Raw genomic sequence first — 144,179 nt, 5'->3', positions numbered from 1 at the left:
ATTTTCCCTGCCATCCTTTTATTTCCCAATTCTTTGTCGGGTACCTAGTGAGGGTTCTGCACATTAGTCCTAAGGTCTTCCTGTACCATAGACTCTCCCTTGGGATGTCCTCCTTACCTGTGGCTTCAACCTCCCTAAATATACTGTTGACTTAAATTTCTAGCTTTAGCCTGTTCTTCATTTGCCTCCTGGACATCTCCACTTAAATGCCCCACACTTAGCTGGTCAAATAAAACTCCTCAGCAGTGAGGATTCAGTCCAAGTGTTAGGTCTTTGTGACTGCCACTGAGCAGTTTTCCAGATGTGGACATGCAGTTAAAACCATCAGAGGTAGAAAAGAGCTATCAGATTCTTCAGGTTTTAGGGCTAAACTAACATGTACACAGAAGGAAGAATAACAGCAGCATTTTATAGAATGAAAAACATAAAGCCAAGGTCAGGATAAGAATTCTAGTTATTTTGTAAATTAAAAAACAAAACACATGGATTTCAAAAGGGTGTAATTAGGCATCGAACATAAGTTTTTCATTGTCACCAAAAATAGTACCACTGATTTTCTTGGAAAATAAATATATTGGGAACTATGAATATTTTCTAATTCTCCACATCAGAAATTTGTTTTTTAATTTTAGCAAAATCAGAAAATCAATTATTGTGATGATTTTTATAGCATTTTTCATGCCAGTTTTTATTTACTACATTCAAATTGCATTCTCACATATTTTGCCACCTTTTATTTTAATGATGAAGTTTCCAGCAGTGTCTTGCTGAATGTACATTATCATTAATTCTGTTTATAGCAGATCTTTACTAACAAAGAAAAGACTAAGGATTTAGAATATATGTGTCTTTTCCCAGGAAAGATGAAAATTCAGACTAGAAGTTCCCAGGGGAACATGGCAAAATTATCTGCAGGGAACACTGGATTCCCCATTTGATTAATTCCACAGAAATGTCCCTTTTTAGTGAATACAAACACACTAAAAGGATTGCTGAGAGCTTGGAAACTGGAGGAAATAGATCTAAATCCCCTGAAAGATTTAAAAATGCAAATTTTATTCACATTCACAGTGATCAAGTTTTTATCTCTTAATGGTGAAATACGGTATATACCTTTAACTTTCATCACTTAATATGGAAAAGACCATTTTCACTGTTAATATTTCTTTAGTTTTAGATGTATATAATAGCACCATGAAGCACAGCCTCTCAGGACTTAGGAACTCCCAGACTACTTCCATTTTGTGAGGCTTTTAGTATATTATAAAATGAAGAAACACCAAAGGTATCACAAAATTGGTAGAATTTCAAGTTTTTATTTTAAACAACACTCTAAATACAACATTATAATACCTGTACTTCATTTGGTGATCAGAAGTCTAAATATCTAAAATCTAAATAAATATTTATTTTATAATATAAATATTGATATAGAAATATATATCAGTGAATATAAATACTTGTCTAAATGTAAGTACAAGAAGATCCTGCCCCATCCCCATTCTAATCACATAATAGGCCTTGCTCCATAAAAATTCTTAACAAAATTGACCCTATTTTCTCCAGTTTTTTAAAGGAGAAAGTACATCTTATTCCATCTGTTTTTTAAAAGCAAAGTCAGGGAGTTGGGGAGGATGAGAAGAGTCAGTTCAATATCTCAGAACTATGTAATTTTGCATTTTATAGTTATACAGTGGGAGTAGGCATTTGGTCCAGGTCAACATGTGTTAAATGTCTACTCTGTAATAGTTGAAGTCCCTGCCCTCAAGAAGTCTGGATTCTCTTAGCTCTTACCTTGGTAATAGTGAATATAATTTGAGATAAGGAACAAACTGACCATTTGTGCTCTTTTTCTTAGTTGGGGAAAGTACACTAAGAAATTCAGACCTCATTTTCATAAAGTCTATCATTTAACTATGGGTATATGAATACATCTATATAGAGTTTCTTAGAGGTGTTATAACCATAAATATGATACACATTCCACTAGAACCATATAGAATTCTTAGCAACTAATAGAAAGGGGTGAGGAGCTACAGTAAAGGGAGACCTTTCTAAGAATATTTGAAGGAAGTTAAGCTTTTGCAGGTCTGGTAGGAAGGAAGGAAGGGAAGAAGGATCTTGATTAGCAGGGAAGGAAGGGGAAAAGACAAATGGGAGAATGGCAAAGGATTACATCTGAAGTTGGGGAATAGTGAGTCTTGCCAACAGATTTTCACCCGGGTCCATTCAGGATAAAGGAAGACCTTGAAACTATTTAAAGCTTTTCAAAGCTATTTGGACCTTTAATAAAAGCAGTTCTAAGTGGTGTGAGGGCAGGCAACAGAGGCAAGAGTATGAATTTTTCCAATTGGGTTACATTTTACCACCTCATTCGCTCCTAAACATCATTCTGCACTTTTTTTTTTGGCCTTTGTCTCTTTTTTCCCCTTCTTCTTTGTCCCTTACATTAATATTTTTGAATAATCAGAGAATAACTAGTGTGCTCAAGAGCAGACCAAATGGCTAGTTTTTAATCATTTTCTAACAGGTAAAAACTGTAGGAAAGGGGATAGGGACTATATGATTCTCAGGAGCCCCCATCTGAGGGTTAATTTGGCAAAGATATTGAAAAATGTTTGCTTTCAAAGATTTAACATCCTTGAACAGAGCTGATTTATAATTATGAGTCATAAGAAATCTTAATAGTATCCCAATTGAATAGCATTTAACTTTTCCTGGCATGAACTTAGAAACATTAGTATCAATATCAATTAGACATTCTTGTCAAACTTTTCAAAAGGATTAGATTATATTCTTGCCAAACTTCTGTCAAAGTGATTCTGCAATTATGCAACAGTTTAAGCACAGAATTTTTATTGCACACTGGAGTTTTGGAAGACTGATTTAGAGGTACACCGATATATCAAAGAACCTATGAAGATAAGATAAATAGCTCAGAAGTCCAATGTCATGAACACACTTGGCTTTCTTTTTCCAATTATCTCCCTTAGATTTTAGATTTCTACCTAAAAGCATGTGAGTTTATTGGTCCTAACTTCTGTAGCTGAGAATGCTGTTTCTTACATGTTATTTTTAAAACCAGGAATAATCTTGTGTCAAGTTATGTTATATGGTGAGTTAATGATTAGAAGTTTAATGCTGTGAGCAATATACTCACTTATATTTTTATTATGCTGAACAGATTCCCAAAAAGTATAGTTGAGAGAATATCAAGCAGGAGAGAGGCAAGGACTTGAGGCTATGCAGGGTATCTTTAATATGCTTTGGTTTGCAAGGCATCACACACCATTCATTCATTCTATAAACAGGTAAATATGTTTTTTTTTTTTTCACAGTAATCTGCTAGAAGTTATGAAGGACATAAAAATAGACTAGACTCAAATCCCATCCTCAGAGAGCTTATAATCCAGTAGGAAGAGTATGGACATTTTATAAATAACTAAACAAAGGTTTGGACGTGATAAGGAGAAATGAAAGGTTATAATAATTTAGAGCAATGGTTCTAAACACAATGCATGTTAGAATTTTTTAAATTTCCAAAATGCACTCCTATTTGAAACCAATTAAGTTGGGATTTCTGGGGGTAGAGAATGAGAATAAGGATTTTTCAGCTCCCAGAAGGTTCTAATGTCCAGTGATAATTAAAAACCACCAGTTAAGGGAAAGAGGAAGGAAATTACTTTTAGCTGGGAAAAATTCCGGAACAGCTTAGAGAAAATAGCATTTGAATGGATCGTGTGGTAGCTATCATGGGTTGGTTCTCCCAACCCTGGCTCTATCCTTCTCCTGGTTGGAGAGGTCAAGCAGCTAAAGACAACTCCTGGACCCTCTTACAGCTAGTGTTGAGGATGCAGATTTGGCTTTGCTAACTCCAAACAGGTGTGTGTACACTGGAAGGTGGGAGTGATGCGTTCCTGCTGCTGTTGCTGCTGGCAGGCTGGGTCGTAGAAATGTGAGTGGTTTCCCCCCGTTCAGAATGCCTGGACTCAGGTTTTCCAGGGTCCAGGGACTTGTTTTCGGGTTGTGAGAGGTAGTCGTGGTAGTGGTATCAGCGATGGCAGCAGGTTCCTGAGCTCTGGATTACAGGGCAGAATGGGTGCTGTGGTGGGCAAAGAGCAGCCTCTACCATCCTTGAAGGGATTGTTAAAAATACTAACAGTGAGTTCTAATGCTCCCGTGTGTTTCCTGAGAGCCATGTACTGTGTTAACCACTTTGTGTAGATTCTCTCTCTTAATCCTCACAGCAATCCTGTAGGATGGGTCTATTATTAATATCCCAATTTGACAGATGAAGAAGCTTAGAGAGGCCAAGATAACTTGGCTGATAAAAATGCCAAATCCAGGATTTTATCCTACACCTGTCAGAAACTGAAGCCCAGGATCTGAGCCTGTGTAAACCTCTCCTTTCCTGAAGATGTTGAGGGAGGGCACTTGAGACTGACCAGCAGAATTAGGAAAGATGTTTATACTTGAATACATGAGGCCTGCGTGGAAAACAGCAAGTAATCTATTTGAAGTGGCTTGCAGGGCATGAGAAGGTACTAATTGGAGGACAAGTTTGGAAGAGTAGGCTGGGCAAGATCACCAATGGCCTAAGTTTCAAGCTAGAGATGAACATATGTTTTCTATAGAAAAGGTATACCACCGATGATTGAGAATAGATGAGTGAAGTGTTTTGAGCTGAGATTTGTGAAAATTAATGGAAATAGTGAGAGAAGGGATTGGAAGGTAGATATACCACAGACGATAAGGAGTCTATTTTTTAATATTCCATTTAATCAACAAATATTATCATTAACCCCATATAAAAAGAGTTGTTTTATGTATTTTGGTGGGAATATGAGGAAGAATTCTTATTGAGGAAATAATGGCCAGTCTATTAAAACTGACAAAATACATCATGTTACAAATTTAAAAAACAAAACAAAAACTATGACCCTCACCCAGACTAAAAACACACAACCTAGGCACCTCTGGGTAAAACTACTAAAAATCAAAGATAAATAACATCTTAAAAGTAGGTTAAAAATATTACTTCCAGAGTAACAACATATTGAGAAGTTACCTACTTCTCAACAGAAAAAAATGGAAGGTAGACAATGGAAAGATAAAATGGCTGAAAGAAAATGGGAGCCAACCTAGAAGTCTATACTCAGGTAAAATATCTTCTGATAAAAAAGGTGAAGAAAAGATATTTTCAGACAATCAGAAACTGAATATATCAATAGCACACCCATATTAAAGTAAATACCAAGCAGTGTTCTTCAAGGAAAAGGACACTGAGCTCAGATTGAAGCTTAAAGGGGTGAAAAACAACAAAAATTATAAATATGTAGGTGAATCTGAATAAATATTAACAGAACAACTTTAAAGAACTTGAACACTTAGGCAAAATGGGAAGCTTCAAAAATAAGTAAAACGTTAAAACGGACACAAGAAGAAATATAAAATTTTAACTGGTTGGTAACTATTAGAGAAACTGAATTTGAAATTAAAAGCCTACATATAAAGTAAAATACAAGGCCACATGGCTTCTCCAGTGGATTTTACCAAGATTTAGGTAGAAATAACACCAATATTAACAAACTATACCAAATAATTAAAAACAAGAAACATGATCCACTTAATTTTGAACCCATTAAAACTTTGATTACCAAAATATAAAAACATTATGAGAAAAATTTATAGGCCAATCATACTCATAATAATAAATTTTCCAGTAAATACAAAAAATGTAGCACAGACAATAACTAATTGAATCCAGTGATATATGAAAAAGTTAATATCATGATAAGCTGAGTTTATCCCAGGAATACAATTTGGTTTAAAATTAAGAGAATCACTGTATTTTACCACATTTACCAAATAAAAGAGTAAGCCATATACTTAGCAGATGCAGAAAAAACTGATAATTTAAAAAATTGCTCATTGAAGGATACTATTAATAATGAAAAGCAAGCCACAAAATGACAGATTAATAGATGATATTTGCCACGTATATAACTGACAAAGGATTAAAATGCAGAATATATAAAACATCAATAAGAATTAAAAATAAACTAATGGAAATATGGGCAAAAGATATAAGAAAAATATTTTTCATTTTAAAATGACAGATATTTTAAAGGAAGCTCATTCAACTCAGTATGAAATAATTTGTACTCATGGTCAGAAAAAATTAACAAGTCTGACAATATGAAATGTTGGTGAGGATAAGGAGCAACTGGAACTCACACACTGAAATAAGAATGAAAGATGAATGGATAAACCACTCTGAAAAACAATTTTTCATTATATTGTAAAGTTGAATATGTATCCTTCATATGACTCAGTAATTTCTCCCCTAAATGTGTGACTCATAAAATCTTGCAAAGGTCACCTGAAAGAATGTTCGTGGCAACATAGTTTATAGTAGCCCTAGTAGCAGGAGACTCTGAATGTCTATCAGAGGGAAAATAGATAAATAAGTAGATGTATGGTCATATAACATACTGCTGTATGGCAATAAAACAGATGAATTACAGGTGCCCTTCTTAATGCAGATAAACCTCACTACTGAGTGAACTAAGTAAGTTATAAAATAGTAAATACACCATGATTGCATTTTTATAAAGTTAAAAAACAACCAAAATTTATTATTAGGAATTATGATAAATATATGGTAACATGTTATTAAACATAATAACTGTTATTAAAGCTGTTTAAAAGAGCATGATGATGATGATAAACACAAGAATTAGGATGCAATTGAAGATTATCTAACTTCTGGAGTTAGTTGGGATTAGGAAGTTGCAGAGGGTTTCAAATATGTGGAAAATATTTGATTCTTAAGCCAAATTATTTTTATACCTTGCATATATTAGAAACATTATTTTCTATATATGTAATGTTTTGTTTTTAATAGTTTAAAAAATGAGTGGGTGATAAATGAGTAGAAGTAGTATTGATATATATTAAACTGTTCTTTCCTTATGTTTGTCAACAGAGAAGTAATCCATATGGATGTAGTAATATCCTGAGAACATTTTTGTGTGCTAATGGTGGTCATGGAGTTTATTGTCCAAACAACGAAGATATGGGGATAATTGTGGGCTGATTCAAAGGGTAAATTTCTCAGGGTGACCATTTCGGATGCAAAAGAGAGAAGGAGACAAAGTTTTCTCTCTTTCTTTCAATACCGTTACCATGAAAGTGTGCAAAGCCAAAACATGGTTCCAATATGTATGATCTTTGTCATATTACTTTACAATAAGACACGAACTGTGTCTTACTATCGTGTCAGAGATTACAAGTTTCAAAAGTAAGAGAGGGCTTTTACTTTTTATGGTGAAATTGAAACGTACTAGGATATAATTTGGGCCTTCTGGTTTCCAATAATGTCTCTATGTTGGTGTGGTTTTGAGGAATTTTATTTACTTGAGGGAGTTGAATTACCATATATCCTATATTCTAAGTATCAAATATAAGTTGTTACATTGAGTTGATTATAGCTTTCTTTGTTCCATGTGGAGGCAGGCAGTACTATATAAAACCATCAAATTGATTATGTGTCTTGATAAGAGGATATACAGTAAATGGTATTTAAGATTACTTCTATCTCTACTACATGATTTGTAAATTTTGCTAAATGGGTGAAAATAATGCCACAATCACTACTTTTGCACATACGTTAAAGTGCTCTATTCTTCAATTCAAAGTTTGTTGGGTTTTCTGGCTTAATTTTCATCTGGTTATTCAAAGTAGCCTCATTCAGCCTGTATAAATACATTGCTGTTCATCTGAGAGTGCTACATGACTATTTCAATTGCCCGTTCAGGTCTTTCACTGATTCTGTGAAGTAGATCTGTTTCTGCTTTTCTTTAGGAAAGAACTTGAAAGAATTGAAATCTAAAGGGCATAAGGAATATTAAAATGCTCTTGGGAAATGTTAGTTCAGAATGCTGACGTCTTTGAAACTTGTGTGATTGATGTACGGAACTTGGGTGAAGACGGAAAGTGGATGCAGAATCTTAATTTGAACTGTACCTAAGCGAATTTACCTGTGCTAGCTTTTCCATTTAGGATTTTAATTTGAACTCTCGCTGTGAGGGCAGATAGGGGCTGATGGCCAGTCAAGGGCACTTTGGAAGCCTCACTGATGAAAGTATATTGCTCTGTGCTCTATAAGGAGTTATAGAAACCATCTTCAGTGTGTGGTTATGCAATCCGCCTAGTCTGCCAAGGCAGTGGTTTCAGTCGTTCTCCCCTCTCTCCCTGCCTGTACCCCCTACATATATTTACTGGGTACCATATCCTGTTGATTCCACTTCAGAAGCATTCCTTAAATCTTTGTTTAGGCCCTCCTCGTATCTCTGATGGACCATAGTGGCTTACATCGAACTGAAGATATTATTAAAAGTTTCTCCCTCTACTGAGGGGAACCAAGCACATTTCTACTCTATGAATTTTGCTCTCTAAATAAGCTCAATTTCACTGGGAGTTCCAGAACATCTTCCACAATACTCAAGAAAAATCTCAGACTCATGATCATCTCCCTTCCTTGGAGAAAAGCCTCCAACAGCTCTTCTTTGACTATAAAATGAAGTCCATTACTTAGCATAGAGACCCTTTGCTACTTTGTCTACTTTTCTCACTGTCTCTTCATCCCTTTCCTAACCCTGTACCATCTGATACACACACACCACACCTATGCTTTAGCCACTTCTCGTGACTCGCTATTCTTCAAATATACTATGTCTTTTTACACCTTTGAGCCTTCACATATGACTTTTCTTCTATCTCTAATGACTTTCTTCCTGTCACCACACCGCCCCCCCCCCTTGACCACCTACTTCTCGGTCAAGGTCCAGCTAAAAATCTTTCTCTCTGCAGCTTTCTCAGATCTCTCTGGACACAAGTTGCTCCCATTAGTTCATACATATGTCTCTTTTTCTTTTGCCACATTTGGTAACAGTTATTTTGTACTGTGTGTGTCTCTCTCACTTCAACACACAGTTGACAATTTGGGTGGACTTAAATGAGATATATGAAAAAATATATCCTCCAAAGTCTGTGTAAACTAGGCCAGACAAAATAAGTATATGTTGTACAGTGGGAAAATTTAGATTCACAGATTTAAAAATATCATGGAGTTGGAATAACTAGTAAAGTTCTACTCTTAGTTTTTTCCTTTTTTTCTTTTCCTAGTTCTGAGGGTGGAGTTGAACAGACCTGTGTGTACTTCCGTATCTGTTTTCTGCTTATAACCCAAGACATAACATACTGAGAAAAATATTGGGCTGGAAAGCAGAGGCTATAGATTTTTGCACTAGTTGCTTAAGCACGAGCATGGAAACTACTGCTATGGAAACCGTTTAATCTTTCTGGCACTTACTTTCCTTAACTATGAAATGAGAACATTATTAGCTGCTTATGATCCCACCCACAGATCAAGTGAGATTAGAATGGAAAAGTCATGAGTGAGTTGGCTGTAGGTGTACTTGACTTGATGGAAAGTGTAATTATAAGTGTAGTTCTCATTTTGAAGAAGGAGGCTATTTTCTAGACCCCTCAAACACTACTTTTGAAAACTAAACAATTTTAAAAATAACTAAAGCCATAACTTCAGGCCATCAATCAAAAATAACCTAAAACAAGCATCATAGAATTGTGGTGGAATGCTTGATATTAGTCTCTAGGGACATATTCACAAGCCCAGTTTGTTGGAAGCTGAATGTCTTGTGTAGAGAGGTCAAATGAGAATTCTCCTGAGACCTGATGGCACTGGTCTCCCATGAAACAGAACAGCTGACGAGAGCTTTCCATCTGGTTAATTTGTTCTGTGGATACTAACAAAGGAAAAATGTGCTTTGTATGATTTTCTTGGAGGGATTACGTTCAGAATCATGTAATTATGGCAGTGATTACTGAAACAGGTACATTGTAGTTCATGGTAATACATAAGTGTAACCACATTTTATCAAACATTATATTCTTTACAAAATAAAAAAGTAGGACTCTCAAAAAATATATAGGTTTAATACCATCTTTGATTTTTTTCCTCACTGAGATATAAGAAAAATTTTAAGACATAAAGAATACCACCTTTTAAGGTGCAACTGGATTATCTAGATCTCTGTCTATCCAGATACCAACTTCCTACTTTTAAACCCATCATTAGGCTTGCCTCAATTTTTACCCCAAAGGAACCACTATCATTTCAATAGATATAAGCTGTCATTCCTTCTACCCCCTGTAGCCTTGCTATTATTTCTGTAAAAGGTGTTCTGGAAGAGCAAATACAGTTCCTAGGTTGCCTCAGGATCTCCTCAAAGTCTTGAATTCTCATGAAGTGCTGGGGTTTGGTATATACAAGGACTGAACTAAAAGGCGTGATTTATCTAAATGTATTTAGCACAGAGTCAGCACATGGTAGGGACAGGATGTTTCCTGCATGTGAATCCCCCAAATCAACCTCATTTTCTGGAGATGGAGTCTAATCTAAATATCACTGCAGATCTAATATAAGTATCAGAGAGTATTCCCTCCACCCATCTCTAAGTTTTTTGAAAAATTCAACAAGTACTGTATGCAATACTACATGTAGTAGTTGTGTCCGTTTTTTTGTTCTGTTTTGTTTTGCTTTGTTTCATTGGTTTTCCTTTCTATTTGAAGATCACCTTCATCATGCGCATTAACTACTATCAGTATCTGAGCCCTAGTAGCTGTTTTCTCAGCAGTGGGAAGGGAGCTCATTGATTCATCTATTTAACACTGTTTCTACCTCCTTCCTCTTGCATCTATTGACAAATGCAAGCATATTTAGCAAGAAGTGTGATTTGCCATTGTAGAAACTAAGTCTCCTGTGGAAGGACTGAATCTCTAACACATGCTAGTCATATGAATCACCCCCACAGGGCCAGGTATTTGAGTTCACAAGATCACATGAAAACTTCGCTATGGTCTAGTGGAATGTACTTCATCAGACAGGAAATGCAATATCTTTTATACCGTTTATTCCTTCAGTTTTTGAGTTCAATGTCATGTGTTATAAAGACATTGTGACTGGATCACTGTAAAACCAAGACAGCTATTTTATTTTCCTGGGTGGTTTTTTTGTTTGTTTGCTTTTTTGGCCACGTTGGGTCTTCATTGCTGCACACAGGCTTTCTCTAGTTGTGGCAAGCAGGGGCTACTCTTGTGGTGCGCAGGCTTCTCATCGTGGTGGCTTCTCTTGTTGAGGAACATGGGCTCTAGGCGCGTGGGCTTCAGTTGTTGCGGCACGTGGGCTCAGTAGTTGGGGCTTGCAGGCTCTAGAGCACAGGCTCAGTAGTTGTGGCACACGGGCTTAGTTGCTCCATGGCATGTGGGATCCTCCCAGACCAGGGATTGAACCCGTGTCCCCTGCATTGGCAGGCGGACTCCCAACCACTGTGCCACCAGGGAAGTCCCTTCCTGGGTGTTTTAAAATAAACTCTGATTTCCTTCCAAAATTAGTGATGAGAAAACTCTGTCTTTAATTAATTCACCTTAAGAAGATGGCAAACATATTCAATTTACACAGTGCCTGAGAGCAGATTAGGGTAATAACCATGGACCCAGGAATTTAGAGAAGCTGATCCAAGTGCTCCAATCCCCACAGGTGTCGATGCATCTTAAACCCATGTCATCTTGAAAACCTAAAAGTACGTGCTCCTTAGAACATAGAAGAACCAAGCAAAACATACTTTCCATGATTTTCTTTCCAGTAAATGTTTTTAAATATGAGAAATAAACCATTTCTATTCTGATGAAAGATAGTGTTAGAAACTGTCCAATGAAATGAAGAGCGTGCTTTATTTGGAAGGTGGCCAATATAAAATGATAGATATATTCTTTATCTAATAGAGCCTATAAAGTAGTTTTCTAAATCGAAAAATGGCTTAAAAATGACAACTCCAGTTAAACGAATTGGGAAGAATGTTCAGTCGTTTAAGAGCACGAAATAAGATTTCATAATCAATCACTTAATTCTCTACTGAGAATAAGACAAGTCTGGCTATATAATATATTGGTTTTCATGTATCCTGGCATTAATGCATATTATAGATTATGTTGGTTTATGACCTTCTTCAGCTTCGTAAAACACAATGATGAAAGAGCTCATTTCTGGGCCTTCCGAAACAGAGTCTGTCAAAAAGTTCTAAAGCTGCAGACATTTTTGAATTTTAGGGTATATGAGCTTGTATTATAAGGTATATATAAAGTATATGAGTTACATTTATGAGTTATATTATGGTATGTTCAATGAAGCCCCTTTGTGTTTCTCTTAGATAATTCTTATATTATAACTTGTATTATAAATTTTGGAAGGGGGGTTGTTGTATTCCTTATGACCATAATATAAGCTCACTGAGAGCACCGTATCTTACTCATTTCTATACTCCAAATGGAGCCTGGAAGTGCCCCCACACTTACTGGGTGATCTTTTAAAATGTTGCAGATAAAACTTATGGTAATTTTTAAAGGATTTGTACTTTATTGAAAGTGGTGATGGCTAAAGACCAAGAAAATAAGCTGAAGCACCTCCAGTTTTGAATTTTCTGTTGGGAGGCATCATTATGATTCCCTAGTGACTCTAAGTATGCTAGGTAAACATTCTTCTCTTGATTTATAGGGACAAGGCACCAGATACTCACTCTTTTCCTCTGAACTTGTAAGGCAAGTCAGAGGATAACAAATGTCTTATGTCTTTCAAGTCTACCAACAGTTTAATAAGTGGATACAGGTGTGGTGTAGATGTCTCTTTGGAACTTTTTATTCTGTTTTCAACAATAGTAGTCACTGCAGCCTTTAGACTCCTATGAGCCTGTAGCAGGAGCTCTCCCTAGCCCTTCACTGCCCGGGGATGGGGGTGGCAATCCCAGCAGCCTGCCTCTGAGGGCTGGCCATAAGGCATAAGTGCCCCTTGTCATATGCATACAATTTCCAATCATTCTCCAAATTCTTAACTCTCAGTTGATCATTTTCATGATTTTTGTGGGGACAGGTCATAGTAACAGTTTATAAAACTACTCCATTATCAGCATCCCATTTGGCATTTTGACAGCATCTAAATACGTATGTGGCAGAAAACATGACATTTATATTCTGCCTTATAAGGTAGAATGTTGTAAATCATACCCATAGATGGTGCTTTAGAGCAAATTAGATAATACATATCAAAATACCTTAAAAACAGTTATGAGTTATGCAAAAATAAACCTTGCTGAGAATATATAGGAATTAAAGTAATGGTAGACAGAAAATTTTAAGACTATATATAATTTGTTACCCTAATAGTGGTGTAACATTTGGTACTGATCAAAAACAAACTTACCTTCTCATTAACCGACATTTAACTTAAAAATACCTAGTCACTCTTGAAGAAACCACAAAAACAGTGATGAAGAGACAGGGAAGGTAGTGAGATTTACTTTCCACTTGTATATAGCCTTTTGTACCCTTTGAATTTTGTACCAAATGGCCTATTTTAAAAATTAAATGAAATCCTAACACAAATCAAAAGGCTAAACTTATTTCCCTTTGAATCACTTGTTCTTGACTATAGAACATAAGAACTAAAAAAGATAGATCAGTTTTAGCTCCTCATTTTACAGGGATAGAAACTAAATTCCAAAGAGGATATTTATAGAGCTAGTATTTCTTTCTAGAAAAATTAGGAAAAATGGAATATACCTTCCAAATTAATTTTTGTAAATACTTAAAAGGAAATACCCACAGTGCTAATCAAAGTGAATTTTAACAAGCTTCTTTTTTTGGCTGTTTAGAGCCAAACAGCCACTCCCCTCCCATTTTATAAATAGATGCTGACCCAGAGTCTTTAAATGACTGTCTTTAAATCACACTACTTTCAGTGACCCATTCCTGGTCCAAGCTCTTTAGCATTTCAGACCTTTCAAAATCTGGCATCTGCCTTGGCCTGGTTCTTTCAGTTTTAAACCCAACAATATCAAACAGCTCTCTGAACACAGTGAACGTTACTTTTGTAGGTTTCACAAAGAGCTCTTGAGTGCCAAAACAGTGCTTGGCAGTGAAGGTAAACCAGGTCTCTCCCTGTGAAAAGCCTCCACTCTGGCATGGGAGACAGGCTCACAAATAATTACTCTACCCCATCAGTCTTACCAGATCAGGGCCCTGGCTCTCCATACTTCAGCACACACTGTGCACTGTAGCCCTAGTTAATCGTCTTTCCTGCTCAACAGTAAGCTTCAGGCGGGACAAATGCTATATTACCCCCAAACTAACTGGTGTCTAGCATATTATCAGCATGTGCTGGGCACTCACTAAATATTGTGGATGAGAGGGAGTCGGGGGAGAAAGAAGAGAGGGCAGCTGGAAATGCTTGGACGTAGGCACAGGGTGCCCTGGAAATTTCGGGAACTTTCTAGAAAATGTCAGGTAACACTTCTAGAGCTGTAGCTTGAAGATGGAATAAAAGCTAGTCTCTAAGAAAAGGTGGGGAAGAGCAGTGGGGAATCCACACAGTTGTGGATGTGGGAAAGCAGCCCACTGGGAGTGTGGACCAGGCAGAGAGCATTGCTAGACCTGCTTGAGGGACCACACCTGGAGGGTGGCATTTTATCCATACCTGGATAGGCAAAAGGTCACTTACAAAATGAGATACTTTTACATGTCAGAGCTTTAAAAACTCAACTACACATTGCTATGAATATATATTTGCCCACTCTTCTCTTCTTGGCCACCTGAAGACCATACCCTTAAACACAGGTTTGGGATGTATGCTGTTAACTAGAAATCTCTCTTACTTGGCATTTTAACAGTTTACATTGATGACTTAAATTTATACTAAACTAAAATTAAACTTGCATTTATACAAAAAAGCAGGAATAGTTTTTTGAATTAAAAATCATATAAAAGAACCTCTCATTTCCCTCAGGTTTCTATACTGGTCATTTAAAGGAATTTCTCTCTTTTGAAAGTGTTGGGTGTAAAATGTTGGTCCCTTGGCCCACTGATTCTGTTCTACCTGGGGAGCGACTTAATTGAGAAGCAACTGGACAAAGGGGTCTGCTCAAGTGCCACTCACTTCCCTTCCCCTCCTTCCAGTGGGATTTGCCAGTGCACAGGCCTAAACTCTGCCTTCCTTCCTGGAGGGAGCCCACTATAGCTGCCCAGCCCCATGAGGGGGCACTGGGTTAGGGTTCTCTACCCCACTGCAAATAAGTTCAGTTCAGGATGGGAGGGGCAGTCTCAGGGAAAAGCTTTGTTTTCCAACCCAGCCTTAACAATAATAACATTGATAATAAATGGATTCATATATGACACTTGTGTCTATTTCACAATTGTCTTAGAACTCTGAAAGAAGAGGCTCATGATTAAGTGGGACTTTCAAATCCACACATATATTACAATAAAGGTGGCTTTATTCCTAAGTCCTTTTGCTGTACTGCATGCGTATATGTATGTGGCAGGAGGGAAGAAAAGAGAGAATAATATATATACCAGTTTTTATTAACCAGGATGGTAAATTAGGATTCTCTAATTATGCTAGGTTTGTAGTTTAAAACTTAACAGAAACAAAATGAAGAAATGAATAGCATTATTTCTAATTTCTTGGCTCAGTCAAAAACCAAACAAAATAATAAATATTCTAATTACCGTCATCAGAATAACCAAAAATTCTGTTTTAAATGTGTTTGGTAATTTAACTTGTTATCTAGTTGCTCTTTAGGTTACAGTTTATAAGATTTTTTGAGTTTGAGTATCAGTTTTTCAGGTGGAATTCTGATAATGGCATATATTTATTTTTATTAATCAACTTTTCAGATCATTTGGTGCCTAAGTGAAAAATATCCTAAGTGAAGTACCAATAGGTATTCTAATAATGATTTATGGTTTACAAAGTGCTTTCATGTATATTATCTAGAACAGTCATTCTTAAACATTTTTAGGTTAAGAATTTTTTAGCACCTAATGAAAGCTATTTACCTCTTCTTAAAAATATATTCATATTCCTGCGTTCACAGAACTTCCTCAGACCTGATGAAGCCAGGGTTCTTGGAACCAGGCTGTAGAGTGGAGGTTGCCAACTACATCCGAAGAACCAAAATCTAGCCACAACCTGTGTTTGCATGGCTTGAGACCTAAACATAGCTTTTACTTTTTTAAGTGATCAAAAAAAAATCAAAAGAAGGATATATTTTTTTTGACATCTGAAATTATATGACATTCAAGCTTCAGTATCTATAAAGTTTTACTGGAACACATCCTCAGTCCATGGCTACTTTTGAACTATTATGGCAGAGTTGCTTAGTTTTGAAACCTAAAATGTTTCCTGTCTGACTCTACAGAAAACATAACATACATTTTGTGTTTTTTAGTCATATTTTGTTGCATGTTTGTTAAATTACACTTAACTAGGGTTTGAAAAGGACTTCTGCACACTGCTTAAAGGCATCTAAAATTATTTACTAAATGACTTTAAAAATAATACTAGAAATCATTAACGTGGTGTTTGGAAAAGTACTTAATGACATGGCAAAATGCTCCTGATATTGCTTTAAGTGAAAAAAAAAGTAGGAATTAAATAATCAGTGTGATCTCAACCACATAAATACGTTTGAAGAGTAGGAGACAAGTTTAGAAGAAAATATGCTTGATTAAAGTTATAGATTTTTAAAAAAGATTTTTACTCTTCATTACTTTCTAAATTGTACAATGCATAATGTATCACTTTGAAAATAAGGAAAAGTATTGAACAAAATTCGAGTGCATTCAGTTTAAAAAAAAACTCAAAGATTAGAATCTTCTGTAATAGTATAACTGCAGAAATTTTCAAGGGAACAAATTAATAGAATGAATGTAATTACAAGACCAGAAATCATTTTTAAATCTTACTTCCTTTAGGTGGCATTACAGCTTGGTGTCAGATGCTTTTTTTTTTTTTTTTTTCCTGCATGCAAATTATACCCATGAATCTGTTAAAGAAGTGCTGAATTTTATGGGAAGAAAAAATTTTACGTAACATCAAAGCATTTTTCTATACTGAGAAGCCTTTGGTCAAACTTTATGATAGGCATCTCCTTGTTCACCCATGAAATTGTCATCAGCACAGTGCAAGGATTCATGATATAAGCAAAATTGAACAGCTTGACCAATGTTTCTGTAGATACTATACTGACTTGATCTACTTGGTGAATGAATGAGTGAATACATGAATGAATGAATTACCTGTATGTATGACTTTTTGGCCCTGTCAAAAAAATGATAAATAGTTTGATACCTTGGCCGGGACAACTATTAATAGTCTTTTTAAAAGTATTAGGAATTACATGATTATGATATTTTACTTAAATTGTCTTATGAACAGTAAGGATCATTAAATATAAAGGATCGTTAAAAAGGACAGAATCAAGCTGGAAGACAAGAACCCCAGAAGCCCATTTCCCCACCATTTTCAGCGTGTACTATCATTAAAATTAAATTGAAAATAAAACCCAAAGCGTATTCTTAAAGAGGGGAGAATCTGATACATCAAAATGATCTACTGAAAAATAAAACTCAGGGTCCATTGATGATACTGCTCTGGCAAAATGAATAAGCAAAGGAAAATCTCAAAGCTTTGCCAACAATCAAGTAAGATGGGTTTAAGGTCCAGTAGCAACAGAATTGTATGAGCAGAATTTGAGAAGAGATAAAAGCAAAAATGACTACTGATAGCATTACTCTAAAACAGAATTCTACAAAATGGGTGTTTTTATTCCATCTTTAAAGTAGTGAGGCAAACTGATGTGCCCGAGTTCACAGAAGACTCAACATGGACCAGACTTCAAAGCTTTGACTCTCTTCTCTGTCATCCTTGCACTGACTTTCTAGCCTTGCATATTTATTTAATGAATTAAGAAATGTTTTTCCTTTCCAGTGGGTTAACAGTCCAGCCCAGAGGCAGCAGTTGGAGAGAAGCTCATTCTATTATATCCAATATTTCCCTTTACTCCAACCAGATCTTAAATCTTTCTGTTCCCTGACTCCATGTCTCATTTTATGGGGCTTTAGAAATGTGTATATAAAATGCATTGATTCTTACTGATCATCTGGAGCCTGCAACAGTGTGTGGGATGCTAGAAATTCAGCGGTAATTGCCACAGTCTCTTCTCTAAAAGAGCATACAGTCTTGTAGGAGATACAGATAAATAAATGAGTTTACAATGTGAGCCCAAGAGGGCACATTGGTAGTATGAGGATATGCAGAAGTGGCACCAAACAGATTTGGGTGGAGGATGGTCTGTAAGTTCTTTCCAGAGAAGGGAGCACTTGAGGGTGACTAGGGTGAGTTAGGTCTGTATGCAGAGAGCTCTTCTTTGGGTATATAAATTGAGGGAGAGGTGGAGTTCATCTCTAGTTTCTGGCTTGAGCAACTAGTTGTTGCCCATGGAGGCCTGGCAGAAGAGAGGCATTTGCTCAGTTCTTAATCTGCTGAAGGTCATTTGGTATGACTGAGCAGGAGAGAGAGAGAGGGAGAGAGAGAGAGAGAGAGAGAGAATGAGTGTGTGTGTGTGTGTGTGTGTGTGTGTGTGTGCGCGCGCACGCGCGCGCACGCGCATGCACCTTTGTGCGCACATCAGTGCCGTAGTAAAAACTGTTTGGGAGAAGAATGTAGAGGCTAAATTATTCAGGGTCTTAACTAGTAATAATAACAACTTGCACTTAACACTTTTTCTATGCCAGACACTGTTGTAATTTTAATATAACACATTGATTCCTCATTTCAAACCTAAGAAACCTAAGAAAAAGTTATACCATCATGATCTCCATTTCATATACAAGGAAAATGACAGACACAGAGGCTGACTCCTCTAAGGTCCCAGATCTAGTAATACAGCCGAGACTTGAGCTCCAGCCAATCTAGCATGAAAAGTGTGGTCCATGAACTAGTGAACTAGTATCATCAGCATCACCTTGTTAGAAATGCAAAAACTCAGGCACTAACCCAGACCTACAGAACCAGAATCTACATTTTAACCAAGACCCAGAGGTGGTTCCTGAGCACTTTAAAGTTTGGGGACATCTGCTATAACCCACTAAACGCTACTGCTTCTCTTTACTTTGGGAAGGAATCTGGACATTATCCTAAGGCCAGTGGAAAGTCAGGAAAAGGTTTGAAGTAAGAGATTGACAAAATCAAATCTGGTTTTAGACCAGTAGTTTCAGTGGCTTCATTGTGGAAAATGCAGCAGAAGAGGGCAATTCTGGAGGCACAGAGACCCATGAAAGGGCCACTGTTCACCAAGTAAAAGAAGATGGCAGTGACAAAGGAGAGAAGCTGGTGAATGTATGAGGTAGCATGGACAGAATCTGGAGACTCTTTGGGTATACAAGTTGAGGGAGAGGTGGAGTTAGTTCACCTCCAGTTTCTGGCTTGTATCATGATGTCATTTTCTGTATGAGAACACGGGGGAAGTAGGGTGGAAAGTAGGACAGGGGAATGATGAATTTACTTTTAGATTAAAATGAGATTTGAGAGGACTGTGGGAAAGCCAAGTAGAGCTGTTCAGCCAGGTCCAAAGACTGAGGGCAGAGAAACCACATACATTACTTGAACATTTTGAAATTCTATGTCAAAAAGTTTACCTGGCTTGCCCTTCAGGCCCCTTCCCTTACCGCGTTGTATTCACTGGGGTCCAAGCCTGCTCTGGGCAGTCCTGTATTCAGCAGATAATTGGACATAAAGCTCAGAAGCTCAGAAAAGATATCTTAGCTGGACATAAAGATTTTGGACTCAGTCATGTAGAATAGATTGTAATCGAAGCAATGACATTTAGCTCAGAAAGAGAAAGGGAATCTAGGATGTGTAAGGAAGAGGAAGGGGAATCTGTGAAACAGACTGAGAATAGTGGTTGTAGAGGCGGGAGGAAAACCAGGAGTTGGATACCATGGAATCCCTGTGTAAAGAGTGTTTCCAGATGGGGAAAGTGGAGAATAAGGTAAAATGCTTCTGAGATACTAAGAAGATAATGAGAAATGTCTGCTGGATTTAGCAATACACTAGTGATCAGTCACCTCAGTGAGAGGCAGGGGAAACTGATAGGGACCAAAGCCAGACTGCAGTTGATTGAGAAGTGGGAGCTAAGAAAGTGGAGATTCTTTACAAGGTGTAGACAATACTTTCACGAGATTGAGCTATGAAGCTGAAGAGTGAGGTAAGTGGAGGAGCTCAGTAATGAAGGAGAAGCTTTTCAAGATGGGGAATTTGAACATGTTTAAATGTTGATAGGAGGAGCCGATAAAGAAGGAAAGAATAAAAATTGTGATCCCTGAAGCAGAGGGTATGAGATAATGGGCACTAGTTTAGATCTTCCCTTTCATGTTCCAGTCTACCAATAGGCCGGTATGGGGATTGGGGAGAATGGCCAGAGAAACAGGAAGGTCCCACTGCAGTCACCTGTTCCACATTCTGGGGTCTCTAGAGGCTTAATCCTATCACCCTTCCATTCTAAGCCTTACTCTCCATGAAAGGAACTGATACTTGAACCTTCTACTTTTATTTCAGTGGACACATTGCCCAGAGCAAGTATGGCTACGAATTAACTATGTATCTGCTTTGAAAATTAACCCTTAATGTCATCTTCAGCTAAAATCCTTACCTTAACCTTACCTGTCCTCAGGTGAGGACAGTTGAGAGAGACAGTTTAGACATAGTTCCACCGTAAGCCTTTTAAAGATTTGGTAAACCCACCAACCCCAGGGTTTGTCTGGAGCTGAAGTCTGTGGTTTCATGGAGAATAGTGGTTCATAATCAGGACCCCTCAAGAATACTCAAGGACAGGTTTCAAGAGTCTGTCAACCCCAGAAATGTCAAGGAAAAATCTATTTATAATGGGCTTTTTTTTTTTTAAATGGGAAGAGGGTCCATTGATTCTATCAGATTCTTAAGGGAATCTGTGACCCCAAAGTGGTCTAATGTGGAGATAGATAATGCTCAAGCTGATCATTTTGGAGGGACTCAAGGTGTTATGGCAGGAAGGAGTCTTCTACCTCCTCCTTCCCCTCCTTCTTTTCACAGCTCCTTCCAGGGTACCATAAGGTAACCAAGAAAAATGATGACAATGAGAGAGGAAAAAGGTAATTACAAGAACATGGAAATGTACGGTTGTTTAGCTGACATCTGATTCAGAACTTTCCATGTGAACCCAAGTATTTGGTTTTCAATTCTAAAGAGATCATGTTTCCTAGATTGAAAATGTGAAAAAACAAATCAAAGCTTCTCCAACATGTTCTAGATAAAATTTTATTTTCAATATTATAGTAGAAAGTTACTAGGCTTGCTTAAGGAACCCAAATTAATCCAGCTTTACTCAGAATGTTGTTGGCAAGTATAATAAAAATAAGAGGTAGACTTGTCCCTGAGGTAATGTTACATTAAAGCACAAATCTGCTGCTCTTGTTTAGGTAGAACAGCCCCAGGATTGGCAACTAATGATAACACATGGGAATAAATAGAACAAGTATAGAAAACAGACATCAGAGTTTACCTTCCCCACCAAGCAATTTGGATTATGGCTTTAGGCACATATCATAAATATGTTAAGAAATATCTTGTGTGATACATATATTTGCAATATTTGTGTTAAATTTTAATCCATATATATTACTAGTAAACATGCTGGAATTTATACACGATAGTATTGTGAATGTGAAATGAGGGCTAAAATGGCTTGAGGAATTTCTTACATTTTATTTATAAGAATTACACATTTTATTAATGATTGTTTTTAGTTCCTACATTTCCAAAATGAAAATTGACAAACTGAGGAGTTGCATTTGGTTTTCGAATGCATGACAGACACCAAAAAGGGTCTGATTAAAATAGTGAGGGAAAAAGCATAAACACATATGGGACGCATACTTTTGCTTATGTTACGCTATCCCAGTTTCAAGAAGCAATGCTTTAGATTCATTCAGTGTATTACATATCTGTGTGGGTCAGAAACACAGACATTTTAATTCAATCTTAGAAAGCCTAAGATTAGGAATTGTCTTTATGCCTGCTTGTGAAAAATAGGCAGATTTGTTTTGTTTTTTTTAATAGCAGGAATCTCACTAACTCACTTAAAATCTGTAAATAACTTTAAATTGTGCTCTGGATATGTAAATCCAGCCATAAAATATCCTTAGTGATAGTCAGTCATCCAAATAAATTAAGCCAAATAAAACTCCAGTATGGAGTCATTCCTTTTTTATGAATACAATGAAGTTTATACCTCCAATTATAAAGACAATTTTCAGAACTAAGGAGGCAACTCAAAAGTTATCTGGCTACAATGTTTCCTTAATACATATGGCACGGAAATGAGAAATCTGAAAAGCTCAGCATATAAAATTTGATAACTGTTGGCTCAAATGTTTAAAAAGTTTCTAAGAAACTTCTAGATATATACTTACTTGCTAAGTAAAAACAAATCACTACAAAGTTTCTTTTAAGCAGTCACTAGAAAGTTTATAAGAATCTCTTGTACTTAAAAAAAAATTAAAGAAGCCAATAAAAACCACATTAAAAACACAAAGAAAACATTAAAGAAAACAAAACTTACTTCTTCTTAAAGCTGCTTCTTCCAGGGATTTAAACAATATGAAAGAAGAATATATGATGATTTACTTTCCCCTCCAACACATTCATATGTCAACTCCAAGAGGAACAGAATGGGCCACCAAAACTATCTGAGGGTCCCTCCCAGTTGCAGCTTTTTAAACTTTGTGGAAGACAATAGGAGGGTGTGTGAATTTCCTCCAAGTCTTGTGACATGTACATAGCTGATTCCTACTGGGCTGAAAAAGCACTCCTTGTCAATTTTTACTTAAAATTATGAGTAACAAATTCTCTGCAGGACATCTTTAAAGGGAAATCCTGCCAGAATTAGTATCTGAAATGTCTGGATAATCTCCAGAAAGTTTAAAATATAAAGTGCACATACAGACACATACACTCAAGAAATTCCCACTGCCTAGGCTAAATTGAGGGCATATTTAAATTACAAAAATTTCTATAAAGGATGATGTATTTCCTGTTTTTTGTTTTGTTATTTCAGTGACTATCAGAACCCTTCTTAAAGGTTAATAATAGAGCTTTTCTTTTGAAATATCTGGAAAGAGATGTGGCCCCATGTTCTCACCTGTAGCATTTTTGGTAGCTTGAGAGATGAACTGTGGTTTGTGGCTTCTATCATTGCCTTCCTGGGAAATTTGCTAACTTTGAGCCTTGGACTTGACTAGGATAACTCAAAGTAGTTGCCTGCTTCCTGCACCAGTACCGTGGACCTGGCATTCCCTGCTGTTGCCTATTTCCCTATGAGCTGGCAACAATTGTTATGTCACGTCCACAGCTGTATGACTTCATTTAAGCACAGACTCAGATAGTCTTTTGAAATCTTAAGTCAAAACTTGAAAAGTGGCTAGATATTTCATGAGTTGGATCTAAAAAAATGTTTGAATATTGAACTAATCCACAACAGGAATTCTCAGTGGGTCAAATTGATCCATAAAGCAAGTGACATTTGCTCTTAAACTCTCCATCTGAGGCCATTTCTTCAGTTTGTAAAGGTGGGTGAGGGAGGAAATGTTGCGCCTTAACTCCATTTGTGCTCAGACCAAACTTGAACTGTCCTTGTTCTAAGTGCCAAAGGAATGATATGTTAATATTTTCTGAGGACAAACTCAGTTACATACAATCCAAAAACCTGAACTAGGGAAATATAAAGCCAATCAACTCTGTGCGTTGTTATTCACCCGACTTTGATGATGAAGATATGGTGAAAATGAAAACATGGTGATTAGCAGCAAATTGTTCTTCTGTCCTTTCACTGAATCAACCTATTATAAAACAGTCAATCTAACATAAAGTATTATTAGTAATAGATTTTAATCCTCATGACACCATGGCTAGACAGGCATTATTTTTCTCCTTTTATAGGTGAGGAAGTGGAGTCGAGGAGGTATAAAATCGCCTATGTCCCCACCTAGCTATGGAACTATTACCCTCTTTATTAAACCTGTGCTTCCTGAGTGGGTAATCTACATTCATGTATCCAACCTATGACCTCCTGCTCCCTTCTCAAACTACTCCACCAAAGAAAAGCTTCATTAAGCTCAATAAAGATCTTAACACCCCAAAGAATCCGTGGGGTTCCTTATGAAAAAATTAATGATATGACTCCTAAACCTGTATACTCAACTGGTATCACCCTGAGGTACCAGACCTGTATCCTGTTGTCTACTAGCTGTCTTTGTCTAGAGGTCCCCAGGCATCTCAAACTCAGCAGTCCCCAAAACACCATCTCCTCCCGACTCCCCACTGTACAGAGAGTCCACTGTATTTCCTGTCTCAGGGCATGGCACAATCATCCAACACATCATACCTTGGACTCCTCACTTTTCTCATTTATTCTCCACCATCCCCATCATTCACCCCCAACCCCAACTTCTGTTGGTTTTACTTTGTTAAATATCTCTCAAATTTGTCATTATCCCTGCATTTCTGGTCCTCACATTTCTTACTTGTATTACTGTCATCAGTCATAAAACAACTGACATCTGTCTCAGTCTGGTCCCCTTCTATCATTTCTTTATATCACTATAAAACAATATTTATTTAAAGATATCAGTTTATTGAATTATACATGCTTCTTGCAGAAAGTCTGGAATAAGAATGAAAAAAATAGTTTAAAATGACTTGCAATCCAAGAGACAGAACTCAAAACGTCACCCAGATATTATTATGCATACATATAGCTATACAAGGGAATATTTATGTAAATGTTTTCATGCAAATGTTTACACAGCTATAGTTAAATATATTTAATTAGAAAACCAAGATCACATTGCATATGGTATATCTATTATACTTAATATACTGTGAATGATTTTCCAAATCAATTAAATATTTTTAAAGTGGCTGTGAATAATGGCTGCAATACAATGAAATATGTGATGGAATAGTGCTTCCTCTTCTCTCTCTCTCTCTCTCTCTCTGATCTGTTTTCTTCAACACCAAAACTTAGCCTGAGCATTTATAAGGTATGAATCACAGGACTTTGACTTAGGTAGGAAAGAGGGAAGGAGAAAAATATAGAACACTCACTTTAAGTTCATTTACATTTACTAGACACTATTTAAACACTATATATTCTGTACTGTGTTTCATGCCTTCAAGGAATTATCTAACCTGTAAGTCTATATAATAAAGTTTAAGGCTGCATTTTAGGTGAGTAAAGACAAGTCTAGTAGGAAAACAATTTGATAAAGTGCTTTTTTTCTTCTTTACATTGAATAACAAGAAACACAAGAGAAAACCTGTGGGAATTTTAGATTGACTAGTTTAGTTTTAGCTTGACTAGTCAGAGAAAGGGTTTTTCTTCAGGAGACTAGCATGTGAATAAACAAAAATATTTCAGAGCCAGGAAGATTTCCTCCTTTCCTTGAAAGACACATTGTCTATGTTCCTCTTCTATCAGAGGATGGGAAAATTATTTGTACACATTTTTAAGTCCACATTTTACTTCTCAGAAGGGGAGACATTGATTTCACAAATAATGTATACTTCTTTTTTTCTCTCTGCAGGGATGGAGAGCCATATGTAGTTGCAAAAAATATATATTAATATATTTTGCTTATTTTTATCATGATAACATACAATCAAAATGCATTTTGTCTTTTTTTTAGTATATGCATTTTTTTTAGATTTTTATAATATTTATTTTTAGTTTTTGACAGTTGTTTTGAAACATTATTCAACAGTAAGTTTCTAGTGATTCACCTTCATTTCGCTTTTACAAAGCACTCAGCTTACTTTTCATAGAAATCCATTTTCTCTTTGTATTCATATTTCATTGGTTTGCATTATGATTAATAACTTCTAGTATGATTAATAACTAGCACAGCTAACATACACATGCAGATTTTTTTTTCTCGCTATAACTAAGTGATTTTTATTAGCATATTTAGTCCTCACAAATACCCTATGCATTGTTCCTATTTTCCCAATTTTTTTTTTTAAACATATTTATTGGGGTATAATTCCTTTACAATGGTGTGTTAGTTTCTGCTTTATAACAAAGTGAATCAGTTATACATATGTTCCCATATGTCTTCCCTCTTGCGTCTCCCTCCCTCCCACTCTCCCTATCCCACCCCTCCAGGCTGTCACAAAGCACCGAGCTAATATCCCTGTGCCTTGCGGCTGCTTCCCTCTAGCTATCTACCTTACTACGTTTGTTAGTGTGTATATGTCCATGACTCTCTCTCGCCCTGTCAAAGCTCACCCTTCCCCCTCCCCATATCCTCAAGTCCGTTCTCCAGTAGGTCTGCGTCTTTATTCCTGTCTTACCCCTAGGTTCTTCATGACATTTTTTTTCCCTTAAATTCCATATATATGTGTTAGCATACGGTATTTGTCTTTTTCTTTCTGACTTACTTCACTCTGTATGACAGACTCTAGGTCTATCCATCTCATTACAAATAGCTCAATTTCATTTCTTTTTAAGGCTGAGTAATATTCCATTGTATATATGTGCCACATCTTCTTTATCCATTCATCTGATGATGGGCGCTTAGGTTGTTTCCATCTCCGGGCTATTGTAAATAGAGCTGCAATTAACATTTTGGTACATGGCTCTTTTTGAATTTTGGTTTTCTCAGGGTATATGCCCAGTAGTGGGATTGCTGGGTCATATGGTAATTCTATTTGTAGTTTTTTAAGGAACCTCCATACTGTTCTCCATAGTGGCTGTACCAATTCACATTCCCACCAGCAGTGCAAGAGTGTTCCCTTTTCTCCACACCCTCTCCAGCATTTATTGTTTCTAGATTTTTTGATGATGGCCATTCTGACTGGTGTGAGATGATATCTCATTGTAGTTTTGATTTGCATTTCTCTAATGATTAATGATGTTGAGCATTCTTTCATGTGTTTGTTGGCAGTCTGTATATCTTCTTTGGAGAAATGTCTGTTTAGGTCTTCTGCCCATTTTTGGATTGGGTTGTTTGTTTTTTTGTTATTGAGCTGCATGAGCTGCTTGTAAATTTTGGAGATTAATCCTTTGTCAGTTGCTTAATTTGAAAATATTTTCTCCCATTCTGAGGGCTGTCTTTTGGTCTTGATTATGGTTTCCTTTGCTGTGCGAAAGCTTTGAAGTTTCATTAGGTCCCATTTGTTTATTTTTGTTTTTATTTCCATTTCTCTAGAAGGTGAGTCAAAAAGGATCGTGCTGTGATTTATGTCATAGAGTGTTCTGCCTATGTTTTCCTCTAAGAGTTTGATAGTTTCTGGCCTTACATTTAGGTCTTTAATCCATTTTGAGCTTATTTTTGTGTATGGTGTTAGGGAGTGATCTAATCTCATACTTTTACATGTACCTGTCCAGTTTTCCCAGCACCATTTATTGAAGAGGCTGTCCTTTCTCCACTGTACATTCCTGCCACCTTTATCAAAGATAAAGTGTCCATATGTGCGTGGGTTTATCTCTGGTTTTTCTATCCTGTTCCATTGATCTATCTTTCTGTTTTTGTGCCAGTACCATACTGTCTTGATTACTGTAGCTTTGTAGTATAGTCTGAAGTCAGGGAGCCTGATTCCTCCAGCTCCTTTTTTCGTTCTCAAGATTGCTTTGGCTATTCGGGGTCTTTTGTGTTTCCATACAAATTGTGAAATTTTTTGTTCTAGTTCTGTGAAAAATGCCAGTGGTAGTTTGATAGGGATTGCATTGAATCTGTAGATTGCTTTGGGTAGTAGAGTCATTTTCACAATGTTGATTCTTCCCATCCAAGAACATGGTATATCTCTCCATCTATTTGTATCATCTTTAATTTCTTTCATCAGTGTCTTATAATTTTCTGCATAAAGGTCTTTCGTCTCCTTAGGTAGGTTTATTCCTAGATATTTTATTCTTTTTGTTGCAATGGTAAATGGGAGTGTTTTCTTGATTTCACTTTCAGAGTTTTCATCATTAGTATATAGGAATGCCAGAGATTTCTGTGCATTAATTTTGTATCCTGCTACTTTACCAAATTCATTGATTAGCTCTAGTAGTTTTCTGGTAGCATCTTTAGGATTCTCTATGTATAGTATCATGTCATCTGCAAACAGTGACAGCTTTACTTCTTCTTTTCCGATTTGGATTCCTTTTATTTCCTTTTCTTCTCTGATTGCTGTGGCTAAAACTTCCAAAACTATGTTGAATAAGAGTGGTGAGAGTGGGCAACCTTGTCTTGTTCCTGATCTTAGTGGAAATGCTTTCAGTTTTTCACCATTGAGGATGATGTTTGCTGTGGGCTTGTCATATATGGCCTTTATTATGTTGAGGAAAGTTCCCTCTATGCCTGCTTTCTGCAGGGTTATTATCATAAATGGGTGTTGAATTTTGTCAAAAGCTTTCTCTGCATCTATTGAGATGATCATATGGTTTTTCTCCTTCAATTTGTTAATATGGTTTATCACATTGATAGATTTGTGTATATTGAAGAATACTTGCATTCCTGGAATAAACCCCACTTGATCATGGTGCATGATCCTTTTAATGTGCTGTTGGATTCTGTTTGCTAGTATTTTGTTGAGGATTTTTGCATCTATGTTCATCAGTGATATTGGCCTGTAGTTTTCTTTCTTTGTGACATCCTTGTCTGGTTTTGGTATCAAGGTGATGGTGGCCTCGTAGAAGGAATTTGGGAGTGTTCCTCCCTCTGCTATATTTTGGAAGAGTTTGAGAAGGATAGGTGTTAGCTCTTCTCTAAACGTTTGATAGAATTCACCTGTGAAGCCATCTGGTCCTGGGCTTTTGTTTGTTGGAAGATTTTTAATCACAGTTTCAATTTCAGTGCTTGTGATTGGTCTGTTCATATTTTCTATTTCTTCCTGATTCAGTCTTGGCAGGTTGTGCATTTCTAAGAATTGTCCATTTATTCCAGATTGTCCATTTTATTGGCATAGAGTTGCTTGTAGTAATCTCTCATGATTTTTTTTATTTCTGCAGTGTCAGTTGTTACTTCTCCTTTTTCATTTCTAATTCTATTGATTTGAGTCTTCTCCCTTTTTTTCTTGATGAGTCTGGCTAGTGGTTTATCTATTTTGTTTATCTTCTCAAAGAACCAGCTTTTAGTTTTATTGATCTTTGCTATCGTTTCCTTCATTTCTTTTTCATTTATTTCTGATCTGATTTTTATGATTTCTTTCCTTCTGCTAGCTTTGGGGTTTTTTTGTTCTTCTTTCTCTAATTGCTTGAGGTGCAAGGTTAGGTTGTTTATTCGAGATGTTTCCTGCTTCTTAAGGTGGGCTTGTATTGCTATAAACTTCCCCCTTAGAACTGCTTTTGCTGCATCCCATAGGTTTTGGGTCGTTGTGTCTCCATTGTCATTTGTTTCTAGGTATTTTTTTATTTCCTCTTTGATTTCTTCAGTGATCACTTCATTATTAAGTAGTGTATTGTTTAGCCTCCATGTGTTTGTAATTTTTACAGATCTTTTCCTGTAATTGATATCTAGTCTCATGGTGTTGTGGTCAGAAAAGATACTTGATACAATTTCAATTTTCTTATATTTACCAAGGCTTGATTTGTGACCCAAGATATGATCTATCCTGGAGAATGTTCCATGAGCACTTGAGAAAAATGTGTATTCTGTTGTTTTTGGATGGAGTGTCCTATAAATATCAATTAAGTCCATCTTGTTTAATGTATCATTTAAAGCTTGTGTTTCCTTATTTATTTTCATTTTGGATGATCTGTCCATGGGTGAAAGTGGGGTGTAAAGTCCCCTACTATGAATGTGTTACTGTCGATCTCCCCTTTTATGGATGTTAGTATTTGCCTTATGTATTGAGGTGCTCCTATGTTGGGTGCATAAATATTTACAATTGTTATATCTTCTTCTTGGATCGATCCCTTGATCATTATGTAGTGTCCTTCTTTTTCTCTTTTAATAGTCCTTATTTTAAAGTCTATTTTGTCTGATATGAGAATTGCGACTCCAGCTTTCTTTTGGTTTCCATTTGCATGGAATATCTTTTTCCATCCCCTTACTTTCAGTCTGTATGTGTCTCTAGGTCTGAAGTGGGTCTCTTGTAGACAGCATATATAAGGGTCTTGTTTTTATATCCATTCAGCCAATCTGTGTCTTTTGGTGGGAGCATTTAGTCCATTTACATTTAAGGTAATTATCGATATGTATGTTCCTATTCCCATTTTCTATATTGTTTTGGGTTCATTATTATAGGTCTTTTCCTTCTCTTGTGTTTCTTGTCTAGAGAAGTTCCTTTAGCATTTGTTGTAAAGCTGGTTTGGTGGTGCTGAACTCTCTCAGCTTTTGCTTGTCTGTAAAGGTTTTAATTTCTCCATCAAATCTGAATGAGATCCTTGCTGGGTAGAGTAGTCTTGGTTACAGGTTTTTCTCCTTCATCACTTTCAGTATGTCCTGCCACTCCCTTCTGGCTTGTAGGGTTTCTGCTGAAAGATCAGCTGTTAACCTTATGGGGATTCTCTTGTGTGTTATTTGTTGTTTTTCCCTTGCTGCTTTTAATATGCTTTCTTTGTATTTAATTTTTGACAGTTTGATTAATATGTGTCTTGGCGTATTTCTCCTTGTATTTATCCTGTATGGGACTCTCTGTGCTTCCTGGACTTGATTAACTATTTCCTTTCCCATATTAGGGAAGTTTGCAACTATCATCTCTTCAAATATTTTCTCAGTCCCTTTCTTTTTCTCTTTTTCTTCTGGAACCCCTATAATTCGAATGTTGGTGCGTTTAATGTTGTCCCAGAGGTCTCTGAGACCGTCCTCAGTTCTTTTCATTCTTTTTTCTTTATTCTGCTCTGCAGTAGTTATTTCCACTATTTTATCTTCCAGGTCACTTATCCGTTCTTCTGCCTCAGTTATTCTGCTATTGATCCCATCTAGAGTACTTTTAATTGCATTTATTGCGTTGTTCATCGTTGCTTGTTTCATCTTTATTTCTTCTAGGTCCTTGTTAACTGTTTCTTGCATTTTGTCCATTCTACTTCCAAGATTTCGGATCATCCTTACTATCATTATTCTGAATTCTTTTTCAGGTAGACTGCCTATTTCCTCTTCATTTGTTAGGTCTGGTGCATTTTTATCTTGCTCCTTCATCTGCTGTTTTTCTGTCTTCTCATTTTGCTTATCTTACTGTGTTTGGGGTCTCCTTTTTGCAGGCTCCTGGTTTGTAGTTCCCATTGTTTTTGGTGTCTGTCCCCAGTGGCTAAGGTTGTTTCAGTGGGTTGTGTAGGCTTCCTGGTGGAGGGGACTAGTGCCTGTGTTGTGGTGGATGAGGCTGGATCTTGTCTCTCTAGTGGGCAGGTTCACGTCTGGTGGTGTGTTTTGGGGTGTCTGTGGCCTTATTATGATTTTCGGCAGCCTCTCTGCTAATGGGTGTGGTTGTGTTCCTGTTTTGCTAGTTGTTTGGCATAGGTTGTCCAGCACTGTTGCTTGCTGGTCGTTGAGTGAAGCTGGGTGCTGGTGTTAAGATGGAGGTCTCTGGGAGATTTCCGCCATTTAATATTATGTGGAGCTGGGAGGTCTCTTGTTGACCAGTGTCCTGAAGTTGGCTCTCCTACCTCAGAGGCAGAGCCCTGACTCCTGGCTGGAGCACCAAGAGCCTTTCATCCACACAGCTCAGAATAAAAGGGAGAAAAAGTAGAGAGAATTAATAGAAGTATGAGGAAAGAAAGAAGGAAAGGAGGAAAAGAAGGAAGGAAGAAAGAAGCAAAGAAGGAAAGAAAGGAGGGAGGGAGGGAGGAAGGAAGGAAAGAAGGAGGGAAAGAAGGAAAAAAGACAGAAAGAAAGAAGATACAGTAAAAATAAAATAAAGTATAATATAGTTATTGAATTAAAAAATATTTAGAAAAAAAAAAGGGACGGATAGAACCTTAGGACAAATGTTGGAAGCAAAGCTATACAGAGAAAATCTTACACAGAAGCATACACATACACCTTCACAAAAAGAGGTAAAGGGGGAAAAATCATAAATCTTGCTCTCAGAGACCACCTCCTCAATTTGGGGTGATTCGTTGTCTAAAGGAGGGAAGGAAGGAAGGAAAGAAAGAAAGAAAGAACGAAGGTAAAGTATAATAAAGTTATTACAATTAATTATTAAGAAAAAAAATTTTTAAAAACACCATGGACGGATAGAGCCCTAGGACAAATGGTGGAAGCAAGAGTATACAGACAAGGTCTCACACAGAAGCATACACGTACACATTCACAAAAAGAGGAAAAGGGAAAAAAAATCATAGATCTCGCTCCTAAATTCCACCTCTTCAATTTGGGATCATTCCTTGTGTATTCAGGTATTCCACAGATGCAGGGTATATCAAGTTGATTGTGGAGCTTTAATCCGCTGCTTCTGAGGCTGCTGGGAGAGATTTCCCTTTCTCTTCTTTGTTCTCACAGCTCACAGGAGCTCACCTTTGGATTTGGCCCTGCCTCTGCGTGTAGGTCGCTGGAGGGCGTCTGTTTTTTGCTCAGACAGGACGGGGTTAAAGGAGCCGCTGATTCGGGGGCTCCGGCTCACTCAGGCCGGGGGTGGGGGGGGGGAAGGAGGGGCACTGCGTGCGGGGCGGGCCTGCGGCGTCAGAGGCGGCGTGACGTTGCGGCAGAGGCCGGCGTGACGTTGCACCAGCCTGAGGCCCGCTGTGCGTTCTCCCGGGGAAGTTGTCCCTGGATCCCGGGAACCTGGTAGTGGCGGGCTGCACAGGCTCCGCGGAAGAGGGGTGTGGAGAGTGACCTGTGCTCGCACACAGGCCCCTTGGTGGCGGCAGCAGCAGCCTTAGCGTCTCCCGCCCGTCTCTGGGGTTCGCGCTTTTAGCCGCGGCTCGCGCCTGTCTCTGGGGTTCGCGCTTTTAGCCGCGGCTCGCGCCCGTCTTTGGAGTTCCTTTAAGCAGTGCTCTTAAACCCCTCTCCTCGCGCACCAGGAAACAAAGAGGGAAGAAAAAGTCTCTTGCCTCTTCGGCAGGTGCAGGCTTTTCCCCGAACTCCCTCCCGGCTAGTCGTGGTGCACTAACCCGTTAAGGCTATGTTCAAGCCGCCAACCACAGTCCTCTCCCTGTGCTCCGTCCAAAACCGAAACCCGAGCCTCAGCTCGCAGCCCCGCCCGCCCCGGCGGGTGAGCAGACAAGCCTCTCGGGCTGGTGAGTGCCGGTCGGCACCGATCCTCTGTGCGGGAATCTCCCCGCTTTGCCCTCCGCACCCGTCGCTGTGCACTACTACGCGGTCCCGAAGCTCCCCCCTCCGCCTCCCGCAGTCTCCGCCCGCAGAGGGGCTTCCTAGTGTGTGGAAACTTTTCCTCCTTCACAGCTCCCTCTCACTGGTGCAGGTGCCGTCCTTATTCTTTTGTCTGTTTTTTCTTTTTTTCTTTTGCCCTACCCAGGTACGTGGGGAGTTTCTTGCCTTTTGGGAGGTCTGAGGTCTTCTGCCAGCCTTCAGTAGGTGTTCTGTAGGAGTTGTTCCACGTGTAGATGTACTTCTGGTGTATCCGTGGGGAGGAAGGCGATCTCCGCGTCTTACTCTTCCGCCATCTTCAGGGTCCCCCCCAGTATATGCATTTTTTAACAACTTTATTGGAGTATAATTGCTTTACAGTGTTGTGTTACTTTCTGCTGTGTAACAAAATGAATCAGCTATATGTATACATACATCCCCATATCCCCTCCCTCGTGTCTCCCTCCCACCCTCCCTAACCCACGCCTCTAGGTGGTCACAAAGCACTGAGCTGATCTCCCTGTGCTATGCAGCTGCTTCCCACTAGCTACCTGTTTTACATTTGGTAGTGTATATATGTCAGTGCCACTCTCTCACTTCGTCCCAGCTTACCCTTCCCCCTCCCTGTGTCCTCAAGTCCATTCTCTACATCTGTGTCTTTATTCCTGTCCTGCCTCTAGGTTCTTCAGAACCTTTTTTTTTTTAAATTCCATATATATGTGTTAGCATACGGTATTTGGTTTTCTTTTTCTGACTGACTTCACTCTGTATGACAGACTCTAGGTCCATCCACCTCACTACAAAATAACTCAATTTCGTTTCTTTTTATGGCTTAGTAGTATTCCATTGTATATATGTGCCACATCTTTATCCATTCATCTGTTGATGGACATTTAGGTTGGTTCTATGTCCTGACTATTGTAAATAGAGCTGCAGTGAACACTGTGGTACATGTCTCTTTTTGAATTATGTTTTTTTCAGGGTATATGCCCAGTAGTGGGATTGCTGGGTCATATGGTAGTTCTATTTTTAGTTTTTTAAGGAGCCTCCATTACTGTTTTCCATAGTGGCTGTATCAGTTTTCATTCCCACCAACAGTGCAAGAGGATTCCCTTTTCTCCACACCCTCTCCAGCATTTATTGTTTGTAGATTTTTTGATGATGCCATTCTGACTGGTGTGAGGTGATACCTCATTGTAGTTTTGATTTGCAATGACTATACTACCCAAAGCAATCCACAGATACAATGCAATCTCTATCAAACTACCAATGGCATTTTTCACAGAACCAGAATAAAAAAATTTCACAATTTGTATAGAAACACAAAAGACCCCGAATAGCCAGAGCAATCCTGAGAAAGAAAAATGGAGCTGGAGGAATCAGGCTCCCTGACTTCAGACTATACAACAAAGCTACAATAATCAAGGCAGTATGGTACTGGCACAAAAACAGAAATATAGATCAATGGAACAGGATAGAAAACCCAGAGATATACCCACACACATGTGGTCACCTTATCTTTGATAAAGGAGGCAAGAATATACAATGGAGAAAAGACAGCCTTTTCAATAAGTGGAGCTGGGAAAACTGGGCAGCTACATGTAAAAGAATGAATGAAATTAGGACACTTCCTAACACCATACACAAAAATAAACTCAAAATGGATTAAAGACCTAAATGTAAGGCCAGACACTATAAAACTCTTAGAGGAAAACACAGGTAGAACACTCTATGACATACATCACAGCAAGATCCTTTTTGACCCACCTCCTAGAGAAATGGAAATAAAAACAAAAATAAACAAATGGGACCTAATGAAACTTCAAAGCTTTTGCATAGCAAAGGAAACCATAAACAAGACGAAAAGACAACCCTCAGAATGGGAGAAAATATTTGCAAATGAAGCAACTGACAAAGGATTAATCTCAAAAATATACAAGCAGCTCATGCAGTTCAATATCAAAAAAACAAACAACCCAATCCAAAAATGGGCAGAAGACCTAAATAGACATTTCTCCAAAGAAGATATACAGATTGCCAACAAACATGTGAAAGGATGCTCAACATCACTAATCATTAGAGAAATGCAAAACAAATAATGTATACATTTTAAAGGATTTTGGTAAATTGTCAAACTGCCTTTCAGAATGGATGATCTTTTTAGAAGACAAATCTAATCACCTCATGTCCCTGGTTAATCCTTAAAAGCAACCCCTTTTTTTTCGGAGGATGGCTAAACTTTTCCGTTTAGCATGTAAGGCATTTTGTGATCCCCCTCTGACCTCTCCAGCTTCATCTTACACTACTTCCCCAAACCATTTTTCTTATTTTCATACTTTAGGTATTCTCAAATGTCTCATTTCATATTATCTTAGTACTCCAGAATCTCCTTTTCTCTGCCCAGAAATGCCCATACCAGGCTAGCCCGACTCTTCCTTCAGGACTCGGTTCAGGGGGTCACCCCCAGCCTGTTCAGCTTTCCTCCCTGCAGTGCAAGACAGTTTGACTTTCTTCTCCCATAACATCCTCTGCTTGCTTCTCTCAAAACACTGTATGGAACTACAATTGTTGATTCTTGCCATCTCCTTGAAAGCAAGGCACATTTTTAAGATTTTCATTCATATTCTTTGTACTTAGCTGTCTTACAGGATCCAGGAGATTACTGAGCCAAGGATTTAAATTCACCATGTCCTGCTTTTTTTCCATCACACCCCAGTGCAATCCCTTCCTGCTCTTCAAACACATATCCAGGTTAGGTCTTACTACTAATCACTGAAGAGACACAGAGGTGCAAATAGAAACAAGCCTGGTAAAACAGATAAAACACAACACTGGGAACTTATAAAAATTTAATAACCTGTTCAAAGTAGTTGTTCCTTCTTTTTTTGTGTGTGATGTAAATGGAATAAACACTGTTTCTGAAGACCCAAAAGTCAGGCTTGCTTTCTTAGGTGGTTTGGAAGAGGTCTGTCCTGTGTTCTATTTTTCTAAATTAATTAATTTTATAGTCGATTTACCAAGTCAAGGTAAATCAACTATAAAATTATATATATATAAATTACATATATATATAATTATATATATATAAAATACTTTTTGGATTCTTTGCTATTACAGGTTATTACAAGATATTGAATATAGTTCCCTGTGCTATACGGTAGGTCCTTGTTGTTTATCTATTTTATGCATAGTAGTGTGTATATGTTTATCCCAAACTAACTTATCTCCCCGCTACCCCCTGCTATCCCCTGTGGTAGTAACCATAAGTTTGTTTTCTATGTGTGTGAGTCTATTTCTGTTTTGTAAATAAGTTCATTTATATCATTTTTTAGATTTTTTTAAGATTCCACGTGATAATTATATGTCTCTCTGATTGTATGACAATCTCTAGGTCCATCCATGTTGCTGCAAATGGTATTTCATTCTTTTTAATGGCTGAGTAGTGTGTGCATATATGCGCCACATTTTTTTAATCCATTTATCTGTTGATGGACATTTAGGTTTCTTCTATGTTTCGGTTATTGTAAACAGTGCTGCTATGAGCACTGGGATGCATGTATCCTTTTGAATTAGTTTTCATCTTTTCAGGATATGTGCCCAGGAGTTGGATTGCTGGATCATATGGCAACTCTACTTTCAGTTTTTAAAGAAACCTCCATACTGTTCTCCATAGTGGCTGCACCGATTTACATTCCCACCAACAGGGTAGGAGGGTTCCCTTTTCTCCACACCCTCTCCAGCATTTATTATTTGTAGACTTTGATGCTGGCCACTCTGACCAGTGTGAGGTGATAACTCATTGTAGTTTTGATTTGCATTTCTCTAATAGTGATGTTGAACGTCTTTTCATGTACCTGTTGGCTGTCTGTATGTCGTCTTAGGAGAAATGCCTATTTAGATCTTCTGCTCATTTTTTTTATTGGGTTGTTTTTTTTGATATTGAGCTGTATAAACTGTATATTTTGGAAATTAATCCCTTGTCGGTAGCATTGTTTGCAAATATTTTCTTCCATTCAGTAGGCTGTCTTTTCATTTTGTTTATGGTTTCCTTTGCTGTGCAAAAGCTTTTAATTAGGTCCCATTTTAAAATTTTTGCCTTTGTTTCCATTACTCTACGAGACCAATCCAAAAAAATATTGTTGCAATTTATGTCAGAGTGTTCGGCCTATGTTTTCCTCTAGAAGTTTTACAGTATCCAGTCTTATGTTTAGGTCTTTAATCCATTTTGAGTCTTATTTTTGTGTATGCTGTTAGAGAACATTCTAATTTCATTCTTTCCCATGTAGCTGTCCAGTTTTCCGAGCACCACTTATTGAAGAGACTGTCTTCTCTTTGTTGTATAATTTTGCCTCCTTCGTTGTAGATTAATTGACCATAAACATGTGGGTTTATTTCTGGCTCTCTATCCTGTTCCATTGATCTATGTGTCTGTTTTTGTGCCAATACCATACTTTTCTGATTACTGTAGCTTTATAGTATAGTCTGAAGTTGGGGAGCATGATTCCTCCAGCTCTGTTCTTCTTTCCCAAGATTATTTTGGCTATTTGAGGTCTTTTGTGTTTCTGTACAAATTAAAAATTTTTTTGTTCCAGTTCTGTGAAAAATGCCATTGGTAATTTGATGGGGATTACACTGAATCTGTAAAATGCCTTGGGTAGTAGTATGGTCATTTTAACAGTATTGATTCTTCTAATCCAAGAACATGGTATCTCTTTCCATCTGTTTGTGTCGGCTTCGGTTTCTTTCATCAGTGTCTTAAAATTTTCAGAGGACAGGTCTTTTGCAGTTAAGTTTATTCCTAGGTATGTTATTCTTTTCAATGCAATGGTAAATGGGATTGTTTCCTTAATTTCTTTCTGATATTTCATTGTTAGAAATGTAATGGATCTCTGCATATTAGTTTTGTATCCTGCAACTTTACTGAATTCATTGATGAGTTCTAGTAGTTTTCTGGTAGCATCTTTAGGATTTTCTATGTATAATATCATGTCACCTGCAAACAGTGACAGTTTTACTTCTTCCTTTCCAATTTGGATTCTTTTTCTTCTCTGATTGCTGTAGAGTCCTGGGTTCTATTTATTCTCCTGTTGGCTTGGTGTGGCCTTCAAAGTGGAGCAACTTGAGTGAGTCTGTAGATCATTTTAACAGCCACTTTAATAGTGCTCCTAGGTTCTGTGGAAAATGTACATCTCAGAGTTTATAAATGTGTTTTTCTTTCATCTCCCATGTACACTGGGTCAAAGACTTCATTGGTATTAGTCAAAGAAAGCAAACCTTCCATTGTCCCCACCCCCTATCCAACTCACATAAATTAGCTCTTGATAGAAAAAAAATCCATTTGGCCATGGGTCAAGTGGCATTTCTGAGGAAGGAATGAACCGTTTTTTCACACACTCTTCTTCAGCTCACTGTTGCCCTTTGACCTCGTCCTTGGTGCTTCATGATCTGACTAAAGTATCAATACATTCTCCAAAAAGTTCAAGATGGTTCTACATTCAGGTTAAGCAATTTCTACATTTATTGTTCTAATTTAGCATTAAGGTCTTTTTGGAAAATATACTAATTTTGGTAAGATATACCACTCTTCACTGAATCTTTCTGATGGTCAGAAGTGAGTTTCCTTTGACTATTCAAAAACACATGGTCTGGAGATGGAACACATGAATATGAATACCTGAGCACATTATTCAAATATCTACCATTATCTGCAACAGTAGAAAGTAGCAGATGAGAGTTTAGCTATACATTTGCTGAAAACTAGCTAACTGAAAATGATTTACTGAGGTGAAATGGTTCACGAAATGGCAAACTTTCAAGGAATGAAAGGACTATGGAATTATTTTTGTGTAAGAAAAATATAACAAAATCCTTTAAAAATGTTCAGAATAGAATTTTAAAATGTAAATACAATATGTATCAATTAATCCTAGTAATTAAAATAAGTCTTCAAAGTACATAAAATTTAACAGAAACAACAGACTTTATTTCAAATAACATTCTTAAATCTGCCCATTAAGATCATAGTAGATAAACATGGAACAACTTTTATTAATGAAATTAGATTTTTAATATGAAATCAGCTAAATAATTTTATTTACAAAAAAGTAAAAACTCTTACTGTGGAAAAATAACCATTTTGATGAAACAAATTTCATGCAAACAAAATAAGAATATTTTATTTGCTTCACTGTCTCTTCTATTTTTATTTTCACAAATTAACAAAGTCAAATGCTTTTATTTGCTTCATTGTCTGTGATCTAGTTTGACTCAAATGTGGATTACTTTGATATCTCTTGAAGCATAAATGGTAAGGTCCTTAAAGACTGAATAAAAAATCAGGTTGGGTGTTCAGTATTTTGGAAGCTGAATCAACAAACTAATTGGAATTTGTGTTCACAGAGGATTTGTCATTTTTCTTCCTTTGCCCTTATGAAAATATATTAATAGGAAATTAGCAATGGAAAATATTTTTTAGTTTGTTACATTCCTATCAACTTTGCTTAGCAAATTATATTTCTTTCAATATTAATACTTTGTCTAGAATTAGTGTAGAGGTAGACCAATCTTTGTATTCAAACATTTTCAAAAATAGTTTTAAATGCCATGTAAGGTATTATATAAAACAGTATTTAAAAAAAATATTTGAGATTTAATTTACTATTTTAAATAAGTTCCTCTTTTATATACAATAAATTGTTGCTTGAAACTCATCTGATTGAAATGATTACTCCAAGGAACTATTTTAGTCTTTTAACTACTACTAATCTTTACAGAACAAGAACACCTTTTTTTTTTTTTGCCGTATGTGGGCCTCTCACTGTTGTGGCCTCTTGCATTGCAGAACACAGGCTCTGGACGTGCAGGCTCAGCAGCCATGGCTCATGGGCCTAGCTGCTCTGTGGCATGTGGGATCTTCCCGGACCGGGGCACTAACCCATGTCCCCTGCATCAGCAGGCGGACTCTCAACCACTGCACCACCAGGGAAGCCCAAAAACACCTATTTTTAAATAAGCGTTTCTATTTTGAAAAAAAAAAGTTCTAATGATTTAAATGCACTTATAGATCCCCTACAACAAAGTATTAGGTGATGGTGACTATTAATATAAAAAATGAAATTCAGAAATGCAAACTGGGTTAAAAAAACTATATTAAATTTTTAGTTATTACAATGTTAAAATGTGACTTACACCTATCAGTAGTAAATTATATTTTTTCTCTCACTCCTGTTAGCATCGTACTTTAGAATAGAGCACAGCAGTGCATGGGCTCCTTGGGTGTTCTTCTGTACCTGTAAACACATCCCTGAACCTCCCAGCCACATAAAAGTTCACTCTTGTGGGGGAGATGAGAAGCCATCTATCTGCCAGAAATAAGAGTGAGGGCTTAGTAATAAAAAAATATTTTGCAATTTTCTGTACTTTAGGTTTGAACCATTCTCTATTAATTTTAAAGTAAAAACACTATTTTCAACACCAAAAAAAAACATGACCGCATTTTAAGTTTCTGTAATATGTGTAAATTTACACGTGTCACTTCAAATCCAATAACACAACGAATGAGTCCTTTCCTAGAGATAAAAGCAGAAGATTTATTCTTCATTCAGCATCTAGAAAGAAAATAAACCTGAAATGTATAATTTTTAGAATAATGTGAAAAAGAAATCTTCCATGGAGAACCCAATTTACAAAAATTCACATCTTTGTAAGATTTACAATGAATTCAACACTACTGTTTGAACTGAACTGTGAGTGTGGGAAGTGCTATTGAGTGGGGGATTCTGGACTGTGAAATGCGTTATTTTTTTTTGTAACCACTCACCTTTAACTTTGGGGAAAAAACGTTTACTGTATGACAACATTAAGTAAATTAAAATCATTACTCTTCTGTCACTGATGATTTCCTGGATTTGACAACAAGGTCTTTAATGGATGAGGAAAGTTCTTGAAGCTCTTTACGAGTCATACTGATGATATCTTCTTGTTCTTTGTCTAATTCATCACTCAAGGGATCTTCTCCCTGCCCAGTCTTCTTACTTTGACTGACTAAATGCTTTATAACCAAACCTTGATACTTTACTAAAAGAGTATGTTGAACCTGTGAAAAGAGGAGAAAAGTTAACAAACATGATTTAATTTTCTGTAGAACAAAGTATTGGGTTGGCCAAAAGGTTCCTTCAGTTTTTAAAGTAAATTCATTTTCACTAGGAACTTTATTGAACAACATATTCATTGTTTTGTTCCACTACTTTCTGCCATTTTTCAGGCAGCTTCATAATTCCACCTTCCCCAAAATTTTTTTCTTTTTGAACACAAATGTTCCAGGTGCCTTTTACAGTCTTCCAGGGAACTGAAGTTTTTTCCATTAAGAGAATTTTGTGAAGACTGAAATAAATGGAAATCTGAAGGTGTGATATCTGGTGAATACAGCAGATGAATCAGAACTTCCCAGCCAAGCTGTAATAGCTTTTGCCTGGTCGTCAAACAAACATGCAGTCTTGCGTTATCCTGATGGAAGGTTATGTGATTTCCCTTGACTGATTCTGGGTGCTTTTCGTCTAGTGCTGCTTTCAGTTGGTCTCTTTGGGAGTACTTGTTGGAATTAGTCTTTTGGTTTTCTGGAAAAAGCTCATAATAGAGGACTCCCTTCCAATCCCACCATATACACAACATCACCTTTGGATGAAGACCTGCCTTTGGTGTGGTTGATGGTGGTTCATTTCGCTTGGTCCATGATCTCTTCTGTTTCACACCACTTTTCATTGCTTATCATAATTTGTTTTAAAAATGGAACATTTTCGGTAGAGAATCACGTGCGGAAATACTGTCAAGGTTTTTTTCGCTTAACTTATGTGGAACCCAAACATCAAAGCGATGAACGTAACCAAGCTGGTGCAAATGATGAAAAACGCTTGATTTGGATATTGTGAGTATGTCGCTATCTCCTGCATGGTATAATGTTGATTGTTCTCAATTAATGTCTCAGTTTGACTGCTATCAACTTCAACTGGTCTACTGACTGTGGAGCATTGTCCAGCGAGAAATCCCCAGCACAAAACTTCACAAACCACTTTTGACATGTTCAATCAGTCACAGCACCTTCTCCATACACTGTACAAATCTTTTTGTGTGTTTTGGTTGTGTTTTGACTTTTCTTTTTTTTTTGCGGTACGCGGGCCTCTCACTGTTGTGGCCTCTCCTGCTGCGGAGCTCAGGCTCCGGACATGCAGGCTCAGCGGCCATGGCTCACGGGCCTAGCCCTCCATGGCATGTGGGATATTCCCGGACCGGAGCACGAACCCACGTCCCCTGCATCGGCAGGCGGACTCTCAACCACTGCGCCAACAGGGAAGCCCGTTTTTACCTTTCTTGAAATAATAAAGCATAATATGCCGAAAATGTTGCTTTTTTTTTTCTATCTTCAATATTAAAATGGCTACCCAAAAATTCACCAATTTTGATGTTTTCTTTTTAACAGCACACTGATATGACAGCTGTCTTAATACAATCTAACAATATTGTTTCAAATAAAGTTTAAAGACAACTGACTGCTGCTGGAGCCATCTTGGAACTTTTTGGCCAACCCAATACATTGACAGTCTTCATCTTTACAAATTACTGGCCATAGAATTAGAAAGCTGAATCTAGCAAGGTCTTTGCTCTCAAGGAATTTACAGTTTGGGGGAGATAAAACATGAACAGGTCATTTTAATGTAAGTTGACTGAGCTAGCTTCTATCACCAAAGATACTGTCAAAGTGATATGGAAGTTCAAAGAAGCCAATTTACCTTTAGCTGAAGAGTTTCTCAGATGAATTTGTGTAGGATAAGAATTTTTGAGCTGGTCCTTAAAGGACAGGTTAAACCTGCATAAACTGAAATGGAAGACTGAACATTATTATTTCTCTTCCAAAAGCTTAATTTCCAGATTCAGAATATTCCTTACCATGGAAAGATTCCTGAGCTATGCTGAGTTTTAAAAATCAACCTCCTTATTCACTGTTTCCATTCTTGGAAGCAGGAAGATGATGTTTTTTGTGTCTTAGTGTTCACAATGATTCACATCTATCCATTCAAAATAGTCAGCATCTAAAAGCTATAAAAGTTTCAAGTGCACTGAAAATGTAATACCTCTGGAATTTTACTATTCAGAAAAGCAATGATCTGTGGGACACATCTTCCAGGTGCATGGAGCATGCTGTGAGTTGAGAACTGAAACAACAGAACCGATGTGAGATGCAGAATAAGAGCAGGGTCTTCTGTGACTTTTAGCTGTTCAGCCAGTGCTTGTCGATGCTGGAACAGTATCTGCCTGAACAAAAATAAAATAATACATTATCATATTTTAACAAGTTCTCACCAACTTCAATTCTTCTATTCTGTTTTCATTTTTAGCATCTCTAGTTTAATTAATCTAGTTCCATGACAATTTTAAAGGACTTTTTAGGGGATACAGACACACATAATCCTAAACAGCATGGACAAACTAATATGCTAGAAAATGACAGAAAAACATATATATATATATATATATATATATGGAGCAGAGATACTCAAAGTATGCTTTTTATTTTGAATTGTTGGGGATCAAACAGATGTGCATTAGATTAAATAAGCGTTCCTATAAAGGTCTTAAAGCTAATAAGTTCCCAGGCTTGATCAACTATGGGATTAGCAACTCTGCTACCTTATTCTATTGGGTCAGAGAGAGGATATGAAGACTAACTATGACTGAAGGTCTACAGCCATTTAGACACAACAGTTCTCTATGCAAGATTCAGATAGACTCCAATTTCAGATACGAAATTTCAGACATTAATTCAATGTTACCTTTCCCTTTTTTTGTCTCCCCTTTTCACCATAATATCACAAGCTTCTGCTGCAGAATCCAGACAAGAAAGAAAGTCTTCTATGCTCTGAAAAGGTATTTAATACCATGATTTACTTTTATAAAACAGGTTGCCTAAAGAAAAGCAGTCATTTAGTACCATAAAAGGTCATTTTGTCATGAAGTTTGAAGCTGTGATTTAGGACTAGAGGGTAAAATGCCCCCAGCTTGGTCTCTTCCTTCACCTGCCAAAGAGGTGTCTGAGTGCAGGATAATAGGTTTAGATTTCAGTTATTCTGATAAAAATCTATCTATTCAAAGATCACAAATTCTAGCCCAAATATCTAAATAGAATAAAACTTCACTTACCTTTTCATTCAGAGAGCTATGGAGTTTTGTGAGAGCTACTTTAGTTTCTTCTGATAATTTACTTAGAATTTTTTTTCTTACCTATAGGGCAAAAGAAATTCCTTTGGAATTGTGCCTTGGACGTGTACTGGATGCAAAACAAAAACTGAGTATTTACTATTGTAACAGAATGCTGAGTGAAATTTATCTTTATTCTTATATTTTAGACCACAAACTAGGGATAAAAATATGCTAAAACACTCTAAAATCAGAATGCTAGTCAACAGTCAAAGACGCTAGATGCAGCTGCTACTCCTCCCATCTGCTCCAGCAGTATAAGAAGAAGAATGATAAAACAGAGAGCGCATGAGTGAATGAGCATATACACACCATTCATCGTGCAAGAAAAATAATTTGGGGTAAGAGGCTGCTCCTGCTTTTTTCTATTGTGGTGGGAAGAGTGTTTTTCTCTAAGGCCAAGTGAGGGAGCCCCACTCATAAAGATCCAGAAGGCCATAAAGATCCAGGATGCCTATAAGCAAGGGGACCTGAACCACAGAAGGATGGCTGCTTGTTATACTGTCTAGTGTGTGGAACCTTTTCAGCACCCCTCTCCACACAGCTGTGCTTTGTGAAGTTTGGTGGCATTCTTGACCAGAGTCTTACGGCTCCTTCTGGTGCAAAATTTCTGGAGGAGGCCTTATTGGAATGGCTTGGCCAGCAGGCCCTGAAAATTACAGTATGTCTTAGAAGATTGGACCAACCTATTGACTCCTATCCCATGCTACAGCAATCCTCCTGTGGCCCTTAAAGGGCATGGGAAGGACCCCAGGTACTTCCCACAGCAGAGGCTGGCATGCAGGCAGGTACATGGAACTATCCAAGCAGTTGAGAATCACTGCTCAATGCAAAGAATGGGAGGGAAACAGTACCTTGCTGGGGTAGGAGAGATAAATGGACCTTTATCTGGAGGTTTAGGGGGAGTCCTTGCTATGAGAAGGAGTCACATGATACTAAAAACATCCCCACAAAACAACCTATCCCACCTATGCAACAAAGGCCACATCACGAGAAGCCACAAGCATTAGACTGATTTGGTTTGACCTAGATCAAGGCCAGTGATAGCAGTCAGTCGTATGAAGGCACTGCTGTCTCTTTCATTCTTCCTAATCTCCAACCTTAAGTAGATCTAGGGTGAGGAAGAAGAGGAGGAGTCCTAGGGATAGGCCATACCTTTCCTCCTGTAGGCAACTGGGAGCCATAGCTCCACCTTACATTGCAAGAAGGGAAGAGATGAGCTTTGAATTTGAGATTAGAATTTAAGAAAATGAACTGGAATTAGTCTAAATAAATGAGATGGTGTCACGAAATGAAAATGACTGCAAAGTCAAAACACTGATAAGGGACTTGCAACTCAGCAGGAAAAAGGGATGTGATGTAACAATAATCAGGAAAATATAAAATAGCTGATTCCAAAGTAACTAAGCATCATTACCCTTTCTTTTCCTTGTTCTGGGTGCTTCCTGGGATTCTAAACTGTGATGCTAGCCTAGACCTTTAAGAATCTGTTAAAATTTCAGCTGCTTTACTTCCAGCTTCTATGATGGACACCTCTTCTCTCTGAAGATCTGCCTAAATTAAGCCAGTTCATTTGTCCCGTCTCTCTTTCCTACCCCTCTTTGAATAGTGACCCTCACTCTTTGCAAGGCTACCTGGTGAAATTAAATCCAATCTGAGTCATCTGATGAGCTTAAAAAAAGCTTTTATAGGCTACTCAGCTTATTTACTTTTTTTCAGAGATAATACAACGTTTTCCTGTTGCTTTCTGTACAATAATAGGAAGTAGAAGGCCAAGCACGCATGCTATATTTATTACAGGCATTCCCAGACACAATGACTAGTATTTCCTTACTTTTATTATTACTGTTAATAGACTGGTTATATTACCAATCCTAGTAGCAACTGTATATATATTGTACTAAACTTGAACTAAAAATCTGACAGATTTCTTCCTAAAAACGAAAATAAAACATGCTTGGATTTCAAAGCAAAACACATCAAGAGTGGCAAGAAAATCACTAACTTACTTCACTTGTAATGGTTGCAGGGTTGTCTACTGCCATCATTAAGTCCGAAGCTAAGAAGTTGAAAATGAGATTAGTGACATCAGTACACACTGTCTTCAGCAAGTGCTTCGTAAGAGCAGCCTGGGTATCATCTGGAAAATAAAAGTGCTTCATTAAAAGGAATGTCCAAGGACAATTATGAGAATCAACGAAAAAACAGTGTTAAGTATAATACCTGTAAAGAACTTCATCCCTTTTTCAAATAATCGAATATTATTATAAAGGTTTGAAACCTCTTCTTGCAAGTCCTTGATCGTGTGCTTCCTGCCAGTTCCAGAGGCAGAAGTTGAAGACATGAATACTGAACGTACCACTTCGAGGTAAGTTTTATTTAGAGGTCTGTGCATGAGATAAATATATTTGTTTATTAAGATGTACTGGGTTTATGTAGATAAGAAATTTTGCTTCTATGCAAATAAAGCTTTAAAAAAGATCCCTGTTAAACAAATAAGATTAATTTGGAGAATAGTTAATAAGAATTTTCCCTCAAATTCCAGAAATTCTAACTTCAGTGAATTATTTTTCTCTGTTTTAAAGTACTAAAAGTTATTGCATGAAAGACAATAAGAAAAACAGTAACAAAAGCTTCAGTTCAAATTCAATTCAGAGCAGCTTTTTAAAGTTAACTTGGAGAACAGTAGCCTATACATGTGTTTCCCATCCTCAGGAATGATAACAAATTCTCAATTTCTAATGTACTATAAAAGATATGTATTTTTAAAAAATCTTTTTATGCCCAACTCAGAATAGATTATTTTAAAAAGTTATGGCAAATGATTAATAGTAACTATTTCATCTTTTTATATACGAAAAATGTAATTATGTAATGTATTCACGCACAAGAATGTTCACTTAAGTTTTTTAAAAATCTCACTCACAAAAGCTGTTCTAATTCAAAAATTTAGATGCACTAGGCTCCTGGATTGCATTTAGAGAAGCTTACACATAGAGACTAACTTGGGGGAAAACCATGTTAGCTAGCAGTAGTCAAGTTATACACAATTTCTTTTATTTCTGTATAAAAATAAATTTAGCCTGGTTCACTTATAAGGTAGTGCTGTCTATTTTATTCTCTTTGAGGGCAGTGTGTTACTTTATTTTCTCCCTAAAAGTGCACTGTTTAATCTCTGTCAAATAGAAAATACTCTTTTCTTCATTTTAGATGTATTTTCATGCAGTGTTAGAGACCAGCCAGTGATCAGTGCTGGTGTTTTTCTCCCAATTAGAACTGTAAGATGAGTGAAGGAGACCACCTCCACACTCCTGCCCTGTATTTCCGACGAAACTGCCTTGCCCAAAGCACTTAAATGTTTGTTGAACTGTTTCTGTAAGCAAACAAATCTGGAATTTGGTGACTAGGTTAAATTTTAAGGTTTGAAAAGAAAACACCTAAATTATGTTTTCTATGATCTTGGTAAAAATTTTAAGTAATAACTCACTAAATTTCTATTATAAAACAGAAAACATGTTCTTATACTTGCTTTATTAAGTACTCAGCAAGTTCAGAAATAAACTCCTCAGGGGCATCTTGTAAATGTTTTCGTAAAAAATCTTCAATCTCATCCTGGAACATAAAAGTGATCTCTGGCTTCTTCTTTCCTGTAATAAAAATGAGCCATAGGAAAAAACAAAAATAAGCAACCTACAAGCAAATAAGGTTCCATTAATATATATAATAAGATGGTTATTCATTTATTGCCTACCATAAAGTCTCCATTGTTAGTTTGTCACCAAAATCGCCAATGTCCAATAGCAATAACCAATGAAAACACTGTTAAAATAGGATATATAGTGGCATTTCTTTTGAGTAATAATTTTCTAACTTGTTTTCTACAAGTCAATCAAAAAATAATAGACAATTTTTTCCTCCCAAACTTGGATGATGCAAATAGTTGGAAATCAAAACTAGTGGATAAAAAAAAAATCTTTTAGGAAAGGATAATTTTTCTCTGTTGAACAATGGATACTGAGCAGAATGTCCTTCTTTATAAAAATAAATATTTAATAAAAATCCAATCATCCTTATAATTTACACAAGTTTTTCAGGAAAGGTCTTTATAATCAAGTGAACCACAACTCCAGTAGAATTAAGCTAAAAATTGTCTATTTTGGAAAGGCATGGAAGAAAAAACAACTTAAAATTTTACACCCATAATTTATTTTTGCTCTCACAAAAATAATTCTATACCAAGGAAAATCTGTATGTAATGGAAATAATTGTTAACTGTGGAAATGTCATGCCTACTCACTTACTTGGAAAAGTATGAGTTGCAAAGAAAGCTAACAATATTTCCATTACTAATTGTAAAACTATAAAAAAGTGATTATTCCCAGCTAAATTAGGTTATTGACTCTATAAGTAAAACCTTAGAAATAAAAATAGAATAGCTCAAAAATCAATTTTCACTATGCATCAAGATCTAAGTACAACTACTTATTATAGCTTTAGAATAGATGGAAAAGTACTATCCATTTTTTCTGAGATCTGCTATTCATTCCTGATCTCTCACAATAGTATGATTTCTCCGTCTGCTTCCTGCATGCATTTTACTAGTTATTAAATTGTATTTCCTTCTAGTAATCTTTCACACAGAGTTGATTGTATATTTTAGCTGAGAACCTAACTGCATCCTCCATTTCTGAGATTACAACAGAACCCTTTTTCAAAAGTACTGAAATTACCTTTTTTTTAATAGGGAGAATGGTTTTACTCTTTTATACCTTCTCTCTTATACTATACACAAAAAGAATATCACATGCCTCATTTAACAATTACTTAGGGCTACACATTTTAGAGAAGTATTTTCTTAAATGCTACTTCACTCCCACTCCTTGTTACATCTGGGAAAATAGGAAAATCCATTTATTAATGAAAAAGTAAAACAGAATAGTCTTAGTGCTAATTAAAATAAGGGTAGAGCTCATAGTTTCTAAGATACTTTTCCTTTAATTAATACTGCTTTATGTATGTTGAGAACAGTAGCCATTGTTACCTATCTTAGACTACTTTAGACAGATCTTAAGCCATTTTTCTGTTACAGGTAGCAGCACATTAATATCTGAAGCCTTGTCACTTGACACTTATATCTCCCAAGCCCATACATAATAAATTCTGTGGAATAGGTAAAAGAAAATGTCAAATCATCATCATTTCAAGGTTTTTTTTTTTTTGGTGGGGAAAAGGAGGACGGGAGGTATCACAGTTTCATTAATTTTTTAAAAACAGAAACATATTAAAAATCATAATTTTATTTAGAAAAGCAAAGATGTCTCTTGCTAACTTAACCATACCAAACAATAACAAGTCTAGACAAAGAAAGATGCATATACTTAATTCTCCTGCTTAGACAGAAGCAACCAACCAATTAGGTGTTACCATAAAAATTAAACAGGCATGAAATTAATGAAATTAATGTTTTCTACTTAACTTTGTAGAAATTCACTATTCATAAAATATTATAATTTCTTTTGCATGAAGTTGGGAGACCATAAAAATCTGTGCAAGCCGAAACTGCAAAGTGTTCTTAATAAACAATGGGAAAATTTGATTGTTCTGTAACCTTTTAAAAATGTTTGTGCAAACATTCAAAGCTCTTACTGTTGGTTATAAATGTATAGGGAAATGAAAAATAAGACTAATAGTTCTAGTTTAGTACACTGTAATTTAGCACATCAGAAACACTGAGAATGAAAATGTTTTATTTCTTTGTAAAACACTCATCAAGAATAGTATGAACAGGGCTTGCCTTCCCATCCAGTAACTTAAAATACAGAGGAAGCATCTTTTCTATGCCTGGGCAAGTTGTCATATTCCTTTTTAAACTCTGAATCAGCTTCCAACATTTTATCCTTTGCCCTTTCAGCGTTGTGAAACATCTCTGAGAATTCCTTTAATGTGAAGCTTTTTGCCAACTTCACCTCCTCTAAGACATTTTTATCCTTTTCGTCACAACCATTTCCCTTATTTATTTCCGCCTTCACCGAGTTTCTCTGACTGCACAGCTAGTCTCTTGAACAGAGGTAATGCCAACATTCCCATGGTCAGGCATTTCTTTTATAACTCCATTCTTGATTCATATTTTATTTCCAGGGTTATGACTTTTCCTTTGCTGCACATTTATCTTTGTTGGCCAATCCCCTCTTTTGATTATCCATTTTTGTAAAATGTCATATGGATTTATCACTGGGGGACAAGAAGTCAACACAACTACATGCTGTGTTTTCTATGCATAAAGTGAATAAGAGATGCACAGTGATCTGCCTCTGAAAAACTTGGAAATAAGTGATGTGATTGTCACAGATCATGATGCACATCTGTTATTTACGTGCTGATCTGTAGACTAAGGAGCCAGCAACAAAGTTTGTACTTTATGCAATTACTCACAGTTAACATACCCCGGTAACTGAAATATGAACTGTGTTGTTGGGACTCTGGTGTTATTTAACTAACTGTGAAATCTGTGCTCACTGAAACTCTGCAAAGCAAGGACTTCCTTTAAGCATAGACACCTAAGTGTATGCATCTTAAGAAAATGTTAAAAAAAAATCATGCACATACAAAGGAAGAGTGAAATAAGCTACACACCTGTGTGAGATGACTCATCATCACTGTTGTCATCTTTTCTCCCTCTCTTCTTGATTTTTTTAATTCTGTACTCTCTGGCATTGCCGCCACCTCCTCCTCTCACACTTCCACTGCCCTCTGGTGGAAAACGACATTAGTTATCATTACCTAACTAAATACTGCTTTTAGAAATAATGACAATACATTGTTGTATTTAACTTTACAGTAGAAAAATAAAGCCAAGTTTTGTGAACTCAATCAGTAAAAATTAATAAGATATGAAATCTCTTGAATTTGAGCAACTCACTTAGATAACCTGCCTGCTCTAAATGCAGTCTCTTCCTGTTTCTCTAATGACATCTATTTTCTGCAGCTTTGACTGACTTTTTCCTGGCCAAACCCATTCCTTTACCTCCTCTTCTACCTTTTTCAAAAGTGCCCTAATTTGCTTATCTCTGTTACCACAGCCTCATTAACATCCCCAACTACAGTACCTCACAAATTTGGTTTTGTCTTTTTGATTTAAAGATTATTCCCCAGGTTTACAGGAGACATCCTGACTCTCCCGCCACCCAAAAAGACAACTTCTTGACAGTAGGGAGAACATCTCACTAACGTCTGCATACTTGAGGTTAAGGCAACGCTTGACACATAACGGGCTCAATAAATGTTGACCATAAATATTAAATTGATTAAGTAGAAAAATACAGTTATCAATCACCTACTGGCTAAATGAAGACTAAAAAAATACAAACTATGAAACTAAAACACTGTAAATAAAAGTAAAATTGTTACCGAGGTATTTCTCTATTATATATTTACATTTAATATTTACATTTAAAATATCTATTCAACAAAATAGGATACTTTAGTAATGGAACTGTAACACTGAAAAATATTGAAAATACATTTCTTCATAAAAGATTCATTTCTTCAATAAAATGATTTATATAAACAAAGATCTTTTTCTAAACTCTAAGAAGAATTCCCTTAAACTTCATCATATTCTATAAGTTCTATTGCTTTCATGATAGAAAAACACAACTTTCAAAAGCACAAGTTTAAAGTGAATGTATCTTTTACATTTGGTAATAAGTTTCTTATGGGAAAGATGTTCTTGTTTGACATTATTCCATGAACTGTAATTAAACTATTATAAAACAACAGCACTATCAGAACAAAACACCAGATGAACCTGAATTTTTAGAAGGATATAAAACAGACTAGTTTTACTGACATAAGTGCAATCAATTAATTAAGGTGGATTTATAATTATATCTTAAAATAACAAAATATGCATGCTTATGAATATTATTGATTTATTGCAGTAATTTACTATGTAGTTTTCCTAGAACAGAAATTTCAAAATATTATTGAAAGACTTTGTAGAAAAAGGTTTTTGAAGAGGAAGGAATCTCAAAGATATAGTGAATTCCCACAGCAAATGAAGTTTTTATAACGTGTTTAATATAGCTGTATTTAGTAATGAAATATGTTGAATATCTAATTTCTTTAACCCTGATACAGCACTAATAAAATTATTCCTGCTATAAAAAGTATGGAAAATACATGTTAATTTCCAAATGCAAGTTACTAGTATGCCAGTGCTACCTAGGATAATTTCCAGTGACTCTAAATTAAAAGAATTTTTAAAAGTCCTTGGGAAATTCATTCACTCAATAAATATTTATGGAGCACTTAAAATATGCCAAGGAGTGCTCTGAGTACTAGGGAAACAACAATAAATGAGATGGAGCAGACTCCCAAACGATAAAAGACATCACAGTGATAAAAGTGCTGTAAAAAAACCTGGGAGGATAATCCGATGGAGAGTGACTGTATATACTATTCTGGGTGGTTAGGGAGGCCTCTGTGAGGAACTGACATTTAAAGGTGAGCTCTTAATGACAAGAAGGAAACAGTTACTTGAAGCTTGGGAGGGAACAGCTTGTGCAAAGGCCTTGAGGTGAACACAAACTTGCAAAATTTGAGAATCAAGAAAGAAAAGAAAAGCTACTGGAGCAGGAACATAAAGAATGAGAACAGGAGATCATGAAATTAGCTTATGAAACACTAAATAATCACCAATATTTTCATAATTAAAAGTTAATTCACTAGCAAAAGATCTGGTTAATATTAACAGTTAAAGGTGAATCAACCAAATAAAAGGCCTTTCAAAAGGTCTGGTAAGTGCAAAGTTCACTGCAACAAATAAACTCATCTTGAATCTTGTTAATAATAACTTGTTACCTGTTGCTTTCCTCCTTCGTTCATCTTTTTTATCCTTTTTACTTGTATTAACGCTTTCTAAAATGGAGACTTGTTTCAGATCTTCTTCAGTGATTAAATGAACAGGATTATTTTTCATTTCCTGAAATAAAATATGCTTATTTTTTGTAGGCAAAAATATATAACATTACAAAAAGCATAAAATAAAAGTTGTTTATACTCACGTCCTAACTGTTCTTGTTTGGTTTCATTGCTAAGAACTATAGAGCTTTGTCTCAGCTGCCACTCTGAGATTGTTTCTCCAGGCCCCAAATAAGTCTCCTCCCTTGCTGTTCTTGACTTTTTGTATCTATTACCAGCTAATGAGAAATCTTATCCTATCACTGAACAGCTGATCACACAGCATCGGATGCAATCCTCTTCAACTGTTATTGGCTAATTTTAGCACTGCTTAACGGATGACCCTTGCTACCTCTCTTTTTAAGACTCCCAAGGTCCAGTGCCACTTGGATACCTGAGATTACTAGAAAGATAATGAAATCTCCATCCCCACCCCACCATAATGATCACATATGAGCTGCATACTTAGGCATGTGAACTTTTTTCCCCTCTGGACTCATTCTTGATCTTTGCTTTTTATAAATTTATGTTAGGAACAATGAACTATTTCCAACTTTAGAAACTGATTCTTTATCATGGGAAAGAGTTCTAAATCTGTAGTGACAAACATACATTTTCACATTAAAAATATTTCTTTTTCAGTTTTGCAAAGAAATGTTAAGAATGTTAACAGTTCAAACAAAAAATCACTTTTTTTCCTGAATTTATTTTTGTGGTTGGAGGGAGGAGCACAAGAAAAAAAAAAATCAATGATTGTGTTAAATTTTTATTTTAGTAAAGGGTCTCAAATGAAAATAATAATGTCATTTAGTAACTGGTAGCTAACATGTACTAAACATTTTATTTACATTGCTCCTTAATTTATATTTATCCTTGTGAGAGTGGGCATCACCATCCTTTTGTCTGAAGATGAGGAAACTGGAAGTCTATTTGTCAAAGGCAAACAGAGTAAACAAGTTGAAATTAGAACTCAGGTTTACTGATATCAATCCTGTGTACTTTTTACTCCTCTCTGATGCTTTGCAGGCCAAAGGTAGAAAAGTTATATCATTTTTAAGACTATTAAGGAGCTTAAAAGGGATATAGATAAATATAAATTATTTATATATTTAATAAGCCCTCATGAATTTATTAACAGTCTGAGATATAAATGGGCTTTTTCTACCTATTTTGTGAGCAGGCATTATAATGAGGGTGCTGCTAACCAGAAACATGAATTGAACAGTCATTAAAGCAGACCTGGCATGACCTCTGCTTCTGAACACTTCCATAGCAGTTGCTCTGAGGAACTAATCAATTTTAATAGTAACAATTTCTTTCCTCAATAAGTTATTCCGTTGGTATATCCCAAATAGGTCAAATTATGAGGCTTTGCTAGATTTAGTAAATATAATGTGTACTGATTGATAAATATACTATACATTTATGCATATAATCCACAGGTATCATTTTTATGGATTTTAATGTTGGACCAATACCCTCAGGTGACGTAAGTGTGAAATATATAATTTCATTTGTAAGATTTCAATTTATAAAAGCAGCTTCCTAAGTTCTAACTTCTATGTTCTGATGGGAATGAAGAAGGAGAAAAACAAATCCAGGAGAGGAAATAAAAAGGAATGATGCATTGAAGGAAAATAACGTATGAAACACAGTGTTCAGTTCTGGGTATACTGCTTACCTCATTTTTCAAAAGTCATCAGATGATTCTAATGTGAAAGTACTGTTAAAATTAGTAGGTGAAAGGAAATTTGGCATACCTTTTCAGCTTTTTGGTGCATCAGGTCACTGAACAGTTCTGTACAATCATTTATAAATTTTTCACTGACTACAATAGTATCGCTAAAGACTACAGCTAAAGCCTGTTTGCTGAGTGCCCTCATCACATGTTGAAGCAATATTGCAGCATCTTCCACTGATAAGGAACTGGGTAGCAGAGGCTAGAATTACAAACAAAATGAAAACAAAGTATAAATGCAATATAATACAGATAAACCATTTGTTATATGTATTCTCTCCCTAAGTGATCTCGTTAAGTCCAATGGTTTCAAAACCCTCTATATGCTGACAACCTCCCAAATTGTATTTCTACCTTTATCCTCACTCCGAACTCTGAAATCACATATCCTACTGCTTCCCTAACCTCCCCCCACTCATATACTTAACAGGCATCTCATATTTTAACACGTCCTGTTCAAAACAACGTGGTTTGCGCCTCCTGCCCCCAGACTCCCAGCTCCCATCTTCTCTTCCCCATTGCTCCCCCATCTCAATTAATGGAACCACTCTCCATTCAGTTGATCAGGCCCCAAACCTATAAGTCACACTGAGTTCCTCTCAAAAACTCACAAACATTCCAACTTCAAGTCCTGATAACTTTGCCTCCAAAATACATTTCTTCTTAGCTCTTTCTACTATCTGAAATTAACATTTTCATTAATACCCCTCCTCCCCCCACCAACCATGAAAGTATCCTTCCTGAAAGCTACATCCTAATTCTTAAAGTGGCCATATACTAGTGAAGTATCAGTTGTCACTGGTTTAAAGGAAAATTAAGAAGAAAAAGATAAAACATACTGCAATATCAACCCATGTTCCAGAGCTGATGGCTTCCTCTACTGATGCTTCCACCTGATCCACAAGTTCTTGACCAACACAAGCTGCTTTCAAAAATAAGAGTTGGGTAGTCTTATATCTTTTCTTTATGTAGCTCACAGCATCTGGGATTCCAAGTCTGGACAAAGCATCAAATTCTAGAAATACATCACGAGGTTGGAATAGAATCATCATTCACACCTTTTAGAAACCTCAGAAAAAGTTAAGTTCTACCAAAATCTGTTCTTTGTGAATGCACTGTATTCTAATAGAGTTTTTTAAGAATAAAACATAGAAGTGTACCATAGCCTATTCCCTGGTTATGTTACCTTCCCAAATTTTTATTACTAAACATATTTGTAGAAAAATTGGTTCAAGTACTTCATTAATTCAGCTTTATCTCTCTCCAGTTGAGGGGTCAAAGGGAAACATGAGGACTAAAGAGCAATAAAAGTAGAAATGAGGATAACGGAATGTAATGATTTAAGTAGAGAAACAAAAACTGGAATTTTGATTATAGTTAACTAAAGGAACGGAATCTATTTTTCAAATGTTTCATTAGACAACTGAGGACAAAGCAATCTCTAGTCTAATTTACACTAGTAAAAGATTTAGCATATAAAACAAAAGTAACAAATTTAAGACTTAAATTTGCAGCCATTAAAGTTATTAGAGATATCTACCATGCACTCTCTGTCCTCAAATAATAATATTTAAGGAAATTAATTACAACAAAATTCTAATCCAAGTCCTTGGCTGAAGAAACTGAGAAGGCACATCGTAGAAAGTCAAGAAAACATAAGCCAAGCCAGTATTCATTCTAGCACACATTTAAACTGAACACTAATGACTTATTTATAGGTAACTGATCCCTTACATAGTTTGACTTGGGTTATGAAATTGATCAAACTGAGTTTTATATATATATGCTACTCGTTTTAATGATTAAATTCAATTAGTCTACTTTATCCAAATGATGGAACCTCAGAAACAAAATTTAGAATAACTTCTATGTTTCTGAAGTACTGGATAACTAATAAAAATGAACACTGTAAAACTGACAGCAATAAAATATTTCTAAGATTATGTAACTAAAAAACCAAGCAACTTCATAAGTTACAAGATATAATAAATATAATTACTTTTTATGAATTAAAAAGAACCTGAAGTATCACATATAGTATCACATTACTAGAAGGCTGTTAACAATCAATACCGGCTTCTGGCCTTTCTACATTACAACTGTTCAACAACTATGGAATTAAACTCAGTTAACATGACCCACAAAAACCTACAGTGTGATGACTACTTTTATACTCAAAAAGAACCATTATAGTCTGCTGGCCAACAGTAAAGTACATGTGTACTCCCAGGGCTAGTACAATCTAAGAATGTGTTTAATATTAGAAATGATTTTTAGTTAAAAAGAAAAAAAGTTACCCAGATAGCCATTCTGCCTGAGAAAAGAATCCACCCAAGTATTTTGTGTTCTGGAGTAAATGTCAGGGACAAACACTGCTTTATCCTGTCTCCCACCAACCACAGTGCCTCGTAAGCGTCCACTATTAACAAGTTCCTCAAGAACAGCTTAAAAGAAAAGCAAACAAACAGAAAAAAATCAGAGCAGGTAAAAATCTCAAAAAGTAAAACACTTTAAAATTTCACAATTTAGTTATTCTTACCCTTTAAAAAAGCAATTTAAAATTTAAATTTCATACTAAATAAAGACATTATATTTTAGACAAAACTTTCCTGCCATTTATGAGAATACTCAGGTCATAAATTCAGGAAATTTTGGTAACTAGCTAAAGATGCTGAACTGTAATACAAACTAATTAATGTTGAATTTTTTAGTCTAATTTTGGGAAAAAAATGCCAATATTTATCTCATGATTAAAAGTAGACAATTACACACTCTGAGAATAGATAATACACAATCACTAGTGTTACCAAGTTCAATTTCCTCATATTTAGAAAAATCAAGACACCTGGATCCTATTAGAATCAACAGTGTGAAATAAAGCCATGAAAATCTGTATAAATTAATTACTTTTCCACTGTTTAAATTGAAGGAACACATTTTAATCCTACCTATAACAGAAATATAATGCCATGGTTAAGAGGATGGATATGGACCCAGATAGCCTAAGTCCAAACCTCAACTCTGCCACCTACTAGTGCCTGCCATTAACACCAAATTTATGATTTTTATTTAAACCATAACATTCGACTACACACTTTGTTGTTTTAAATATCTAAATCCCCTAAAAAGAGACAAAGCAGATAGGAAGGAGTTATTCCTGAGTGAACCAACAAGAACAGTCAAAAGATGTCTGGCACAAAGAATGATTCAGGAAAGTTAGCTTTTAACAGAAATAAAAATTAGTTTACATATGAATTTCAGAATTCCAATGCTGAGTAAATTAGAGTACATCAGAAAGGTCTAGATTTCACAATTGACTGCAGCACATAATTTTAAATTTTGTGTGATTGTACAACACAAACCCAAGCTAAATTCAGACAAAGTTATCAATTTATCAGTTATTACTTGAAGAACTTTACATTATAATGAAATTTCACCAACTCCGATTATGGAAATTCAGAAATACGTCACATTTTAATTTTAAATTTGTCTTAAAAAATTTAAATTGAACTCCATATTCTGCAAAATGTAGTGAACAAAAATTAATTTTTCGTTCTGTATTTAAATTTCTTTTCCATTATTCATTTTAATTTTATATTTGCACAAATACCTGAGTTGAAAGATTGTCGCTGCTTTTAAAAATTACTCCAGCCAAGCTTTAAAAAAAAACCTTCGAAATCTCATAAGAGTTTCACAAAAACACAAAATAGTCAATGGACCAAAATTATTTTGAAGATATTACTGTACTGTTTGAATGCTAAGAATTTATTTTTAATGTCTATAAGCCTTTTGTAAAAATTTTTTTAGCCAAACACTACTTTCATAAGAAAATGTAGTAAAAATCTGTAAGAAACAAAAATTATTCTTAATCCCAAAATTTTAAATCTCTATATGCATATGCATAACAGAGTATTTTATACACACACAATTTTTTTTTATTCCACTCCCCTTGAGGTACCCAACACTAAATGTTTGGTGGGTATAACAAGACACGTATATGACAATTGGTATAGAGAAACTTCCCAACCAGAAATATATATATTTTAATAAATTTATTTAATTTATTTATTTTTGGCTGTGTCGGGTCTTTGTTGCTGCACGCAGGGTTTCTCTAGTTGCCACGAGTGGGGGCTGTTCTTCATTGTGGTGTGCAGGCTTCTTTCTCATTGCAGTGGCTTCTCTTGTTGCAGAGCACAGGCCCTAGGCACGCGGGCTTCAGTAGTTGCAACACGCGGGCTCAGTAGTTGTGGCTTGCAGGCTCTAGAGCACAAGCTCAGTAGTTTTAGCGCACAGGGCTCAGTTGCTCTGTGGCACGTGGGATCTTCCCAGACCAGGGATCGAACCCGTGTCCCCTGCATTGGCAGGCAGATTCTCAACCACTGTACCACCAGGGAAGCCCCCTAGAAATATTTTAGTTACATAAGTTTTAAGATTAAAAGAGGCAAAAACATTAAAATTAGTTAAGTTTTACATTTAGTCTATTCAACAGCTAATTAAGTGATATATACTTTAAAGCAAACTCACAGTAAAGAAGCTGCTCCTGAAATCCATATTTTGAAATCAAAGAATTCACTGCTGTAGGCCTTTATGGAAAGAAAAAAAATTAAAAAAACATTTTACTCATCATAGAGTTACACATACTTATGAATTTAAAAAAAACTAGGATGATTAGTTTATGAAAAACAAATTAATTTAGAAGAAAAAAATGAAGGCAAAAATTGCACCACAGATCAAGACGGCGGGATAGAAGGACGTGGAGCTCACCTCCTCCCATAAATGTATCAAAAATACATCTACATGTGGAATAATTCTCACAGAATACCTACTGAATGTTGGCAGATCTCATACAACCAAAGTTGCAAGAAAGATCACCATTTAACTGGGTAGGAAAAAAAAAAAAGGAATTGGGACAGGATCTACGTCCCTGGGAGGTACCTGTGAAAGAGGGAAGGTTCCCTCACACTGGGAACTCCCTTCACTGACTGGAACATCAGCCAGGCCAGCAAGACAGCTTCAGAGGCTCAGAGGAGAATGCAGCAACCAGCCTGCCACAGGCAGAAAAGAGGCTGGCACAGACAGTCCTGACCACCTTGCTGTACTCCCCAGCCAGACGCATGTCTGCTAGTGGGCATGGGGGCTAGGTGCTGAAACTTGGGCTTCAGGGGACAGACCTGGGGAGAGGACTGGGATTCGCTGTGCAGAGACAGCCTGAAGGGGGTGGAGTATGCTTTGGGCTGCAACAGGAGGTGTACACAGGACTGAGCCTGGGTCTGCCATAGAAGCCCCACTGTTAATGGGGTGACCCTCAAGCAAAGGGAGGGGCAAGGCCCCACCAGAGCAGCCTCAATCTCTGCGTGCTCACAGCAGGTGTGGCTCTGCCTCTATGATCTCTGGGAGCATGCAAGCCCGGGAGTGCTGCCCACACTTGGAGGTGGGGCTGAAATCTGAGCTGTGTCCCAGCAGCTGATCAATCTGTGGATTTATGCCGCTGCTGGTGGCTTTGTAAGCTCAGCACCTGTGGGACATCCAAGCAGATTACTGGCGATCCTGTGGCTGGGTCAAGTCTGGCATTAGCAGCTGCAAGCTTTATGGGCATGCATACGTGGAGGTGGAGCTAGGGTCTGGGCTGATTCTGTAGCTCCCAGGGCAGGTCCAGGTGTGCGACCATGACAGTTCAGGTGCCTGACTTCAGTGGATCTGCGCTGCTGGTTTTGTGAGCACAGCGCCTGAGGGTCACCCAGGTCGACTGCCTGCATTCCCATGATTGAGGAGGGGCCAGGGCAGTGCCAACAAGAGCATACTTTGTGAGACTGCACGAGTGACAGGCAACACCACAGATGCCCTCCCGGCAAACAGCTCCTGTGGAGGAACAGGCAGTGGCTTTTCTCCCAGAGGGAGCACTCCAGTCTTGCCTATCTCACACTGTAGTAGCTTAGAAATGTATCTGGGGGCTTCTACTCCAACAACTGGTGAGCAGACCCTGTCCCCAACAGGGCTGTGACAACCACAGAGCAAAGAGGATGCCCTGCTCAATATCCATTGCAGGCTCTGGTCACCACAACACCAGTAACACCCCCATCAATGGGATAATGGCCAGCACATACTGAGAAAAGACGTGGCAGGGCCCCACACTAAAAACAGCTCTCACACCAAAAATATTAGATTCATGCAGGGTACACGGGGATGCTCTGACATAAAAACAGCCCTCCAAGACCACAGTAGATAACTGTTTCTCCTAAACTCTTACAGTAAGAGAAATATAAGTAAAATGAAGCAGCAGAGGAGCCAAATGCAATGAAAAGATCAAGAGAACTCCCCTGAAAGAACAAAAAATGAAACACCTCTCCAGTCTACTAGACCCTGAGTTCAAAAAGGAGGTAATAAAACTACTGAAGGAATTAAGAAAGGCTATCAATAGAAATGCAGATCACTGTAACAAGGAACTAGTTACTAACTATAAAGAGAAACCAAGAAAAATTAGAAAACTCATTTGGTGAGATGAAAGCTGAGCTAAAGGCAATAAATAGCAAACTGAATGATGCAGATGAATAAATGATCAGGAAGAAAGAATGATGGAAATTACCCAATAAGAACAGCAGACAGAAAGACAAATGAAAAAAAATGAAAGCAATATATAAGACCTATGGGATAATATAAAGTGTGCCAATCTACACATCATAGGGATCCCAGAAGGAGAAGAAAGAAAAGGGGATCAAAAATGTATTGGAAGAAATTATGGCTGAAAACTTCCCAAACCTAAGGAAGGAAACAGATATCCAGGTATGGGAAGCAGAGAAGGTCCCAAAAGGATGAACCCAAACAAACCCACAACAGGACATATTATAATTAAAATGACAAAAGTTAAAAGATAAAGAGAGGTTTCTAGGCAGCAAGAGAAAACAAAAGAATTAGTTACAAAGGGAACCTACTTAAGCCTATCAGCTGATTTCTCTACAAAAAACGTTTCACGCCAGAAGGGAGTGACAAGATATATTCGATGTCCTGAAAGGGAAAAACCTACAACTTAGGAAACTCTACCTAGCAAGATTATCATTTAGGAGAGAGAAAGAATGTCTCCGACAAGCAAAAACTGAAAGAATACAGCAATACTAAATCTATCCTAAAAGAAATAATTGAAAGGTCTTCTCTCAATAGAAGAGCAAGAATCTGTAGGAAAGAAAAAGAATATCACAACTGGAAAGTAAATCACTTAAATAAGCCAGTACACAGATTTTTAAAAAATTATTGTGAAAGCGATATTAACTACAATGAACAGCAAAAGGATAAACATGAAGGTGCAAAAGAGGACATTGAAATCAAAAAATATGGGGGAGAAAAGTAAGAAAATACAGATTTTTTTTTTTTTTAGAATGTGTTTGAGCCTATATGACTACCAGTTTGTAGCAAGTAGATACAGGAATGGGTTAACATACTTGAAAAACAGCGTAATCACAAATCAAAAACATACAATAGATTCACAAAAAACAAAAAGAAGAGAACAAAAGCATAAAAAGAAAACCATCAAACCACAATAGGAAAGACAAAAAGAAAAAGAAGGGAACAAATAAATACAAAATCAACTGGAAAACAAGGTTTAAAATGGCAACAAATACATATCTATCAATAATTACCTTAAATGTCAATAGACTAAATGCTCCAATCAAAAGTCAAAGAGTGGCAGATTGGATAAAAAAACAAGAGCCTACAACATGCTGTCTACAAAAGACCCACTTTAGGGCAAATGACACACATAGATTGAAAGTGAAGAGATAGAAAAAGATGTATCATGCAAATGGAAGTGACAAGAAGGTGGGGGTAGCAATACTCATATCAGAGAAAACAGACTTTGAAACAAAGACCATAAAAAAGATAAACAAGGGCACTGAATAATGATAAAAGGATCAATACAAGGAGAGGATATTATACTCTTTAACATATATGCACCCAATATAGGAGCATCTGAATACATAAAACAAATACTAATAGTAGGAGACTTTAACACCAGACTCACATCAATGGATAGATCTTCCAGACAGAAAATCAATAATGCAACAGAGATCCTAAATGACACATTAGAATAGTTAGACTTAATTGATATTTTCAGGGCATTACATCCAATAAAACCAGAATACACAACTGTTTTCAAGTGCACATGGAACATTCTCTAGGACTGACCACATACAAGGACACAAAACACACCTCAACAAATTGAAGAGGATAGAAATTATTTCAAGTATCTTTTCTGACCACAACAGCATGAAACTAGAAATCAACCACAGAAAGAAAAACAAGAAAAAAAACGATTACATGGAGACTAAACAACATGCTACTAAAAAAACAATGGCTCAAGATGAAATCAAAGAGGAAATTTAAAAATACCTTGAGACAACTGACAATGAAAGCACAACCATACAAAATCTATGGCATGCAGCAAAAGCAGTCCTTAGAGGGAAGTTCACAGCGATACAGGCCTTCCTCAAAAAATAAGAAAAATCTCAAATAAACAACCTAACCTACCACCTAAAAGAATTAAAAGAAAAAAACAAAACCTAAAGTCAGAAAAAGAAAGGAAATAATGAAGATCAGAGAGGGAATAAATAAAAGAGATTTAAAAAAATAGAAATAAACAACCCAATCAAAAAGCAGGTAGAAGATCTAAACAGACACTTCTCCAAAGACATACAGATGGCCAATACAGATGAAAAAAACACTCAACAATGCCAATTATTAGAAAAATGCAAATCAAAATTACCATGAGGTATCACCTGACACCAGTCAGAATGACCATCATCAAAAACGTCTACAAACAATGCTGAAGAGGGTATGGAGAAAAAGGAACCCTCCTACACTGTTGGTGAGAATGTAAATCTGTACAGGCACTATGGAGGTTCCTTAAAAAAACTAAAACTAGAGTTACCATATGATCCTGTAATCCCACTCCTGGGCATATAACTGGACAAAACTATAATTCAAAAAGATACATGCATCCCAATGTTCATTGCAGCACTATTTACAATACACAAGACATGGAAGCCACCTAAATGTCCATTGATAGATGAATGGATAAAGAAGATGTGACAGACATACATACACACCCACACACACGCAATGGGATATTACTCAGCCATAAGAAAAATGAAATAATGCCATTTGCAGCAACATGGATGGAACTAGAGATTATCATACTAAGTGAAATAAGCCAAAAAAGACAAATATCATACGATATTGCTTATATGTGGAATCTAAAAAAAAAAAAATGATACAAATAAACTTATTTACAAAACAGAAATAGACCCACAGGCATAGAAAACAAACTTACAGTCACCAAAGGGGAAAGGTAGGAGGGAGGGATAAATGAGGAACTTGGAATTAACATATACATACTACTATACATAAAATATCAATAGATAAACAACAAGGACATACTGTATACCACAGGGAACTATACTCAATATTTTGTAATAATCTATAAGGGAAAAGAATCTGAAAAAGAATATATATACACACACATATACATATACATACATGTAACTGAATCACTATGCTGTACACCTGAAACACACCACTGTAAATCTATACTGCAATTAAAAAAAAAAGAAATCAATAAAATCAAGAGCTGGTTCTTTCAAAGGGTAAACAAAACCTACAGACCTCTGGCCAGGCTCACCAAGAAGAAGAGAGAGAACTAAATAAAATAAATAAAAGAGGAGAAATAACAACTGATACCACAGAAATACAAAAACCATAAGAGAATACTATGAACAATTATATGCCATCAAATTGGACAACCCAGAAGAAATGGACAAGTTTCTAGAAACATACAGTCCTCCAAAACTGAATTAAGAAACAAATTAATTTGAACAGAATGATCACTAGAAGTGAAACAGAATCTGTAATAAAAAAAACTCCCTGCAAACAGAAGTCCAGGACGGGATGGCTACACTGGGGAATTAATTCTACCAACCATACAAAGAACTTACACCAATCCTTTTCAAACTCTTCCAAAAGACTGAAGAGGAGGGAACACTCCCAAAGACATTCTATGAAGTCATCATCATCCTGATACCAAAACCAAACAAAAATACCACCAAAAAAGAAAATTACCAGTATCTCTGACAAATGTAGATACAGAAAATCTCAACAAAACATTAGCAAACCGAATCTGACAACACATAAAAAAGATCATACACCACGACCAATTGGGATTCATCCCAAGTTCACAAGGATAGTTCAACATAGCAAATCAATGGGATACACCACATAAACAAAAGAACAGACAAAAACCACATGATCATCTCGATAGCTGCAGAAAAAGCATTTGACAAAATTCAACATCCACTCATGATAACAACTCTTACCAAAGTGGGTACAGAGGGAACATATCTCAACATAATAAAAGCTATTTATGACAAACCCACAGCCAACATAATACTCAACAGTGAAAAGCTGAACGCATTCCTGCTGAAATTTACTACAAGGATGCCCACTGTCACCACTTCTGTTCAACACAGTATCAGAAGTCCTAGCCACAGCAATCAGACAATAAAAAGCAATAAAAGGTACACAAATTGGAAGGGAAGAGGTAAAATTATCATTATAAGCAGATGACATAATACCATATACGGAAAATCCTAAAGACGCCACACAAAAACTAGAACTGATAAATGAATTCAGCGAGGTAGCAGGATACAAGATTATCATACAGAAATCTGTTGCATTTCTTTATACTAACAATGAAATATCAGAAAGGCAAAGTAAAAAAAAATTCCCTTTAAAAACTGCATCAAAAAAAGATATTCTTAGGAATAAACCTCATCAAGGAGGTGAGAGACTTATATGCTAAGAACTACAAAACATTAACAAAGGAAACTGAAGATGATTCAAAGAAATGGAAAGATATCTCATGCTTTTGGATTGGAAGAATTAATATTGTTAAAATATTAATACTACCCAAAGCAATCTACAGATTTAATGGAATCCCTATCAAATTACCCATGACATTTTCCACAGAACTAGAACAAATAATCCTAAAATTTATATGGAACTATAAAAAACCCAGAATTGCCAAAGCGATCCTGAGGAAAAAGAACAAAGCAGGAGGGATAACCCTCCTTGACTTCAGACAATACTACAAAGCTACAGTAATCAAAACAGCATGGTATTGGCACAAAAACAGACACATGGATCAATGCAACAGAAAAGAGAGCCCAGGGAATTCCTTGGTGGTCCAGTCGTTAAGACTCTGTGCTTTCACTGACAAGGGCACAGGTTCAATCCTCGGTCAGGGAACTAAGATCCTGCAAGCCACACAGCCCAAAACAACAATAACAGAAGACAAAGAGAGTCCAGAAATAAACCCACACACCCCCATGGTCAATTAATCTTCGACAAAGGAGGCAAGAATATACAATGGGGAAAAGACAGTCTCTTCAGCAAGTGGGCTGGGAAAGCTGGGCAGCCACATGTAAATCAATGAAGGTAGAACACTCCCTCATACCATACACAAAAATAAACTCAAAAATGGCTTAAAGACTTAAATATAAGACATGACACCATAAAACACCTAGAAGAGAACATTGGCAAAACATTCTCTGACATAAATTGTAGCAATGTTTTCTTAGATCAGCCTCCCAAGGTAACAGAAATAAAAGCAAAAATAACCAAATGGGACCAAATCAAACTGATAAGCTTTGGCACAGCAAAGGAAACCATAAACAAAATGAAAAGACAACCTACGTACTGGGAGAAAATGTCTGCAAACAATGTGACCAACAAGGAGTTATTTCCAAATATACAGTTTATATAGCTCAATTTAAAAAAAAAAACAAACACCAAACAACCCAATCAAAAATGGACAGAAGACCTAAATAGACATTTCTCCAAAGAAGACATAAAGATGGCCAATAGGCACACGAAAAGATGGTCATCATCACTAATTATTAGAGAAATGCAAATCAAAACTACAATGAGGTATCACCTCACATGGGTCAGAATAGCCATCATCAAAAAGTCTACAAATAATAAATGCTGGAAAGGGTGTGGAGAAAAGGGAACCCTCCTACACTGTTGGTGGGAATGTAAACTGGTGCAGCCACTGTGGAAAACAGTATGGAGGTTCCTTAAAAAACTAAAAATAGAGCTACCTTTTGATCCAGCAATCTCACTCCTGGGCATATATCCAGAAAAGACAAAAACTCTAATTTTAAAAGATACACACACCCCAATGTTCATGGCAGCACTATTAATAATAGCCAAGATGTGAAAGCAACCTAAGTGTCCATCAACAGATGAATGGATAAAGAAGATGTGATATATATATACACACACACAATAGAATATTACTCAGCCATAAAAAAGAATCAAATGTTGCCATTTGCAGCAACATGGATGGACCTAGAGATTATCATACAAAGTGAAGTCAGAGAAAGACAAATGCCATATGACATCACTTACATATGGAATCTAAACTATGATACAAATGATCTTATTTACAAAACAGAAACAGACTCAGACATAGAAAACTTATGGTTATCAAAGGGGAAAAGGGGTGGGGGAGGGATAAATCAGAAGTTTGGGATTAGCAGATACAAACTACTATATATAAAATAGATAAACAAGAAGGTCCTACTGTATAGTACAGGGAACTATATTCAGTATCCTGTAATAAAGTATAATGGAAAAGAACATGAAGAAAAGTATATATACACATATATAACTGAATTGCTTGCTGAACACCAGAAAGCAACACAACACTGTAAATCAACTAAAAAAAAAAAAAAAAACTGCACCAAATTTTACATCCTTAAGCAGAATTATGCTATTGAAATACCAGGTAATTGATCTGTCCTCCCATTCTGTGATCAATTTGCTTTCCCACCAAAATTTCACCTCAAATTTGGTGACTCTTGACTATCTGTCTTGCCCTTTATTGTATGTTAATTTCTTGTCCATTCTATTTTTTCTGTCTGTGAGGCTCCCCTCACCTGGGAAGTCAGTGAATGTTATATGATTCCATTTCTGAAGAAAAATGAGATCACGAACATACTGAAAGGAAACTGAATGCTGTATTCCAGTTAGGGTGTATGACTGGGAGAAATCCACTTTAATTTCTCTCTTTTGCTTATCAGTCTTTTCTATAATGATTATACATTTCTTTGTTTGTTTGTTTGTTTTGTTTTTGCGGTACGCAGGCCTCTCACTGTTGTGGCCTCTCCTGTTGCGGAGCACAGGCTCTGGACACGCAGGCTCAGTGGCCATGGCTCATGGGCCCAGCCGCTCCGCGGCATGTGGGCTCTTCCTGGACCGGGGCACGAACCCGTGTCCCCTGCATTGGCAGGCGGACTCTCAACCACTGTGCCACCAGGGAAGCCCCATTTCTTTTTTTTTGAACAGCTTTAATGAGATATACAAAATTTACATATAAATCTAACCAATTCTAAGTATACAATTCAACAATCTCAATAAATTAACAGAACTGAGCAACCAACACCACAATCCAGTTTTAGAAGGTTTCCATCACCCAAAAAGTTCCTTCCCAGATATTTGCAGTTAATTCCTGTTGCCACCCGTAGACCTAGAGAACCACTGATCTGCTTTCTGCCTCTACAAATGTGCTTTTCTAGAGATTTCTTATAAATGGAATCAGTATGTGGTCTCTTGTATCCAGCTTCTTTTACTTCGCATGTCTTTGAGGTTCATGCATAATAAAGCACAGATCAGTATTCACTCCTTTTTGTTGCTGAATAGCATACTGGTGTATGGATATACCATATTTTGTTGTTTGTATCCATTTGTCAGTTGATGGACACCTGGATTATTTCCAGTTTGGGGCTATTATGAATAATGCTGCTATGAAGATTTGTTTCATGCCTTTGTGCAGAGATATGTTTTCATTTCTTTTGGATAGATCCCTGTGAATGCTTTTCTTTTATAATAATTACAATTTATTTTAAGTAAAGGAAACTATTGAAAAAAAAGGTCTAGACTTTTTTCTGACTCCAATTTTTTCATCCCTATTCATTTTAAGCCAATTATACCAGTTCTCTGGTTTAGGTTTAGTCTGTGTTTTTATTCTTACACATATAACTAAAAGACTTTTAAGTTATTCCAACTACTTGATTCTCTCTTGTTGATTATTTGAAATGTTATAAATTTTCCCTATGACAAACCTGGGAAAGCAGAAACAGTTGTCTAAATATGAATTAATACTTAAAACCGCTGTGTTTGGGGATTTTTGACTAAACTATTATTTTTACCAAATTCCTATATAGATCAATTTGGTTTGTATTAAATTATTTTACCTAAAATTTTCAGTTGAATTATCTAAAGCCCGCCCCCCCCCGGACCAATTAGGTCCAATTACGTGAAGTTTGCTCTCCTGTTTATCTTATTACAACCTTCTCATGTTTTTTGTTTTCTGTTCCTTTCTACCTGAACACATTCCTACAAAAATGCAGAGGGCATCTTGAAGAACTTTATCTTAAAACTGCTGGGTGCATAACTTACTGTAGGTGTTCAATAAAAGTTTAATTGGATTGCACAAAATTTCTAGCTTTTTTTGTACAATGAAACTTAGCTACTGAATTATTTCAATCTGGAATACAATGTAGCTTAGTATTCTTCTCACTAACTACTTCCTGCTCTTCTTTCTGGCTACGTATAGTAACAATAAACATAAACCCTTTTCAGTCAGAGATGCAGGTCTTCTCTCTGAAGTTAGACCAGAAAACTGAGTTGGTTCCTTGTATTTAAGAGGCAAATATGAAGATACATTACCTTAAATGGTACTAACTAGAAGCCACACAGCCTAGCAACATCTTTTGTGGCTCAAAATTTGTTTTTGCTCTCATGGTTTGATAATACCTCCATACAGAGAAACTCAGGGCTACTATGAGTCAGGAAAATATTATTTGCTGAACCAGATGATAACTACACTCACCACAAAAACTAGTCAAAGAAAAAGGATAAATATTTGTTAATAGGAAAAATACACTTTTAGTTTTTTTTTTTGTTTTTTTGACTAAGTGATAAATGTTCAGGGTACAAAAAAGTTACAAAACGGAGTCCCCCTCCATTCCTATCACTCAGCTACTCAGTTCCTCTCCTGGAAAAAACTACTGTTCTTGTGTTAGAAGGGTGATCTGGTGGAATCTGTCAGAGCCTATGTAAAGCAGACATCCACATAGGGAAGAGAGCTGTAGCAGCAAATGGGAGATCAGTCACATAAAGGGGAATTAATCAAATAAGTAAATACATTAAGGATAATGGGAGCTAGGTTTCTCATGGACAGAGAAGGGAGTTACAATTATGGAAAAGGAGAAAACTAGAACAAGACTTAGAGTGTTGAAGGTATCAGTGTGAACTCATGGTTCCTGATACACAAAAATACAAAAATATAGATATATAGGGGGGTGTATACAATTGTGTAACGTGTATACCTTAGCTTGTCTGCTGAGAGGGCTTGGGAGTAGGAACAACCAAACAGCAATAAACAATCTAGTGTCCAGATCTTGGTTTCTAAATACTATACTCTACTAAAAGGAACCAGGGCTCGTTGGAGAAATGGCTGATTCCAAGGTTGGAACAGGTAAAGTATGAACTGAGCCTGGAACTTCTTGTTGCGCCAGAAAGAAGTGTTGGAAGAATGATGGGGACACGTCAAAAGGACACAGAAGCCAGCCTGAAAGGCCTTCCACTAGCTAAATCAGAGCCAATTTGAAAATCTAAATAATGGTAACAATAGATTATAATCTAATGAATAATATAGAAAACCATAAGTCCACAGTGATTTAATAAATGAATAAACTGAAAATTTGATGAAAAACAGGGTAACTCACATGATCTCAAACTGCCCTCCCCATAAATACTTAATTATAAAGGGAAACAAGAATCTTTATGAGAAGCCTAGCAGACATCTCCTTATTAAGAAGTCACAGTGCACCTCATCAGTAACTGGAAAAATCTAAATTGTATGCCACCTGATAGGGTTCAATGACAAGAACATATAATCACTTTTGTGATATTCCTGCCAAAGAGGCATAACCTGAATATAAATATGACAAAGTAGCAGAAAGAAAAGACTGAATATTCTATGAAATAACTGGCCTGTGATCTTCAAGTGTCAAGGTCATGAAAGTAAGGTAAGTGTTCCAGTGACTAAGGAGACATGACATGACAATTAAATGCACTATGTGATTCTGAACTGGATCCTTTTTGTATAAAGAATATTATTGGAACAACTGGTAAAACATGAATGGGATCCAAGGACTGGATAGTAGTAATGGATCATGGTCAATTTTCTGATTTTGATGTTTGTATTGTAGTTCTATAGGACGTTGCCCTTGTTTGTAGGAAATACAAATACAGACTAAAGTGTGATTATGGGACATCATGTCAGCCACTTTCTCTCAAATGTGACAGAATTAAAAAACAAAAAGGTTCTCTAGCAACTTTTCTGTAAGTGTGAGATAAAAAAAGGAAGAAAGAGAGAAAGAAAACTGTTGCATTAGATTGCAAGCTCTCTCTTCTATCCTTTTAGTCTTTTGTTCCACCAGGGCCCTGAATGTATTAGGTGTTCAATGAGTGCTTTTGATTTGCTGAATGACAAAAAGAAATCACTGTGGCTGCCACGAAAAAATGTCCTGAAAAGTAATAAGAGTAAAAGAAGGGGGACTTGTTAGAGAGCTCCTGAAACAGTCTAGGTAAAAAATGGACTGAAGTGGTAAGAATGGTGATGTCAGAGAAGTAAAGATTACATAAATATTTAAAATATGAATTCAAAAGATGTTGTGTTATGGAAAGGGAGGTAAGAGAAAGGATGGCATAAAGGAGGACTCCCAGTTTTCTGGCAAAACCAACCTGATGATGATATTTACTGGTAATGGAAACACCAGTGGAAGAATAAATTCAGAAGAGGTGGAAAGTGGGACAGTAGTGAGTTATTTTAAATATGCTGAATTTGAGGCACTTTTTAATAAAACACTTCAACAGAGATGCTGTACAGATAGTATGAGTCTGAAACTTAGAAGAAAGGTAAAAGCACCTAGGCAGACAGTACAGGACTGAGAAGAAAAGATGGCCTGAAACAAAACTTTCAAGGCTCGTGAAAGAAGGAAGAGCCAGAAAAGGTACAGCCTAATAAGGTACAGCCAAAAGAGGTAAAAAGAAACCAGGAAAGTACAGTGTTAAGAAAGAAAAAAAAAAAAGAGAGATGAGAACATTTCAAGAAGGAAGCCGTAATTGGGGTTAAATGGTGCTATAAAGTAAAACAAGGACAGGAAATACCCATTAAATTTAATGATACTGACATCATTGCTACGTAAGTTGTAGAAGCCAGGTGGGTGAGTTGAGAAGTGACTAAAGGTAAGAAAACTGAGATAGTAACTGTAGACATCAATTCGAGAAGGTTCACTTTAAGGAAAGGAATAAACAAGATGGTAAAGGGAGTGGATGGGGTTGAGAGAGGTTTGATTGTTTTAAAATGGAGAAATCTGGACATTTAAATGCTGGTGGGACCCAAAAACCACTGAGATAAACTAAATGACACAGGAGAAAAGAGAATTGAGAATGTAGTTTTTCTTAATTCCACACTGGAGTTTGTTACACAGGGCCCAAACATTAAGTTCAAGTGATTTTGAAAGTAAAATTGTTATTCATTAGAATTCTAGAATGTTATTTAGTAAAAAAAAAAAAGTTCTAAAGTCATCCAGCCCCGTCTGTGGCCCAAAGAAGTTAGGTGACTGACTGACTTATCTACTCAAGGTCACAAGGTTACTATGTGATAGGGATATGACCCAAGGACTTCTGACCGCATCCTCTTTCCATGATCCCAGGGTGACTTTATATATGATCTGGGTGTTCTGCAGAAGTACATCTGGGGTCATAAGGATGGTGAAGGTAGGCGAGTAAAGGAGATGTGCGTTGGAGAGAGTGTGGCCACATTCTAGGGCTCTGGAATCCCCATTCTTATTTCACAGAAGCTGCCCTCTGTCTATTCAATAAACTAGGGGCCTGAATGAGATTCTGCTTTAAAACAACAAAAAAGCAAACAATAATCAAACAAATGTAAAAATATACATAATTTAAAATATGCTTACCGGGTAATAGCACTGAACAACCCACGGATGCGTGCTTTATGTCTAGCTACAAAAGCTTCAGTAAATATTACTCCTCTGTTATCAAGATCAATGTGTCCATTAATAATTCTACCTAGTCGCTGAGTTAGCGCCTGAGGGTAAAGATGGATGAAAATTCTTATTAATTTGAAAGAACAGAATTACACATTTACATTTGTACAGTCTTACTAGCGTCATGTTGCATGCTGATGCTGTATTAATCATATGACTGAATAATTTCAGCAAGCATGAATTAACAAGATATATAAGGTAAAATGAAGACTTAGGATCTAGGAAACTTCATAATCTTATGGCAGAGACAAGAATCGAATGAATCAAATAGCTGAATGTTAAAAGGCTCAGCTACATGCTAAAATAAGGCCTATTTCTATGGTAAAATAAAAGAGATTGATTAACCAATTTTCTAGATACAGGCAGTCTGACACATAGACAGCCAAGACATATACATGGGTCTTGGAGAGGATCCTATATGGACCTTCTAACACTAACAGAGAGAAATATAAATATTATTCCAAGATTCTGCAACCTAGGGAAACATAAGACCTGAAAAGTTATCTTCTGTGATGCAAATATTAACAAACTGTGTCCAGAAATCTATACTGACAGACAACCTGATTTCTTGGTAATCTCAAGAGAGTATTTTTCCACAGCTACACTATGACTGGGATCAGGTACATATAAAATAAGCCTGGACATATTTGCCTTCCCAGGACAAGTTAAATCTACTCAAGTCAGCTGGCTGATACTTTTATGGTACAGAAAAATGCTTTCCAAACAACTTCTTAATGAGCTTTTAGAATACTGCCTGTGAAACTGAGAAAAATTAAAACTGAAAAATATTAAGAAACTATATATATTTCTAAAATGTATCAGTAGCACAATTTTATAAGAAATCATTTGAATCTGTTCTGATACTTTTATTTAAGTGTCTAAAAATTTTTTTTTTTTACCTTCTGTGATTTACATATATTTGCCGATTTTATCTTCTGTGATTTACATACATTTGCTCAGGAGCTTAGGCTCCTGAAATGCTTTGTAAAACAGATCTATGTCCTAAATGGTATTTTAGATGCAATTAGGAGAAATCACTCAGCTAAAATGAATGAGTAAATCTGTTTTATTATAAATTAATCTCATGCAATTATGGTTTGGTAAGTTAAAGTATACCTAAAAAGAGATTTGGCTTTTCCCTTATTTGTTGCAGTAAATACAAAACAAAACCATCATTTATTGAGTACTTTCACTGTGCCAGCCATTTCAGTAGATATATCATGAATATAACCTCACTGAGATCTATGAAAGAGACAATTATTCCCATTTTCAGATATGTAACTGGAAGCACAAAAGACATGAAATAATTTTCCTGACACTGAATAACTAAGCAGTGGCATAGCCAGAATTCAAATCAAGGTCTGTTTAACTCCAAAGCCCATGCACTTTCCACTGTACCAAATGGACTTCTATAATTCTAAAATGTCAAACCATTTTAAGAAAAAAGAAACAACAAACAGGGAACTAGCCTCTATTTTCAGGTAGCATTGTTATTACACTATAAATCAAGATATCTGATTTGAGTATTGACACAAGTACCAAAAATGAAGAGAATATAAGTGATTCCTTGGTTCTTCTTCCTGTCACACTGACAGTTTAGAGGAAAAAAGGTGACATCAAAAGATGTTGGTACTACTTACATTTTGGGCAAGAAAATTCTTTGTTGGGAAGGGATGTTCTGTGCACTGCAGGATGTTTAGCATCAGCCTTGACCTTTACCACACAAGATGCCAGTAGCACCCCTTCTAAATTATAGTCTTCATCAGTTATTTCTTAAAATATTTCTTAAAATATAACTAGGCAATCAGAACTGATGATACCCTGGTTAAAGTTTCTGTACAGTTGTTATCAGAACGTTAAATAAACCTATATGCTTATGGTATACCTGCTACTGCATCAAAGCAGGCCTAGAACTTAAGTCTACTTAAGTTTAGGGTGTCTCTGGGTTCAGGAAGATTACAATCACGTCTAAACAATCTCATCAGAGCCATCAATGTTTAAGTATTCCCCAAATATATTGTTAGAACATCAGTAGTCAAAACACTTGCAAAAAATCAATTAATGGTAAGAAGGTATAGTTTCTTCCCTCCCATTAAAATTCTTTTATTTATCTGAAAAGACATATTATAGTATTAAGAAAAAAATACCTGTGTCAGAAAGTTTCCGGGAAGATCATAGGTTTTACACAGTTCGGATATGGTTACCTGACCACTTTCCTGTAATTTATCATTTACCTCTTCTGCTAACCGATCCAAATAGTTCCTAATAGTTTAAAAAAAAAAAGGAAAAACCCAATTAGGAATAATAATTTTCCTCTATTATGTCTAATTCCTGTTGCAATAAGGTATGCCTCAAAAGTAATGAATATGTTTAGGTAAACACCATTCATTACTCATATTCTGAAAATGTTCTTATCAATGTAACTAAATGTAAGGTTAATCAAATAATAAATGCTGAAATTGTTTTCAACAATTAAAATTCTGCAATCATTTTCATTAATATTTTTGGAACAATTCTGCTGTCAGAGTTAAACTCATACAGGAAAGATGATAAAAATTATGTTTTGTGTCGCTTTAAAACAATAGAAAAAAATAAAAGTTATATTATTTCCAAGTACTCCACACAAGTAAGCACTTATTTTTTAAGTACAATGATCCTTACAATGAAAATGAGCACTAAGCGTTCTAAACAAAATGCTGAAGTGGCCACAACTGTTCTAAATTTAAGTATAAATTTACTTACAAAAAAGAAAACAAAAAAGTGTCCTTAAATATCGTACATACTCATCTATCAGTTGTCCCAACACTAGCTGAACATGTTTTTCTGATTTAACAATGTCACCAATTCTATTTTCAATATGAGTCAGATCCACATTAATCGCCTGGAAAATAAGTACAAATTCTATTAGTGATAAGTTCATGCTGTTTAAGTCTGAAATTACATATTTAGAACTTAAAAAAAAACTTACTTATCCTTAGGTGAATTTCAAATTGATATGAAATATTATAACGAGTCTCAAATAAAAAATTAGAGGCTTGTTGCTTATTTATTTTCATTTCTGAACAAGTACATTTCCACTTGCTAAGAAAGTTCGTATTAAGAAGTTACAGCATTTCAGGGGTCTTTTCTCCTCCAGAGTCCCTCCTGGAGCCTGGGAAGTCTGGTGGGGCGCAACAGGCAAGTCCCAACCCGCCAGAGATCACACAGTGAGTTGGTGAGTCTGCGACCCAAACCACCCATTGCCTTGGAGCAGTTGCCAGACTGCCGCCCCACAGGCAGCCACTTGGCCCAACGATCAACCCAGCCCTGGCTCTCTCGCTCAGGAGAGGCTCTGCAGGCCAAAATTCAGGGGATCAAGTTGGCCCATGCACCTCAGCCCCTGCTGAGGTTCTCAGGCTTGCTAAGACGTCAGCCAAACCTGCTGTCGGCTTCGTGAACAAGGCTTCTCGGCAGATCCTGGCTGGTGGTTCTGAGCTGGGAGGTAGATGTAGATGGGCCCCTGGGCTGAACAGCTAAAGTCTGTCAGGCAGAGTAAATTGGAGCTTTGTGTTCCCTAGACACTTCAAGGACAAAGCTAATGGCAGGAGCTGAGCTCTGCCAGAATAAAGAGATAAGATGACCACATCTATCACTCCTGAGGTCGAGGAGACCTCCCTGACTGCACATGTGCAGAAAGACTCCTTGGGGGTCAAAAAGGGAGGCGCGCTACCCCATAATAGGTGCTGTCAATGTCCCATAGGCTGCTGTGTTGGAATCCATCTTGGCAAAAAGATGCACACGCATATGGAGAAGCACCCTGGGTCAGGTCAGAGGTTGGAAACGAAGCAAGATGACTGGCCAGAGAAAAACAAACACTTGGAAAAACTTCCTCCATATAAGTGATTTAAATCACCTCTCTGGTGTGCTCCTCATTAGGGAGGATGCCTGCACTCTTCTCTGGGTGTGTATTTTTGCTTTGCTCTAAATAAACTGGTTCTTTGTTCTCTTTGCACATACTGTGCTTCCAATAAATCTTGTGCCTGCTTTACAATGTCTTTTTGTGAATTCTTTCTCCCAAGAAGACAAGGACCAAGGTCCTCTCACCTGCCGACGTCATCTGGCGCCATGACTTGGATTGCTTCCAAGGTAACTTGCAGGTCTTGCTCAACTATGGCTAGAGACCTCTGCTCGCACTATCTTCCTTAGCTTCTCCTTTGGCCTGCACCTTTCTTTCCTACTTTTCTTGCACATAAGGCTCTGTTTTTCACTACATATTTTCACACCCTCCTGGGAGAAGATCTTTTGCTTTTTATTTCTAAACTGTCAATGCTGTGTTTGTCAGGCTGAGCGCACAGGCTCCCTGAGGTCTTAGTTACAAAAAACACCAGGGCATATGACTTTGGAAATAATTATGTTTCCCAACTCCAATTCTTCCAAGAGTTCCTCCTTTTACCTCTCGGACCCCCCCACCCCTCAAGCTTTGGCAGCCCTTACACTGCTATGGACAGCCTATTGGGCTGGCCAATTCCCAGGAGATAATGTCATAAATTTCACAAATGCTTAACCCCGAGGAGTACATCCCAGTAGGAAATCTTGTTATAGGACAGAGGGGAGATCTGATGTCTATAAAGCTTAAGGGAAAACCGGCAACCACTCTGCACTGGTTCAAATGTCCACCCCAGGTAAGAAGGGAGGGCACCCTGTGCAAGAAACCAAAGCTGACCAGAGACGTCTGGTTAGAAATCAGTGGGGGAGTAGAGGATGCTCCAAAGTCCATCAGCATTAAGATCGAAAGACATTCAGAGGACACTCTGAATCTCCTCCAGGTGCCTCCTAGTAATGTTTCCAGGATGCTGGACTTCATTTCTAGGAGCACTGTTCTCAGTTGCAGGTTATTTAACATGGGAGGATCTCCTCCTAAACCAAAAAAAACCACCCCTCAGAAACGCTCCCAGGGCAGTAAGTTATTTTTGTTCTTTCTGTCCACTTTTAGTCATAAACACCATGGAAGGTATCCCTGGGACAACAATGTATCAGCCAGTCTGCCTCTGTCATTAGGGCCAATTTGAGCACTCTTTGGTCTAAATTCTAGCTATGAAACTATGAATACAGAAAAAGATGGGGTTTTTTTTTGACACCGTGTGGCCACAATACTCTTTAGACTCCAGAAAAAACTGGTTAAGATAAAACCCTTTTGAAATTGCAAAACTGGTTCTTTCTGCATATGCAATTAGAGAAAGCTAGCTTGTTAAAATACTTTTTTTCAGAATTCTGATCCTGAGAGAACAAAAATACGCCCAGGAGAAAGCCTGAAGTTAACTCTTAATTTAATTACATGGGATTAAATTACATTAAATATGACTTTGACATATTACCAATTTCTAACCTTTGTTTTTCAGATACAGAAAAGCCCTTCTCCTCAAGCTACTTATGGCTTACAACAATTTGGTAATTTACACCTGAGGATAAAATTAAAACATTTTTCTCTTTGCCTGGTCCCTCCAGAAATTGGAGATCCTTGGGTTATGAACAGCCTTATCAGATAAATAAAAAAAGACTGCCTCCTGACATGTAAAGGAATCTCAAAATACTTTAGGGACCTCTAGAAGACAGAAATCCACCTAAGCAAAATCTGATGGCAGGCCTTTGGCATGGCTTTCTTGGCCTTGAGAGGCCTTTTGGGAATTTAGTCTGAGACTCCTTCTGAGGAGTTACACCAGAGTCAGTATGGAGGAGCCTATGCGGTCAATGGACCAAACTTATTTTGAAAACAAATTGATCTCGGCTGTGTTTGGTGGAAATGAGGACAATTTTAGAAAAAGGATTATGTTTCACTAAATACTAAATTCTAGTTTTGTTAATTAAGGCCTGTGTCTACTAAGACTCACTTCCCAGATAGTTCCTTGCTGTTAACATTATATTGTTACAAAATTTAATTAAATTATTAAAGGGACATTCTAAGTTTCTTTCTGAAGCCTAACTTCATAATCAACCTTTGGATAAAGATCACATACTCCATGATCTACAACCTGGAGATTAACACCAGGCTATGATCATTTAAGTTTAAAGGAACAATTAGACTATACTAAGGATAACCAGCCTAGTAACATTAGGAAATTAGGCTGAACGTCTTATGGACAATGCCAATGTATATAATTTCCCTTAAAGATACGAAGTGGTACAAAACAGACTAAGACAGACAACTTGGGGGTATACTAGGCTGCACCTAATGTAAGTTCTTGACTTAAACCCTTACTTCTGACCTTACTAATACTGCTATATTATTTTTTATTGCCTATTTTACAAAATTGTTATTTCTTACATTACCAAATGTATGACTGATCTCTGATAAAATGATGATATATATAGTCTCATACGAAATCAATGACTGTTAGTGTAACTCTAGATATGGGAGGAAGCAACAAAAGGGAATATTTTCCTGGATCATAAGAGACTAGTAAGACAGGTGGTCCAGAGACTTTTGGCTACTGATAACAAGGCCTCGTCCAGTAATAAATAGCACAGTGAGTGGCCTGTCAGCAAAATCTTCACCAGACCTGGGAATGAACATTCCTAGAGCCATGGTACAAAATGGTCATAAAATGCCGCCCAAACCATGTCCAAATTTATGATCATAAAGGGCCCTGCCAACTGGAAACTGGCACTCGCCATCTACCTCTACAAGGATTAAATCATGAGTTGCTTCAGCTGCTAACCTTCAACATCCCATGAAAAGAGTTCGGAATGGAAATCAGAAATGAGGCACTCTGTGCTCTGGGAAAAAGTGACAGAACAGGCCTTCAAATAGTTAGATATTTTCAGGTAAGGATTTTTTTGATCCCTAATTCTTGCCTCTTCTCATACCTAGAAAAACACTAAAATCATTAACGGTGACATCTGCTTTGGCTATTAAGGGAAAAATTACAATTAAACGTCAAAATGAAGGAGCTGTAGTTCAGCCATCCAAGGTAATACTAGGTGACACTATGGGCGTGATTTCAGAAAAGACTTTGTATTGCTGAGAACTTAAGTTTTATGAGCTGTGTCAAATTTGACGCCACCGGCCGTTCTCAGGACAATACCAGCTGACAGCTGGTAGCTACAACCTTATGTTTTCAAGGTCTCCTTTTGTAACTACTACATTTTTAAATAATAAAATTGCTTTAGATCATACATTAACAGAAAGAAGGGACATGTGTAGTGACCAACAGCTCCTGTTATTTATGTTTTAATACCACATCAAAGGTTAAAACCTACTTAGATAAAACTAGACAACTGGCTACGTGACTACAAGTCTCCCCGAAGCACCAGGTCCATATTGGGTCTCAGGCTTATTCTCCCAGAAAAAAAAAATGAGATCTGTTTTGTCTATTAATGTTCAGGTTGTCAATCCTCCAACTCCTTCTAACTGGGACTGTAACACCTACAACAATCACACTGGGTTAACAGAAAAGGACATCAAAAATATATGACCAGGCCAAATGGTTCCATTCTTTGGACAGGATAAGCCAAGTACTGACTCTATCTGGACCCGTACCAAAACTGTTACCAAATGTAACCTGGTTCTTACTCCTGCTTGGGCCTCTGGTTACAATAATTCTTTTACTGATCTTTGGCCCTTGCCTTCTTTTAATCTACTTCTTCAGTTTGTTCTCTGCAACAGTTTCCCAGACAAGATGATGGTGATCCAGAGATTCCAGCCATTCCTTGAAACGGATCTTGCCAGAATAATAACAGAAGTCACCCTGGGGCCCCTTAATGAGACCTGGTGAGGGCTCCATGACCCCAAGTAGGTAGGGTCTATGAGCCCCTTGCCAGCCTAAAGAATCTATAGAGGAAAGACTGTTGCTGTTCATCCTCCCAATAAAGATTTCTTGGGGTTCACATCTCTCGGGGGGATTTGAGGTAGAAGGTAGACAGGCCCCTGGGCTGAACAGCTAGAGTTTGTCAGGCAGAGTAATTGGAGGTTTGTATGCCCTAGACACTTCAAGGACAAAGTTAATGGCAGGAGCTGAGCTCTGCTGAAGTAATTAGATAAGATGACTGCATCTATCACTCCTGAGGTCAAGGAAACCTCCCTGACTGCACATGTGCAGAAAGACTCCTTGGGGGTCAAAAAGGAAGGGGTGCTGCCCCATAAAAGGTGCTGTCAATCTTCCATAGGCCTCTGTGCTGGAATCCACCTTGGCAATAAGATGCACACGCATATCAGGAAGGGCCCTGGGTCTGGTCAGAGGTGGGAAACGAAGCAAGATGACTGGCCAAAGGCCCGGAAAAACTGCCTCCATATAAGTGATTTAAATCACCTCTCTGGTGTGCTCCTCATCAGGGAGAACGTCCACACTCTTCTCTGGGTGTGTATTTCTGCTTTGCTCTAAATAAATTGCTTCTTTGTTCTCTTTGCACATACTGTGCTTCCGATAAACTCTGTGCCTGCTTTACAGTGGAATTCTCTCTCCAAAAAAGACAAGGACCAAGGTCCTCTAACCTAACGACATCAGTTCTGCTCATTTTTGGAAGGTAGGGAAACAAGGTGGTGGAGTTGAAGGATGTGAGCTCACCTCTTCTCAAGAAAACACCAAAATCACAACTAACTGCTGAACGACTATCAACAAAAAACACTGGAATCTATCAAAAAGGGTATTCCACATCCAAAGACAAAGAAGGAGCCAGAAGGAGATGCCAGGAGGGGCGCTTTCTCAATATAATCAAACCCTGTACCCGCCAGGTGAATAATCCACAAACTGGATCCTCTGTTAGAGCTTCTCCCACAGAAGTGAGAGTTCTGATCACTACGTCAGGCTCCCCAGCCTAGGGGTCTGGCATCAGGAGGAAGAGCCCCCAGAGCATTTGGCTTTGAAGGCCGGTGGGCTTGAGTGCAGGAGCTCCACAGGACTAGGGGAAATAGAGACTCCACACTTGGAGGGCACACACAAGGTTTCATATGCACTGGGATCCAGAGCAAAGCAGTGACTCCACAGTAGCCTGGGCCAGACCTACCTGAGGGTCCTGGAGGGTCTCCTAGGAAGGTGGGGGTCTGCTGTGGCCCACTGCGGGGACAAGGACACTGGTGGCAGAGGCCCCAGGGAATACTTCTCAGCGTGAGCTCTTTTGGAGGTCACCATTTTGGCACCAAGATCTGGCCCCACCCAACAGCCTGCAGGCTCCAGTGTTGGGACACCTCAGGCCAAACAACCAACAGGGTGGGACCACGCCCCATTCATCAACAGAAAGGCTACCTAACGTCCTGAGCCCACAACCACCTCTAGACACACCCCTTGACATGGCCCTGTCCACCAGAAGAGCAGGACCCAGCTCCACCCACCAGGGGGCAGGCACCAGTCCCTCCCACCAGGAAGACTGCACAAGCCCCTGAACCAACCTCACCCACCAGGAGGCAAACACCAGAAGCAAGGAGAACTACAATCCTGAAGCCTGTGGAATGGAAACCTCAAACACAGAAAGTTAAATAAAATGACATGGTAGAGAAATATGTTCCAGATAAAGGAATAAGATGAAGCCCCAGAAGGACAACTAAGTGAAGTGGAAATGGGCAATCTGCCTGAAAAAGAATTCAGAATAATGATAGCAAAGATGATCCAAGATCTCGGAAAAAGAATGAAGGCACAGACTGGGAAGATACAAGAAATGTTAAACAAGAGCTAGAAGATTTAAAGAACAAACAGAGATGAACAATACAATAACTGTGAAGAAAAATACACTAGAAGGAATCAACAGCAGAATAAATGAGGCAGAAGAACACATAAGTGAGCTGGAAGATAGATTGGTGGAAATCACTGCTGTGGAACAGAATAAAGAAAAAAGAATCAAAAGAAATGAGGACAACCTAAGACACCTCTGGGACAACATTAAAAGTGCCAACATTCACATTATAGGGGTCCCAGAAGGAGGAGAGAGAGAAAGGGCATGAGAAAATATTTGAAGCAGTAACAGCCGAAAACTCCCCTAACACGAGAAAGGAAACACTCACTCAAGACCAGGAAGCGCAGAGTCCCTTACAGGATAAACCCAAGGAGGAACAAGCCAAGACACATACTGATCAAACTGAAGAATAAAAACAGTATGATAATCTCAACAGATGCAGAAAAAGCTTTTGACAAAATTCAACACCCATCTATGATAAAAACTTGCCAGAAAGTTGGGCATAGAGGGAACACACCTCAACATAATAAAGGCCATATACAACAAACCTACAGCTAGCATCATACTCAATGGGGAAAAGCTGAAAGCATTTCCTCTGAGATCAGAAACAAGATAAGGATGTCCACTCTCGCCACTTTTATTCAACATCGTTTTGGAAGTCCTAGCCAATGGCAATCAGAGAAAAAAGAGAAATAAAAAGAATCCAAATTGGAAAGGAAGTAAAACTGTCACTGTTTGCGGATGAAATGACACTATACACAGAAAATCCTAAAGATGCTACCAGATAAGTAAAGCTCATCAAGGAAATTGGTAAAGTCACAGGATACAAAATTAACATACAGAAATCTCTTGCTTTTCTATACACTGACAACGAAAGATCAGAACGAGAAATTAAGGGTACAATCCCATTTACCATTGCATCAAAAAGAATAAAAGACCTAGGAATAAACCTACCTAAGGAGGCAAAAGACCCGTACTCTGAAAACTGTAAGATACTGATGAAAGAAATCAAAGATGACACAAACAGATGGAAAGATATATCATGCTCTTGGATTGGAAGAATCAGTATCGTCAAAATGACTGTACTACCCAAGGCAATCTACAAATTCAATGCAATTCCTATCAAATTACCAATGGCATTTTTCACAAAACTAGAACAAAAAGTTTTACAATTTGTATGGAAATACAAAAGACTCCAAATAGCCAAAGCAATCCAGAGAAAGAAAAAGAGTGCTGGAGGAATCAGGCTCCTTGACTTCAGACTATACTACAGGTTACAGTCATCAAAACAGTACGGCACTGGCACAAAAAACAGAAATATAGATCAACAGAATAGTACAGAAAGCCCAGAAATAAACCCACACACTTATGGTCAATTCACCTATGACAAAGGAGGCAAGAATATACAATGGAGAAAAGACTATCTTTTCAGTAAGTGATGCTGGGAAAACTGGACAGCTACATGTAAAAGAATGAAATTAGAACACTCTCTAACATCATACACAAAAATAAACATAAAATGGATTAAAGACCTCAATGTAAGACTGGATACTATAAAACTCTTAGAGGAAAACATAGGCAGAACACTCTTTGACGTAAATCGCAGCAATATTTTCTTTTAAAATCTTTATTGGAGTATAATTGCTTTACAATGTTGTGTTAGTTTCTGCTGTATAACAAAGTGAATCAGCTATACATATACATATATCCCCATATCCCCTCCCTCTTGCGTCTCCCTCCCAGCAATATCTTTATGGATCTACCTCCTAGAGTAATGAAAATAAAAACAAAAATAGACATATGGCACCTAACTAAACTTAAAAGTTTTGCACAGCAAAGGAAACCATAAACAAAATGAAAAGGCAATCGACAGAATGGGAGAAAATATTTGCAAACGAAGTGGGTGACAAGGGATTAATCTCCAAAATATACAAACAGCTCATGTAACTCAATATCAAAAAAACAACCCAATCAAAAAATGGGCAGAAGATCTAAACAGACATTTCTCCATCAACATACAGGTGGCCAAAACAACAGGAAAATATGCTCAACATCACTAATTATTAGAGAATGCAAATCAAAACTACAATCAGGTATCACCTAACACTGGTCAGAATGGCCATCATCAAAAAGTCTACAAACAATATATGCTGGAGAGGCTATGGAGAAAAGGGAGCCCTCCTACACTGTTGGTGGGAATGTATATTGGTACAACCACTATGCAGAACCGTACGGAGGTTCCTTAAAAAACTAAAAATAGAGTTGCCATATGATCCAGCAATCCCACTCCTAGGCATACATCCAGAGAATACTATACTTCAAAAAGATACATGCACGGCAATGTTCATTGCAGCACTATGTACAATAGGTAAATTGCTTCCAATTAGGTTGGAAACAACCTAAATGTCCATCAACAGAGGAATGGATAAAGATGTGCTACATATATACAATGGAATAGTACTCAGCCATAAAAAAGAATGAAATAATGCCATCTGCAGCAACATGGACAGACCTAGAGATTATCACATTAAGTGGAGTATGTCAGACAGAGAAAGTCAATATCATATGATATCACTTATATGAGGAATCTAAAAAAAAAATGATACAAATGAAGTTATTTACAAAACAGAAACAGACTCAGAGCCTTTGAAAACAAACTTATGGTTACCAAAGGGGAAAAGTCAGGAGGAGGGATAAATTAGGAGTTTGGGATTAACATATACACATTACTATACATAAAATAGATAATCAACAAGGATCTACTGTATAGCACAGGGAATGGTACTCAGTATTCTGTAATAACCTATACAGGAAAAGAATCTGAAAAAAAAAACTATAAATCAACTATACTCCAGTATAAAATGAAAATTAAAATAAAAGATATACCATTTCACACAAAATTTGCCAGTTTCTTGTATATTCTGTAGTGTACCTTACTGATGACATGTATACCTGTATTTTCTAAAAATATCTACATTTCTTTTACTTCCACATATTAAAAACAAACAGGAAACCAGTGATGTTTCTCCCAAAATTACATAAATTCTGTAATTACATAAAATGACAACTATGAGTTTATTTCATAAAGAATAAAGAATAAGCAAGTCAACTGAGAAAGAAGAACTTATTAAACTGATTCAATATATGTCAGTGAGGGTTATGTAATTATTTCTTCACAAACACAAAATATGATACCAGTACCAAGTGAATACTTAGGGCACTGAAAAAAATTAATGTTGAGGAATCAAAGTAAAAACTATTATAAAGTTGAAATTTACCTGTTGCAGATCAACAATGTTTACTCGACCTTTAAAGAAAAGACATTCATTTATTTTACATTATGTGTTAAGTACATACCAGCCAAAAACTGTAAATTCCAACAGATTTATGTTTTGGACTGTCAACGTCCTTCTACAAAGGACATAGGGCTGCGGTAATTAATGTCTTCAAACGCGAACCATTAGCTGAATAAATTTTCATGACTTAAGGTACAGACAATAGTTTATTTTCAAAGTTCCATCTGTCATATCAGGCCAATTAGAGAATCAGCTGATACACGGTTTAGCCAGATATACAGGGGTTATTTACCTCCCTTTGCAATTTTATCTACTGTGACCAAAGAGATACAGACAACTAAATTCAGGTAAACTTTTTTCAATTATTTGAAACTGGTAGGTTACCACTATTAGCTAAAGAATATCTGTTAAGTATTCCAAATTATAGCTAATATTTTATTAGGACTATGCAGGAAGATAAAAAACAAACACCAAGGGTATATCTAATGACATCTAATGAGTTGTTTTCACAGATGCATCTAATCTAATCAAAGTGTTCAAATTTGCTCAGTAATTTGTTCAAATTTCAAAAAGACAAGGGAAACAAAAACTTTTTTGTATGCTTGTAATAGCATTTCCTACAAACAGATGTAGCATGCTATTACATCGATTCCTAATTTGCAAATAAAGTTTAAAAAAGAGCATGGTAGTACAACCTTGATTTTCAACAATCTATACTTTAAAATCTCTATTTCCTCTTCATAATTATCACCTGGTAAGAGGCAGCTAAGTATCCACCCCTGAGTCACCCAATAAATTCATGAACTGTGAAAAGAAACAGCTGATTAATTCACATACAGAACACATAACTCAAAATAATAAAAAATGATTTTTTTTTTTTTTTTGCAGTACGCGGGCCTCTCACTGTTGTGGCCTCTCGCATTGCGGAGCACAGGCTCCGGACGTGCAGGCTCAGCGGCCATGGCTCACGGGCCCAGCCGCTCCGCGGCATGTGGGATCTTCCCGGACCGGGGCATGAAACCGTATCCCCTGCATCGGCAGGCGGACTCTCAACCACTGCGCCACCAGGGAAGCCCAAAAATGCTATTTTTAAAGTGACAATATTTGACTTCATTTAAATTATACGATCAGGTTTACCTAAACCTATTAAAAATATTAAGGCTGATTACCATATTAACAATTGAAAGGGTGTCCTATAACCTCCAAATCACTTATGATGTATAGTTTTAAGGGTTCTTCCCCCCTTCCAAAGAACCAGAAGAAAAAAACTAAGGAATTACTTACCACCTCGAACATGTAACTCATCTCTCATTTCTTTACTAATTTGGGCTGGAGTAATATATTCCTTCCCATCAAGTGTGTGAACTACTTCTAGCTGTTTCTGAGCAATCAATTTATTCACAATCTCAATGCAATTCCGCTCTGACAACCTGAGGGAAACAAAAGTTAACTTTTAAAAATGCATTTGATACATTCAGTGCATAATATGATTAAGAAAACGTATGAAAATGGGCTTTTAAAAAGGTTTGGGTAGTCATTAGGTTCTATATTACAAAATCTGTATCTTTTATTAGTATAATACTAATTCAATAAATTAAAAAAAGTTCTAGGGAGTAAACAGGTTTACACGAACTTAAATCATGTAGTTCATAGTTACAAATCTTTCTATTACAGATTTCAAGTTTGCTCTCTCTTCTAGGCCTGCTTCTAATCTTCAAATCTGAAAAATTAGGACATGTAATTTACATAAGGGAAAAAACTGCCCTACTTTTATTTCAATTTTCACTTTAGCTTCAGTTAAAAAAAAACAAAATTTTCTTTTATTGAATGCATTATTGTCTCATTCATACAACTCATCTGTAGGCAGGAGATAGGAAAACACGTTAAGTGTCCTAGTTTTGCTTGCACTGATACAAAACACAGCATCAAGGGATTAAAGTCTTCAGCCCCAGAAGGAACAAGACAAGGAATAGTCAACGGATAAAAAAGGGTTCTACTAGCTTTTTACGTGCTCGGTAATGGTAAAAAGCAGAGTTAGGGTGCTTTTCAGGACACCCCCCCCCCCGCAAAGGTTAGTGGGTTTGTAGGAAATATCAGTGTCCGGAGTCCCTAAAAATGACAGATAAGACCCTGGCTCTGGCCTAGGACATCTGTTCTGGTGAATAAAAAGGCAAAATGTTTAAGGGGTCAACAGAGTTATTTGCAAAGTACTGTACTTTGGGGTTAGCCTCTCCTTTCAAGCTCTAAGTCAGGAAGTGTATAACAGGCAATGACTTGCTGACGGTTAAGTAAGGGTTAGAGAGACGTTCTTAAGACAGCTCCAAGTCACCAGCCCCAGCTGTCGTGGGGGGAGGCCGCGCCTGCACCTGGCTGGGGCTTAAAGGGTGGGGGGATGTTCTCGGTCTCCCCGCGCCGGGAATTATACTGGCAGCCGCAATCTAGGCTTTGGGAGCGGGTGAGGGGGCGAGAACGCTGACAGCGGCTGGGAAGGTCCGGGGTCCAAGGCCTGGGGTTTGCGGCCTCACATCTTGGCGTGGCCGCCCAGGGGCTATTTTGGACTCCACAATGAAGAGGGAGGGTCAAGCACCTCTGCGTGGCCTCTGCGAACTGCGCCCGCTGGAAGTCAGCCGCCAACCGCCTAATCTCTTCCCAAGCTTCCGCCATCTCGGCCCTACTCGCCAAACAGCCGACCAACAGGAGACACGTCAGCCGAAAAGCCACGGGAGCCGGGCCGGAACGGGCCGCGAAGAGGGACAAGAGACTCCTCCCCGACGCAGCTACGAAACGCTTGCGGCCGGCGCAGGCGTGGGCGGGGCCCGAAAGACCTCAGCCCCGCCTACCCCGCGCAGGAGGTTTGTCCTCGGCTATGGAAGCCTGGCGGGGACTGCTGAGAGCTAGGCCGCGAGGTCTCTGCCCGGCCGCGGATGGGTTGCAGGAAAGCCAAGTTAATAAAGTGTTACTTTAGGTCTTTGTTTGCATTATCCCTAATGTTTTTGGCGCAGTGATAATCAAATTAACCACTCTTCTTTTTTTTTTCTGCCCTCCCTTTGTTTTATTTTTGGGAGGGGTGGCGGGGAGGAGATGTGCCGGGGCCTGCAGTTAGCATCCCCTCTTCTCTAGCTATGAAGGAAGGGCAATCCCATTTGTATAGGGAATCATGCTTATTTTTACTTGGGCTCAAAGCTTTGAACCTGTTGGATAATTACTTTTTTTTTTGCACAAATATAATTTGGGTACCATAAATGTTGGGAACTGCTTTCATGTAGTCTAGAGCCTTTCCGATTTCTCTTACGGGGAGGATTAGCTCCATCAAATAATGAAGAAATATAAACATAAGGTAATAAATGTATATGGCTATGGATGGAATGGAAGAAACAAGGAGCACGTTTGTTTTGCTTTCCCCTACATTGAAATCGGTAAAAAGTAGATAGTTACTCTGGAGTACCTTTCCTGATCCGTTTTACTTTTATACCTCACTCTTCATTTTTTAAAAAATGTATATACTATACATATATAATTCCTTTTAACTATATGCCCTATAGAGTTGGTGGAGGGGAGTTATTTCAGTTACTTTCCCATCTCAGTATCTCATTCTGGGTCACTCAAAGCCAATGCCACAAATGTTCTTGTCTAGTAAAGTACCCAGCTTTATTTAAAATGCAGAAAACAGTAATAAAACCTGTCACTAAGTACTGCCACCAAACAGGCAAACTGTTGGGCAATGTGGTTGCAAACTGAGAGGTGGAACACCAGGCATTAAAGAGGTAACTTGGAATAGAGTAGGTGATGTGGTCCCAAAGGGCATCAAGTTTCAGAACAAGCAGAAACATTCATTCATGTAACAAATACTTATTGATTACCAGATGCCATGGAGTACAGTGGTGGATAAGGCAGACGTGATCTTGCCATAAACAACTTGAAAATCTAAGGAAGCAGATTTTTAAAAAGGCATTTAATATAAAGTATGAAATTTATAACAATAGGGGAAGTATAATGAACTATGTGAATACTTGATATCCAGACTTCTTACTGATCACGTAAGACTCACGATCAGCATGGAGTCTACTTTCCAGCAGCATCCTCTGCGGCTGCATACCACATGTGGAGTAGCACACTGTGTCCTCCATACACCAAGCCTTTTCAGGACTTCATGTCTTTTCTGGATTGCCTGTCCTCTTCTTCACTCTCCTCTACCCACATTTATTTTTTAACTTATTCTTCCATGACGTCCCAGCTTAAATAAAACTCTTCAATGAAACTTTTTAAATTCCTGCAATTGTTTCATATGCTGTGTCCCCACAATTCTCTATTCAGATGTCTCTAGCAGCAAGCAAAATTATATTGTAATTTTTACTCACTACATCTCTCAGTAGTCTGGGCTCTTCAGTGAGCTCCTAGATGCTCTTTAGCATTTAGGATGACAACTGGTACATAGTGCCTGGTATATTCCATAAATGTTAAATGAGTAAGTCAGTGTAAATGTTTCGGTGCAGCACTACATTTTGGTACAGTAGTAACATTTACATTTATTCCTAAAAAGGGAATAATTCCTAAAAAAGGAAGAATTCATGATTGTACTTTGTAGAGATGGCTTGTGCTGACTAAAAGGATAGCCACCAGACAGATGAAGCTATTTAAATTTAAGTTAATTAAAATTAAGATTATACCAGCAATGAACAAATGGAACTTGAAATTGAAAACACAATATCGTTTTCATTAGCAAGCCCCCAAATGAAATACTTAGGTATAAATCTGACAAAATATGTATAAGATCTACGTGAGGAAAACTACAAACTCTAATGAATGAAATCAAAGAAGAACTAAATAAAGGGAGAGATAGTCCATATTCGTGGATAGGAACACTCAGTATCATCAAGATGTCAATTCTTCCCAACTAGATCTGTAGATGCAATGCAATCCCAATCAAAATCCCAGCAAGTAACACTGTGGGTATCAACAAGCTGTTTCTGAAGTTTATATGGAGAGTCAAAAGACCCAGAATAGTCAACATGGTATTGAAGGAGAAAAACAAATTTGAAGGACTGACACTACCTGAATTTAAGACTTATTACAAAGCTACAGTAATCAAGACAGTGTGGCATTGGTGAAAGAATAGACAAACAGATCAATGAAACAGAATGGAGATCCCAGAAATAAACCGACATAAGTATAGTCAGCTAATCTTCCACAAAGGAACAAAATGTAATATGATGGAGCAAATACAGTCTTTTCAAAAAATAGTACTGGAACAACTAGACATTCACATGCAAAAAAAATTAATCTAGACATAGACCTTACACTCTTCATAAAAATTAACTGAAAATGGATCACAGACCTAAATGTAGAATGCAACTATAAAACTCCTAGGAAATAACAGGAGAAAATTTAGATGACTTCTGGTATGTCAATAACTTTTTAGATACAACACCAAAGGCACAATGCATAAAAGAAATAATTGATAAGCTGGACTTCATTAAAATTTAAAACTGCTCTGCAAAAGTCCATATCAAGAGAACAGAAGGCAAGCCACAGGATGGGAGTAAATATTTACAAAAGACACATACGATAAAAGACTATTTTCCAAAAGATAGAAAGAAGTCTTAACATTCAACAATAAGAAAATAAACAACCAGATGGAAAAATGGGCCAAAGGCTTTAACAGACACCTCACCAAAGTAGATATACAGATGACAAAGCAGCATATGAAAAGTTGCTTCATATCATATGTCATCAAAGAAACGTAAATTTAAACACCCAGATACCGCTACACACCTATCAGAATGGCCAAAATCTGGAACGCTGACAACACCAAATGCTGACTAGGATGTGGAGCAACAGGAATCCTCATTCGTTGATGGGAATGCAAAATAGTACAGCTGCCTTGGAGACAGTTTGGCACTTTCTTACAAAACTAAACCTACTCTTAACATGATTTAGCAATCACACACCTTGGTATTTACCTAAAGAAGCTGAAAAATTATGTCCACATAAAACCTGCACACAGACGTTTATAGCATCTTTATTCATAATTGCCCAAACTTGGAAGCAACTAAGATTTCTTTCAAAGGGTGAATGGATAAATGAACTGTGGTAAATCCAGACAATGGAATATTATTCAGCACCAAAATGAAATGAGTTATCAAGTCATGAAAAGACATGGAGAAAACAAACACATATTACTAAGTGAAAGAAGTCAATCTGAAAAGTCTACATACTGTATGATTCCAACTACATGACATTATGGAAAAATCAAAACTATGAAGGCAGTAAAAAGATCAGTGGTTGCCAGTGTTTGGGAAGGGAAGAGGGATGAAAAGGTAAAACACAGAGGCTTTTGAGGGTGGTGAGAATGCTCTGTATGATACTATAATGATGGATACTTGTCATTACACATTTGTTCACATCAGTAGAATGTACAACACCAAGAGTGAGCCATTATGTAACTACGGACTTTGGGTTCTTCTGACGTGTTAATGTAAGTGTATCAGTTGTAACAAATGTGCCCCTCTGGTGGGGGATGTTGATAATGGAGAGGCTGTACGTATGTGGGGGAACGGGGTATATGGGAACTTTCTGCACTTTCCTCACAGTTTTGCTGTGAAGCTAAAACTGCTCTAAAAAATAAAGTCTTTAAAAATATATGTATCATTTAATGTCAGTTCTTTAGTCACAAAAGCCACTCAATAGCCACATATGGCTCATGGCCATCTTATGGGACAGTATAGAAAACCAATTTTATCTTCACCAAAAGTTCTGTTGGACAGCTCTGGTTTAGACCTTTGGTAAGGACACAGATTTGTTCAGACTCTAAGCTCATGAGACTCAAAGCAACCACCTCCACCTAGCAACCATATATCCCAACTACAGCTTCCGTTATTTTGAATGGGGTATAAAAATTTGAATGGGAATTATTTCAGTGTTAGCCAACATCTGATACATTACCTGATAGAATAATGGTAGGCACTAGTGACTACTGAATAAGAGATGAGAGATTTCTTTTAAGAACAATCTTTGTGTAGACTTGAAACATAGAGCTTCAATTTTCTAGAATATTTTCTAACAATTTGTGTCTACAAACTTAAGTCAGATTTTGACGTGTACATTATGTGGGAAGGATTCAAGGTCTTCTCGGCTACACTAGGTACATGATTGTGACACCATCCTTAGAGTCATCTTAATTTCAAAGGCTAATGAAATATTCTAATATCTGTAATGTGGATTGATGGTTTCACTGATTTGATATGAGCTGTGATCCTGTAAAATTCCTCCAAGATAAACTTTCTCTAACTTAACCAGCAAAATAAAACTAAACAACTGTAAAACGGGTACTTTCAAGCAAGTCAGTATTCATTTGTTGTTGTAGAGAAATTACAAAGACATAGACAGTGTTAATTACATAGCTGACATTCTTATTGTAGTTAGGGATATAACAGTTACCTTAACCTCATCATCAAAAATGGCAGTATAATCTTGTACATAGAAAGCATCAATGCCTTGGGAAACTACTGTGATTCATGGGTGGAAGAAGACATGGGTGGAAAAGGTCAGTAAGCAAGAGGATGAAATTGAAGAGATAGAAATAAGGGAAGCGAGAAGGTATAGGGGATCGAACAGTTAACAATACCTCTGCATGATCAAAGGGAATGTAAATAAATGCAACCCCATTGGCTTTTAAGGTAAAGAGGTTGTGACTTTTCAGAGGCCACTTCTTTTCCCTTCAGTGGTTGCAATCGAAGTCAGATTGTAGGACTACTTCATGAGCAAATGAGAATGATGGGAGAAAGAACAAAGAGAACTTATCAGATATTAAATGAAAAGAAGGTAAGTCAATGAAAAGAGAGATTATGATGACGTTGAAGAGGTAGGCAGCAAATCACTCAGGGGTCACAGAATCAGAGGATATCAGGCCAGGAAAGGCTCTTCAGATCATCCATGCTAATATCCATCCACAGTAATAATTTGTGAGTCTGATAGATTATGTACTTTTTGCTTGAACATTTGAAGTGATGAAGTGTTCCCTTCTTTGCAGGGTAGAGTAATTCAGTTTGGGACAGATCTGTGAGAAATTCCTTCCTTATACTAAAGCAAGATCTATTTCTCTGTAGCTTCCATATTCTTTCCTTGGGTGATTCACAGGATGACTCTAATATATCTTTCCCATGACAACTCTCCAGATATTCAAAGCATGTCCCTCCTGTTTTCTTTTTCCAAGTTAAACATCTCAGATAATTCAATTATATCTCATGACAAGATTTCCAGACTTCTGAATATCCTGGCTACCCTCTCTTGTTAAATTCTAGTTTGCCAATGTCAACTTTAGAAAGCGATGCCCAGAAGGAATTTAATATTTTACACATAGTCTGACTAGAGTGATGACAATGAGATTAATTTCCCTAGATATTATACTTCTGTTAATTGGACTCTTGGCTTAAATTGAGCTGGTAATGAACTGTATCTGACTGGTATTCATCTAAATTGCTATCAAACCAGGTTTAGTCTATTCTGTACCTGAACAAATTAATTTTATTTGATAACTTTCACCTTGTTATTTTTGACCCATTCATTCATTAATTCTTTCAACAAATAGTGTTTGAGGTCTACTATATGCCAGGCTTTGTGGTATGCCCTGGGGATACCAAGAAGAACAAACTGTTCTAAATGGTCAAGGCTATTCCAAAAATTATCTGTGTCATTCAACATCATTATTTCTGCCATCACTTGTCATCTATAAATTTGATAAATATGATTAAGTCTTTATTCAACTTAATAACAAAATTGATCAAGAGAGAATCAAGGACATATACCTGTGATGACTGGTGACACTCATACAATAGGACCCTAGATTCTAAAAATTTTAGAGCCAGAGGGGACTTTAGGAACATCAAACAGTGTGGTTCATTTATTTTATAAAAGAGATTAACATGAGCCTTTGGGTATGATTGTCCTAAATGCCATACTTCTTTTGTTTAAGGGGAAGATCATGGAATGCCACCTTGTTTATGGAATTTCATAATTCAAATTTATTAATCTTAGGAGGAGTAAATTTTTCCAGATTTACTCTTAAGGAACTCATACTGTTTTCTACTGATCATCATTTTTTAAAATTTAAATCCTGCAAAGCCATTTATTTAATTATTTATCTTAGAATATGTCATGCTTTCGTATATTTTTCTTTTCCTTTTTATTCCAAAATAAGGTTTAAAACTCCCTTTTGTTATTTGTAGGTTTTGTTGGGAGGTGAGGGAGCAAGTTTCTGCTCATTCTGACCGTTTACCTTCATCAGTAAAGCAATAACCAGCATCGATTCTGGTTCCCATCACTTTATCTTTGGTACATAATCTTTGTAGTCTGACCTATGGAGTCAAATGCATGTCAATATTTTGTAAACTATAAAATTCTCTGTATATTTATGCCCCCTATTTATTCCTCACTAGTGTTGTTTGTGATTATATTGGCAGAATTTCATTTTAGAGCCACACTTTTGTGAAAATTGTGCTGCAAATATATATATTTATTCCAAAAGCACTAAGTATTCTTTTGTTTCCAAGGGAACAAATACTATATTAGTCTTTTCTGGTTTTGCTTTTCCCCCCCAATTCCTTCACAATGCTGTATTTAGAGTCAGATTTATTAGCTCCAGGCGTCACTTTCTTTCCAGCGTACACTTCTCCACAGTGTAACTCCCAGGCAAAATGACAAAAAGGCAAATTCGCAAAGGAACAAATTAGTGCTCTTGTCAGTGCTTGGGCTTTGCTCTCAAAGGAGCTGCAAATTCTTCTGTTTCACCAACAACGTATGATTTAAAGGGATATACTGCCAGCTTGTATCAGTACTAAGGCAGTGGTAGGTAGAGTTAATAGTCATAGGAACACATTTTAAAGAAATACATAGTATCTGTGCTTCCTGCCAAGCAAGGGAAAAGTTAGACTGGCTCAAAACTCCAGGAACAACTGTGTTTTTCTTCTTCTCCTCCTTTCCTTCTTCTCCTTCTCCTTTTTTTTCCTTCTTTTGTACCTTTTGACCACTTTCACCCATTTCACCCAGTCCCAACACTTCACCTCTGGCAACTACTGATCTGTTTGGTATCTGTATCTATGAGTTAAAAAAATTTTTTTTGTTCTTTTTTAGGTTCCACATATAAGTGATACCATACAGTATTTCTCTTTCTCTGTCTGTTTCCTTTCTTCTTTCTCTCTTGCTTCTTTTTCTCTCTCAATTTCTTCCTTCTCTTCTTCTTTCTCTAGGCGTTAATTATTAATTACACCAACAAGATGACATGTTGTAAAGAAATCGGACTTGCAGCAGATGCCACACTATAGCGGCAACAGTGACAACATCTGGAAGTTGTCAAGAGCCACAGCTGGCACCCCTAAAATTCACCTTCCTAAATTCCATTCTGAGGAGATTGTTTCTGAAAGTAAGTTCTGGCCAAGCTCCTAAAGTGCCAAAATCAAGGGTAATTGGCATCTATCCTAGCTCATGTGAAAGGTAAAAATGTCTTCAGATATATAGATATACAGGTTATGTGAATGCAAACCTTTAAGGCAATTCTTATGCTCTTTTAATTGAATTTGTTTCTCTGAATCTTAAAATATATGCTTATATTTTAAGCAGATCGAGTTTGTTTATGAGGGAGATATTGCTGATATCTGTTATTACTTACCATAGTAACTATATTTCTGTGTAATTTTTACGTGGACTAAACATTTATTGTCTTGCTCTACATTTGTTTGACAACAGCGATCCTAATCAATTTTATAGGGTCAGCAAATACACAGCACACAAGCTAACACTTCCTTCTAGCACCCAGGGCAGACCACTAATCAATGATGGCATTTGTCTTGCTAAGCCTGGAAATGCCTCAGATTTCTTCTCAAACAATGTTCCAGCCAACCGCTGACAATATATCAGAGTTGGCACTTGCTATGAAATATATATGTCATTCCAGAGCAAGGCCATACCTCTGAGTAATAGCCTCATGTAAAAAGATCTGTGGGCAGTGCCATCAGAAATGTAAGGGTCACCGACTGAGTATTACAGAAATCTCTCTGATTGGGGAATTGTGCTAAGAAAATCAGATAGAGATCCTAATTTCTCAGGAGCTGGGAACTGAGGGAAGGTAATTCTGGCTTGGACTTGGAGTAAATGTCAGATGGAAGTGAAAAGAGAAAACAAACTTTGGGGCTACATCTCTAGATCTGTATATGTCTATCTGTGTAGCCATCACTCAGATTCTTCTCATTCTATTGAGCGTTTGTGTGTGTGTATGTGTGTTCTAAGATGGTGCCAATTGTGACATCATAGGTGTTCCTTGGGACTAGCTGTCCAAAGGAGGATGAAAGAGAAAACATTTGTTTTTGGTTTTGTTCTCCTACTACATAGAGGAAGGAGCTCCTTCTAGTAACCTAGAGTTTCTCACTTTTTAGTCTCAGGAAAATTTTGTGGTCTTAAACACTTTGAGGATCTCCCAAAGAGCTTTTGTATGTGGGTCCTATATAACAATATTTACCATGTTAAAAATTAAAACAGAAATAAAATAATTATTGAAAATGACTGCAGTATATGCCTGTTAACATACATATTTGTGGTAAAATTATCTGGCCTTCTAGAACAAAAAAAATAGAAGAGTGGCATTGTTTCATGTTTTTGTAAATCTTTTTAACATTTGGCTTGCCAAAAGAATATTCAGAGAACTCTACTTGATATAAATATTTTATTGATCGAGAAACAAATTATTCATGAACAGGGAGACTTCAGAACTAAGAGTAGTAAAAGGTTGGCTTTCAGCAGTTACAGCTCAGTTCATAAAGTTTAAATAAACTTTATAAAATTTGTAAATAAAAGTTTATAAATAAAATTTATAAGGCATGAATGAGGAAGTACATTGTTTCTTATAGTGATCAGTAACTAGAAAGTTACATTCTTTTTAGGGTAATAGCATTTTATTATCTGACTTGTTTGTGTATATGTTCACTTGATTGGCTAGGAAACTGAGGTGATGCTGATATGAGGAAAGCTTAAGTTTTGTTTAAGGTCAGAGTCAGCGTTATAGGGAAATTGAGACGTCTTTAAATTTTGGTTACATGACTATCTGTGTTTGGCCTATAGGTATATTCAAACTGTGCCCTCCGTTTTGGTTTCTTTTTAACAGGCTTAATAGAAGGTAGCTAGCTTCTTAATTCAATTTGTTATGCTATCACACATTATGTAGTCTCTGGAAAACTTCACCATACACTCATCATAAAATAAGTGCAAAAAAGACAAATAATGTCTTAGTATTTTTTCAAAAATAGTTTTGACCTCACAGACCGCCCCCCCCCGAAAGATTTTGGGGACACCAGAGGCTCTTGACCTATATTTTCAGATCTGCTGCCTTAACCCATTCTGTGATGACTGCTGACTTGATGTAAAATGAGTGCAGAAAGTCTCTTGGTAGGGCTGTCCCTGTCATTTTACCATTCAAAAAGTATCAAGCCTGTGGAAACAATATAGGTCAACTGAAATAATTCATTCAATTAAATGTTTATTGAAGATATTTTCATAACTTTTGCAGTATGTTCATTCATAATTTAGAGAAAGTACACTCCAAAATGATTGATACAGAAATAATTATTTCAATAAGGATAAATAAAAAATAATCAGATGTAGGGAAATACAAGTAAACATAGAAAGTCAAGATCTGGAGAAAAAAATGACAATGCAGATAGGCCATATAACTCTTTAAAGCTGCTCATTCATTTATTTAAAAAATGCTTATTGCGCACCAGTATTAGGCATAGGGGATGAGTGAATGACTAAGACAGCCCAAGTTGTTACCCTTATTGAACTTACATTCTAATTATATAACTTGTATCCCAAATATGACTTTAAGCAAAACCAAAAACCAAAACCAAACGAACAAATATGTCAATTACAAGATTATCATTGACAAAGGTAAAAAGGGCTTCTCTTGGGGAAGGAAAGGTTTTTGGAGATGTACTAAATAGCTTTCCTACAGAAATGTCATGATGGACTTCATAAATCTATTTCTTATAGCCTCCATTGATGAATGCTGACAGCATGAGAACAAAATGCAACTGAGAATATCACAGAAAACGCTTTTTGTGAAACGAACATTATAATCCATTTGTTGCCAGTCTTATGAGACCGTGACTCTAAAAGGAAATTACTTTTCCTTTTTATATTCACATTTTCATAGTACAAGCCCCTACTGGTCCATTAGAACTGCATACTGCCTACTGAAAATTAGTCCCAAGGCTCTGACTTACAGCAAGAGGGCCAGTAAATGTGAAGGAGCACCGGATATTTGATGGGAAGTAAATGTCTGATACAGATGGAACTTTGAGGGAATAGTTCTTTAGAAGGGAAGTTTTTGTTGTTGCCACTGTTGCTGTTTTCCAGAATGGGAAAGAATGGTTTGTGTTATGGGCTGAATCTTGCTCTCCCCAAATTTATAGGTTGAAGTCCTAACCCCCAGCACCTCGGAATACGACCGTATTTGGAGATAGGGTCTTTAGGTTATTACATTAAAATGAAGTCATTAGGGTGGTCCTTAATCCATTATGACTGGTGTCCTTATAAGGAGAGGAAATTAGGAGACAAATATACAGAGTGAAGACCATGTGAGGAGAGAGAGAAGATGGGCATCTATAAGCCAAGGAGAGAGGTCTCAAAAAAATCGATCCTAACAACACCTTGATCTTAGACTTTTAGCTTCCAGAATTGTGAGAAAATAAATTTCTGTTATTTAAGTCACCCAATCTGTGGTACTTTGTTATGGCATCCCTAAAAGACTAATACGTTGAGATTATATGATGAAGGGAAGAAACCATTGAAGGCAAGGAATCAAAGATACGAGGGGGAGGGAAGAGGAGGCAAGGGGAAGGGTGGGAATCAGAGGGAGAAAATCTCAGCAGAGGCAGGAAAGTATGGGATAAAACCACAGATAGATGGTGTGGTCGGTTGAAAAAGGTATCTGTGTCAGTTCCCTGGAATCTGTGAACATTATATGACAAAAGGTGTGATAAAGTTAAGGCTCTTGAGAGGAGACGTTTATCTTGGATTCCCTGGGTAGGCCCTAAACATAATCACATGTATCCTTGTGAGAGACGGGCAGAGAGAATTTCAAGACAGACACACAGAAGAGCAGCAGGTAAAGTGATGCAGCCTGCAGCCTGGGGACACCTGGAGCTCCCAGAAGCTGGAAGAGTCAAGGAGAGAATAGACTTCTGTTGTTCAAGTCTGTGGCGATTTGTTACAGCAACCACAGGAAACCAAAGAGGGGCTAAGCTGGAGATCAGAGGGGCCATTTCTTCCCTTTAGACCTGAGATACAAACGTAAGGATGGTTACACACTGATTATCTTGGAGGTGGTGGTGATGCGGTAGTTGAAGTAATTAGAGACTGTCCATTTGGTAAGTAATGAGCCTCAAGAACTTTTCTGATTTGCTTATTAGGTAGAAAACCCAGAGTTTAGACTGAACCCCAAATATTATGGAAAGCATTGAGGTTTCCTTTCAAAAAAACCCTTTTAATACCAACAGTAAAGCTTCTTAATTCACTTCTTCAAGTCTTCAGTTATAAATAAAACACCAGAGAGTAAACAAAGGGTCAGTAATGAAATACCCAACTACTCAAGGTGTGTATGTTTTATAAGTTATGCTAGAAATTTCCAACTGCTTTTCCTGAGGTTGAAAGAACTTTCGTTAACAAGATTGCTTCTTTGAAATACTGTTAACAGTACAATGTTCTAGACTGTGATATACTGCAATATGTTAAAATCTATGATTTTTCCCCATAAAAATCCATAATATTATTATTGAACACTGCTTTAGAACTTGGTAGATACATTGTTTTTCTAAAATCTTGTATTTGTTAGCATATTTATTGTGGCAGGTGGGGGAACATTTGGATGAATGTTTGTTGTTAACAGAAGGATGAATTAGTTCTGCAGCATGAGTTGGCATTCTGTGAAACCCATTCATGAAATAATTGCTTATTGGAGTTTTTCATCATTATAGCTGAGAAAGAGAGGCACATCTGTGCTCCTTGCAATATGAGACATTCATCTTTCAAGCAAACGATACACACTAGAATAGATAGGGATACGGGAGAGAAAAAGATTCAGTAGTTCTACTTGAAACTGATTCTAACACTAGAGGCAGAACTGAGATTCAACACTATAGCTATACCATGAAAAGCCACAATACCATATGGAGGCTTCACACATTTTAATTCTGTCTATGATAGCTTTCTTCTGGGTAATTTGGCAGAGAAAAACAGTATGAAAAAGAAACATGTTTACAAGTCTGTAAAGTACTATTAATTATTTGTGGGCTTTCAGAAATTCAATATGCTGCCATCTTGAACAAATAAGAAATGCTCTAATTTAAACATACAGAATGAAATAATATTCTAAACCCAAAAGTGTTTTCTCTTCCTGGTGACATTTATTCAACAACACACAAGCCAAACAATGGAAATGGACACTGTATGTGCATGGGTATTGGGGAGGGGGAATGGAGGTGCAGAAAAACCAACCACTAGAAGCATTTTCTGGTACTTCATGAACCCGGAAAGTTCTTTGCCTCTGATCTCTGATATCCTTCGCTTCCTTTCAATTCTCTCTACAACCACCAGCAACCTGTCTTGTAAATTACCTGAGTCTAGGGACATAGTCATTTATTTTTGTGCTAAACAGATATACATAGCACGGTGCCTTAAGGTGAAATATTAAATTGTCACCTTATGCTTGATTTTTACAATAGTTGCTGAACTGTTTTGTTGATTTCGGTTTACATTTCCACAACATATTTATATTTAAAACATAATTGTATTAAAAGCATAGTTTGTCATGCCACTTGTGCTTTTTAAAACATTTAATAGCTCTTCATTGGTCAAAGAAATGAAGTATAGACTCGTAAAAATCTCCTGAAATAACCCTAGACAATCTATCCCCAAGTGCTTGCCCCAGCTGCAGCCTAATCTTCCTCAGCACCCTTCGGGAAGGCTGGGATCCAGGCAAGTGCAACATTGTTAGCTTTCTCAAAACCTGCAGGATTCCTGCAGGGCTCTGCATATTTGCACATGACAGTTTACCTTTCTGAAATACACCTTCCCTTCTTTTTCATCCCTGGCAAAGTAAGTTTCTCCCTTATTTTTGCTCTAACAACCTTTATCTGCTCTCCTCTTGAATATCATAAGGGCTTTAGAAAACTCTAATTTTTCCACCTGTATGATTTTTAAACTCTATTCCACTATTTTTATTTCTCCAAATTAGTCCAAGGTTTAACATTTTCTTTCCTGCTTCTACTCTTCCCCTCTCAGTAAATATTGCTAATTATTTCCCAAAGATCCGTTCTCTCTTCTTTTGTTAAAGATTATATCCTAACTATATTAGAGTGACAAAGTAACTAGATTAAAAAATTTCTATTCCTCACATTTATTGCAAATGAAGGGGGTGAGGAGATGCCGGAGCTGTCCTGGGGGAAGCTTTGGGAGAAGCTCTTTGAAGCTGATAAATCTGGGAAGAACACGTTTCTCTTGCCTCTTCCTGCATTTTAATGCCTGTAATGTGGACGTGGTAGCAAGAATTTCAGCAGCCACTGAGTCCACAAAGTAAATTCGGGAGAATTACTGAGACTTTGGCACCGATATCTTTGAGTAATGGAGTTTATACTAGCAATCTCCTAATCGTTACATTTATCTAAGACTACATAGCAGCCAGAGAAATCCTTTAAACATGTTGGTTTGTAAGAGAAAACATCAAATAATGGTTACACGTCTTTGAAATAGGCAAATTCTTCATACATTACCCCCCAAGATCTTAACCACAAAGGAAAAAAAATGACAAATCAAAATACATTAAAATTAAGAACTTTCGGGCTTCCCTGGTGGCGCAGTGGTTGGGAGTCCGCCTGCCGATGCAGGGGACACGGGTTCGTGCCCCGGTCCGGGAAGATCCCACATGCCGCGGAGCGGCTGGGCCCGTGAGCCATGGCCGCTGAGCCTGCGCGTCCGGAGCCTGTGCTCCGCAGCGGGAGAGGCCGCAACAGTGAGAGGCCCGCGTACCGCAAAAAAATTTACATTGAGTTCATTAATCCTCTCTGTTTAACTTACCTACATAAAGTGCACAAATCATAAGGATAAATCTCAGTGAATCATTACAAAGTAAACATACCTGTAACCACCACCAAGGTCAATAAATAAAATTTACCAGCACCCAGAAGCCTCTCATGCCCAGTCCCACTTGCTATGATCTTCTTCCTACCTAGAGGAAACCATTATTCCTTTACTATTTCCATTAGTGGAATCTATTTAACAGCATCAGTGGGTCTACTCACAACAGATTCTCTTGTTTTAGTCAGTGAATATCCTAATGTCTCAAAGACATTTTCATTGATTATAGAATTTTAGGTTAACAGTTATTTTCCTTTGGCACTTGAAAATACAATTCATTGTCTCTGGCTTCCATTACTTTTATTGGAAAGGCAATGATGAGTCTTATTATGGATCCCATCAAGCTAGTCTGTCTGCCTTGCCTATAACTGATTTTATGATTTTGTTATTTTTCTTTTTTTTTTGTTTGTCTGTTTGTTTGTTTCTGCGGTACGCGGGCCTCTCACTGTTGCGGCCTCTCCCGCTGCGGAGCACAGGCTCCGGACGCGCAGGCTCAGCGGCCATGGCTCACGGGCCCAGCCGCTCCGCGGCATGTGGGATCTTCCCGGACCGGGGCACGAACCCGTGTCCCCTGCATCGGCAGGCGGACTCTCAACCACTGCGCCACCAGGGAAGCCCTTTTCTTCCTTTTTCATTGATTTCACTATGATGTGCCTACCTGTACATTTCTTTGTATTGATCTCTTCTAGTTTTCCTAATGCTACCTGAATCTGTGGCTTGATCTCTTTTGCCAGCTTTGAAAATTCCATAGCCATACTCCCTTCAACTATTTTTCAGCCAAATTTTTCACTCTTCTTCTGAGCTGGCAATTATACATCTGTTCAAACTTTTCTCAGCATCCCCTATGAATCTCCTGTGTAATTTTCTCTATTTTTCCTTCCTTTTGTTTATCTGTACCTTCTTCTGTACATTATTTTCTGACCTATGTTCCAGGTGACTTATCCTTTTTACATCTATGACTAATTTACTATGAACCTATATATTGAGTTATTAATATTTGGTCATTATACTTTTTCAGATTTAGAATTTTCATTCGATTCTACCTTTTGTACAGTTTTTAGTTGTCTGCCAATGTTTTTAATCTCATTTTTACTGCCTTGAAAATATTCAAATCTATTTCTAATGACTCTATTATTGGGATTTTTCTGATTGTTTCTATTATCTATTTTTCTCTTGGTTGTGATCATATTGTCTGGTCTCCCTGTACCTTGTTTATTTTTTAAAGTAAACATCACATTTACCATAAAGTAATAGAGATAATTTAGGGGTATAATGGTGTTATTTTTCCACCAGAGAGGATTTATATTTTCTTCTGGTAGATAGCTAGAAATTCCAGATCATTTTAATTTAATAAAAGTTTGAGGTGATTCTTATCTGGGCTTCAGTTCTTATAAAAAGCCTGTATTTTAATGATAGACCCTCATTTGTAGGGTATATTTCTTTGTGGTTCCAAACCAATGTCTGAGGTGTTCATCACTACCCCTGTCTTAGGCAGGCAGTGAACTCCAATTTCGGTTCCCTTGGCAGGATGATCTGTTCAAAATCCTGCTAAGTTCCTGATGCTCCCAGATATCTCTTCTGGTATGAGCATGTACATAAAGGAAAAGTGGCCCCAAATATAGAGCTCTTCTTTTTTTGATTTCATCCCCTAGACCTTGCTCTTTTAATTATTCCCTGCCTCTTTCATCCTCAAATGGAATCAAATAGATTTAATAAAAAAAAATTTTTTTTGCCAGCTTTAATAGTTATTAGCATGAAGGTTGACCTGATTTACTTTGGTCGCAATTACTGGAAATGAAAATCATAAGCAATTTCTAGGTTTTTCACTTATAAGTTCGATTTTATTCTTTAAAAAATATTCTGTCCTTTTCTACAAAGTCTCCTTCTTTTGGTATGTCTTAGATTCCTTTTATACATCTTTTATTTTTATTCTGAAGATAGTTATTTTGTAGTGTCTACTCAATAATTACATTATTAGAAGTTCTTGGAGGGTAGAATCCTGTTGTTTATTGTGGTTTTTTTAAAAGGGAGTTCTGGATTTACATTCTAGATTCATCCCTTAATTGTTGTGTGACCTTAGGCAGTTTGCTTAAATTTTTAAGGCAATTTTCTCCACCTTTTTGAAATGGAAATTATGTTAAATATAATTTCCATAGTTAGCTGTGCAATGTAGATTTTTATTTTTACCTGTTCTGTTAATAAAAAGGTGAGGAAACTTGGAATAATTTTTTGCTTTCTACCAGAAAATAAGTTACAATGCACATGTTTTGTTCTGTAGATATATAAAACTTGGTATTTTGGAGCTCCTCATAATTACAATGATTCAGTCTGATATTACCTTGAAAGACAGAACTCCCATCTTTATTGCTAGAAAAACCTGGGGATTTTCGCTTCAGCAATATGGAGGGCTAGATCACCTACTCCAAATGTGCTGGTTATAATGCAATAGCTTTTTAAAGTTCACAAGGGCACTCCTCATTGTTCAAAAATAAAGAAAAAGCAGGAATCTGACTTGGTAAGCCAATACCGGATTTGTGGCTGCATGCAGGTATTTTCTGATTCAAAGAGACTTGTGTTTTCATGGCCCAGTACCTTGTACCTGTGCAAAGTGATCCCTATAGCCAGTTCCTTCAAAGGGATATTTGCTCAGTGAAAAGACAAGCTAGGAAAATAATGTCTTCCTACCAACAAAGATACATGCCAAGGTCACTTGCTTGTCCTTGGCTCTGGCTCTAGGTAGGGCAAAAAGAATTCGTTTCTTAAGAATTCCTAAATATAACCATGACTTCAAGTGGAATCAGTAGTTGGATTTATATAATCCCAATTCTAGAAATTAAAACAATGTGGCCATGGGTATCTGACAGAAGCAAATAAAATTACTCTCTAGAAATATCCACACTTAACTCAGATTCCCTCATTATTTCCATAGACTTAGATTACCTGAGCTCAAAATTCAAAATTATAAAACGCTCAAGAAACAAGTCATCATGAATGCGAATCAGTATGAAAAACAATGGAGTTTGAAATATGGTACAGCATCCATGGGAGTTTTTGTTTTGCTTTGTTTTGTTTTCTTTTTTTTTTAAGATGGACTAGACTAAATATATTTCTAGGTCAAGAGGAAAAACAGATTTAAGATGGAAGAGTCAGGGGAAGTACTTGATGGAAATCCTGCCAGTATACCAGAAGTGAGATGGAGAGCAGAGGCTGAAGGGAGAGGGCCCATTCATCCCCTGAGGAAGGGAAGCTGATGTTAAAATGTTGAGTTAGGAATGGACTAGTCCTTGACAGATTCATGGTTCAATTTTCTCAAGTAATAGGAAGATGAAGGAGGTGAAAGTGGGTAGTGGAATTGGAAGCTTGTGGACATAGGTAAAAGTTTAGATTCTGCATGAAAGAGAGATGAACAAGAAAAAGAGAAAGGCTGCTGATCAGTGTTGACAGCCTGAGTGTGGACATGGAAATTTGAACTATATTCATTTCGTGAGGTTGTGGCATTTTCTGTCAGCCATGGAAACATGGAGAAGCTGTAAAAACCACAATTACAACTAAAGGCACATTTAGAGCAAGGGCAAATGAGTAACTAGAATTCTTGCATCAAGAAAAAGATAAAATTCTATTCAGTGTTCAGATTTTAAGAAAGAAATTGTGTATAGGAATTTTGAAATCGTTGGTTGAAGGTGAAATGATTATAAATTTAAAAGTGCTTATGCTAGAAAGAGTAAACATTAGCTATCAAGAAAATTTTCTTACATGGACAAATACTGGACAAATGAACTATAACTGAATTTCTTTACTTCTTACCTGATTAAATTGATTGCCAATAAATTTAAATTGTTTTTTTCTCTTTCTCTAAATATGTTTAGCAAAACATAAGGAAAAAAAAATCAGTCTTAAACCTCTTTCAGACAATGTATTCAGGAAGTGGTTAGGTACTATGCATGTTAAGTTTGAAATCTTGAGAGCCAAAGAATAAGTGCGTGTATGAATTTTAAGTGGTTTCCAATACCTTCATTTCAACCCCACTGGAATCATTCATTGTGTTAGGTGTTCTAACCATTATTGATCTTCCGGTAACTAGTATGGCAGCTGCAACAAAAGCCCTCCTGTATTTCTGTCCAAAATTGCTGCTGCACTACAGTACCTGCTATGGAGAAAATTAAGTATGGATGAGAGATCCTTGCTGACTTCATTCCCAGCAACCCACATGAAAAAAATATACTTTGGTTCAGGAGATCCTGAAATAACAAAGAAAATAAGGAGAAATGAGGGGGAATCTGAAACAGTAAAAGATAAAATGAGTTGAAAAAGTAAACAAGGTCTGACACAGTATTAAAAAATTGTGAAATCCAGAGATTATAAGAAGAAGGAGCGTCTCCAATAACGGTTTGGTGAAAGAGTTCAATTTGGGAAGTGCCCAGAGTCAAAGGAAGCAGGGAGTTGATCTGATTCCAGTTCTCTTGGCATCTCACACCGCTCTTTGGCAAACAAGTCTTCTCTGGAGGCTGCTAACTGCTTAGCACCCCTCAGGGGGAGTTTATGAAGAACATTAGGTAATATAGAGCCTTGTTTAACTCAGTTGCTACATTCACTTTTGGTACTAAGGATTTTATTGGTTGCCAATTTTTTTTGTTGTTATTTAATAATATTGTGATGTTTGTTTTGAAGGACAGTGAGAATTAATTAGAATGAGGTATATTTTAAGCCTGACTAAAGTATTATCAGGGCCAAGAAACTTCTCACCCCAAATCTCTTGGGCTCATTATTTTGACTCAAGCTAGGAAGCTCAAGGAAGCTGCTATTTCCAAACCACCCAATTGTTACATGCTAATCCCTCGACAGCATGCTGCTTCAGTCGTCTGTGCCCTGCTTCAGCTTCTGCCTTAGGAAAAGGAAGCACCTAGCGGCGGGTAACTGAAAGTCAACAGAAGCACACTCACTGAAAATATGGTTAAAGGAAGTAAAATTTTTGTTTATAAATGTGACAAACTGACTGCTTCTTACAAAATCAGAGCAGTATACCAGAAAAATAGAGCATCTGAAGAGAAAGAAAAATAAGCATCCCGATGTTTAAACTTCACATCATAAAGCCCATATGCTTTATTTTATAGGAAATCTCCTCGGGTCCTCATTCAGAGGCTACTTACTGTATTTTGTGTAACATTTCTACGTGCCTGATTATCTACTTTTTCAACCTACAAGTGGTGTATGGAATATGTAAATCTAGATAACTGTGAGAAATTCACTATCAAGCTCCATGAGGATAGAGACTGTATTTATCTTATTCAGTTTTGGATTTCCAGTGCCCAGCATATGCCTACCACACAGGAGCAGTGTAAGAAATATTTGTTGAATTAATGAATGAAAATTAATTAGGGTTATCAGGAAATCTAGATCTTTCCAGTGAACCAGATGTGTGATACATCCTGAGAGACCTGAAAAAAACCTCAGTTGTGATGCTAACAGTGTTGCTTTTTAGAGATAATTGAAATGGAAAATATTTCACCTTTTTTCCCCTAAGGTCTGTCAACTCTGTCTTGAATGACCTAAACTGTGAAATTTATAACTGAGAATATTGGCAACTACTTAGATTAAAAACAAACTCAACCATATTCAAAATACTGACCTCCAAGCAGAAAATTGATATCCTTTTATTAGATTCTTAAGCCAGGCTTATTTTTAATGTGTCTAACATGTTTAAAACACAGCCCTTATCAAACTTAACTCTAAATTACGATGCATTGACCTACATTTTGTCTCTACCAAGAATCTTGTAATCAAACTAGTAATCTACTTATTGGTTTAATTCAACACAAGGGAGCTGGTGATTCTGAACCCCAGAGGCTATTCCCATGACAGCAGTAGTCCTTGAGTAGTATAGGTTTCTTTTTCTTCATTTCTAAGAAAGATAATGAATATAAAGACAACTGAAAACAATAGAAATTTACTCTCTTAAGTGGTTGACTTTACTTTCTTAAAGTCAAATTGAAAACATGTCAGAATAGTGTTATTAGTATGTGTTATAATCAGGAAGGTGCCAGAAAATAATCTATTCATCTAGAATGAGAGAGCTAACTGTAAAATATATTGATTAAGAGCACAGGCTATGGAGCCAGACTAATGTTCTTAAACCCTGGCTATGCCACTTAGCAGCTATGTGACTTTAGTAATACTTAACCTTCTTGGGCTTCAGATTCTTCATTTGTAAAATGGTGATCATCTTTTTAATAGGGTTGTTGAGAAGGTCAAATGAATTAATATGGAGTTTATAGAAAGTACCTGGAATATAGGAAAAGCAATATAAATGTTTGGTCTCCTATCCTTTCTAATTAAGTAACTTTAATTATCCTTTGGAGAAACTTATATAAAAAGGAAGAACGGCATGTGTTCGTATCAACATGAATTCCACCAACACCTTGGCTGTATTCTTTGTACAACTGGGCACTCATTTCACTACTAGTTCTATCCAAAGGTGACTTCATGTGGGCCTACAAGTGATTTAATGCTGAATTTTTTTTCCCCCTCATGAACAGTTTAGTGAATTCTTTAGAGACCAAGCTCCTTGGTATGACTCTCTCTTGGCTTAGAATAATGTACTCTATTCAAGCAGTCACACCCTTGAATAAAGCAGTCAGCCACCAGGAGTGTAGCTGTCTACCTCTAATTTCTCACCTGCTGAGGCCTGTTTCCCCTCTTAGATGACAGTTTTGGACAGGATCTATGACAACTCCCAAGCTTGTTCCTTTTCATCTGTGGCCACATCTGCCCACAGAAAATAGACATATAGACATCCTTATGAAAGCAAACTGTAAAGCAGTAGCATCTTTCCTCCTCTTGCCCTTCAGAGTCCCTGGGCAGGAGGCAATCATCAGTCCTTTGGGTTCCCCTAACTCTGGGCACATATCAAGCCCTCTAGGTGCTTCTATTGAAGATCCTCTGTCTTCTCCTAGGTTCACAGCATCTCAGCAACTCTCTCCCCAAATGCTCTTTCCAACCCCACTGATAACCCATTAATCCTCTCCATGTGAGTTTTAGAATAACTAGTATCTAATTCTCGACCACACCACTTTGACACACTTAAGTTCTACTGGATATTAACCCTTAACTCATTTTAGTATCCAGTGTTCACCTCATCTGTGTGCCTCAGTTAAAATTTCCTATTATATTCTGTTACAGAAGCAAAGCTTAGTTCTGAGGACATTAATGAGAGGTTTAAAAAATTTTTTTTAATTTTTGTAACTTTTATTGGAGTATAGTTGCTTTACAATGTTGTGTTAATTTCTACTGTACAACAAAGCGAATCAGCTATACGTATACATATGTCTCCTCTTTTTTGGATTTCCTTCCCATTTACGTCACCACAGAGCATTGAGTAGAGTTCCCTGTGCTACACAGTAGGTTCTCATTAGTTATATATTTTATACATAGTATCAATAGTGTATATATGTCAATTCCAATCTCCCAATTCATCCCACCTCCCTTCCCCTTTGGTATCCATACGTTTGTTCTCTACAACTATGGCTCTATTTCTGCTTTGTAAATAAGATCGTCTATACCAATTTTTTCAGATTCCACATATATGTGTTAATATACGATATTTGTTTTTCTCTTTCTGACTTACTTCACTCTGTATGACAGTCTCTGGTTTTTCTCTAGAATTTCTGGTTTCTGCACGTTCCTTTTGGCAGATTGTCTTGTTCTCTGCCCTTTATCCTGGAGTTTTCCTCAACAGTCTGGTCGTCCCTGACTGACTACTCACATTTCAGAGTGAGACGCTAAAACTGACAGGAAGCTCTCTCTGCATATGTGTAGGTTGGACTATCAACCGGTGGGCTTCTTTGTAACATGATCCAACTGGGCAGTTTTACAGTGGAGTGCTAGTGATGAGGGATCTGTTAGGTCTTTACTCTAGGCATGGTCACCCAAGAAAGGAATCCTGCGATCCTGTTTTAAGGTATGGTGGTAGTGGTAGCAGTGGTGGATTGAATCTGGATTGCCAGTTTTCTCTAAGCCAATAAGGAGAAAGGTACTAGGCTTTCACCCTTCATAATGTAGTACTCAACTAACATAATTTATGGAATCAGCTCTACTGTCTTTGTGGCAGTGACATGTGGGTGAAAACTTGAAGGTTAAGTGAGATTATCCATATAAGGAGTAAGAGAGACACTGATCTAGTAGTGGGAAAATCATGTCTGAGATCCCTGAGCAGGTATGTTGTTTGCTAAGTTCAAGGATTTCAGATGCGACCAAAACCTAATGAGTAAATTAGAGAGCAGGTAAGATGGCATGAAAGAAGCAGACAGGGAAAGATTTTGTAAGTTATTAAAGGTCGCATTTAGAATTCTAGATACAATTCTAGGTGTAATGAGAAGCCATACAAGGGTGTCAGAAGAGTAATCTCAGTTATTGCAGATAACTGGACTGACCTTTCCACAGATAACAATTGTAATACATATGTGTGTGTATGTTTGTGTGTATATAATTCGAAGGCATTGGATAGTAACCAGAAGCAGACAGAACTTAGAGAGGATTTAGCCCTTAAAAGAAGACACCCATATGCACAGATGAGGTTCACATTTATATGACCTCCCTTTTTTTTTTTTTTACACAAGTCACTGCATAATATAGAACATCTAGACTTAAGCAGAAAGCCAGACTCTTATTGGCTTGACAAATGAAAGGTTGCTGTTCAAGGATGCCAGAGTGACTGAAAATTTAGGAGGACATACTGTAAAGGAGGAATTCCTAGAGAAGAAGACACAAAATATGAAGAATTCTCTTCAAATACTTGGGTGACTTCTGGGCTACGCAATCACGGGGGAGACTCCAAGAAATCCACTAGAAAGTAGTAGCTGAAAGGATGAAAAAGTGAATAGAGATGTTAGATGCTTCTCAAAGCAGAAAAGACAGAGTTTGGAGTTTGAGTTCTTTCAAATTAGGGAGTTTGGTGAACCCCCAGGGTTTTCCACCTCCCTACCCTATCAAAGCCTAACACCAAGCCTCCACAAGTTCTAGGTGATCATCTAGTAATTTAACTCACTTCCAGAAGAAAAATCAATGGTCTTCTGGGGAAGAGAATAGATTATAGCATTTCTACACTGGAACACAATGCCTCATATAAAATAAAAAATTCTAGATATGCAAAGAAGCAGAAGAATGTGACTTACAATTAAGGAGGTGGGGGAAAGCAAATGAATCAGATGTGAAAATTAGCATACAAGGACTTTAAACTTGATTTTATAAACATTTTAAATGACCTAAGGGAAACGATGGTTATAAAGAGTGAAGAGATGAGAAATCTCAGTAAAAAAAGAAAATCTATACAAAACAAGAAATTTTAGAATTGAAAAGTACAGTTTCTGAAATGAAAAAAAATCACTGAGCTGGCTTAACAGGAAATTGGATGAAGCAGAAGAAAGTCAGTAACTAGAGGACAAGACAATAAAAATTATCCAATCTGAAGGATAGAAGGAAAACAAAGACTGGGAAAAAATAGCACAGCTTCAGTGGCCTCTGGGATAACATCCACTGATCTAACATAGGAAGTGTCTAATTTGAATTCCAGAAAAAGAGAAGACATAGAATGGGGAAGAAACAAGTTTGAAGAAATAATGGCCCAAATTAAGTGAAAAACGTCAGTTTACAGATCTAGGAAGCTCAGAATACTCTAAACAGGATAAATATAAAGAGAACCACACCTTAGGCACATCATAGTCAAAGTTTTGGAAAGCAAACATAAGTTTAAATTTTGGAAGTGGTCAGAGAAATAAGACACTTTATATATACAAGAATAATGATCTGAATGGTAGCTGCCTTCTCAGCAGAAACATTGGAGGACTGAAGACAATAGAATGGCATCTTTAAAGTACTGAAATTAAAAAAGTATATAACCACCAATCTATGATTCTATATTCAGTGAAAATATTCTTCAGAAATGAGGGCAAAATATAGATGTTTTCAGGTAAATGAAAGCTGAGAGGATTAGTTATCATCAGGCCTGTGCTTTCAAGAAATAGTAAAGAATGTCCTTTAGGCCAGAGAGAAATAACACCTGATGAAAACTGAATCTACTACAAGGAAGAAGAGAACAGGGAATGGCAAATATATACATAAATATAAAAGATGACTTTTTTCTACTTTTATTTCCTTTACAAGATAAATGACTGAGGTTTGTAAAACATTTATAATACAAGCTGAATATAATAAAAAATAGCACAAAAATAGGAGACAGTTAAATGGAATTTTATACCTACAAGATTCCTAATTTTATATTAATTAGCACACTATTAAGTCTAAGTAGACTGTGATAAATTAATAAATTTATAATTTATAAATTTATAATTTATAAATTAATCCCTAGGATAACCACAACCAAATAATACAAATAGATAGGTCTAGCTAAAAAGTCAATATACAAATTAAAATAAAATTCTAAAAATTATTTGATTAACCCCTCCTTCCTCCCAAGAAAGGCAGGAAAGGAGGAACAGAGAAGCAAAAAAAAAAAGAAAAAAAAGAAACCAAGGAAGGTGGTATACTTCAATCAACCATATCAATAATTGCATTAAATTTAAATGGCCTAGCAGACCAATCAAAAGGCAGAATTGATGACAGTAGAGATGGAATTAAAAGGATGAAAGAGAGAAAGGCACTGGTGGTAGGTGCTACCTACCGTTGCTCAGTAGAAGGTGTATAGCGTGAAAACTATCTGATATAATGTGATATTGCTATATTGTATATGTTAGAAATTTCACTTGCCAGGCCTAACCTTAGAACTACAAGTAGAACTCACTATTGTTACTGGTTTACTTCATTCCCTGCACACTGAAAATGAAAGCACACATCCAGTACTAAATTATCTTTCTTTTGGGTGTTTACAGTCTGGAAGGCATTGAAATAGCTAAAGAATAATGAAACAGGAGAACTGGGGCCAATACACCCCTGGTTATTTCTTTCTTGAGTTATTCCCTTCCTTTATATCATCCAGTACAAAATAGTGTGTACCTATTTTTAATGAAACCCAGGGGATAATATTCCTCTTGGCAACTTAGAGCAATGCTTAGCAGGTTTCTCTGGAAAGAAATTCTTTATACATAGCATGAATCCCTTGTGCTGCTCTTTGAGTTTATTTTGAATGAATTAAGAATTCGTTGAACACCTGCTACGTGCAGTACACTGGGGAAGAACAATTAAACGCAAAAGTAATATTAAAAGAGTGTCTCTATCCTTATTAAAGTCAAATATATGTGGAGAGATATATAAATATTCAAGTAGTTAATTAAAAATACAAGGAATATGATAAATATTAATTGGTGAGCAAAGCAATAAATGGAGTACAAGTCCCTAGGAAGTATAGACAACTGTGAGATGGGCTGATTAGGGAGAACTTCAGAGAGAACATGTGACTTTCCCTGAACCTGAAATCATGGGTAGGGTTCAGACTGGTAGAGAAAAGGATGAGAACTCATTCCAAGTGAAGAAAATTGGGGAACAATGCTGTGCCATAGTGAATCAACACATTGCACTCGAAAACAAAGGCCAGACAAGCCCATGTGGAAGAGAGGCTTTGAGTGGCCATGCACCAGGGTCTAAGAGAGGAAAGGCAGGTTGGGTAAAACCTATGGGAGGCATGGAAGGCAGGTTAGGTTGCTTCAGCTTTTACCAGGAGGCCACCGGATGTGGTTGAGGAGAAAAATAACATGGCAGACATAGTTCATGAAAACTAATCTGATCCTGAAGAGTTGCGAGGATTGGAGGGGAGAAGATTCCTCTTATTTAGCCTTTAGTATAGTCAGAGAAGGATTTGAGTAAGGCAAAGTTATATGTGAGAAAAGAATAAGAACGTTTACTATAGACTACCTTTAAAAAGCAGATAAGGAAATGCTAATATTATTAATTGTGGAACTGTTTCAATAAGAATATTACACATGGTTGAGTGTGAATTTTCGGTCAAGAAAATTTATGTGACCTTAGCTATGAGCTGTCAGTAATCATATAGTTGTAGCTTCTAGTAGCCTAGAACTCATTTTGGATGAACTGCACTGGGTACCTAGGAGAAGGGGCTCAGAATTTAAAAGTATGTCATTGGTGTGTCTTTATTAGCTCTCCTTTGTTCATGCAGGAGAGAAGCTATCTATAAAAACTCAATTTTTTGTTAATAAAAGTGAATTAATAATGCCTCATAAAGTCTTTCATTCTGCATTTCATTTTGACTTTGGGCTTATTTCAATCTTCTTTGAGATAAAGTGGGGGTACATTTTTATGTTTATTTGCTGTGAAAGATTTATGAAACTCAGCTACCAAAATATCTAGAACACCTGCATGAATCTGGAAACTTTATAGAGCTAATTGGCCATATGGTACACCGCCAGATAAGCACATCAGAAGGAACTCAAAAAAATATCTAAAACTGTTTTCTTTGACTTTTCTTGATAATGGCTTTATTCATTATGAAATGCTGGAAGTGGGGTTAGGGGCTAAACTGGGAGAGAATTTGAGAAGATATTTTAATGTAAAAAAAAAACTTCAGAGAAAAATTTATTCTTTTGAGCTTTTCTTGTGATATTGTATCACCTGCTCCCATGATGCTAGTGGTCATCTTAGTCAATGAAATTTCCTGTGAATTCTGCTCGACCTTGCTTACGTCTCCCTGGTATATCAAGGAAGCTCTATCAAAGGAGGTCCTGGGAGCAGTATGGATAGGACTTTGCAATTTGATGATAAAATGACACTACAGGCTAGATCATTTTATGGAAAAATTTGTTAATCATTAGGCTGGATATGATTTATTGTACCGTTTTGGATGAAAATGCTAGGAAACCATTGAAATCTGATTTCTTTTCATTTTTAGCATTTATATATTATTTTGAATCACATGAGTTATTAGGATTTGGTGAATGAAGAGATCATTTAATATTATCCAGAATTCTACGAACCGAATACAGTTTGGATACCTCATAGATGGTCAGAATTACTGACCTTTAAACGAATGAATCATTGTATGCGTCAAGGTAATTTTATATGCAAACAAAGTTTAGTAATTTTTAACGTATAGCTTTTGAACTATTTTCTGCTTTTACATAAAATCTAGCTTTAGAAGAACCATTAAAAGAAATTAGGGAAAATTGTCCTGCAGAAAGTATCCTGCTTCTTAGAATCTGGACATATCCTTTGGCCAGGCCATTCCCACCATAGATAAATTCTAATTCTCAACTAACTTTTAAGGAGAGTGGAGAGAGTAGCCATTCAGAGATGGAAAAAGTTTTATTCTGTTCTCCATCCTCTTCTTGTTCTGAGATTTCACATGAATACATTTTAATTTCCATGAAACGGAAGCTTTCCACTTATAAATGTGAGGGGTGGGTAAGCAAGTATTCACATGTTGACTTTTATCTGCATCTCTCAATGGTTTAGAGATGTCCTACTTTGCCATGACTCTCTATTTCTGATTATTTTCACTTGCATTTGTGAGTGTGTGTGTGTGTGCGTGTGTGTCTGGGTGTTTGATCTCAGGAATGCATTGCTGTGCTTCCTTATATTTTCCCTTTTTTGCAACTTCACATAGCTTATGAGTCCTTTCCTCATATATTTTGTCTACCTATTTGAAGTAGAATATTAACAAAAGGCATTCAACAGCACTACATAAAAGATACCATAAAATTGCTTCAAATACTCAATTCAGTATGGAGTTTGCAAAACTAGAACCTGATTTGCATTTTCTTCAAAAGAATGGAATAGTCCCGAGTTTGACTGTAGCAGAGCAAAACCATGATAATATAGGGAGAAAAAAATTAGAGAAAGTTTTCATCACCTATGTTTTTCTTGTTCTTGATCCAGCCTTCCAGAACAAATGTGATACAGTATTATCTTACTGTGATGCCTGTTCCTAACTGAAATCTATAATGTTTTGTGGTTGAATTTAGACACATATAATCAAATCATATCATGTTGTGAACATAGAGATCCAAGTTTATATCTCATCTCTGAATGCATTATATACTATATGAGAGTACAGCCGCTAAATGGGGGGGAGTTGTAGTGATCATACCACTTCTTGGGGATAATTAGGAAACTGGGTTGCCAGGGTCTAATGATAGGCATGCCTACTTTCATCCCTTTCAGATTTCCAACTACATGTTGGACTGTAGCTAAAGTATTGCTTGAGAGTTAAATTTTTAAAATATTTTTCCTAAATGTAACACTTTTCTACCAAATGACCTAAAAATATCTCTGATATTTCCATGACTATTTTATTCTATTCTCATTGTAGATGGGACAATCACACATATGGAATGATTCTACTCCTGGAGTTTGTAGATGAATACAAAGTGGACCAGAATATAGGGAAGGATTAATGGTGAAAATAATGAAAAAATAAAGTTCGCTTAACGAGAATCAAAAACATTAATAGTTTCCAAAAGTGACATGTCAGCAAGAGAGATTTGAAGGCTGGACAGGAGGCGCTGGCCACATAGTAGTGGAAAATGTAGAAAACTTTGATATATTTATGGTTGGAGTTTTTCCTCTTCGTATAATGGATAATATTAGTAAACATTCTTTCTTGTGGGATGGAAATAACAAATTAAAAAAATTTCTGATCCTCATGAAATTTCTAATTGTAACCAAAGAACGTAACTACCTGCTTATGTCCTATTCTCCACCATGTAATGTCAACCCTTGAACACTAAAAGTAGTTTACCCAAAGGTGTGTGCACAGAGTGAGACATGCTAAGGCTCTAGGAACTACCCCATGCATACACCATCTGGTCTGTGCTCTCCTGAAGAAGTATATGGTTTATCAGGGTACAGCAGGTGGGGCTTTGACCCCTAGGCATGGGTGGTAGGCTAAAAGGCAAGATGTTCTCACTCCTGTTCATTCCTATTGTGTTCTGAGTGAAGGATTATTCTAGCACATTGCCTGTGATAGAAAACTGGCTTAAAAATATTAAGTATGAAGGATGCTATTTATTTCTGCTTTGAATTACTTTCCCTTTTTTTTGTTTGATCCTATTTATTTTACATAAGATAGGTAAATAACCAAGTTACTTTATAGAATTTTTAAATGATATTTAGAATGCATGTCCAAATTCTATTTTAGGGGTCTTTCACGATCACTGCCTTCGTAAATTTTATGAAATACTTGTCTCTAGGTGGCAGCATTTCAAGCCTTTATAATACATTATTTAAAAAATACATAAAATGAGGTGTTCCTCAGTGTGGCTAGTGATGATTTGGGGGAAGATGGTAAGACAGAATAATTTGCTGACGAAAATCAAGGGCTTGTTGAATTTTCAGGACGTATTTGGCATTAATCAAAACCAAACTGGCAGGAAAATGCTCACAAAATAAAACAAGACTGTGTTTTTGTTCACAGCTGGGCTTTCCAAGGACCGTCAGTATGATTCAGCATCCACCACAATGGCTAGACCTCTGGTGGAAAGAAAATCCTCTCCAGTCATCCTCAGATTGTGTAAGTGCAAAGAGCATTCTCTGCTGTCACATCTGTGTGGCTTCTTAACCCGTTTGGCAAAGGGGAGGGGAATTAGGACCTTGCCTGGGCTGCATGCCTTGGACAGTAACAGATTGGATGCCTATCATTACAACTATCATTTATTGGCTGCTTATCATGTGATTGCTTCAATCTATTTACTTAACAAATGCTTATGGATTTATTCCTTACAATAACCCTAACAGGTAGGCGCTGCTATTCTCCATTTGCAAATGAAGTACTAAGGCTCAGAGAGGGTAAGTGACCTGGCCCAAGGTAACACAGACAGAAAAGTGGCAGAGCTAGGATTTGAACTCGACCATCGTGCTGCAGAGATTTTGTACTTATTTACCATGCTAAGCTGTGTAGTCTTAGCTGGAAAAGGCCCGGAGGGAGTGAGAAAAGTACAGCAGCAGGTATAGTGTGGCTTTATTGGGCTTAGGGGAGAAACATCACTTCTTTATGCTCAATGGTCTGTATTCTTCTGAAGGTTTTGAGACTACTTTCTGACCTGATACTTAAATTCAGTTCAGCATACATTTATCGAGTGCCTCTTGTGATCTAGGAATCACATAAGGTGCTAGGGACAGCAAGACAGGTAAGATACAGATAAGACTCTACATTAAATCTTAGAAAGATGTTCTTTATTTTATAAATGACCTCAGATGGCATTCTTTGCTGATGCCCTTAAAGTAGCAGAATGACACAGTGAGAATGCACAGTTCCAAACGTGTGCTTGTTTCTTACTAGAAGTCAACCTCCCTTTTTGTTTACATCTCAAGTCATTAAGGGAAGTGCAACCGAAGATGTCCATATCAGATGAATCAGATTCCTGGTGTGCTCCCTGGTCATCAGTAGCAGGCCATAGCTGCTTGAATCTGCTTAGTAACCTGCTGGCTTACTGATGAGCTTCTCAGACTGCAAACATGCATAACTGAAATGGAAGAATAATAGTCAACTTTCTTCTTCCATTCCTGTATTTTAGATCATTTTTGTTTTGACTCCTGACTTCCCTTGTTCTCGAAAATAGCAAATAGCATGTAGAAAAAGCTATCATCTGATAGTCATGCAAAAATGGCAAGGCAATACTGCCTCTCTTGCAACGAACGTATCATCTGAAATAATATTTCTACCATCAAATTCCATAAAATAATAAATGGCAACCTCATTCTTCAGCTGTTTAGCAGCAACTGCACTTCTTGATTCTATGATTATTTTCAACAAATGATTTTGAGAATTAATTAGGAATTAGAAAATGTGAAAGAAGATGCTTGAACTTCACAGATAACGTGTTTGAAAGACTTTCTATTTCTATGTCTCTAAAATCTATGGGTTAAGCAGCAGCTTCATAGATATAGAGAGTTTGGAGCCATGCTGTTGGTGGCACTTCAAGTACTTCATGATAGTAACAACACTAACCAACATTTATTGCGTCAGGCCGTAGGCTAAGTACTTAATATGCATCATCTCATTTAACCTTCCCAAACAGTTTTCATATAAGAAAACAGACTCATAGAGGTTACTTGTCCAAGGTTACACAGCTAACCGTGACAGAGTGGGGCTCCCAAACTGGGAGATTTGTCTAACCAGTCTACACTCATGGCTCCCTTCCCATTCTCTCTAACAAAATCACTTAGTTTATTGATTGTAGCTCGTGCCCACCCATTCAGCATATCACAGCTATAAGCCCTTCTTGACTCCCTGAATTTTCGTGGATTTATAGTGAGAAATAAATTCATCCCCCAATTGTATACTTACTGCTCCAGAGACCTTTTCATTTTAAATTTGTGTTGTGATTTCATTAGTGTCAGTTATCTATTGATGTAACAAATGACTTCAAACTATGTGGCCTAAAGCAACAATCATCACTTATTATCTCTCATGGTTTCTGTGGGTCAGCAATTCAGATAGGGCACAAGACGGATGACTTGTCTCTGCTCCATGATACCTGGAGCCTCAGCAGAAGCTAGAATCATCTCACTCTCCTGTCTGGCAGGTGATGCTAGCTGTCAACTGAGGGTCTAGTGGGGCTTTGGTTGGAACATCTATATGTACCCTTTACATCAGTCCTGGGTTTTCCTCACAACATCATAGCTGGTTCCAAGGGCAAATATTCCGAGAGAGAGCACCAATGCAGAAGCTCCTTTACTTTTTATTGGGGCTGTGGTGGTGGTGAAGCTTTATTAAGGTATCATTCACATACCATAAAAGGCACTCACTGCAAGCATATTGAATAATTTTCAAAGTCTATGCCATTGGCGTTCATGTGAGTGGATGTATAGTTAAGTAAAATACGTACTAGTGGTAGGTTTAATGATAAAGTGAAGATAACAAGCCATTTTTGAGGTATTCCATAAGTCATCTCAATATATCTGACTATGGTGCCTTATTTTAAAATGGGGTTCTTGATTGGAGAAAAAGCATGTTGAGGGCCTGGGCATCACTGCCCTACACATACATACTGTGCATATTTGTTGGGAACTTTCTGGACATATGTGACGACCCCAAGAGTAGTCACACAAAATACCTGATAAACATGGCTTCTGTTGTGGCTGAGCAAGGAGTTCCAGCTGTAGACACTACCAATTCCACTTCATTGCAAACAAAATCCTGATTTTCTTCAGGGATGTGATTGAAATGTGAGCAGATAAAGGTGGAGTTCCACTCATGCCCCCTACCTCCAGGGAATAAACCATAAACTGAAGCCCACACTCTTCTTTCATGCCTTGGGAGGTGTAGTCTGAGAGCAAGAGGCTTGGAGGTGCTGCAGTCATTTTGTGACCATGAGGGAAGAGCCAACAAAGTAGCAGGGAAGCCAACCGGAGTCCTGATATTTTTGAGCAGCTAAAGTAACCAACTCTAAAACTTCTACTTCAAAAAGTCTTGATGAGTGAATTACTAAAATATCCTTAATGTTCAAGCCACTATAATTCGCATATTTTGTTACTTGAAGCAGCACTCCTCCCAAATGACAAATTCTTGTGAAAAGAACAAATCATATTTATTCCTGTCGGCAACAGGATAAAAGTATACAACTACTTGCTCTTATTAATTCTATTGTGATAAACTGAATTAATCTTGAGACTATTATAATTTATAATCTTTCTTTTGGAAAATCAGTGCCAGTAAGTGTTTGGAACTTCTAGGCACCTGAGGCCATAATGACTGTGTGTTAAAGATATATTAAATCAATATTAAACTAAAAATTGTCTTTGAACTTTATGCCTTAAAATATTAGAGAATATAGGGAGAAAGCTCAGAAGAGCTGAGCGACTGATTTAGGAAATAAAAAATTGGGAACTGGAAACTATAAATTATGTAAAAGGGGCATGGTCTGCCAAGCTGGGGTCATTTTGCACTGACGAGTTGTGTGCAGGACTCCCTCTGAAGTCAGGCAGACTTACGTGCAGAAATCACTGTCAGGATCTTGCCCTGAAACTGTAAATGAGGAAAGCTGAGAAACTGGAACAATTTCTTGATAAATGTGTGGAAATGTACCAGCTTTCAGGAAGACCAGGTGTTTGATGGAAATCAATGCTCTTGAGACTCTAATACTGCTGGATAAATTAACAAGAAAGAGAGAATCCCATTCACTTTCTTTAAACTTAAAATGATTCGTTTTTCAAAAAAAAACCAAAACAACCTTTAGGAATACTTCAGTTATTATTTTTTCCAGATAGTTAAGTATTTTAATGAATAATGCTCACTCTTTGAATAACTGGTATAAGATTAGACTTTTTTCTTTCCAATATTCTTAGAAAAAATTTCTTTCATATTAGGCCCAGCTTAACCTGTGGGGTCAGAGGCTACCGTTTGTGCGTCCTTGTTTCTGGAGCAGCAGGTATCGGTCTAATACGCATGGCATCACCCAGTTTACTACGAGCCTCCTTGACTGTTAGAGAGAGGGTGAGGAAGGAGAAGTGCAAATTTGGCAACGTCAAGTCTCTGAAAACCATTTTTAAAGAATTTTGTCATGGAGGTTCAAGGGAAGAATTAAAACTCATCTTATAAATCCTGATATGATTATAAAATTTAAGCAGAAGTTGTGATTTATTTAAAAAATGTTTTAATTGACTAGGTATTTAAAGAGCCAGCATACAGAATCTTGCTTGAAGTCAGTGTTGATTAGAAGCCTTTCTGGTTGATTATAATTACAGAGGGAATTTTTTTTAAATCTTGATTTTTAATCTTTAGTTATGAAAATTTTCATAGGCGTTACCAGGCCAGGTCTGTAATTTATAAGCTCATCATTCATGGGGATAAGTGGTTATTGTATTTTTGTTGCTGTCTCTTTCCTGTGGGACATTTCATCATTTTTTATTAGAATTTTATCACTATAGTATGTATTAAGTTGGTATCAGAGATTTACAGTATGCATCATTTTAGGGTCTGCTATATGAGATCTAAGGCAATTTTGATAAAGGTAATAGTATTGATCTATTGATTGAATTATCTGGTTTTTTGTTGTTGTTTATGTAAGAATCATAAGATGTTCTTAGTGGGTAAGATCAAAGGTGTAGACAATGAGGTATTTGTAGACAGAACCCTCAAGAAATTTACAGAAAATGTGATTTTTAGAGAATTGTGTGGAATTTGGCTTTGCAGATCAAGCCCTCTATCTTACACTCAAGGGACTGGAGGAGCTCCTAAAAGGTCCATCATGTTGTTTGTCAAGGACCATACAGTGGGTTAGTGGAATAGGAAGGGAACCCACATCTTTTAACTCTTGTCCAGAGGTCTTCAGAATACATCATAATATCAATCTCAAATAGCACCAAATTTCCCTAATAATCTACTGGGAGTCTATCATTTTATAGTTATCTAAACCCTTGTTTTTCAATGACATTTGCAGGGTTACAGGTTCAATTAAATTAGCATATCAGTACAGAAAATTTACATTTATTATTTTTGTCCTAGAAAAATCTCTTTAAAATTTCAAGCTTACTTCTGGTTCTAGTGTTTTGGGATTTAGAAAATTAGCACACAATCTACTTATACTCTGTAAAATATAGCTTTCTGGGTTTCAGTGGGCTCATCATAAAATGAAAAATTGCTGTAATTGATCTCTCAGTTCCAGCCCTAGAATTTTCTTAATCTGTATACAATATCCACTTAATCTTCGGATGAACTCTTCCTGGTATTAGTATTTTGTTGTGTTTCTCTCATTGGGGAATAAAGACTTTCTTTGTGCATGTAAAATAATTTTAGGCATGAATGGTTAGAAATATTTTTTGGCAAGTGCCCTCTTTATCTCTGAATTAAATTGGCCTTAAGACTGACCCTGAAGGTAAAACCACTGTAGTCTTTTAGAATGCCCTAGATTAGAAGTAAGGTCCCTGGGCTAGCCTCTGTCATCCATGTTCTTTACTGCAAGTCTCTCTTTTCTGAGGTCTCAGTTCTTAAATTCTCAAGTGCCAGAGATGCAGAGCCATTACTCATTTGACCTTCTCCCACCACCCACACCTGCCTGTACTGGTTGAAATAACACTCTGGATAAACCATGGCCTCATTCTCCTAAGTTCCTAGGGCTTTAGCCCTCTGTTGCCCAGAGATACTGGATATGTCGGGGTGGTCCAGTTATTAGGTAGGCAAAGACTTCTGATTGTGGTAATGGGTCTGGGAGAGCACTGATGGATCTGAGCATATACAACATCAGTGCTAGGGTGTGAGGTGCAGTCGGTGGCGCTGGAACTCCAGGTCCTGGTTTTTCTAATGCGTCAGCACCGTGTCAGTGTGAGGGCAATTTTACTGATGATGATGGTGAAGAGAACTAAACAGTAAATGCCACTGGGGAAAACTGGAAATCTGTGCTCATAATAGGTACAACATAAGGATCAAAATTTATACTAACTAGAGTACTAATTATACCAATTATAGTACTTTTGTGACCTAATTTTAACTTAGGTTTATTTACTGAGCAGTAAAATAATGGTTAGATAAAAAGCTAAGTATGCCACATGAATGCTATTCTGTTTTACTGATTCCAATATTCAGACTTACTCACATACTCATCAGTGTTCATATAATCTAGTCCCGTACCCATGCAATGGGATTATTGTTTCAGATCTTAAAAAAAAATTAGATTGCATCCTGATGAAGGTAATTTTGAGCTTAAAGGATTTGTGTGAATGCTAATGAGTGCCCCCTGAGAACTGTCAGCTATGTACAGGCAAATCTTGAGAAGCACGCTTTTAATCACACGCTAATTCTTTGAACAAATTTTAAAAAGTAACGTTTCTTGGTTTTTCCTAGGTGTTCATTGCAAAAGTAATGGAAATAGAGAAAACTTAACATATGAAATAATTATTTACCCATACTTGCACCACAGGTAGATAAGCACCAGTGACATTTGGCACGAACTCATAATTCTTTCATAGACACACACACACATAATCCCTAATTATTTTAGATGCAAAATTGCAATCAGTCTATTTCTTTTGTATCTACTTTAAAATACTAACTTATCTGGGTTTCAGTAGATTCAACAGAAAATGAGGGTATTGATCTCTGAGATCTAGCTACCCCCAATTATATGAATCTCTACTAAAGTTTCATTTATTCTTTGGATAAAAACTCTTGCACATCAATATAAAAATTCTTTTAAGTTCACCATTTCCCACCTAACAATGTTTTGTGAACATTTTTATGGCTTTGAATATTATTCAATATTATGATTTTAATGGCTTTATGTTATTCCATTATATGATTATATCATGTTTTTACCAATTTTTTTTAACATTAGGGTATCTTTTCTAATTTTCCTGTTATATTTTATGCTCAATTATTGTCTTTGTAAATAAACTCTTATGCAAATATCTGATGATTTATGTATAATAAATTCTTAAGTATATAATTTATGGGTCAAAAGATTCCCCAGATTTAGGTGTTTTATAAATATAGTGAAAATTACCGCCAGAAATAATGTGCTAGTTTATATACTCCTGAAGTTTAGCTCAACATATTATTATTTAAAATATTTATTAATCAAGTTTAATACAATAGCACACTGTTTTATGTTCCTTTGATTACTAAATTTTTCCATGTATTTATCACTTGCATTCCTTTGCATATTTTTGTGAGTATTCATCTACTTCATTGATTTCTTCACATATTCACATTTTATCATAAGTTTGCAAATTTATTTTCCTGAGCTTATTCCTTGACACACTAGCTGTGTGATCTTGGGCAAGATGTTTATCTTGCCCATGCCTCAGTTTCTTTAAATTAAAGTGGGACTGATCTAGCCCATCTCTTCAGTTAATCTTTTCTGGATCTGAAAACTGGTGCAGATTTGGGGAGTGAGTAAGAGTGACTTTTTATTAGAGAGACCACACTCACCCTCCTGCTCTTCTGTTCTTGCCTTTTCACCTGATTGTAGGGGTTAAGTAGCACCATTGTTGGCTGCACGTCTATCTTTTTTTGTTTTCTTTAAAAGTATTATTTTATTGAAGTATAGTTGGTATACAATGTTGTGTTAATTTCTTCTGTACAGCAAAGTGACTCAGTTATACATATATATAATCTTTTCCACATTCTTTTCCATTATGGTTTGTTACAGGATATTGAATACAGTTCCCTGTGCTATACAGTAGGACCTTGTTGTTTATCCATCCTCTGTATCATAGTTTGCACCTGCTAATCGCAGACTCCCAATTCACCCATCTCCTACCCCCTTCCCCCTTGGCAACACAAGTCTGTTCTCTATGTCTGTGAGTCTCTTTCTGTTTTGTAGATAAGTTCACTTGTGTCATATTTTAGATTCCACATTTGTGATATCATATGGTACTTGTCTTTCTCTGACTTACTTCACTTAGTATGATGATCTCTAGGTCCATCCATGTTGCTGCAAATGGCATTATTTCACTCTTTTTAACGGCTGAGTAATATTCCATTGTGTATATATATATATATATATATATATATATATATATATATACCACATCTTCTGTATCCATCCACCTGTCGATGGACATTTGGGATGCTTCCATGTCTTGGCTATTGTGGATAGTGCTGCTATGAACATAGGGGTGCATGTATCTTTTTATTTTATTTTATTTTTTGGCTGCGTTGGGTGTTTGTTGCTGCACGCAGGCTTTCTCTAGTTGCGGTGAGTAGGGGCTGCTCTTTGTTGCGGTGCATGGGCTTCTCACTGTGGTGCAGAGCATGGGCTCTAGGCGTGCAGGCTCAGTAGTTGTGGCACGCGGACCTAGAGTGCAGGCTCAGTAGTTGCAGTGCACGGGCTTAGTTGCTCTGCAGCATGTGGGATCTTCCTGGACCAGGGCTTGAACCCATCTCCCCTGCATTGGCAGACAGATTCTTAACCACTGGGCCACCTGGGCCACCAGGGCATTTATCTTTTTGAGTTATAATTTTGTCTGGGTATATGCCCAGGAGTGGAATTGCTGGATCATATCAATCATTTGTTTTTGACTTTCTTTGTGGTGCTGTTACAATAAAAATAACTAACTTTTTATGTAGTTGGAGTCTTCTACTGCTTCATTTATGGCTCCTGTATTTTCTAAGACAGTCTTCCCTTACCCTGGGATTAAACTGTGTTATCCTTAAACAAAAAAAAAAAAGGGTTTCTGTGGAGAAGAAGAAAGGTATTTTATTTAGGAAAAATAACCACTGTCTTTTTCCTAATCTTCAGCACACCCAATTTAAACATAATCTGCTGTAATGCTTTACACAATTCCTGTGCACTGAAGCAATAACAAGATTAAAATACAGTTAAATAAATATTTTTAACATCTTTTTTGGAGTATAATTGCTTTACAATGGTGTGTTAGTTTCTGCTGTATAACAAAGTGAATCAGCTATACGTATACATATATCCCCATATCCCCATATCCCCTCCCTCTTGCGTCTCCCTCCCACCCTCCCTATCCCACCCTTCTAGGTGGACACAAAGCACCGAGCTGATCTCCCTGTGCTATGCAGCTGCTTCCCACTAGCTATCTATTTTACATTTGGTAGTGTATATATGCCAATGCTACTCTCTCACTTCGTCCCAGCTTCCCCTTCTCCCTCCTCATGTCCTCAGGTCCAGTCTCTACATCTGCATCTCTATTCCTGTCCTGCCCCTAGGTTCATCAGAACCATTTTTGGGGGGGAGGTTCCATATATATGTGTTAGCATACTGTATTTGTTTTTCTCTTTCTGACTTAACTTTGCTCTGTATGACAGACTTTAAGTCCATCTACCTCACTACGAATAACTCAATTTCATTTCTTTTTATGACTAATATTCCATTGTATATATGTGCCACATTTTTATCCACTCATCTGTTGATGAACATTTAGGTCGCTTCCATGTCCTGGCTATTGTAAACAGTGCTGCAGTGAACATTGTGGTACGTGACTCTTTTTGAATTATGGTTTTCTCAGGGTATATGCCCAGTAGTGGGATTGCTGGGTCGTATATAGTTCTATTTGTAGTTTTTTAAGGAACCTCCATACTGTTCTCCATAGTGGCTGTATCAATTTACATTCCCACCAACAGTGCAAGAGGGTTCCCTTTTCTCCACACCCTCTCCAGCATTTATTGTTTGTAGATTTTTTGATGATGGCCATTCTGACCGGTGTGAGATGATACCTCACTGTAGTTTTGATTTGCATTTCTCTAATGATTAGTGATGTTGGGCATCCTTTCCTGTGTGTGTTGGCAATCTGTATATCTTCTTTGGAGAAATGTCTATTTAGGTCTTCTGCCCATTTTTGGATTGGAATTTTTGTTTTTTGATACTGAGCTGCATGAGCTATTTCTATCTTACCTCTAGAGGGGTGAAGCTCTATTAGCAATTCCCAGCCAGTCAAAGCCCCTGGGCTGCCTCTCTGGCCTTGCCAGCTGTCCAGGTAATTGTGGCCTCCTGGTATCTGCTGCTAAGCCCCACCTCCTGGACTCTCATCCCCACAGATAGTAACAAACCCAGCTCTGTGGCCACCTCTCCCAGTCAGCCCTGCCCTGCAAAGAAGTCCACCACAGAACTGCCCAGGGATGCTGGTGCCCAGACCAGTGCATTCCTCACGGCCTTGCTGAATAGTTCTTTACTTGATGTCCCATCCTTCCAGTGGAACATAATCCTCTGATGAGTATTCTAGCCTTACATTTATTCCAGCACACCACTTCTCTCAGCCTCTGTATTCTTTACCATCTGTTAGCGTGGGCCATCACTTTCTCAGACTTCCAGGAGCCATTCTGGTAACAAATGCACCCACTCCCTGAGGTTCCTGCCAGGTTGTTAGATCTCATTCCCTGCGAAAGTGCTCCAAATTAATATATCCTACTTTATCCAGTCTTATATTCCAGCCCTTTGGTTAAGGGCCCTCTCAATCCAAGGCCAGATGCACTCTCCTGGCTCCCGTTGGTGTTGCTGCTCCTCGGGTGTTTAGTCTCCTTCCTCCTTTGCTGTGCCTGGCTTGTCCCCGTGCAAGTTATGCCTGGATTTAACCCTAGTCATCAGGCTGGCAACCAGGAGAGGAAGTGCGGGCTGCTTCCGAGAGGGGCACCTGGAAGAGGCCTCTGTTACATCTTCCAGCACAGGGGCCTCTGCATCAGGGTCCCCTGGTTTTCCACCACAGACCTTTCTTGACTATTTAATCATCTGTGGAGCTCTGCACCTTTAACTTTCAGAGCTTCAACTTGCTGCTCAGCTGTGTCTCCTTTTCCACTTTGTAAGCTATTACAGAGGCCAATGGATCTCTCACTTAGCCCTTAACTGCTTTTTAGCAACGCTCAATTTCTTATGATTCCTTTGTAGTAAGCAATACAATTTATCAGTAACCAACCATCTCTGCTGTCTTCGTAGGTATTGTTCCTCTTGATCTTCCAAATGCCTTCCAGGTCATCTGTGGTGACCATTAGCAATTGGGCTGCTTTGGGCCAGGGACTGTCCATGCCCCACATACCACTCAGTATGGCATCGTCTTAGCCTGCTGGGCAGTGAGTGAACTCGTCCCCAAAACTCACTGCCTCTTTTCTTGGGCTACAGGTGGTACCATTTGTATTAGTTAGTAGCTCACACCGAGACAGAATTAGACATATGTATTAATTTCCTATGGCTGCTCTAACAAATTACTGTAAATGGAGTAGTTTCAAACAACACACGTCTATTCTTCTGCAGTTCTGGAGGCCAGAAGTTCCAAAATCAGTTTCCCTGGGTTGAAGTCGAGCTGTTGGCAGAACCACACTTCCTCTGGTGGCTCTAGGGGAGAATCTGTCCCCAGCTCCTTCCAGCCGCTGCTGGCTGCTGGCACATCTTCCATTACCAGCAGCTTCAAATCTCTCTCTTGCTGTTGCGTTCCCTCTGCTTGTGTTTATGTCAGATCTTGCTTGGCCTCTCTCTCTTATAAGGACATTTGTGATAGCATTTAGGGCCCACCTGGGTAATCCAGGATACGCTCCTCATCCCAAAAATCCTCAACTAACCACAGCTTCAAAGACCCCTTTTTCCAAATAAGGTACATTTACAGATTTCAGGATTATGACCTGATATCTTTGGATATTAAAATACAGCCCCCCACAATATGCAATAGATTTATTGGGGAAATACCTGTGAAGAAAAAAAGAAAGGGAAAGGCAAAGGCAGTGGGGAAATGCAATGATGACATTTCTGAAAGAGAGTAAGAAGGAAAGGGCAATGTGTATAAAGTGTATCAGACCGCAGTGCAATTCCAGTAAAGTTTGCGCAGGCTGATGGGGGGTCCTTGAACCAAAGTACTTCATTGAAAAGGTCCTGTGTCTGCAGGTATGGGTCTGTATCCATAAGCCATTGTGCAAAGTCACTGGCTTAGTGCAGCATTTGGGAAGTGTGGCCTGGACAGGACTGTGGTGGTGAATCCAGAAGGGAAGAGCTCAAGCCATCAGTCAGTTATGCTCTGTGGAGCTGGGGAGCTGAGCAAGGCGTTTTCACGGCCACCGCGTCCATCCATGTACCTTTCCTTCAGTTCGTGTTGTCATCAACCTTGTCATCAACCTTCACATTTCTCAAGATCCCTCACTAGCTAGGCAACCCAGTAGCCATTAACCAAAGATTAGTTTAGATTTGTACACATCTAGCTCTCCTACAAAAAGTGGAGCACAAATTATTGCCTGAAGTTTTGCTCAGCGGGAGAATTTCCCTCCCCTACTGTCATTTAGGGACACCCCTAATGGGACTGTAATAAAGCAGTGATCTCTTCTTGGCTGGGGACATAATACCTTGTAGACTTACCTCTGAAAAAAGCCTGTGCTTTTTCTCCTCTATGAACCAGTCATAAGGCACTGCTTATGAATTCATAGGTGTTGGTAAGGGGGAGGCGTAAAGGCAGTAATAGAGGTAACCTGGGGTCTGTTTTACCAGCTCATGTGATTCGCTTGTGCTGTCTGCACCATCTTGAGCCTGGTCTTGAGTGTACCACCTCAGTTTAAGAGTAGAATGCTGCTGCACATGTCCCACTCCATAATCTGACACAACAAATGTCACATTTCATGATGGACAGTCCTGGTCACATAGTCACATAATGTCTGTGGCTCTGCTGGACCCAGTTCAAAGCCGAGACCTGCTTTTCAAATGAAGGATAGTTGTTGGAGGAAGACAGCATGTCCTTACTTCCAAATCCTAAGATCTGTGTTGTGATTCTTCTGTTGAGCCTCTGTCAGCCAGAGGCACTTTAGGTATCATTGCATCTGCTGGGTCATAAAGCCTAAACGGCAGGACCACTTGCATCACAGCTTGTGCCCAACATTGAGGCTTCTCTTACTCTGGAACCCACTTAAAACTGGCAGCTTTTTATATTACCTCATAATTGGATTGGGGCAGCACATCCAAATATGGTATTCACTCTCTCTAAAATATAAAAAGTTCTACCAAGCACTATGCCTCTTTCTTTGCAGTGGGAGTGCCAAGCACAGCCAACTTTTCTCACTTTAGAGAGGTTATCCTCACCTGCCACAGACTATTGCTCCTCTAAAAACTTATGTGGCCGGTCTCTGAACTTTCATGAGTTTTACGTCACCTCTCTCTGGCAGGCATGTGCTTTTTAAAAGCATCTACTTTTCCTACTTCCCGATCACGAGGTCTGATCAGCATATTGCCATCAATCTAATGAACCAGTGTGATGCTCTGTGGAATATCAAGACAATTAAGGTCCCTCTAGGATATAAGGAGACTGAGAGCCAAGAGCTGACACAGCCCTGAGGTAAAGAGTGAGGGTGAATCACTTCTAATGCTCTCTATTACCTGGTATAGAAAATAAATGTTTGCTGAGTCAGTGACTACCTAAAAGGTGCCAAGGGATGCGATGATGTGCTACAGGGATGACACCACATTGGGAATAGCAGCTGCAGTAGGTGCTACAACCTGATTAATTTTATAATACATAGGTATCCCTGAGCATATATGTGGCTTTTGCACTAGCTAAATAGGGGAGTAAAAAGAGGACATGATAGGAATCATGACCTCTGCATCTTTCATGTCCTTGATGGTGGCACTAATTTCTGTGATACCCAGTGATACAGTATTGCTTTCAACGATGGGGGCAAGGTAAAGGGGCTTCTTACCATAACAGCCTTTACACACTCTAGGTTACAGAACCAGTGTGCAGATGTCCCCAGCCTTGGAGGAAAATAACTACAAAATGGGTCTGCAGTCCCAGTGTATCAATTATGAGATGGATTCAGGCCAAGACTTCATCTATCCCCTTACCTCCACAAGGACCTCTGACTGCCTGACTGGGGTGGCATATCAGGTCTCTGGGGGTGAGCATCAGTTCAGAGTACTATCTGTTAACCTCTGAATGTCTGAGTTCTGTTAACCTCTGAATGTCTGAGTACACAGTGCACAGTCACCCTGGTACATGGCCACATGTCCCTCAGGGGAAGGCTTAGAGGAAGAGTTTTAGTGAACATTTATGGCATGGGCAATGTCTTCCTCTAATCAAGGGACTCTGGGTCCAAGAACTGGTTTAAGTTTCAGAACAAGACAAGTGGTCTTTTATCCCCAATACAGTGACTCACAAGTCTCTGTCACTAGGCCTAAATTTTTTTTTCATTTTCACATGTCAAGCAGTATTTTAATGGCTGCCCATCTATTTTATTCCTAGGGATTTTCGTACTCAATTAGCTACCACCAGAGATCATTTTAGGTTAAAAGACTTTGATTACTGCCCCACCCCGTTGGCTTATTATGGTAATTGCACCCAGCAAGTGTCTAATGATTCAACAGTGCCTCCTGGTTTCTATCCATCTGGAAGTGAAAGCAGGGAGCCCGATTTTATGATGGCATCTGCCACCATCATCTCTAGCCTATAGAGAACAGCCACCATAAAGCTTTTGAGAATGTTGGTCTTCCCCTCACCAATGCATTTCTTAATACCTTGGTGAAGGAGGTGTCCTTTGGGTCCTACCAAGAGGAATTTCTGGAGGCGGCTAAGCAGAGGCACGTGGCAGTTTTATTCCAATATTATCTCTCTAAGTCTCTATATTCCTTCCTCTATTCTAAGCCAGAGTCTGGCATCTTATCCTCATTGTCTGGAGACCACTAATGAGCTCATATTTTAAATTTTATTCATCATTTCTAGGTGTTTTGTATTTGGAATTTTTTTCTGGTTAGATAGTCTGCCAGATTGCAAGAAATGTGTTATTCTTACAGTTTATGATTAATGTTTATATTAGTTAGAATCCCATCTACATTTATTCATTATTTCAGAATCCCATCTACGTTTATTCATTATTTCATATTTCTCTTGACTACAAGGACCTCATTATGCTTTAATTGCATGTTAAATATTCCTTACCATATATTAATACTGTTTTAGACTTTTGAGTATAACCTTCCATTATAAACTCACAAATAATTTTTAATCTTGGTTTCTTTCATGTTTTTATGAATTTCCTTGATTCTGCTCTGCATTCTAGTGAGTTTCTTAATGCTGTCTTCCTACCAATTATTTCTCAATTTCTCTACACTATAAAGTTTACCCCCTCTATTGCATTTCCCATTCCAATTGCTATGTTTTATATCTCCAACATGTTAATTTTAAAACTTACTTGTCTTGGGCTTCCCTGGTGGCGCAGTGGTTGAGAGTCCGCCTGCCGATGCAGGGGACACGGGATCATGCCCTGGTCCGGGAGGCTCCCACATGCCGCGGAGCGGCTGGGCCCGTGAGCCATGGCCGCTGAGCCTGCGCGTCCGGAGCCTGTGCTCCGCAACGGGAGAGGCCGCAACAGTGAGAGGCCTGCGTACCGCAAAAAAAAAAAAAAAACAAACTTGTCTTTATTTTGTTTCTGTTTACTTCTCATTCTTTTTATTTCCTTTTTTTAAAAAATTGAAGCGATACCTCTGTTTAACTCATTGGATATTTGCAACATATTTATTTTAAAGTTTTTGTTAGATTTTTGAAAATGAGATGGATTTCATCTGGAGTGAATTCCTATACCAGTTATTGATTTTGTTGGTTGCCTTTTCTGGCATTGGAACTTATATTAGTATTTTATTGCTGTGTAACAAATCACCACAGACTTAGTGGCTTAAAACGCCATTTATTTATTGTCACACTTCCCATGTTTCAGAAGTCCAGGCACAAATTAGATGAGTCTTATGATCAGGGTAACAGATGAGGGCTCATCTGAGGCTTAGAGTCTTTTCTCAAGCTGAAGCAATTGTTGGCATAATTTATTTCCTTGCAGCTATAGAACACATGGTGGCTTGCTTCTTCAAGGCCAATAGGAGAAAGCATCTCTGACTTCTTTTAAAGAGCTCACATAATTAGGTCAGGAGCATCTAGGATAATCTTACTTTTGAGTATCTCAAAATCAGCTGATTAGGGACCTTAACTCCAACTACAAAATCCCTTCACCTCTGCCATATAATGTGACCTAATCACTAGAGTGCCATTCATCATTTTCTCAAGTTCTTCTGATGATCAAGGGGAGGGAATTACACAGGGTATGTACATCAGGGGATGGGAATCTTTAGGGTAATCTTAGAATTGTGCCCATCACACATATTTTAAAGACTATTTTGGGGGGGTTAGGGTATACTCATTTTCAGTGGGAGATTTTATCTCTTACTTGCTTTTTTACCCATCTCTGAGGAGTGGTTTTGCTGCTGCCCTCACTCATCCTATTTGTCCCTAATCCAGAACCAGGTCTTATAGTGTTTTTAATGTTGGTTTCCTGTGATGGTGTTGGGAATACTGAATACAGAGTCAGACTGGTAAGGGAGAGGAAGATTGCTGGCCTTAGATGCCTGTCAGGATGCTCTTTTAAGTCCTCTGCATACCTAATTTGGACTATAATCGCAGGCAGCATTCTACAAGATTTTTTGTTTATGTTTTTATTATTTTTTAAGCTTTCTTCAGGACTTGGTGCAGCCAAAATCTAGACTCTGGTTTTCAAAAAGTGAGGGTGGCACTGCTTTCATGTGGAACTCTTATAGTTTCCTTTATTCCCACTGTCAACTTCAGGCCCCGAAGCCTAGACATTCTGTGGATTCAGTTCCCACTGGCCATTTATATTACCTGTCCATTTCTAGTCCATTATGATGCTTAACTGTTAAGTGTTTGGTTTTCTCTTTTAATATTAGTCTTCTGTCACTTAAATATCTCTGGAACAGAGGCAGTTTTCAAAGTATGAACTCATAATGCCATTTTCCTCTAGAAATCCCTCTGTGTATTTTTTTCTTTATAAAATATATTTAGTTTGTCATTGTTTTTGGTATCAAATTAAGCATTTTTTTGTGATTGAATGAGGGAATTTAATCCACTTACATTTATAATTTTATAAATAGATTTGGTTTTCTTGTTGTATTGGCCACGACTGAGAGTCCTGTTAGTGGGAGTGAAATGTTAAATGACTGTTAGAGATCTCATTCACGAATAGAGGTCTGGTAAATAGGTTCTATCCCTCTGGACTATTGTGTTGATTTTGCTCCTTAAGAATATTTGAACATAAAAAAATTGCCACAGTCTCTATTAATAGAAGAAAGTTAATTTGCTTAAAAACAGAATACCATAAAATGTTGACATAAGATTTAAGTTCAGACTTAGTCTTGATCTTCCTCAGAAGAGGTGCCACTGCTGCTAGCTGCTCTTTTCTGCAGAGACTTTAGGTATATACAATGCAGGTGTTTATTTTAGCTGTTTTCTCCAATTGCTATCCAGGGCTCCAACTGCCTACTTCTTGGAGGCAATGTTACTCGGTCAGTAAAGAGATTTTTAAAACATAAATTTTTAATTGGGAATCATTTTAGATTTACAGAAGAATGAAATACAAAGATAATGCAGAGAGTTCCTATACACCCTACACCCAGTTTCCCCTAAATCTTATACTTTATATTACCATGGTACATTTGTCAAAACACTAATGGTACTTCACCTTAACTGAATTCTAGCCTTCATTCAGATTTTACCAACTTTTCTATTAAATGTCCTTTTTCTATTTCAAGATCCAAACAAGAATACCAAGTCATGATGAATAGATTTTAAAAATTAACATAGATTCACAAAACATGTGGGTCTTTAGTAGAAGATGGTATTTAAGGTGAGACTTTCAGCCATTTTGACCAGCCAGAAAATCCCAGAAAGGTAGAGGGCAATTTCTTCCTACCCAACAGCTGGGATGAGGATATGATGCAACTTTACTGGCTGGACACTACTTGCCCCAAAGCTGTTGCAGTAAGAGATGATGGGACACCTGCCAGAAGACAGCAGGTGAGAATTCCTACCAAATCAGTCAGTATCCTGGATCTGATGGAAACAAGCACGCCATGTGGCTGACAGGATCTCGGTGCTCTGGCGGGGTGTCAGGCCTGAGCCTCTGAGGTGAGAGAGCCGAGTCCAGGACACTGGACCCCCAGAGACTTCCTAGTCCCATGTAATATCAATTGGCGAGAGCTCTCCCAGGGATCTCTGTATCAACACTAAGACCCAGCTCCACCCAACGGCCAGCAAGCTCCAGTGCTGGACACCCTATGCCAAACAACTAGCAAGACAGGAACACAACCCCACCCATTAGTAGAGAGGCTGCCTGAAATCATAATAAGGTCACAGACACCCCAAAATGCACCACTGGATGTGGCCTGCCCACAGGAAAGACAAGATCCAGTCCCACCCACCAGAACACAGGCACCAGTCCCCTCCTCCAGGAAGCCTAAACAAGCCACTGAACCAACCACAACCACTGGGGGCAGACACCAAAAACAATGCGAACTACGAACCTGCAGCCTGTGAAAAGCAGACCACAAACACAGTAAGTTGAACAAAATGAGAAGACAGAGAAAAATGCAGATGAGGAGCAAGGTAAAAACCCACCAGACCAAACAAATGAAGAGGATATACGCAGTCTACCTGAAAAAGGATTCAGAGTAATGATAGTAAAGATGATCTAAAATCTTGCAAGTAGAATGGAGAAAATACAAGAAACGTTTAACAAGGACCTAGAAGAACTAAAGAGCAAACAAACCATGATGAACAACACAGTAATGAAATTAAAAATTCTCTAGAAGGATCAATAGCAGAATAACTGAGGCAGAAGAATGGATAAGTGACCTGGAAGATAAAATAGTGGAAATAATTGCTGCAGAGCAGAATAAAGAAAAATGAGTGAAAAGAATTGAGGAGTCTCAGAGACCTTTGGGACAACATTAAAAACACCAAAATTCAAATTATAGGGGTCCTAGAAGAAGAAGGGAAAAAGAGAGGGTCTGAGAAAACATTTGAAGAGATTATAGTTGAAAACATCCCTAACATGGGAAAGGAAATAGTTAATCAAGTCCAGGAAGTGTAGAAAATCCTATACAGGATGAATCCAAGGAGAAACACACCAAGAAATATATTAATCAAACTATCAAAAATTAAATACAAAGAAAAAATATTAAAAGCAGCAAGGGAAAATCAACAAATAACACACTAGGGAATCCCCATAAGGTTAACAGCTGATCTTTCAGCAGAAACTCTGCAAGCCAGAAGGGAGTGGCAGGGCATATTTAAAGTGATGAAAGGGAAAAACCTACAACCAAGATTACTCTACCCAGCAAGGATCTCATTTAGATTCAATGGAGAAATAAAAACCTTTACAGACAAGTAAATTTAAGAGAATTCAGCACCACCAAATCAACTTTACTACAAATGCTAAAGGAACTTCTCTAGGCAGGAAACACAAGAGAAGGAAAAGACCTACAAAAACAAACCCCAAACAATTAAGAAAATGGTAATAGGTATGTATATATGGATAATTACCTAAAATGTAAATGGATTAAATGCTCCAACAAAAAGACATAGACTGGTTGAATGGATACAAAAACAACACCCATATATATGCTGTCTACAAGAGAACCACTTCAGACCTAGGGACACATACAGAGTGAAAGTGAGGGGATGGAAAAAGATATTACATGCAAATGGAAATCAAAAGAAAGCTGGAGTAGCAATTCTCATATCAGACAAAATAGACTTTAAAATAAAGACAATTACAAGAGACAAAGAAGGACACTACATAATGATCAAGGGATCAATCCAAGAAGAACATATATCAATTGTAAATATTTATGCACCCAACATAGGAGCACCTCAATACATAAGGCAAATGCTAACAGCCATAAAAGGGGAAATTGACAGTAACACAATAATAGTAGGGGACTTTAACACCCCACTTTCACCAATGGTCAGATCATCCAAAACGAAATTAAATAAGGAAACACAAACTTTAAATGACACATTAGACCAGATGGACTTAACTGATATTTATAGGACATTCCATCCCAAAACAACAGAATACACTTTCTTCTCAAGTGCACATGGAACATTTTCCAGGATAGATCATATCTTGGGTCACAAATCAAGCCTCAGTAAATTTTAGAAAATTGAAATTGTATCAAATATCTTTTCCAACCAGAACACTATGAGGCTAGATATCAGTTACAGGAAGAAAACCTGTAAAAACTACAAACCCATGGAGGCTAAACAATATGCTACTAAATAACCAAGGAATCACTGAAGAAATCAAAGAGGAAATAAAAAAATACCTAGAAACAAATGACAGTGAAAACACGACGACCCAAAACCTATGGGATGCAGCAAAAGCAGTTCTGAGAGGGAAGTTTATAGCAATAAAATCCTACCTCAAGAAACAAGAAAAATCCCAAATAAACAACTTAACGTTACACCTAAAGCAATTGGAGAAAGAAGAATGAAAAAAACCTCCAAAGTTAGCAGAAGGAAAGAAATCATAAAGATCAGATCAGAAATAAATGAAAAATAAATGAAGGAAACAATAGCAAAGATCAATAAAACTAAAAGCTGGTTCTTTGAGAAGATAAACACAATTGATAAACCATTAGCCAGACTCATCAAGAAAAAAAGGGAGAAGACTCAAATCAACAGAATTAGAAATGAAAAAGGAGAAGTAACTAGTGACACTGCAGAAATACAGAGGATCATGAGAGAGTACTACAAGCGACTATATGCCAATAAAATGGACAACCTGGAAGAAGTGGACAAATTCTTAGAAAAGCACAACCTTCTGATACTGAACCAGGAAGAAATAGAAAATATAAACAGACCAATCACAAGCACTGAAATTGAAACTGTGATTAAAAATCTTCCAACAAACAAAAGCCCAGGACCAGATGGCTTCCCAGGTGAATTCTATCAAACATTTAGAGAAGAGCTAACACCTATCCTTCTCAAACTCTTCCAAAATACAACAGAGGGAGGAACATTCCCAAACTCATTCTACGAGGCCACCATCACCCTGATACCAAAACCATACAAAGATGTCACAAAAAAAGAAAACTACAGGCCAATATCACTGATGAACATAGATGCAAAAATCCTCAACAAAATACTAGCAAACAGAATCCAACAGCACATTAAAAGGATCATACACCATGATCAAGTGGGGTTTACCCCAGGAATGCAAGGATTCTTCAATGTATGCAAATCAATCAATGTGATAAACCATATTAACAAACTGAAGGATAAATACCATATGATAATCTCAGTAGATGCAGAAAAATCTTTTGACAATACTCAGCACCCATTTGTGATAAAAACTCTCCAGAAAGTGGGCATAGAGGGAACCTAACTCAACATAATAAAGGCCATATATGACAAACCCACAGCCAACATCATTCTCAGTGGTTAAAAACTGAAACTATGAACAAGACAAGGTTGCCCACTTTCACCACTATTATTCAATACAGTTTTAGAAGTTTTAGCCATAGCAAGCAGAGAAGAAAAAGAAATAAAAGGAATCCAAATCAGAAAAGAAGAAGTAAAACTCTCACTGTTTGCAGATGACATGATACTATACATAGAGAATCCTAAAGATGCTATCAGAAACCTACTAGAGCTAATCAATGAATTTGGTAAAGTTGCAGGGTACAAAATTAATGCACAGAAATCTCTGGCATTCCTATACACTAATGATGAAAAATCTAAAAGACAAATTAAGGAAACACTTACATTTACCACTCCAACAAAAAGTACAAAATACTTAGGAATAAACCTACCTAAGGAAACAAAAAACCTGCATGCAGAAAACTATAAGACACTGATGAAAGAAATTAAAGATGATACAAACAGATGGAGAGATATATCATGTTCTTGGATTGGAAAAATCAATATTGTGGGAATGACTATACTACCCAAAGCAATCTATTGATTCAGTGTAATCCCTATCAAACTACCAGTGGCATTTTTCATAGAACTAGAACAAAAAATTTTACAACTTGTATGGAAGTACCAAAGACCCCGAATAGTCAAAGAAAACTTGAGAAAGGAAAATGAAGCTGGAGGAATCAGGCTCCCTGACTTCAGACTATACTACAAAGCTACAGTAATCAAGGCAGTATGGTACTGGCACAAAAAGAGAAATATAGATCAATGGAACAGGATAGAAACCCCAGAGATAAACACACACACACATGGTCACATATGATAAAGGAGGCAAAAATATACAATGGAGAAAAGACAACCTCTTCAATAAGTGGTGCTGGGAAAACTGGACAGCTACATGTAGAAGAATGAAGTTAGAACACTTCCTAACACCATACACAAAAATGAACTCAAAATGGATTAAAGACCTAAATATAAGGTCAGACACTATAAAACTCTTAGAAGAAAGCACAGGCAAAACATTCTATGACGTAAATCACAGCAAGATCTTTTTTTGTCCCACCTCCTAGAGAAATGGAAATCAAAACAAAAATAAACAAATGGGACCTAATGAAAGTTAAAAACTTTTGCACAGCAAAGGAAACCACCAAGAAGATGATAAGACAACCCTCAGAATGGGAGAAAATATTTGCAAGTGAAGCAACTGACAAAGGATTAACCTCCAAAATACACAAGCAGCTCATGCAGTTCAATATCAAAAAAACAAACAACCCAATCCAAAAATGGGCAGGAGATCTAAAGAGACATTTCTCCAAAGAAGACATACAGATTGCCAACAAACACAGGAAAGGATGCTCAACATCACTAATCATTAGAGAAATGCAAATCAAAACTACAATGAAGTATAACCTCACACCAGTCAGAATGGCCATCACCAAAAAAATCTACAAACAATAAATGCTGGAGAGGGTGTGGAGAAAAGGGAACCCTCCTGCACTGTTGGTGGGAATGTAATTTTATACAGTCATTATGGAGAACAGTATGGAGGTTCCTTAAAAAACTAGAAATAGGACTACCATATGACCCAGCAATCCCACTGATGGGCATATACCCTGAGAAAACCATAATTCAAAAAGGCCATATAGTCCATGTAGTCATGGACTACAATGTTCACTGCAGCACTATTTACAACAGCCAGGACACGGAAGCAACCTAAGTGTCCATCGACAGCTGAATGGATAAAGAAGATGTGGCACATATATACAGTGGAATACTACTAAGCCATTAAAAGAAACAAAATTGAGTTATTTGTAGTGAGGTGGATGGACCTAGAGTCTGTCATACAGAGTGAAGTAAGTCAGAAAAAGAAAAACAAATACCATATGCTAACACATATATATGGAATCCAAAAAAAAAAAATGGCTCTGATGAACCTAGGGGCAGGACAGGAATAAAGACGCAGACGTAGAGAATGGACTTGAGGACATGGGGAGGGGGTAGGGTAAGCTGGGATGAAGTGAGAGAGTAGTACTGACACATATACACTACCAAATGTAAAATAGCTAGCTAGTTGGAAGCAGCTGCATAGCACAGGGAGATCAGCTCAGTGCTTTGTGTCTACCTAGAGGGGTGGGAAAGGGAGGGTGGGAGGAAGATGCAAGAGGGAGGAGATATGGGCATATATGTATACGTATAGCTGATTCACTTTGTTATACAGCAGAAACTGACACAACATTGTAAAGCAATTATAGTCCAATAAAGTTGTTAAAAAAAAAACAAAAACATTTGATTTGACAACTCTAGAGCAAGCTGTAGCTGAGTCTAGGACTGAAAGCTGCAATTCATGTTGCTTTCTGTGGAGAGACTTACTATTTGGGTCATAGACAACATCACATACACGAAAGCATTTTCTATTGCTTGCCCTGCCATTGTGACGTGCATTGAAAGTGGAGAAAACTAAGATATCAAGGCATAGGCGTCATGTTTACTTCTGCCTTCTGATGGTTGAGGATTTGCCGCTGACACAGAAAAGAAGTATCAGGAATTTAGTACAGGTCAAGCTGACCCAAAGGAGAGTCTCAAGATGGATAGCAGACCATTTAACACCCCAGACAGCTGGATTCTCTAAGCTGGTTTCCCTGGTAACTGGAAGACTCCCTCCTCAGTGTAGTTGAATAACAAATTGTGGAACACTTGAATAAGTGGTCAGGGAACGTACTATGTGCTAATATTGGGGGTGCATATTTACCAGGAAGGCAAACTCTCTTCAGAGTCCTATAGGTAAGTGAAAGAAGATATTCTTCACAAAGATCCCACCTGATTTATCAGGAAAATCTTACCTTTGTTTAATTTTGAGATTATTTTTGCCCTTACCCGTAGCCAGGAGGGGTGGAATTTAGATACCCTTACTCTTAGCTGACCAAATGCTTACAGGATTCAGAGGAATGCAAAGAGTAGCACTTCTGTCTTGAGGCCGACACTCCAGCCCACACAGAGCCCAGTAGAATTTAGGGGTGGCTTCTCTGTCCTATTTATCTCTTGCATCCAACTTTTCAGGTTCAAGTCTTGAGCTGCCTTGTGAGGCTTCCCCTCTCACAGTTGGTAGGAAATTTAAAACCTCTGCGTCTTCTGATCTCTGCTTTCTCTTCACACCTCCCAACTACCACTGGCCCGGTGTTCTTCTCAGCCTCAGGGGAACTATTCCTCATTCCCATCTGTTTCTACTTTCGATAGGGTTGGGATTGTGTGGAGGTGGCTGCATTTTGGATTCTGTGGAGGGGAAGTTGCAAAGCAATGAGACTTACTACTCAGACATATTACAGTGCATATGTCCTGTGCACTATTATGTTAAGAGCACCCTGGTTTCTATCTCTAGTTTTAGATGCAGTACCAAATGTCGACTTTTCTCCTTGCTGAGATATGTAACAAGAAGCAGGAAGGGAGTTGGCATTTTCTAGGAATCAGGAATGGAAGGTGGAAGGAGTGGGAGGAAGATGAGGGAAAAACTTCATTCTGCTTTACTTCGTACGTGCTTTTTGCGTTCTTCAGACTTGCCAGTTTGTTTTTTCCTTCCCGGATTCCTATTTGGACACAGTGTGTTGGCTTGTTTTCCTCTCTGGTGAATTGGGAAGTCTGCATTCTATTTTTATTGTACTAGTGGTTATTTTTGACTTTTTCCACCACATTGGAAGGTCCTTCTCTCTATTGATCAATGTCAAAAGTGAGAGAATGTCAAAAATGAGAGAATGTTCACTGCAAAGCTGAAATGCAAACGTAAGCAGTTTCATTCCAGCATTGTTGTTCTTAATGATTAAACTCTTCAACCTACACAATGATGCTTCAATCATCTTCTCCTTTAGCCTTTATTTTTAGCATTATTTCCTAGCCTTTTAAACAAAAATTATTGAGAGCAAGATTTCTTGAACTGGGATTACATAATTCTGGAGTATTCCTTGCCTACGTTTATCTTGGCCAGTAAAGGATGGTTCATTTTACTGGAATGCTGTTTATCTGAAGACTTGGGAAGGTATTGTTAACTCTTTGTTGTCATATATATTTATAAGAGAATCAGCAGAATTCCAGTTCTGTATGTATCTTCTGTGTGCA

General features: G+C 37.4%; 2 protein-coding genes across 5 annotated transcripts in view; both read right to left on the bottom strand.

The window, feature by feature from the left end:
• FHL5 (four and a half LIM domains 5) overlaps positions 1 to 543 on the bottom strand; it is a 14,097-nt gene extending 13,554 nt beyond the window's left edge. Inside the window, exon 1 of the mRNA XM_022562427.2 lies at positions 1 to 543. This exon is cut by the window's left edge and continues 653 nt beyond it. The gene's annotated coding sequence lies outside the window, so the exon portion shown is untranslated.
• A 38,658-nt stretch (positions 544 to 39,201) lies between these two features.
• UFL1 (UFM1 specific ligase 1) lies at positions 39,202 to 89,059 on the bottom strand. Of its 4 annotated transcripts, XM_022552836.2 has the most exons (19): positions 88,900 to 89,058; positions 87,597 to 87,742; positions 86,295 to 86,323; positions 76,158 to 76,255; positions 75,522 to 75,636; positions 73,285 to 73,415; positions 59,714 to 59,772; positions 57,487 to 57,633; positions 56,029 to 56,204; positions 55,212 to 55,391; positions 53,353 to 53,473; positions 51,124 to 51,240; positions 48,020 to 48,137; positions 46,714 to 46,877; positions 46,500 to 46,630; positions 44,434 to 44,514; positions 44,067 to 44,152; positions 43,368 to 43,548; positions 39,202 to 41,335 (listed from the first exon to the last, which is right to left on the bottom strand). In XM_022552836.2, exons 1-19 carry the CDS (start codon positions 88,974 to 88,976, stop codon positions 41,117 to 41,119), a joined length of 2,376 nt encoding a protein of 791 aa, XP_022408544.2. In that variant the 5' UTR covers positions 88,977 to 89,058; the 3' UTR covers positions 39,202 to 41,116. The 4 variants fall into 4 exon arrangements, with proteins under 4 accessions (XP_022408544.2, XP_089777998.1, XP_089777999.1 ...); XM_089921872.1 differs by lacking the exon at positions 88,900 to 89,058 and adding an exon at positions 87,064 to 87,116 and having other exon boundaries at positions 76,158 to 86,323; positions 87,597 to 87,679; XM_089921873.1 differs by lacking the exons at positions 86,295 to 86,323; positions 88,900 to 89,058 and having other exon boundaries at positions 87,597 to 87,736.
• Between the last annotated feature and the right edge of the window lie 55,120 nt (positions 89,060 to 144,179).

Source organism: Delphinapterus leucas, chromosome 12 (assembly GCF_059928025.1).
Source record: "Delphinapterus leucas isolate spDelLeu-1000000601 "Yukka" chromosome 12, BTC_Dleu_Yukka2, whole genome shotgun sequence".
Classification (NCBI taxonomy): Eukaryota; Metazoa; Chordata; class Mammalia; order Artiodactyla; family Monodontidae; genus Delphinapterus; species Delphinapterus leucas.
Note: the sequence above shows the minus strand (reverse complement) of the source record. Positions and strands in the feature narration are given on the sequence as shown.

What these genes read in the sequence shown, in the direction of transcription:
- UFL1 (XM_022552836.2), bottom strand. Translation starts at nt 88,976, where the DNA reads ATGGCGGAAGCTTGGGAAGAGATTAGGCGGTTGGCGGCTGACTTCCAG. An exon ending in TTCGCAGAGGCCACGCAGAG is followed by an intron (nt 87,743 to 88,899) that starts GTGCTTGACCCT and finishes TGTTTCCCTCAG; the next exon opens with GTTGTCAGAGCGGAATTGCA. An exon ending in TGCACCAAAAAGCTGAAAAG is followed by an intron (nt 53,474 to 55,211) that starts GTATGCCAAATT and finishes ATTTTATTTCAG; the next exon opens with GAAATGAAAAATAATCCTGT.